The sequence below is a fragment of the Chelmon rostratus genome, chromosome 19, assembly GCF_017976325.1.
Source record: "Chelmon rostratus isolate fCheRos1 chromosome 19, fCheRos1.pri, whole genome shotgun sequence".
NCBI lineage: Eukaryota > Metazoa > Chordata > Actinopteri > Chaetodontiformes > Chaetodontidae > Chelmon > Chelmon rostratus.
This window is the reverse complement of record NC_055676.1, coordinates 13,615,398-13,759,576: the sequence shown is the minus strand read 5'-3', so window position 1 is coordinate 13,759,576 and position 144,179 is coordinate 13,615,398. Positions and strand designations below refer to the sequence as shown.

The window sequence follows — 144,179 nt, the reverse complement described above, 5'->3', positions numbered from 1 at the left end:
TTGCCAAACCATCCAGGTGATTTGTACTGAACAAGAAGTCACAAGTTCGGACCAATACTTTGAATCGGAAGAAACAAAAGAGTGTTATTTTAGTGGCAAGCCTAAAACGACTGCACCTGCTTTCTGACAGGTAAGCCTGCTCAGAGGGTTTGTCTCAGTCTTGTACGCTTGAAGACATTTTTCCATAAAACTTTATGGCTTTGCTATTTCATGACGTTCGGTGAAATATAGAAAACACATAACTTGACACAGACCTAACTTGACAAAAAGTAGTCCTGTCTTGCAGATTACTTTACAGGCTGCCAAGTCCATACATAAATTTCCCATTTCATTTGATTACTTTGATGATAGATGACTGCACTTCCCGTGTGGGATCCACAAATTTTCTTTCATCTCAAAAATGCTTTGAGTTGGCAATAGCGCACAAACAATTCATGCCAGGTCTTTGTCAAAAAGTGTGAAAACAATTCCTCCTCTCTTTGTATGTCTTCCTTCCTCGGAGTCACACTTTACGACCTCTTTCATCACTTCCCCCTGCCTCCCACTCCCACTGTCCATCATTTTGTGCTGCAGGGTTTCCTCTAGGAATGCAGTGTTACTTCAGGAGACAGTAAATTTGCAATACAAATATGTGACAATTCAAATCGGGTTTATGACAAATGAACTGTGATACTCTTTTAAAACAGAAGAAAGTGCTATCTACTTTTGTGTTGGCTTGTTCGACGTCCCACATCACTCTTGTCAATGGCTGTATCAAGGTGCAAAGACATGGCGGCTCCGGGTTTAGATTTTGAAATTGAGGATGCACCATCATGTTTCAAATTGGAGGTCTGGAAGCATTTTGGCTTCCCTAAGTCAGAAAATGCGTAAACGAAATTAGAGATTTTTAACCTCACTTGCGAACCAAAGAGATTAATGAGGCACATCGGTGTTTTCAAGGCAAGAGATATGGGGCTGTTTTCCATATTGATGAAGGATTTCATCTATTGGTCCCATTGGAGCCCAAATATTGCATTCCATCACACACGCACTTTAGTCAGTCTGTAATGTCAGCGCAATATAAGGAAACAAAATCAAAGGTGGTTCAAACCGTCACAGAGGTAGATACTATATCAGTTACTACAGACGGTTAGAGCTCCACAGCTCACAATCTCACGATAACTGCTCATGTGATCACCATCGAGTGGGAAACAATTAATTCTGCTCTTCAAACTTCACCCTGTACACACACTGGGGTTGAAATTGGCTGTTATGGAATGGGAGCTCGAAAGGGCTAATGATGGAATTGCTGTAATCATGGACAGTGTGAGGAATATGGACTTAGCAGTGAGAGAGGCTGGGCTGGCACAATGCATCAAGTGTTTTGTCCACATGTACACGGATTTGAGTGTATGCCGCATCAGCAGTTTGCCGGGTTAAGTCAGGCGAGATGCAGCCTTATTCCAATCAAGCTCCGCAGCCACTGCTGTGTGCGCATCTAAACAGAAGCTGCTGGACCTTCCAGCGTTCGGGCTAATCTTTGATGTCGCCATGCAATGGAACAGCAGTCTGGATATGATCAAAGTTCTCTTGACCAGGAAGCAGCTGTGGCAGCAGCTCTCCTAAGCACAGATGGTCTAGTGCAATACAGGTAAAATAAGAACTCTGGATGGCTCAGGCATCAGTGATGCGTAGGACATAGTGAGGCTTCTTGTACCTCTGAAAAAAGCCACCACAATGCTGATCAACAACAACAAAAAAACACTGTGCCCTTAAAGCATATGATCGAGCATAGCATGGCATTCAGCGAAGGACACTCCCTCACTGTGAGCAACATGAAGAGAGACACACAACAACCTTACAGACAGACACACAATACAAATACCTACTAGAGAGGACTGTATTGGACCCCAGATTCTGAACTCAGCCTCATCTAGAGGAAGACCAGTGCCAGGATGTGTTACATAGGCTGAAGGAGAAAGCTGTGCAGTTGCAACATATGGATATATTCATTTTACTCTTTCTCTTAGTGTGTACAGGGTTTTTAATGACTTTGTTATGGACTATGTTTTCTCTAAATGTCTTTTTCAAATGTAGGTCTTGAATGTGTTCCTTCCGTGATAACAAGATGAGACCTCTGTCTCCATTATAGCTAGATTTACTTAGTCTGTTCCATCTCTGCAATTTACCCATTTCACTGTGGAGGAAACAGAGGAGGGGGGACAGGTACCAGTGGCCCCACACCTGCAGCAGAACAGCCTGTTGCCCTGACAGACACAGCAGATGATGCTGAGCTGGAACAACCTCCTCCCATGAATGCAGCACTGGAAGATCTCCTTGGAGGGACTGTTGCTGAACTAGCAGCGGCATAGTCCATCAGTGGGATTGAGGCAGAAATGGATAAGTACAGAAGTGAGACATCCATTTGTCTCACAAGCTGTCCACTCAAGTGGTGGAAAGAAAATGCTCAGCTGTGTGTTTTCCCCTCTAGCAAAAGCATACCTCCCCATACCAGCCACGTCATTTTTCAACTGCAAAGGACATTGTGCATGTCCAGAGGTCTCAGTTTGTGCCAGAAAGTGTAGATATGCTAATATTCCTTAAAAAAGACATGTAAATTCCAAGCTCGAAACACAGGCCAAGCCTTAGTTTGTTTATTTGTATTGTTCAGTTTTTGATCTGTTTTCTAGTTTAAATTAGATTTTGTTATTTAAGACAAAAACTAGGCTTTGCATTGTTAATACCCTACCTGAGAAATTATAATAATAAAAAAATAAATTCTTTAATTTGAAAAGATAAGAGAAAACATATTTGGACTTGTGCTCCCATAATCTTGGAAATGGAAATTATTTTCAACAAGGGACTTTAGTCCAGTGTGGCTGTTAAATTGGTGCTTGTGGCACTGGAGTAACACGTTGACGCAAATCAAACATCAAGGACAAACATGTGGACTGTCCTGCACCTTTACCAAACACTGACAGATTGTACCACATACACACTAAAATTAGTGGAGATATGAGAAGAGTAATCCATGTTGCTATGACAACTGCCACACTCAGACTGGGCAATTTTGGAAGAGTCTGTGTTTTGGCACCAACTTTCAATGTAGGCTTGATGAGGCCTATAGGGGTAGAAGTCCTGTTATTAAGGTGATAGTAATGCCGGGAGGGGTGATGGCTGCAGGATGGTGGGTGGAGGCGGCAGGGCCAGCCTGGTGGTTTACACGCCAGCCATCAACCTGCTGATGCTGCCCAATCATCACGTACCCTGGGGTGACCTGGGTATGTATGAGCCTGAATGTTAACTTAGGGATGACAGCGTGTTTTACTGTAAATAAGAAGATATCTGTGTGCCCCTTTAATTTTGGTAATGCATACTGATGAACTTATCTTACATTACCGACATCAGGCTTTCATGGGCTTTCACCCCTCTTCTGCTTCCTCCACCACCATCCCAACACTGCAACCTGCACCCCCGTCCACCACCCATCCACCAACAACCCTCAAACCAGCTGTCAGGATGCATTAAGGATGAGGCCAAAATGACAAGTATGTCTCTGTGTATGTGTGTGTATGCCACGGGTAGAGAAAGGAGTAAAGGTATTCTACAAGGTCACGCTAGCGACAGCCACTGTCACTTCAGCATTGGACAAGACTTCAAGAGTACCACAGAGAACCCACCACTCAACTCCTATCTCCAGTTCTGACTCCATAACATACACACCCCCCTTGCTGCTTTCTTCTTTGTCATATTGCCCCTTCACACCAATTGCGTGTGCCAAGCGTGATGACCCACATTTACATAAAGTCTCTGTTGGCAGTTTGGATCGGTAAACAAATCCACCCACTATGCATAGACTGGTGGTCAACGGACATACATGTCAGGAGAGATAATAATAAGAGGAGCATTAATGGTCAAAGATGTATGTGTGTGTGACTGCATACGGGGCTACCATTTGATCTTGATGGTGCTGTTTCTGAGTATGTGTGTGTGTGCATTTTCCATTTTGCGTGTCTAAGACCTCGCCTTTGGTGCCATCTGGGTCCTTTTCCTCACAAATCGGGAAAAATCAGAGTGCTGAAAGGAAAACAACGCTGGAAAAGGGATAAATAAATAAATGATGGTGTGGTGAAAGAGTGCAAATGCGAATGGCAGCCTGAGATGCTAAGAGGAGGAAGAGGAGGGAGAAAGAAAGTGATTAGGCAACAGGAGCGCCGGCGATAGGCCTCTCTTCACAGTCTCTGTGGACCCTGGAGATGAGCCTGAGAGGGGGTAGACAGCCGACATGGCAACCTCTCAGCCCGCATCAGGCTGTCGCTGACTGTGATGCCCACCCAAGAGACCGCAGTATGCTCTCTATGAGAGGGACAAACTCATAAAAGCTATTATTGCGCAGATGGTTTGTGCTCTTTTCTACTCAAAAGCTGTCAGTGACAGAGCTCAGCATTTGGTGGCAACTGTGGAGAAAATGGAGGAAGACGAAGTGGGGGAAGAATATCAGGAGTTACAGTGTGTTGAAGTTCATTCAGACCAACACGTCCTCAGGTTTAAACGACTGAATAGGTCGACTGCCAGTGACTCCCAAAACGACATATAGCATATGACCTTTGGAGAGTACTAGTGATAGGCATACCGGGCCTTCACTGTCGAGTGGTTAGAGCCGTGAAACAGTCGCAGTTTGCTGTGGTTTAGGTCAAACCGGACCGTTGTCGTCAAGTGGTAAACGTGAAATGGGTGCAGTTGGTGAGGTTTAGGAAAATATTGTGGTTTGGGTTAAAACCATTACTTTTACCTATGTTATGTAATATACGTACATTACGTAAGTAGATAACTCCTGGCCCAAAGTCCTGAGTTTGCTTGACCCTTCAATCCACCCCCCCTTCCTCTATATGCACATTTTCTTGCACTTTCTACGTCACTTGACTTCCTTTGCTCCCATCATAATTACAACAGCCACTAGAGGTTGCCGCCAAACAATAAACATAAATATGGTTTGTAATAACTGCGTTGCGGTTGACGTATGTGGTCGACGGGCTGTTCAGGCACATGTTGACCTTATCATGTCGCACCGCTGTCAGAATATGGGTGTGTTCATTTATTTGTGTCCACATAAAGAGTTGACTGTGGTGCTTTAAGTGGTGAAGAGTGTGTGCATGTAATCCTTGGGCACAAATTCTCAGGACATGCTGCTGCTTCAGTGCTGTGTGCTGACCAAAGGAGCTGTCTCACAATCAGGGCGTGAAATGCTAAAGAGCTTCCAGCCAACACGCCTGCATGGTGTTTTCTCCCCACTACTGTTCATTTGACATTTAGTAAATCATTACTGCAGCCATGCCCTTGAGGAATACTCACACACACACTGTATAAAATTCAACCCACACGGAGAGACACACGCACACACCCTTGATGATAACTGTTTATTAACAAGTTAGGTGACCTGATTTCATCCCGTTGCCAAAATTATGACACATCCGTCCAGAGGTGAGTGGTTAAATTCCCTGGAGCGTGGTGTCATTTTAAAAATCTGATTGTTAAAATCTATATCTATAAAAAAATGTTATATTTAGATTGTTTAACAAGGGAAAAACACTAAATTGCGATTATTTTCTGTAACGTTGCTAATTTTTTGCAATATCTTTTAATGGCTGGCCACATACCAGCCATGAAAGTCTACAAATTTCCATAAAAGTGTTTCAATAAAGACTTCAAGTCATGTTTGAACTTCTGTTGGCCTGCATGTGGTGTCTGGGCCTGTGTGGACAGGCAGGCCCTGTCAGGCTTTCACACATCACAGACGTGTGCTAAACTTCCTCCTAGCCCTCTAATCATTGCTGGGCGGGGGGGGTGAAAGATGATAAAAACTCAAGTCATATAATGGCTACACATCTGTCTGCTTGCCTCTCATCTCGTCCCATCCACACGCTGTCAACAGCTGATGGACAAGAAAGATTGACAGGTGACCGTGAGAGCTCTCTCACATTTAAAATGCCTATTAGAATCAACCAATAACACTGAGGATCCAAATATCTACAATATATGCATACAAATGCATATTTGTATAGTTACATTTTTATATGCACTTGTATATACTGTAAAAGTTATCATGCTAAATTATGGCCCATTGTTGCCTTAAATACTGGAATATATAGACTCAGAGTCAACAGCCACGCTAGTGGTCTATGAGGCTGCACCATCAACATATGATAGAGATGGATACTGGACTCCAAGATGAAAACTACTCACCCAGCAGATAAACCAAAAGGTTTTGGCCTTCCTGGTTTGCTTCTACATTGTGTGGCGCACTACTTATGCACATTGGTGTTTTCCCCCTGGCCCTGCCCACTCTTTTTTGCATTGACTTTACATTTGGGATGGTGTCACGTACATTCATTGTTGTCTGACTGTCTGAATTGGAAATTCTTAGCCTGGCCGATGACTGCTTATTTCCCTCATGATACTGCATGTCTTGCAGCATATAAAAAATACCATATGGACATGTTAACAAAGCTAAAAACTTGATTTACATTAGAGGGAGTATTTAATTGAAATTCTAATGTACAGGCTTCTTTAATAATGGAGCCTTGTATCTTTTTTTTTTTTTTTTACCATCCTTGTTTAGTGTGTTAACATGCTAAGCTTTGGTAATTATGCTGCTAAAAACACATACATTCGCAACACAGGCTAACGGCAATGCCATCAGTTTTGCAGGTATTTGGTTATAAAATCATAGAATTTTGACCGAATGGTGGGCTGGATGAAAAGTTAGGCAGGGAGGTGCCATGGATACCTGCGCCAAATTTCACGACAATCCATCCAATAGTTATCGAGACATTTCATCTCAAAGTCAAACGTATCAATCTCATGGTGCCGCCACATGAAAAGTCAGGAGGTTATCAAAGTCATTACACAAAATTTCATAGTAGTCCTTCCAAAATCTCCTGGGATATTTAAATCTGGACCAAAGTGGTGAAATGAAGAATTAACTGATACTGCCATCGCTGGAGCCACAACGCAAACATGGGTAGAAGGGTCCAACAGATGTTGAAATATATCAAAACATAACAATTTAAAGCTTATTCCTTCAATAATTTAATTGGCCTCACCCACGTTCGGTTTGCGTTTGTTTGCAAATTATGAGTGTCATATCCAAATATTACCATTCTAATGCACTCTTATCTGAACAGTTCTTCTCATCTCTTAAAGAAGGTTTTACCCCTAATCAGCAGCACTCTTAATTGCTGCAATACAAATCACCACCATCTTGCTTAATTAATGCAAATGGAGCAAGCGATCATTGGGTCTTGCAAATAATCCACTGCCTTTGTCATTGTTGTTTTATAGAAGTGCCTCAAGCCCATTGTCTGTGTGATTAGCTAATAAAGAGCTCCTAATGTCTTGACTTGCACTCACGGAGCACATCCTCCTTTTAATCCATAACCTCTTAAGGCAGCCATAACTGCTTTATTCATGTCATGCCAAGAATGAAACCAGTAGAGTATAAAAGCAGCCTTTACAGTCCATACACATTCACACACACTTATTATCAAGGAGTGAAGAGCAGAGAACTGAGTGTGTGTGGATGAGGGCAATATCCACCATCAATTAAAGATGGAGATAGGAAGCAGTACATTTTAATGTCGGCCTTGAGAGGCTTGAGTGGGCAGAGATGTGGAATCAATAGCATAAGAAAACATAACATATTCTCCCTCTGCGTATTTCATTTCAAGGACAAAATCCGCTTTGAAAATATGAGAAGGGCTTGACACGGAACTGAGTGTGTGATTTTCGCTCTTAATTATACAGATATGAAAATGACTCTTCACTGTTTCCCATTGATATTGAGACATGGAAAACATGACAAGCACACATGGTCTGCGTTGTGTCCTGCCTTTTCTTTATGCACTGGCCTTTTTTGCCTCGGAGCATTTTAGTGCTTAACTTGTACACAGACCTCGACGACCTGATAACATTCAAACTCTCCGTAACCCTCGGCCTACCTTGACGCCAGCCCCGGTAGACTGCCCCAACACCTCATGATCACTTTGGCTCAGAGACAAAGCCTGAGATGATGCCAGCAGTAGGCAAGCTGCCCAATGTCTTCCTAGTGACGGTGGACACGCTTATTATCCGTGGGTTTCCATTCACCCTGTCCAACACATAAGGTTATGTGGACCGGATGAAGAAGGGAAAGAAAGCCGTCCAGCCCCAGAGGCAGGATAAAGAAACACGCTGAGGTGGGGAGTCGAGAGGGGAGATGCTACGACTCACATGCAGTGGACCTATTGGGTTCACCCTCAGGGTGTGTATGAGTGTGTGTGTGGATTGGGAGTGGGTAGGGGGTGTGTTTAGCCGTCTCCGCTGTGGTGGAAGTAACCTGGGATAGGGGACTGTGCGAATGGACAGAAAGAAGGAGGGGTCAGGGGTGGAGGAAGCGAGGATATAGGAGAAAGAATAGTGGAGAGGGTCATTAAGATTATTATGTAGAGTGTGTAGTGGGCTGAGGGGCGGGGGCCGAGGAGTCAATATCGCCAGTGCCTCAAGCATTTGTTCATTTTCCCAAAACAGATAAGAAATTAAATGTGGAGCATCACACCACAGAGGATGGACGATAGCTTATCTCAGCCTTTAACTATGTGTCATTGACATGTTATATTTACATTACATTTTACCTTGGGGTGAGAGTGACGAGAACATCCCAGTGGTCCATACTCAGCTCCATGACAGAAGCTCCAGGTCAGTGCATCACGTCCTCCTCCTCTTCAGCCTTCTCTGGGGCAAACTAAGCATTCTGAAGCACAAACAGGACAAATCGCTGCCATTGCAAATAAAGTCTTAGTCGTGATTTCACTTTAACAATTCTACTTAATCCAGTTGAATTTTAAACCTTATTTGTGATTCTGCAAGTTTGGCTACCAGCGGTGATCCACTTCATCTGGTGCCATCATCATGTCAAAATTTCAACTTGTCCTGCAAAACTAAGGGCATCCCCATCAGCTGTCCTTTTGTTTAATTAGTTAATATTTAGTTTTCTGATTAGCACACTAACACTAAATTAACACACTAAATTAGGATGGTGAAAATGGTCAACATTATGCCTGCTAAACCTCAGTATGTCAGCATAATGACATTGGCTTTTAGGTCAAAGCAGCGCTGAGCAGATACCCGGTAATGCAAAGATGAAACTGTGTGGTCGAGGGCTGATGCTGAGGCTTGTTCGGATACTTGTAGACTGTTTACAGGTGCAACATCTGCTGATGCTTTCTCCGAACCAGTCCCCGGTTCTGCTTCAGCCTCCAGCCTTGGGGGACAGTTGACTTCCTGTGTGGGGATCAGCGACTGTATGTTTTGCATGTCTCCGTCATGCACTGGCTACGACTATGTGTGCATGCATGTGAGCCGCTATTGTGTCGTGCACATGTGGCTTTGTACATGTCAGTGTTTGCTCCAGCATGTCCTGCTGTAGGTGCACAACTGTCTAGCGTACAAGAATGTAAACCTGTGTGTGTCATGGTATGTTCAGTGTTACAATGCTAAGGCAGGTTGTTAACTCAACATTGTGACCTTTGACACGTGTCATGCTGTGCTCTGATAGTCCTTCTTGTTACATTTCATAGGGTCAGGAGTTCACAGTCCATCCATCAATGTCCAGAGAGGCTTGATGCCTATTTTTAGAATGACTGAAGAGAAGAGAAGAGAAGAGAAGAGAAGAGAAGAGAAGAGAAGAGAAGAGAAGAGAAGAGAAGAGAAGAGAAGAGAAGAGAAGAGGTCTTTTCTTCTATTTGACCCAGCTGACTCAGGGCACTCTGTCATCTAAGCATCAGACTCCCACCTCAGGGGTTACACGCCACTGTTCTCCGTGGTCAGACCAACATCTTTTCCAGTGCCAACAGCTGTTAATGATCTAACACATGAACTTTTCACTACAGCAACCACTCACTGCAGAACCCACCCACTCTTGATTACCTTGGCTCCAGCATTATGCCAAAAATGGACACATGATGAAAAACTTAATCTCAGGGCCCAGTTGAGGTGATTCTTCAAGAAGAGTGAAATTTCCTACTCGTAGGACTTCTAGAAAATATATTTTTGCAACTCAGCTTTGACCTGGCTGTCCACATGAATGCTGCTAAAAGAAAAATAAGCTGGCCTGTATGAATACATGCACAAGAGCAAAACACAGTATGTGAAGGGATTAATATTCAAATTTAAGCAGCAAATTTTCTTTAACATCAAATGGGGAAAAAAGGTTAAAAAAGCCCCTAATCCTGTCAAATACCAGAGCACAGCTTTGGAAACTTATATTTAGGAAAATTGCGTAGAACATTGTTTTCATGTGCAATCCTTTTTTATGAGACTTGCTTTGATCTACTTAAAATAATCCATCATAATTTAAAGAGTACAGCTTGGCTGCATTAATTTCCAAAATGAAATGAAATAAAGATGGGATAGGAAACGGGACTGAACAAGTGGGAGCTTCACAGAGACTATTTTTTCCCCTTAGAACTGACATAAGCTCTGTTCAAAAGTTAGTTATTGCTTAAATTCTCTCACAAAATGGGGAAGTAACGTGATATCCTTAAGTGTGTAATGTATAACATATCACAATATGTGTCACATAAATGACTGTAAAGCACTCTGACTTTGTGCACTGTGTCTTGTTTTCAGCTGTTCCTGTTTTTATATACATATCAATTTACTTTAAGGTAGTATTTTTTCACAACTGTTTTGCCAATAGTGAAGTCAATACTGTATATGCACTAACCTAGGGGAATAAAGAGTCTAATGCAGCAAATGGAAGGAGGCCTGTACAGTCACTATTGTCAATAGTGCAGCTGGGAATCCGACATTGGCTCTTTGACCAAAACACCAGGTCTCTGGAGATGGAAACCTCGGTGATGTGCATATGATTATACAATTATCCCCCGAAACTCGTGCCAGACTCGCATGTATGCAGCCACGCACTCTCACACCCAAGCACATGCATTTGGCAAAACAAAAATACAGAGAGCAAGGCAGTGCATGTGCATTTAAATGCATACAAATGGACACAGAGACTCACACAGAGAGGCTAAGGAGAGGAAGGCACACCATCACAGTATTAATTTTTCATAACATCATGCTCAATACAAAATGCAATAAGTGTTTCTTGTAAGACGACTCCCGGGCACTTATAGCACTTGAGCATGCGGCAAGGTTCTCCTCAGAGGTCCAGTCTGTGTGTTTGTCTGACTTACTTTGTCTCTGGCAGGATGACATCTGATGCTGAAGACGCCCAAGGGCTGCAGGAGAGAAGAGGAGAGATCCTGTGTATAAACACATGACAGAAAGGAAAGAGGAAGAGGACAGTAAGTCGCTGTGCTCATTCAAATCCTTCATTAGCAGATCCCTAGCACTGTGGAGAAACACACTTAATCCTTTTGTCTGATGCACAAAATACACAAACAGATATAATTTCCAGTCTTCTTGGCCTCCTGTTCTCATCACCTGGTCCTGGTCAGCTAGCTCTGACCTGGCCAACCTCCTGTGTGGATACGCACAGCTTTAATATTCTCCTAAACCACTCTGACCTCCACCTCTAGGTGATTTTCGACAACAGTAATCCCCCCTACAGCGATTTTTCTCATATTATTCCTACTTATATTTGTATGGACATGATAACTGATGATGTAACATATCGCAGTGACATGACTCTGGCTGAAAAGACCAAAAGTGGAGCAATTCATGATGGACAGGCTGACAGATGGATGGCAGGAGATGAGATGTAGCTATGAAGAGATTTTGGAAAATGGTAATTGTGCACCAGAGGGAGGGTGCGGATAACCATCATGGACACTGACAAGAAATATCATGACCCTGACCTGACCCATTTGTCATTGCGTTAGTTAAATCTAACTAAAATGGAAGGAAATCCCTGACTGTCTGTCTGGCTGTTCGTCCTTTGATTTTCTCAACAACCGTCCATCCGATCAACTGAGGACCCAAGGAAGTTCATGGTCCAGTGTGAAGCAGTTTGGATGAGTGGTTCTCAAGAAAGCTGAGAAACATTACCCTGCAGAGCCCCTGCAGTTGCAGACCGAGAGCCATGTAGAGAGACGGTTATGGTTAACTCTGTCTCCCAACGGCGCTGGTTATACCTACCGAGGTTTAAATGGTGTACTTCATCAATTTTAATAGATAAAACAATTGTACATTTTGCTTTTTATATGTGCAGTCTGTCTTTGGCTCATGTTCAGTCAATTAAATGTCATTTCACAAAGAAGCAGAAAAACAATAATAATTATTATTAAGAATTTAGATGAGGCTCAGGTTTTGGGAATGCTTCACTAAATTTATTGTGCTGTTAATACATTTTGAAGAAGGAAAAAAAAAAAACTGGTGGTGCATGCATACATTTACTGCGGGTCTAGAACTGCTGTAGCCAGAACTGCAAGGGCTCTCCAGCTCTGCAGGTCTTTGATATGGAGAAAGCTGCAAGCAGTGATACCAGACGCAAAACAGTCACCAATGCACCGTTACGTTTACATAGTCCACAATTTACTTTATGGAGTCAGTTGTCAGGCAATTGACACAAAAGTTTGTGTTTTTGTATGGCACATTTGCAAAGTACTTGGAAATAATGCCACAGTAAGAAGAAAACAAATACTGGATGCCCAAAATGTTCCACGATAGTGGAATTTATCTGTTTAAGGTTAAAAGATTCCTGTTTTCTCAAGTTGATTTCTTTTTACTTTTTCAGAGTGCAACATCTCCCCCAACTAAACTATTTATTTTAGCAATTAGCTTTCTGGCTAATTGGTATTAGTGCAATGGAATCACAGCAATCTCAGGATTTGCATGAGTCAGCTGTATGTTTGGGAAGGCCTTGAGAAAAAAAAGGACATTGACATGCAAATGATTGTCTTGAACTTTATTGAGCGGGTACATTTAAGTTAATTTGCCGTTGGGAGTGGCTAATGGAAGTAGGCTCCTCCAGTAACTCTTAAGGAGTCAATCCACCTGATTTAGAGGAAGTAAGCACATAGATCTCTTGATTGACAGAGCTGTTACTCTGCATGTGACATAACTGACAGACAGAGAGGAAGAGGGAGTAAGGGAGCATCTAGCACTGCTCCTCCAGTTCCTGCATCATATCAAGACGCCTTAAGGTTCACTATGTTCCAGATGTTAGGGTTATCCTGGAGGGAGAAGCAGTCAAGTATTGTTTTAAAGCCTTCAGGGTGAATCATAAATGTTGCACGGGGGACCTCATGAAAAATGCAATACATATGCCCCCTTAGCTAAAACAGAGCACTGATGGACCTCTGGGAATGAAGCATGCTAGTGTAGCATCATGCTATGATTACAATCACAAAAAGAAAGGGGCTTTATGGGAATGACATTAGAAATACAGAAAGTTAGTTAACTAAAGTAATCAGAGTTCATCACAGTGAGCCCTGATCTAAAGGCCTCAACTCTGAATATGCATAATGACACTTAACAGCAGATTAAATATGTTAATTGGGGCGTATTATATCATCATATTTCTGTATGAAATAGGGTGCTTTTCACAATAGAAGCATGGCTGAAAAAGTCTTCCAATCTCTCTTAAAGTGTCTTTCATATGAGCTTACCTGACTCTGCAAGTGTCTATGTTGGGTATTTCTGCTCGAGTGTGTATGACTGTGTGTGCCGTGCACAAATATTCCATCAAGTCTTTTTTGTAAAAAAGATATGCTTGTCTGACGATGCTCAAACACTCTTGTCTAAGTGTGTGTGTGTGTGTGCATGTTTGCCCTTTTATAGATGTGTGTGAAGGACCCAGCAGAGGAGCTAAAAGTAAAGCGTCAGGCCATAATTGGGTTATAGGGACCGGTGATGGATTAAAGCACGGCTTGGGAGACGCTGCAGCAACATTAGGGTGTCTGAGATGTCAGGGGCAGAGCGCTCTCATTAATCGCCTTGGCCCTTACATTACTGCATTAGTTGTATTAGCAGCTAGGAGTCGGCAAGCACTTTGGGATTTCTCGCTGAGGCAGGCCACATTCCTCTCTTTCCCTTCTGGTTACTTCACAGAAGTGGGCATGGTCTCTCACTTTTCTTTTAGAGAAAGAGGGGAAGAAGGAAGGAACAATCAAACCGGACAGGAAGGATCATTTATTTTATGTTTTAAACAGAGCGTCTTGGGTTTTAAGCAAGGTGTCATGAATACAAATTGTTTGCCAGGTTACAGGAATCATGTTCCACATTTTGGTTTGAAGGCAAACTCCATAGTCTGAAACCTGTTAGGTAATTTACTGTAAGTACATTTGCACTCACTCACACATACATGCACACACAAAGAGTACAGCCCCCAATCAGCCATGCCACTTCTCAATAACCTAATAGTCCTCCTGTGAAAATTGATTTTTAGGCGCACGTCCAATGACCCCGACCCCCCCACGACCACCATCACAATCTCAGTCCTCTTTTTCTTCTTTCAGTTCCATCCATCTTCCTTGCAGTACAGATATTTACACTGTAGCTGTTATTAATAAGCAGAAATTGATTTTGCTCTGTGGTAAAAAACATTACGTTAGCAGTCAGGGTGGTGTTTGTGACCGGGCCTCGCTGCTTATAGGTCGGGAAAGTGGGTGGTTGTTTTGCATCTGCGTGATGGAGAGGAATGGGTGGGGCAGAGGTCATGAGGGAAACCTAGATGAGGATGTATAGACTAACATTAGTGATCCTGAACGTTCAACCCTTGTCCACTCCCTCTTTGCGAAGTGAGAGCTTCATCACTCATTCTCTTTTCTTTCTACCCCCCCACTCCTCCTCTTCCAGAGGCTGAAGTATGTGACTAATCACAGCTGAAGTGTCCCTGATTGCCTCAGAGCTGCTGGTGGCGTAAGCAAAACTCACAGTGTCCATGCGAGCAGACTGTCCGATCACATTATTAATCAGCCACACCTTGGCACGTGCACCTATAGGTGAAAACATTAACTTTAAAGGGTTGGTTCACACGAATCACACTAATTTACCTCCAGTGGCATCTTGCCATCAGTGTTGGGCAGTAAAACATAAAGCTTTTTGCAGTAATGAGTAGAGTAAGAATTTTAAAGTTACTAATCCCAGTAACTATGTGTTAGATTGACATTTTGGGGGTCGTCTTATTAGCTGTGCTTGACTAAGGGTTTTGACGGGTAACAATTTTGATTCATTCAGTGGAGAGACAGGACGTGCCTCCACTGTATGGAGGTGGAGTAATTGATTATAGATTTCAAGTAACTTGTCCCACACTGCTGGCCATGTAGATAGTTTTGGTTTTGATATGTCCTGAAATTTAGGCCTCCACTTCAATACAATGGAGGTGAATGTAACAGCATTGAGAAATGCCATTTAAAAGTTCAACAGCAGCATCTCTTCTCTTTAACAAAGTCTGAGTTACTCGTGATAATTCAAAGACCGAATTGTGAGGAGGAAAAGTCCTTCCTGCAGAGGAAACAGTCCTTATGGAAACTGTTGACTGTTGACCAACCATCTGTGCCCGTCTGTGTAATCCGCGCCCTCTGAAAAGGAGCATGGAAGACCAATCATATGGGTTTACATAGATCACTTTCTCATGGCAGGATGAATGGCGAGGGGCTGAGGGCAGCGTGTGTGAGGAGGTGGGCAGAGGAAGGATTGTTATTGGATCACAGTCGCACAGAGCACAATTTCCCATGAGTGTCCTTGGGTACCTGATCTGTGCTAAGAAATACTGGACCCCTTTCCTATTGTTCCTCACACGTACATGCGAACGCATGCGCACACACACACGCGCATCACAACTACACACACAGACATAAAGGTATCTGTTTGTCTTGCGAGCACCTCTGTTCACATGGAAGGGGTTGTCCTCCTGCTCCAGGACGAGGTATTAGCTTTCCCCTGAGGGAGAGTTCTAATTAGGTAATTGACTGATGTATAAAGCAGGTGTATGTATCCGTTACAGCCGGCTCGACCTGTTCATTATTAAACAGTGACCCTCTCCGGCACTCGTGCCAAAGCCTTCGGTGCAGGGGAGAAAGTGGTCGGGAAGAGCTTTCACAGGGATCAGACGTACTCGTAATTACACTTGCTGGTTACCTGAGTCTCAGCCCTTTACTGCTGCATGTTGAACGAGGACCCTGGTGCTCCATTTCCCACTGAATGAGCACATCGCTGCATTGCTGTCACTAGAAAGGCTCTTTAAAAAGCCCAACAAAAGGTGATTTGCAGGGAGCAAATTGTCTCCGCTGTCTTTCCAGGAAATCGATGAGATTTTGTTTTGTGGCAAATGCACGGTCACCGAAAATAGCATCATATCTGACAGCTCACAAAACTTTTCATCCTCACACATTCGCACATCGACAGGCAAATGAAACTCGAGCTACACTTGGCCAGAAAGGACAGGAGAAATTTGCCAAGTGCCGGCAAGCAGCACTTCAGTCTGACACTTTGACATCGGTGAAATATATAAAGTATTGGGTTGCTGTTAGGCCTATAGCCCAGTTTATTCACATCAGGAGGCCAAACGATCGAGATATGGATTGATAGCGGAGACAAGAATTGATTCAGAATGTGTGTGTGTGTGTGTTTTGTGCGCATGCATGTGCCAGCAGCCTCAAAACATGAGCCTGCTGGTCCATTTTAATTCAGCAAGTTACACATTTCATTTCCGAGTGTGTAAGTTACAGAAGCCAACTAGACGGGTTGCAACAGCTTTTGAGCCAACACTGTTTTGATTGAGCCAGACTTGGACACTGGCCAGCCTATAAAATGTTACCATAAAAGACCATAAATGACATCACATTTTCAAATTGACTTGTCAATCTTTTTCACTTTTTGTTTTGCGTTGACAAAAGGAGACACACAAAAGAAAACAAGTGACGACAAGTCACGGGTTTACGCCATCTTATAAAATAAATATTGTTGTTTGTCCTCTGACCAAGCCTTGACTTTGTCTTTCCCTCTTTCTTGTGTCTATCTGAATAATAATTAAAATAATACTGTGGTGTGTTCACCCCAAATGTTTTCTAATAAAAGAAGGGAAGAGTAACTTCAAAGCAACTGTAAAGAAGGTGACCATTTTTTATGGTACATAACACACAGTGAGTCCTTTCCTTATCGGAGCTATAAGCAAGCACTTACCTGCCACTGTTGTTTAGAAGGCCAATATACAATAGAGCTGTGCTATCTGTGTGTGTTTTATGAGTCAGTGCACAATTAGGTTAGCATATTAGCCACTTAGTTCTTATCCTATTCAGTCTTATGTCCAGATTTCTCGATTTCATACCCCTCTCAGTTTTTAAAATTCAGTCATTTTTTAAAATTGCCTCTTGTGTCAGACCTGTCTCTGGATTAATATGGTTTTACTTCATCCTAGGCTGCAGTACAGGTTATTATTCCAAGTCTTGCAGTAAGAATGTGGGATTAACTGAGTGACTTGTACTTATGAAATGTTAGAAGACAGTATCAGTGTCTGTAGCTGGTATTACCTGCATTTCACACAGGCATCAACCTCTAACAGCCTCTGTAGCCTTGGGATACTACTGGAACAAAAATGCTTGTCTTTCACTGGTCTCAACAACTGGACCCAATGCCCCTGACTATGACATCCCACCACCGCCACGCCGACTCTCAGAAAGTGGAAACTGGAGCCTTTAAAAGTGGAAGCTAGCCACGCTGAGTCCAGATGCTCCTAAGAAGGATAACAGCCCACCAATGAAATCTGTCTGTAACCATCCAAAATAGGGGGGGGGGCTAGACTGGAGATCCAGGCAGTTGCACGGGGAGGCCAGCACCATTACTCTTTAAACTTGCAGCCAATTAATGCCCAATGGGGCATCCATGATCTACTAACATTGTGAATATCAGAACGGCTTGTGGCATCCTATCTGCATGATGTAGAGCTAGGACAGCTAAATATGGCCTCTGTTCTGCTCTCCTCTCCTCTCCTCTGTCTGCCAGCAGATTACAGGGCCAGAGGCTCTTGTGCGAGCCTTAGTTTCAGAGTCATATTGAATGTTTATTCCCAAACAAACCCTAATCTGATCTATCCTAATCTAATCCCATCCACAGTGATCACTGGCAGGGGGATCACCTCCTCAAACACCCAGCCACACTGACACTAGCGTCCCTCCACACTGTCTCAGAGAGGTGAGGGGGTTCATTTTTGACATTTTTCTCTGATTGCTGCTTAGCTGGGCTTCAGTCAAAACAAAATCAAAAAAGATTTGGAATAATAAAATGTAGGCTACCATTTTGACAACAATATTTGGTGAAGTAGTCTATCTTTGCACCATGGCTGGACTTGTGTTGAAGATTTACACACAAAATAAAAATATCTTCTTTCTAATTCCTTGCAGTATAATGCAGAGATGTGAGGCTGCCTTGAAAAACAACTTCCTCAGCTATAAAGTTAATGTCAAACCACATTAGAAAATGATCATTTTCAGTCCTCTTTGTGCACTAATCCACCTTTTTTCATCTTACATAAATATCCAGTTTTACTATACAGTGTGTACCACTGCTGCACCACTGGTGAAGTGCCCACAGTTTTTAATTCCCAGATCCAATCATAAAGGCTTAGCAGTTACGAGATGCTATTCATCACACAGATGTAGCCACTCTTAACCACAGAGATGATCAACCCTCCAAAATCTGAGACAATCAACTCCCCCCAGAAAACCAAATTAAAGCAGCGGTATGGCTTGTGGCTTCAATGGGATTGGTCCTGATTACAATTCCCAAAACAGTCAATAAAAACCATTGTTGGAATAGCACCACTAAGCGACTTTTACTTGACAAGCAAGGTATACCAATAATCCATTCAAGCCTGTCTGGAGATTTGTCCAACCAAAATTAAAAAGGTCAGTGATTTTGAACGGCTGACGTTTTACTCTTTTAGTCTTTTTTTTGTGCCTATTTTTTTTTCCAGGCAGTGTTTAATTCTTAACCATGCTGTTGACTGGCTCTAGGGATGGCTATGTCCATCTGTCTTTCAGTACTCTCTCAAAGCCAGAGGTACCTCCACAGCACTGTGCCAGCTCTGGAGAAAGGTCTGCCTGCACTCATTATTACCCTGTTACAGGGGAAAAAAACACTCCGACTTGTTAGTAGTTCTTGAAACAAATCACAGTCTTCTTGGGCAACGCAAAGCCCAGGATGCAGCAACAGTGCCCTTCCAGATAGTGCAGGGGAACTATTGTTTTAGTGGGACTTTTGCATGTGGGTAGGCAACACCTGGCATTGAAATGTCTAATCCCAGCAAAAGAAGAGGTAACGGCTGCTAGCTTGTTTATGTTCCTATCGTTAGCGATCAGGTTAGGGTTAGGGTACCTTGCCATTTTCAGCATAGATCAGCTTGTAGGTTGCTTGTTGGGAGGTTGTTGTTGTTTGACCGAGATTTAGAAAAAGGTAGCGTGTAGATAGTGGAGGAGCCTGCCATTAGCCACCTGAAATAGGCAGCCATTAGCAGGCTGATACTCACAGTATACAGTTGGTGAGTCAAACTGGTCCATCACTAAGTGGTCCCCATGGCCCCAGAGGATGAAACCTACTGTCACTGGTGATCATGTGACTTTTCAAAATTTTGATTTCTATTGCTAATGCTAATCAAATAACTGCAAAACTAATGACACTCCCATCTGCAGTATTTCTACTTTGTGTTCAGTGCCAATCAGAAAATGTTATCCTGCTAACCTACTGAAGTAAAATGATGAACATGATGTAGCTGCTACACGTCAGTATGTTAGCAGTAACATTAGCATTTAGCTCAAAGTACCGCCGCAGTGCAGCCTCACAGAGCCGATAACATGGTTGCAGACTTTTAATCTTGATCGTAGATTATCATATATTTTGTATTCATTCTGTTTCTTGACATGATCTGCCCACTGCCACCAATCCTTGGCCAAGTGTGGCAGAGGGCCGGCGATTTGGATTTGAAGCTAACAAGTCAAGTAAGACTTAAAATCACTGGATTACAAGTGTGCCACAACCAAGTGCAGTTCAAAGCCTCAGTCCTATCCTGCTTAATTTCACCAGACTTGCCACCATCCTGACTCTAGAAATCCTTCCTCCTCATGAATACCAATGAGTGCTTTCTTTTTTTCTTCTCTTTGGTTCTGTTCCCTGTCCAGCTACATTCGCTTTTGAGACTCCTTCATTTAGAATGACTGCAAACCCTCCTAACACTTCACCAGTATCTCTGTTTCAAACACTAAATAAAAAGAAGTCCTTAAAATGCTAAACAGCTCACCTCTATCCCCTCTGAACCTGACCTTTGGCCTTTTGGAAATTCTGAACTCCCTTGAACTCTCAACCCCTTCCTCTTGGAACCACTGTGTCTTATCCCCCGAAGAGAGAAAGATAGAGCTTCTTTTACTCCTTCCTACTGCTTTCAAATGCCTGCCTGCACACACGGAGAGGACTGTAAAAGTGGGGGAAAAAGTGCAAATAAAAATCATTTTTACGAGATGGTAGAGGGAGGAAAGAGCCCCCTCTCTGTGAGCCTTGTCACATTTGGATTTGACCTTATTGTACCCCCATCTTCCTGAACTATGTCTGAGGTGTCTGCAAGGATGCACAGCGGCCGTTCAATAATGCTGAATCAAAGAGACTTGCTCAGAAGTCTGATTTGATGATGTGACTTAGAAACCTATCGCAAGGTTTAATCCAAGAGAATATCCTTTTCTCCATGATATACGCTACTGATTATCCCTTTCTTTTTGGGCATTGATCATCATAAAGCAATGAGAAATGGCAGTTCAGCTTGGGAAATAAATTGCAAGGAGCAGCCACTGAGATGAACCAGGGCAGCTAAGGATTTAATCTCTGTCTCTGATTCCAGCTACAAAGCACTGTAGCCAGGATAGTCCAGAGGTCATTAAGTCATCTGCACCAAGAGAAAGAGACAACTCCCTCTATGATTAAAACAATAAATCTGATTATCCATCTAATTCTTCATTTTTACTAGGAGTATACGATGTGTGGGAGCTTTCCAACCCATCTTATTTCATTCCTCTCCCCAGGTGTGCTCGTGCTGCATGTGAAACCTGAGAGTAGATTAAAGTGCCAACCCCAGAGAGGAAAAAATGCTTTTAGGAACTTTTAAAACTGTGTTTAACAGTGTGTTTTTAGTGCCCACTAAAACCAACACACTGCACCACATGGCCAAGATGGAGAGAAGCGGCGTCCTAAAGAGTGGGAGAGAGACAGAGAGGAGGAGGAGGGACTTTATGTTCAGACTCACGCTTTGGTGCCCTTTTCTTGATACAAGGCCTGGATTGACTGGGTGTCACTCAACAAGCAGACGAGACCGAGGAGGGGAACGTTGGCTGGTCAGTCATTGATCGATCTGTCTATCTATTCGTCCAGCACTCCAGGGCTTAATATCTCTCAACAACTCACCTGTGAGATTGTAGGAAAAAAGATGGTATCGATATCTGTAGTCAGTTGATGATGATTCCTAATGTATGATTTTGGTGACTCCATGATGTTTTATCTGGCACCAGATTTGGATTTCTGGATTTCCTCTTTGCCAGCACCTATCAGCAGGATGTGCATAAAATTAGCTGTGGATGTTCATAGTCTCCAGAGGATGAATCCCTCTGGGATGGGTTGCACCAACTGGTCTTTATTAGGCCTGGTCCTCAATGCTAAGTCGGTCTTTGTTGAGACCAGCCTTTATAAGACTATTACGATGCAAAAGAGGCAACGTGAAGCTGTTCTTACTTTTCTGGACATCACAGCTTTCACAGACAGAGAGGCTTTTAGCTGTTAAGTCTTGCTGTTAAACATTTTATGTACCTTTGTTATTATGTTGCCAAGACACAACATACTTTCAGATTTACTGCCACGTAACACACTTATCTAAACATACACAAAACCATCCAGTTCCATCCAGCATAGGACCAAGGTGCGCATGGGCAAAAAAAAAAAAAAAATGGCCTAATGATGCCAATGAACTTCATAACCGACAACCAAAGAGGCATTTAAAGGTGTGGCCGCTGTCTGTTCATAAACTCAGGGTGACACTGATATGAAAACGGAAGACATAAACGGCTGCTCTAAAAATGCAAATATTTATGACTTTGACACACTGGCACCATCTCCACTGGGGATGAACTGTGGACTTTGCCATACGATGGCTTTTAACTGTCACTCCTGCTGTGGTTTGGCTGCCAGCAATCAGTCAGTCGCACTGAAATTCTGTTTAATTCTTTATCTGTCTTGCTTGGTAAAGCCAACTGTAGGAGTTAATCTCAACACCATCCTACAGGTCAGCTAAAACCCACCTGAACAACTGAGCACAACTCAACTTTCCTCCAGCAGAAGAACAAAAAGATCTGTTTATTGAAAGTTAATAATAATGCCTTAAGGATGAGGACTCTAAACAAGTTTGTTTAGCAATTGTTCTTCTTATATGGTTAGATTTTCTCTTTTGTGACTTTTAACCAGTGAAACAAAACATCTGGCGAACTTCTGTTAAGTGCTGACTAATGTGGAGGTTAGAAAATAGATAAAGAATTTACTATTTGATTACAACCTGCTTCTTTAAAATCATCATGTCAAATCACGGAAAAACATGGAAAAAACTTAGAGAGGAGAAGAGAAAAGTTAGAGATAGAGAAGCGTAACTCCTTTTGACCAGGCCAGTGACAAGGGTGCTCTTGACCTCCTCATATCTGTGCTTGTAAAAGCAGCCACAGGGGGTCCCAACAAGTGAAGAAATGGAAGCCATGTGACACAAGACAGTGCCTATAAATATGGCCGAGATCACAGAGGCACTTAATGCAGGGGTGGGCAGACTGCTTTTTTACCAGCGCGTCTACAACATCTTAAAAAGGTTCTGTCGTGTCATATGAAACCAATAAAACCCAAACACTTCCTCCCTGGCAGGGAAAGGCCTCCTAACCTACCACAACTCACGGTCTGCCGTCCTGCCAGACCGCCCTTTTGCTTTTAAGGCATGTTCGCTCTTCCGTATTTCTTTTTGTTTTTAAATGTTTTTATTTGGTGCCATTTTTCACCGTGGCTTTGATTCATTCCTCTTTCTACTTTCTCTCCTGCCCTTTGAGTACCACCCTGTGCTCTCTCTTTGCCTCTGCAACTTGTGCAAATGCAAGTAAAGGAGAATACTGGACATTTGTCGCAGGAAATTGGTGCTTATTCATAGCTTGAGAGGATTAAGGTGAATAGGAGTGGCCAGCACTCCAAACACAGATTTTCTTTAAAATAAGGTAACAACATGAAACCAACGTACCACTCTAGCAGAAAGCAGAAGATCCTATGTTACATGCATACTGTACTATCCTCCAGATATGTAGACATAATGTACATATACATACATATAGTATACACAAAAGCCTGAAATCTGCAAAAACCATATGCAGCAGAACAAAACCTCTTGCCATCACGTGGAAGTGACTCTACCTCTAATTCCATATTCCCACAAATTATTTTTTTCTGATGATGACATTGATCAGCGCTCCTCCATTACCAGAGAATTATGAGCTCACAGGAAGAACCAGTGGGCCTGCAAGTCTGTTTCCCATAATGAGACATGTGCACTGTTGTATAGTTACCTATCGCAGCTTCCCAGTGGACAAAAAGCGCACACACGCATGCACGCACGCACAAAAACATTATTCCAAAGACTGTGTGTGTCTCTGTGTTTCTGCAAGTGTGGATGTGGGCTTAGAAAACTTTGTTGCACATACCTATGTGCACAAAAAAAAATCAATTTTAGAGTTAGGGTTACTAAGTACATTAAGTTATTGTCAAACAGGGCACCTGTGTCGACAGGTACAGCCTACATAAGTCATAATAGGAGGTTATCATAACTTTTAGAAGGTGCATGCTAAGATCAGTGTAAATCTGAATGATAAATAATAAGACAAACGAAAGAATAATTATGTTTTTTAGAGAAATAATTCAAGAATATTATTATATATTGTAATATTTAAACACCTAGTAGCAGTCATCTGTTCAGTATGTGTAGTCTCACCATAAACACCTTTTCCTTATCTGGATGTTAGTAAATAAGTTACGCTATATGAAGCATATATTATTAGCAGTAGTATTAGTATTATAATTATTGCTATTATTAATAATAATTTACTATTATTGTTGTTATTGTTATTGTTATTATAACACAACACGTTTACTGTATGCATATGCTAACGTAGCGTATAAATATAAACACATAAACAAATTATCTCTGGCTTACGTCAGAGATTCTCCACTGGGACCTTTGACTGAGCAAAAAGCTAATTCAGTCGGCACTGGAATCCTTCTTCATGGCAAAAAAAAGCACCTTCTGCGCCTGAATAGCTGCAGATTATTGCTTTGTACCACTGAACAGAGGGAGGCAGGGGAGGATATGATGGCTCATTAATGGATTACAGTTCAGACTTCTGTCAGATGAGCTCAGTGTTTCCACAGTGGCCTGTCAGGTCATGCTTAAATTGAATAAATGTTCTGCAATCAGATGAGAGCAAGGTTACTTCAGTATCTTTATTAAGAAGTCACCGTTAAGTTCAAGCAAACAATTGCACGTGTGCATGTTCTTGACGTATTTGCAGTTTACGTTCTGGATAAATTGGCATGTAAGGATGATTATTACATACTAATAAGAGTAAAAACTACTGCATGGTGATGGAACTTCTCATTAATAATACTCAGTGCAGTACGAAAGGACTATCTGAGTGACTGGGTGACACACGCTTAACACACTTGTCACATAAAACAGAAATAAAGCAGCAGGGCTAGGACGCTGCCAGAAATGCAAACCCTACCTGGTGTATCACTCACGTTGACAGCAGTGGATTGAAGATCCTCTCTCTGTGTCTCTCTTTGGGACAATGAAAGTCTTTAATCAGGCCACGGCCTGCTAATGAACGGAGGCGGGTAGACGGCCCGGGAGAGGAGAGGCAATTTCTGGGAATGATTACAGACTCATTTCCTTGTTTATCCTGCCTTTGAAAAGAGAAAGAGAGAAAGAGACCCCCCCACACACACTCTCCACCCCCATAGGTCCTCCACTTATTGTGTCACAACTGCTGCACCCCCCCCCCCACCAACAGCACCTATCTAAGGCCCTCATTGGCCCATCCTTAATTACTCTTGCTCCATGCTTTTTCACTTTTGCTCCTGTGCTTTGGTAGATTTGTTTCACTCTTTCAATAAACAATTTCCTTCGTCCCTCCGTCCTTTCTCTCCGTTTCTCTTTCTGTCCCTCTTTCTTGCGCTCTGCTCTATTGTGGAATTGAGGGTCCCACTTGTAAACAATTTCCACAAGATCAAGCTGGGTCCCGTCCCTTTTCACATTGGGGCTCTGGCCTGCTCAGGCCCTTGTCTGCTTCAAGTGGGCGAGCTGGCTAGGACTGAAGTTAATGGCTGGAAATCTCTAACTAACCTCTCCAACAGCTGTCTCCAGAATCCCCTCTTTCTCGTCCGCCGCTCCTTTAACCATGTTTCCCCTTGCTTTTCCCCCCTCCCTCACTCTTTTGCCCTCTCCTTCTCTGCCAGAAAATAGGGGATGAGGGCGCTGATTGGAGAGAAAAAAAAAAACTCTAGGAATTTTTCCAGAAATTTGCCTTTTCCTCCAACAAGTGGCTCGAGGCCGGAAGAAAACGAAGGAGGTAGAGCAGGAGGGAAAATGAGGCTCTAAAGCTCCTTTTTTCCCTCTATTTCTCCCTCTCTCTCTCCTCCTTTCACTAAAAAGAAGAATAAGAAAAGACCCTCCATTGGACATGTCTTTCATTTCGAAACACAGGTTCAAAGGCACTGGGAGATTTGGGTCCTTTGTGAGAGTTTGAGGGTAATGATGAGAGGGGAGGAACAACATCCAATTCCAAACAGCTTCCTGGCCTATTCTGCACAAAATCTCTCCAAGCCCTCGGCTGTAGGGCCGAGGCCTAATCCACACAAATCTACACTAGCTGGAGAAAAGCTGTTTCCAGTCTTCAAGTGGGTGAAAGTACTATTGGAGTGGAGGCTGCTGGCTGACTGCTGAATCTTGGTCGCTGCCTGCTTAGCTTTCGAGCAAACACATAAATGGAAGGTCAACAGCTCCTCTGGATTTATAAAATAATGGATAGAATCAGTGTCGTGCAAGTTCACACTTCCAAAGAGCTAGCTCTAAGTTCACTTCAGATAGAGTAAAATAAACGAGGTCATGTTCATAGTTCACGATTTTTAAATTCAAAGTAAATTCACAGGCCCTGAAAATGGACTAATTTCTTGTGCTGATCATTAATTCGTAGGCATTTCCCAAGATTGGTCGGATGCTTCAAATCAGTGTGTCGTTTCAAAATTGTTTCTGATGTGGCTTACACTCAGATTCTATTTTTCAAGCCCCGCAGCAAAGATTTGCATGAAAATGTGAGACTTTTTAGATTGTTTGCTTGGAATCTGTACTGATTTGTTCATAAAACTCTGGATTACCAAAGTCATAAACCGCCCTACTCTGCCTCTGATTGGCCAGTACTAGTTGCCTTCGCAGGTTGGGTTGGTTAGGTGAAGGAATGAGGAGTGAGGTTGGTTTAGGTTAGGGTAAGAATATGAGGGACAGCCAATCAGAAGCAGAGTAGGGCGGGTCAGGAGTTCACTATGCACAATCATTAGACTAATGTGGAGGTTAGAAAATAGATAAAATTAAAATAGCACATTATTAGTTATGAATTATCAATATGAGGGGAAATGCAGATTCCAAGAAAAGCAATAACCCTCAACTTTGGTTAAATTTACAGCTTATATGTAGAACATTTGTAATACGATTTAAATGTACTCAACAAAAGGAACATTTGAATCAGATAAACTTTCTAAGTTGTTGACACTGACTAAATGCAACCCTTCTTTAAAACATTTCACATGACAAACAGCAGAAAATATATATAATTACTGCTTTAATTATATATTCTAATTAATTAATGACAATGAACAAATATAGACTGGAATGTCAACATGATTCCACAAAATGAATTCTGTGTTTGAGGACATTTGTTTTCTCAAAAATGTTATGAGAGTGTTTGTTCAACGGCTGACTGTGTGATGCCAGTGGACTCTGCCATCCTTAGACACCCAGATGCCCCGAAGAGACAGGTGACAACCTCCCATCATGCCACATCGCGCCCTTCCCGTGCTGGTGACACACTTAATTTGGCCTGGCAAGTTAGCATTTAACCTAATATTACATTAACAGACATCCAAAGCAGGCCAACTGGCATACAGAGACATAGAATACACCCAAATCTGTGCAGAGAGACAGAAAATACAGAAGGATACGTAAGATTTTTTTGCTCTTGTCTGCCACAATGCATTTTTATAATGTATATTTTTACATAATATGTGATTTTAAAGTTGTCAAATAAATCTACTTATTGATTCATACAGGCTCTGACACACACCCACACACTAAAATGCAAATCACGTCCTTGCTTCTGCACATAGAGCACACGTGCACGTGCACACACAAGCAAGCACATGTGTGCATGTACACGTGTTACAGGCTTCAAGCTCACTGCAGCATCTGACACCTACATACTATCACACAAATAACAAAAACAGCTTGCATGGAAATGTATAAATACACACACACACACACACATGCCCGTGTTGTCATGCTGATGGTGGTCACAGGCCGTGAGGACTGATGAGCAAGATCTTGGCCGACATGCCCTGAAAGAAAGGATTTGTTGTCCTCCTTCATCACACCTACCTGTTTTTTCACACTTGGCTTCCTCTTCTCTCTCCCTCCCTCTCTCCTGCCCTCCTTCCATCTTTCTTTCTCCTCTCTGAGCAGATATTTCAGTGCCGCACCCTTAAACCACCCCCTTCAACCACCCCCTTCCCTCCCTCCCCCGTCCGGTCATCAAACATGGGCACCAGCTCACAATGCCACCCTCTTCCCACCTGCAAAACACAAACAAAACCTCCCTCCTTCATCTGTCCTCGAACAAAGAGCCCTCCCTCTCGTTCCTCCTCTCCTGCACTGTCAGTCCTGTCCGGCTTTTCACTTACAATTAGCTGTGGCGGCCTTCGCACTCATCAACTGTCGCGAGTTTAGCACCCAGTCATGAGGGGCCTTGACAGATCAAGCTAAGGCACCCTGACACCACTGGTGTGAAAGAAGATTCTAATTCTGGATAATTAGCTGACGAGAGCATGTAAGAGGGGAGGTGGGGGAGGGACGGGGGGGAGCTGAGGCAAAGTGGCAGTGCGTCGTAAGCACTTTCTGTCAACTTACTGTTGATCTCTATTCTCTCTCGCTGTCTCTCTCCCGTCCATCCATCCATTTTTCTCTCTCTCTCTCTTCCTCCTTCACCTGACCTAATTTACACATCTCTCTCCGAGGACCAGCGATGAAACACTTATTCCTCATGTAATGCCATTATGATGAGACCTCATCATAACCTGGCTCTGGGTAATGCTAAAAAATCTAATGTTAATTGTTTCTTTTTTAAATTCATCTGCGTTTCAGCACACATAGCAGGCATGAGTTGTACCTTAACGTTTGCACCTGCACAATGTCAAACAGAGGATAAAAAATAAGGAGAAAATATAAAAAGTCACATAAAAAACTATAACATCAATTTTCACCATTAGAGCAACATCATATTTCAGGAGCAAAACATGAAACGCAGATTACAATTTTTTGTAAAACACAGCAAGGAAACCGAATCCAGGCAACAAATATGTTTCCTTTAAAATGTATTTGGCAGAATATTTCAATATGAATGGGACTTCAAGGAGACGGGGTTGGTTTCTATGTGTGAACACTGTGTGGATAATGTGTGCAGCCCACAATGTTTATCAAAATGTCCCACTGATGAATGACCTTATTATTTGCTTGTGGCGTCTTGTCACTTGGCAGTTCTGTAAGCAGACAGCCATGTGCTGTTTAGATGCCCTAGTTCTGATGCTAGTCTATAGTAGCCATTGTAAGTTCGATGAGCAAACGGCATAGATGATGATGATGATACCTCACTTTAAAAAACTGTGATCCATCAAGGCAGGCAACACAAACTGCCACAACAGGCTTACTTAGGGTTACTTCTGGGGACATTATGTAGACATTATGGAGATCCCACCTCACATTATGGAGATTCATCCTAACTATAACCACCACTTGCCAAAGGTTTTCACATTATGTTCACATTGCATATTGTCCCCATAAGGAAAGAGAGTCCCCACAATGTGAGTGACACGTGTTTAAACACACACACACACACACACACACACACACACACACACACACACACACACACACACACACAAACACACACACACACACACACACACAGTGCCAGAGAGCCAAACTATCTTGGAGGGAGTCTTGACGTAATGTGGGCCTAATTCAGAGTGACATTTGTGATGTCAGATTCTTTGCACCACCGGCTGGGTAGTTAATGGCCATTAGTGGCTGTACAGAGGCTCTGATTGGTGTAGGAGGACAGTGTGACCCTGTGTGTGTGTGTACGTGCATGCATCAGTGACACCTCCATGTGACGGCCACTAGAAACAGTGACCCATCCAAACCAGACACAGACCATATCGGATGCCAGTGCGTGTACGAATTTCCTAAATCTTCTCTCACTCGTGAACCCACCTCACATGACAGTACTTATGCCCGACCATATTCTCAACCATCCACTCACTGCAACTCTCTGGTTATATCAACACATTTACTGAGTTAACCATCCATGAATGTCTACATATCAGACCGTGACCCAGCAGTTAAGCCCGGCGCCGGGGCCCCTGTGTGCTGCACACGGAGCAGGCCCATCCAACCGTGGCCAAGGTGGGCCCCAGCCACTGGCTTGAGCCAGACACAATAGGCAGGACCGATGGTTTTGAAATGATATCTATTACTGTTAGTGACAGCAGTCCCAGACAGCGTGCTTTGATGCTCCTACAGACTGACAAGCCAAGCAGAGTGACGCTGATGGCTGTGGGCACAAATCAGAATCGCTTTACTGCATCGCCGCTGCGCTCTCCCTAACCCCAGCCCCAAAACCTTTGGCCTGCTCTGCTCCGCTCTGCTCTGCAATCCCCCCAAACTGAGGGTGAGAAGTAGGAAAGCCAGGATGGGCAGGGAGGCAAGAGGAAGAAACAGCATGCGAAGTGCGGAGAGACAGAGAGAGAAAACAAGATGAATATTAGTCACAAGTGAGAAAGAGTGGTGGAGTGAGAAGAAGAAGGAACAAAGAGGAAGAGGTGAAGAATATGCTTTTTTAGTCATCATTATCTTCTTAACTTCTGAGCTCTCTGCCTCGATCACCACCTATATCGCTGTCTCCTCTTTCGCCTAAATGACAATCTCCTTCTCCACTCGACACTCATCTCACACATCCCTCCGTGTCCGTGTCCCCCCCTTTCTCTGTATGAGACTTTTTCTTGTTTTACTCTTTAAGGTTTGGCTGAGGCGAGTTTGGGAGACAGAACGAGTGGACGAAGATAGATATTTAGGAGGGACGAAGAATGAGTTAAAGAGCAACAGTCAAGTAAACAAAAGAGCGAAAAAAAAGGAGAAAATTGTCGAGACGCAGACCAAACGTCTTAATACCTCTCGAATGAGCCACGCTACTGGAATGGATTCCCATGTGGGGGAAAGAAACTGGTTAATCTAGGATGTGTTGACATTTCTTTGGCTTGAAGCACTTCCATTTCCACCTATAATTGAAAACATCTCATAGTGCCGCAAATTAAGGCTGATCTTCTCTACCACACTGTCTTAACTTTCCATATTCATCCAGCGATCCATTCGTTAAAGTTCGAAATGATTCAGAAAAAAGTATCCTTCATTCTCAAGCATGCCTAAAGTTCATGTTTTCTTTCTCTGTGCTACTGTTTTTAGTTTGTTCCAACATGCAGTCCATAGCTGGCTTCACCAACACATATATCATGTCTGTCATGTATGCCCGCTGGCACTGTAAGAAATCTCATCAGTTAAGTGATGCTGTGGTCCCAAGATCTGAGAACTGATCTGAGGTAAAATAACAACAGGGAATACACACACAAGCAAGCGCACCACTAAATACATAAATGCTTGCCTGTGATTTAAAACACACAAACCATGCACACACACACGTGCAGCTGGAGATAAACACGGCGGCGAGCGAATGCAGGCGGCGAGGCCACAGCGGTGTCTGACTGTGCGTATGTGTTGTGCATGTGTGTGTCAAACACGCTCCCCGGCATCTGAGCACCAGCACGCAGCTCCTCAGAGGGAGAAAGGAGAGGTAGTCGTGCCCACTCAGCTGAACGGCCTCTGGCCACCATGCCAGCACAATCTCTTCAGCACTTCGGGACCCCCGTCGCTCGCTGCATCTCCCTTTCCCTCTCTGCCTCTCGCCTCTCCCCCAACCCGCGTTTATTTCTGTCAGCTTCCATATTCTTGTCTTCACAGCGTGTTTGCCCATACTCACAAGACATTTCTAGTCCGTGCAGACGAGGCGGTGCCGCCGACTGCGGGGACCCCTGGTAAGATGGTAAACAGGCACACCAGCTTCTGCAGGCAGGCTCTACAGTTGTACTCAGGGCCTGGGGACACGTCGGAGTCAGACCTTCCCCTTATCCTTATTCTCTACAGGGACGATCAGTAGGCCTGTTGTGGCCCTGGTGTGACACCGCCTGTCCCATACGATACACCAACACAGGCACCCGGCTCTCCCCCCGCGGTCGTACGGTCTCCATATGCACGCATCACTACAATGAGGGTCCTTCAATGAAGGCCCCAGCTTTCCTGATATCAGGGATATTATCTGGAAAGTTTGTTGCCAGTGGACAGCAGCAAAAGGTCAGAGAAGCATTCACTGATCACATCCATGATAAACACCATACCATAAGAGAGCAGCATTTGTCGGAGGAGCGCTCCATTGTCACATACAGAAGACAAACACTGAAAATGGATGGAAGCAAATAGATGGGCAAACATTAGAGGGGGCTTCTGTCAGGGTGGTGCATGTGTTGTAGTGACGAAGTGGAAAACATACATTCAACGAGTTAATATAGACAATTTCTTTGTGTTTCTTTTCATGTATCTTCAAAAAAAAACAACTTTTTGAGAAGATGCATTTTCCTGTTAACCCATGAGGGGTTTTAAATAGTTTATTGATCACTTCATCCTTCAGTTTATCAGTTCAAAATCACCAAATCTGAAGACACATGGTTTTCGCTGGGCAGATAACATATGAAAAATCCGTAATCTGTTACGTAACTAGTGACTAAAGCTGTCAGATAAATGTAGTCTATGGAATATAAAGTAGTACCTCTACTTTAAGTTGCAAAGAATTGAAATACTCTCTGTCCTGAGTTGCAAAGAATTGAAATACTCAAATACTCAAGTACAAATACACGTACAGTACAAAATTTGTACTTAGGTACAGTACTTAAGTAAATGTACTTAGTTACATTCCACCACTGTATATTATTACATGTGACATTATTAAATTGTTACTGCTGATTCACTAATGTGGGTGCTACTTTTAACCACTTCAGATCTGTATCTGTATCTATGCATTCAAGCATCAGGCTCCTTCAAAGGGTCACAAGACAAATCTAAAGGGTCATGAGTTGATTAATGTGGTCAGAAGGGAAAAAAACAACAAAGTTCTACATTCATTTTTTGGACTTTTCTGTAATTTTTGGTGAAATGTTTCATAATAATTTATGTCTTTGGGCCTCAAACAGAAGCTTAGAGGGGAAATGACTCTTTGGTGGAACTGCGATCAACTCATAGACATCTGAAACATGACAAGAAGCCCAAACTAGAAGCAGATTTGTTTGTAAGGAGTCAAAAGTCATTTTATCTTTAACAATGCATTGAATTTTATGAGCTTATCATATGTTTTTATTATGTAAAATCTTAATCTGAAAAATAGCGCATACACAATACAATATACAATACAATACAATACAGCAGTAATACAAATAAACAATTTAATGTAGAAGAATGAAAAGTGTTATATTTACCTTTTTGTCTGTCTGTTGTCGAGTATAAAATATAAGTAGAAAGTAGAAAAAGTACATCAAAATTGCTCTGAAATGCAATACTTGATTAAATCTACTTAGTTACTTTCCACCACTGGAAACTGCAGCCTCAGCTTGGGGTTGTCACAACCAATCAAGGCTGCCGTTAATTAGGAGAGACCTGAGTTCAATCCTACCACGAATCGCTGAGGTCAAGGCACTAAGAGGCAGTAAGCATAATGAACATAAGAACCATATGGGAGTGAAAAGGAGGAAACAGTGAGGAGGGGTGAGACAGAGGAAAGTGATAAAAGACGAGTGGTGGCCAGTGTAAGCAGGTTGGATCGCATGATAAAAGAAGGATTGATAAAAGTGAATAAAAATGCAGTGAAATCATCGCAGAAGGAAAAGCTAAGGAAAGCATGAATGCAAACGTCACCGCCATCAGGTCACAAATCTAAATCTATTCCAGCTCGTCAGTACAGTGGGTTGTTCAACCAAGCCTGCTTCCGGTCGTCTGTGCAGCTTCCTGATGGTCCTTTCCTGATGGACGTGCTGGAGCCGGCAGGTCCATCTATCTGCCCTTTAATGAGATGAGCAGGAGGGAGGGCTTCAGGGATTGATAGCTGACATTCTTGTAGGTTCCCTCCTGCTCCTGCCTCTGTACACCAGTTAAGGGAGGTAAAGGCCATATATAATGACCAACCCCAGCGTACTGATTTACAGTGCTGACCCTCAGTACGCCCTTAAAGCAGAGACAATAGTCTCTACGCACGGCAACGCAGGAACATGCTACAGCAGATCCTCATTTGGCTTAATGTGCTGTAGTAGCCATTGCTGTAGATGGCTGATGGATAAGAAGAGAAGCAGACATCAAGAATTGTTACTGAGACAGACCATTTGTGTTCAATTAAACATAATCAGACACAGCTCTGCTTTCCTAACACCAATTACAGCAAATTAAGTTGAAAAAGAAAGAAAAAGCATTATATTTAGAACACATTTAAAAAAAAAAAAGACAAAACAGGACCAAAATCTGAATTTACTGCAAACCGTGAAAGGTGCATGTGAACTGGTGGAGTACTGATCTGATCTTTGTGCTTCCAGTCACTTAAAAATGTATGGAAAATCTGAATGGAAGGGCTGACAAAAAAAGCTGAAATTAAAAAAGTTTTTTTAATCGATCAATGAAGGTTGATGGAAATTGTTTTTCAAATAAACTATGGCAACGTGGGGCACCCGCGTAAAGGCGCTGTCAGTCACCCGTAGCATCCCCAGTATGCGTCTTGCTGGACACCTTTGTCGCATCTTATTTCCCATCTCTCCCTCCCATTGTTTCCTTTCATCACACCACTGTCCACTATCTAATCCAGGCATAAAAATGCCTAAAAGACTACTGTGGCAGTACAGGAAAATACTTGAGCTCCTTCATGTATGTGCAGTGTCTGCTTATTATTGCCATTACATACCGCTAAACCACCAGAAAGGTCATGAAATAAAGCAAATAATTGGCAAAAACACCACATAGTGTGTTTGGACACCGGATCCAGAACTTATGCCTGCATGTGAATCTGAATTATCATTAGTTCTCCAATTTTCCATTTTAAAATCAAATCTGAGAGTGACCATAGAATGAAAGAGAGAGAGAACTTCTCTTTACTCCAATATACAGCAAGTCCACTACCAGTGAACAGATGTAGTGATGGTGAGCTAAGATTGGATGCACGAAAACAGTGAAATAATTATTAATCAAACAAAAATTCTGAAACAGAAAGTTAAACACAGATTGAAAGACACTAGAGAGAAACAATGGTGTCAAAGTAAAAGGTACGTGTTGTCTAAGAGCTCAGTTTAAATTTGCTGGTCCTGTCCCAGCAGGACAGAGGGACTCAGGTGACAACTTGTGTCCTTCCTTCGAATGTGGACCTCCACAGCCTCCCCGCAGCCAGTGTTTTCTGGCAGGTCATAAAAGATAATTGCGTTGCCTGGGCTTTTTAAGAGTTAGCCAACGAGTGCTCCAGGGTGGTCAAGGGGACTTATTGTGTGTTTACCACGACACAGAGACAGTGAGACTATACCTCGCCACCCACTAGACAGCAGATAAGACATCAATCTACCCCACCCCTCCAATTTAGGGAAGGAGAGACGGGAGGAGAGGAGGGGCCGTTTGAGGAATGAGTGGCGCTCGCCCCGTCCACCATGCAGCAGTTTCGGGGCTGCATGCACCATAACTATCCGCTGAACACGTGTGTGTGTGTGTGTGTGTGTGTATGCGTGTATTTGTGTGTATACTTACGTGTGCATGTGTTTCTGTGTGTGTGGGCCACGGCAGGCCCAGACCCAGCGATCTACAGGGAGTCGTTGCCCTACAGCCCCAGCCCTGCTATAACTTCATTAGGTGTGTGTGGAGGTAATGGCACCGTGGTCCAGGAGCTCGTAACATGGAGCCAGAGGCCCATCGGCTGCCCGCCAGCCCAGCCCACACAGATACTGCGCTGGTATGCTCTATATAAGCTCCAGTTATATGGGCAGAATTAGCGTTTAGTGAGAAGCCACCGTAACTTAATATGATACGATGCTTATAACTTCAAATGAGTGAACTTTTAAAACAACTTAAATAAGTAGATTAATTCTCACTAGACGTATATAAGACTGCTGGGCAACGTAAATAAAGACTTACAGCAAAGAAAGTAATTGATTGTAAACTCCAAAACAATCCATACCTTTCACACCACTGATGTAATAAAGCTGGTCCAAATGCCTTCCAAATTCTGCTGACAGCCAGATTGTGGTTGCTGCTTTGTTGGACTCAATGAGAGAATGAGCGAAAAATTTGCTGCTTCTTCAAAAATAATATATTAAACTCCCGGATAAAGCAACATAATCTTAAAATGTTGCACCCGAAGGTGTAACAATCGATTCGAAGTGGAAAGGATTAAATCGCATTATGTCACTGTCTGTAGCCTATTGTTTTGTTAGTTGTCACTCACCCTTGGCAGTCGGCCAGCTGAACACAAAGTGAGAAAAGATGTCCACGCCAGGGATGTATTTATAGAAGTCATAGGGCACAGATACACAGGAGATAATACATCCTAGATGATAAGATAAAGAAATTTGATAACACTTTAAGCATTTAAAGCAGCATATAAACATGTAATAAATGGTTTATAACACCCTGTATGCTTATGCAGTGCTTCTACATGAGACATGGCCAGCTAAAGTGTTGCCAAGATGTTTATTAAAATATATTTTTACCCTTTTTTTAAATTCTCTATTGTATTCACACATCTCTCTGAGCTGAAGTGAAAAGGGACTTTAAAATGGATCATAATATCACACAGTATCTAATGTCTGAACAGGCAGTTTGCTACTAATGACAGAACATTCAGTGCAGACTCAGGACTGACGAGGCTCATGCTCCATGAACCTGTTGTCTTTCCTGTTTTCTTCCGCAGACAAAAGGTACAGCTCATTTGAATAATCAGCCTGGTCATTGACAGACACACACACACGCACACACACACACACACACACACAGACTGATTGAGTTGCACATCCCATTTCCGAAGGAAGCCTCTGTTTATTTATTTGCTATATGTCTGAACTTGCCCGTCTTGATGTTGTTGTGTTGTAAGTGAGTCAGAAAGGGGCCCTTTATTAAATCACTGGGCTCTCCTACTGGAGTGAGACTATCCCACAGATCTATGGTAATACACAGCCCGGGGTGGAGGACAATTCCATTAGTGGAGGACAGGGGCTGGGGCTGATAGCGCTACAGATAGGGCCCCCTCCTTACAACAATACCTCTTGGCTGACTGGCCGTCAGCCTGTTTAGCCTGAAGTTTTATAGAGCTAATCACCACTGTTTGCACAAGTCGGAATAAATCCGTCCCCTGCACCTGAGCAGCAGACATACAACAAAGCACTGTCGGCATGATCCAAGTACATGGCTCCTACGAAGGTTTGTATCATGGAGAGAATGCAGCAGGAGAGCTGAGGGGGAAATTATTACCCAAACTGTCTGTTGTAAACATTCATCACAGTTTACAGAATGAGCCTCTAGTTCCACTTTGACCTGTACGGCACTTGACATAGTTGTGTACACACAGTTTTCCTGTGCAATGAGCGGTTAATTTTCTATTTTAGGTGTGTTCATTGTTGCTTTAAGTGGTTTAGATAATCAGGCTAAAGTGTTGGCTTGTTTACAGTCTGTCTGGTCATTTGACCCCTTTGTCGCCATGTTGTCAGATCTCAGCAATTATATTGGCAAAGACAGTAAACAACAAGAAATGGCGGCCAGAACAGTGAAAATAAACCCCAGGTTGAAATAAATCAATAATGTCCTTAGAGATGATGTATTATTAATGCAGTGTAAAAGACTCTGTCTACTGTATATGCTGTTTGGAGCCACTCCCAGCACACAGCTAGATTTAGTTTACATATTTAAGTTGACCTTTACAAAGTTAGGCCAAATGAGTGAGCAAGAACAGGCCAGGCTTTGCTAAAGCCCGTGATGAAAGCCCACCACTCTTGTTTTTATTGTCCACTCTCCACCAGGCGGAGTGTTGTGGGAACTCTAGAGAGTTGTGGCTGCTGTTTGATCACACCATGGGAGTCTGACCTGTCACTAAGTGGTGGCAAACATGGCCCACACACAGAGCAGCGAGCGACTGTGCATGCATATGTGTGTACGTGTTTCCCACACACAGCGCCACATACCTCGCCAGAGGAGGCAGGTCACAACGTGTCAGAGTGTTGAGGATCCATAATGGCCATTTAGCCTTCAACAGCTAATATCAGCACTGCTGATTTACAAGGAATTGGGCTGTTGGTCGCTGGACTCGGGAGCTGCTTTCATCAAACCTGTTTGACATTAGCTGGTACGAACGTACTGCTGAAAAGATAAACATAGACACATATAATATACCAAATAATAATAAGAATAAAATGAAGATAGATATTGAATAAAGTGGTGTTATGTGTAAGCTGTTTCCAGTACTGGACTTCATACCAGCATGTACCATACATCCCTCCATGGTAACCAGCTGTTTCCAGCCAAGCAGAGTGACAAGGCACCGGAGGGAGCCATCGAAACTCCGGGGACTGTGACAGAAGCGTGGTGACAAGTGACGACGACGCCCTCCCTCATGCATGTGTCCCCGAACTGCATGGGACAGCACCCTCAGCAACAAGACAAGACGGCGATCACGCACCATGCTAGGCTAATAGCCACGATATGCTCTGCTGAAGTCAGCTCCGATAGAGGGCCAGCGCTGTGATCACTGCTGATAGGGGAACAATGTGACTCGGAGATGTCGGATTGCATATGTGGAAATGGCAACTCCACTTGTCTCCTGAATAGTTTCTGTTTCCAGCAGTGAAAACTTGAAAAGTAATTCTAAAAACTCCAGAAATAGACAAACAGGGATGTTTAATTGCTGAGGATCTGCAGGATTTGACCTCAGATTCACCTTCGCTGTGAAGTGTTGGGAAGTGTCACACTGGTGCTAATGCAGACTGTGTTTGGTGTTCGTTAGATCTATTTGTTGCAGAGGCATGGTGCAAACAACATGTGCCTGATGGTTTGACTAGACACACACACACGTACAAAAATTCAATTTTGCCTCTTAAAGCTAAGACTTTTTACACACAAACGTACACACACACTCTACTTGCCCCTGTGACCAACTGGAGACCAGAGAGACATTGACATGACCCAGATAATAGGCCTAAAGTCTTGCCTCCACAATTTGATCAATTTGCAGTTTCCTCACAATCGCAGCCACTGCGCTGTCCCCCGCAGCTACTGTGTAGCCCCCCACGCCCAGCCATGCAGACGCATCACTGCTCGCCACAGCAAGATGCTCTGCCTTTCACCCCTTTTCCCCCCAAATCACCGCTAAGCCTGCCTGATGCCTGCTGCCGGGACACAAACGTGCTCTTGCTCCTGTCATCTCTAAGCAAGCACAGACAGGGGGGAAAAAGGCTGACAGTTTGTCTTGTACCATATGCCACGTGGCAGCAAAGCCTAACTGATATGGCCGGAGTTTGGGCCACAGCCAAGGGCTCTTTTTTTTCTTCCATTTTATTCTCCTCTTCCTTGCATGTGCCTGCGTCTTGGGCGGAAATGTGAAACAAAATCACTGTCTGGCCCTCAACAGGCTGGATTTACTGTCTGGGCGCAGCCAGAGCAGGGAGCTGCTTTGATCGTTATTTGTGCAATATTTCAGACAGTACTCACGATAGGTCTGTGGAAGCCACTGATAGCTGAGATAGCCTCTCCCCTGCTCATGTGAGACTTGCCGTGGTGAGGAGACTCCAAGAAAACAATACTTTTTCCAAAGGGGAAAAAAAAATACGTTAGGAAGCAGCTATTCACTCCTTCTCTTCGCCTCAAGACATGTTAGTCTTCAGTAGAGCCTCTCAATCATGGATTCACCTGTGGGGTCTTTCCATGCACACTGCAGGACTGGAATTTGAACGGGGTTGTCAATAGATTAGAATTTACTTGTGTGGGAGGTTAAGTGAAGGCAAATTTGCTGCTAGTGATGTTTTCAACCCTTGAGGATTCTCATCGCTTTGAACATTTTCCTCAGAGCAGAAAGACAGACACCCTCAGGCCACCAGCGGCTTTCAGAAAACGAAGGTGTTTGTTTACAGCTGCCAGGCGTACGAGGAACAAACGTGTGTGTGAGTGTGTTGGTTGGTCTGCTGAAATTATGGGAAATTACCAAACTGAACATGATATCCTGCTTTGTAGTCAGGAGAAAAAGACAGAAATATGTTTTCTCGCTTTGAAAGGATTATTTTGAAGAGACGTGACTGGAAACAGCTGGAGTGATGAGTGGCACATCTCCACCTTCAGCACTGACAGTTCGGGTTCTGTTTCCATCTGACACAATGCTTTGGGAGAGAAGTTCAACATTTTTAGGTCATTCATTGCATTTTCATGTGAGGAAACTTCGAAAATTGTTTGCCTAGTTTATGCTTTTTTTTTATTTGTGGCAGAACAATGGATCTTCACTGTTTTAGTCATCATCTTTAACATTTTTTCACTTGTTTTCTGTTGTGTAACAGAAATAACATCAGTTTGACAAGCAGAATGGCTGTACTGGTAACACTAGTGCAGGACTTACACTATACTAACTACAGCAACACATCCTCATACCTAAATAACTGAATAGGTCGATTGCCAATGACTCCCAAAACAACATATTTCACAGCATTGCCACGTGGTAAACATTTGAAGCTGTAACAGATTTGGGCACCAAAGCTACTTCATTAAGTTTAGGAAAAGATCATATGCTGAGTTAAAGAACGTTGTTACGTAAGTTACGTAACTGAAGCATGTACATGTATGTTAAAATAAGTGATCGCTGACTTGCAGTTTCACACAGGATATGAACAGTGGTCTCCTGGTCTCCTCTATTTGTTTGACTGATCTATCCACCCCACCTTCCTCCATATGCGCACTTTATTGCTCTTCATACTACATCAACTGATTTACCCTTGTCATAATTACTACGGCAACTGGTGATAACCTACTTGTACAGATTACTGTACATCTGTTTTTCTGTTGATCTCAATTCAGGACAGACTTCATATGACTTTGTCATACTAGATGTAATCATGCAGAACAAACTATGAATTTCTGTTACAGATGGAAAATGTCATATTCTTCAAGTGTGTCAAATGTTTAACTCACAGATCTCCAGTCCCCCAGCAGAGAAACCTGCTTCAGAGCGATGCTGCTGTCAGCCAACACCTCCCTGATGTGTCATCCTTCGCAGCAGCTAAACCTGGAACTGGGACAAAGTGGTCACTGTTTTCGCTCCGATGGTTCGCTTCCCGCCTTCGCCGAGGCCGGTGCGAGAAGGCAGGAGGAAGCCAGGAGTTGATGAAAGAAATGACAGGTGAGTGACAGATGCCTTAAGGAGCAAGAGGTGGGAGGGACGGGCGAGGGCGGAAGTGTGCTAGCCAGCGAGGTGCAGCATATTGCCACAGGTAAAGAGATGCCAGGCTGGAAGATTGACGCACCTTGATGGCACTGGCAGGCAGATGTGACACAGGTGAGGGGTAGAGTTTGGACACCTTGCAGGCTCCTCACAGCTGTTTCTTTGCTCTTGTCAGACAGATGCACAGAGAGGCAGCCTTACACCCGAGACGAAGCAATCATGTGTGTTCATTTGTACATCAACATGCTCACACTCACGCAGTTTTATAAAGTCAAGAAAACCCAGAGCCAAAAAACAAGTCTAATTCTAGCTATCCTGAATGCTCCTACATAACTGAACAGTTAATTTCTTCGCACAATACTCTAAAATAGTTGCTGTCTGGATAGCAAAATTAGGATTGCATGAGGGCATTGTTCGGTGTGATATTTTACCAAACACATTAGATTCATATCTCCAACTTAAAGATTATCTACTAACTTGCTTCTAACACCTTTTTTTTTGCCTTTACCCCCTCCTTACTTCCACCCTGGCTGCCACAACTCCATAACATGTGCTTGGTGTAACCACTGACCACGTTACAGTCTTCTGCCCTCCTAAATCTCTATTCTGTCCTCCTTCTACACCCATTCTAATTAGATTGCATGTTCATTTAACTCCAGATAACCCTGATATTAGCAGTGGATTCTAGCCATCTTATTTCTCCTGCATTAACTAATGTGGAGCCATCACGACCATCTGTGGGTGACCATGATGTGAGCGTTATGTTGTGTGGATAAAGTAGTTCCATTGCCGCCACAAAATGCCATTTTGTTGACAAGAGAAAAAGGTAACATGTGAAAATGCTTTAATTTCACTTATATCATGTGTCAATTTGAAGTATCACGCAACAAAGTCAGATGAAGTGAAATTACTATTACTGGAAAGCATCAGAGATAAAATTGGAGATTGCAATCAGTTGGGGAAACCAAGGTTAGCTGGTGGTTTATGGCAGCAAAATCAGATCCTACAATAGTTTTACTGGAGAATGTGAAATGTGAACGCACAGGTAGTCAGAGTCAGAGGTCAGAGATTACTCTCTTGGTGAGAATAAGCTGAGAAGATTGACACCGCTCTCTCGTCTATACGCTAAATATGAAGCTACAGCCAGCATCTGGTAATCTTAGCTTAGAATAAAGACTGGAAACGGGGAAATAGCTAGCCTAGCTCTGTCTGAAGGCAGCAAAAACCTACCAGTACCTCTAAGGGTCACTAATTAACACATTATATCAGGTTTGTTTAACCATAGAAAAAGAAAGAACAACAACAATCTGTGGTTTTAGAGAGGTACGGGTCGGACTATTTCCTGGCCGGGTGCAGTGACTTCCTGGAATCTCCACCTCAACCTCACTGAGACTCCATGAGTCATTATTTTTTTACTGTCATATTTGCATCAAAAGTATCAATTGAGTGATTGTAATTCAGTAACTCAAGTGGACCACTCAATTATTAAATCAATAAGCACTGATTCAATGATTTGCCATCTAAAGTGTAAATGGACAGTTCGGTGAATGAAGGTGGCTCAACAATAGATGCCATCTGAACAGCATGTAAAAACAATAATGCTTTTCTCTATGCAGATGAAATATAAATTAATCAGAAGTGTGATATTTTATTCAGGGGGCTTCAGTAGTAAGCGGGGCACCCATCTGTCTCTCATCTCTCTAGTCAGCCATGTCATGTGGGACTGAAGTGAAAGAGAAAGAGAGCCTCTCTGATTGCTTGCCACCCAGCTCTTTGCTGCTGCTCAGTGTCACTGCCACTCACCCGCCATTCTGATGTGTTCGTTCCCCTCCACCTCCATTAACGTCACTCTTGGTCGACACGCTCGCAAATGGATCGGCGTACAGCCCTCCAAAATAGGGAAAAGGGAAACGCTTCATTTATGTTTTAGGTGTACATGGACACTTGAAAGGCAGAACAAGAGTGATATATTTTTTTATTTCCTTAAGTAGGCTTGCATTAACGAAAATGTCCCTGAAATTTCAGCTTTGAAATGTTATTCTCGTACCCTGAGGAACTGATCTACAACTAGAATCCTGCAGTTGTTGTCCTCCTAGCAGGCCTAGCTTAGGCCCCACTGTCAGTGAATGGAGATGTTTCAAACAGACTGAGTGATGAGGTGCATAAGAGGTCAGCATTCTAAAGGGGCTACCAATTGGATCATGACCCATGAGAGACAGATATGGGCAAGGGATTTAGCCTCAAAGGTCGCACTGGGGTCAAGGAGTGTCTTGCATTCCAGACTCCTAATCCTCTCCCTGCAGTCTGGAACGCCGGCCTTCACTGCTCCACATATGCATGCCCACACACACATAAACACGCACACCTCTCGCATACCCTGTGCTGGGTCTCAGTGCCCCTCACGCCAACCAGCACAGGTTGTGGTGATAGATTGGATAAAGAGACTTAAAATAAATACGTGCCTTCTGGGCCCAAGTGCTCCTCCTCTTCTGTTCCTTTCGAAAAGAAAGCTTGGACTTCGGGTGCCCTCTCCACTCAATTCCCTGACCTTCCACTTATCCACCCACCTCCTACCGGGCCATCGAATTTCCCCCATGCTGAGACACCGGAGTGCCGGGGGATGTGGGTAATTTGTCAGGGCGACCCAGCCCCCCCCTTTTCATGCTTGTGTGTGTGTGTCAGCACGCAAGCATGTGTATGCACCAGGGGTTTTCTCTGGGAATCTCTCCGACTATGTCGCCAGTCCAGGCGGTCCCAGACAACTCAGTGTCAGTGGCTGCGTAAGCAGTGCTCATGCTAGCAGCGCTGCATTGGAAGCTGGGGCATCCTGGTCACGGCAATCTGAGCCATCCATCAGTCTGGTGTGACGCGCATGCCACCCAACACCGTGCAACATTTGTGCCCCCCTTCCCCTCCCCTGAGCACTTATACATTACATGCACAGACACAGTATACAATGGGGACTATACATCGCAGATGATTCTAGAGGCTGAACCAGTTGACATTTACACTGCAAATCCCACCACACACTCAAAACACACAAACTCAGTGACAAAATCGCTCCATCTGTGGCTTGGTCTGCACATAACACAGCAGTTTGTGTGCTGCAAGACACACCAGGCATCTGCCTCCTACTGTTTGTGTTGGAGTGGCCCTCCTGCTGGTCCTTCAATTGTAACCCCCCTCACTTCCTATCCCACTACACTATACCAAACAGAGCCAAATAAAACACAGGCAAACATAATGTAGCAGCATGTCCGTGGTGGGCCCTGGAGCAAGACTGAAACATGAACCGCTCTGTACCAGCCATTAGGACAAGAGTAAATGCAGCTACGATTTCTTCCTAGCCATCCAGCCCTTATGTTGTCCAGCGCAGAGTCAGTGCTTCTCTGTGTGTGTGTGAGTGTGTGTGTGTGTGTGCGCGTGTGTGCCAGCAGCAGATTGAGTGATGTATCCTGTGTGGCTGTGGTGTGCTCAGTGGGCCAGAGAGAAGTCCCAGCAGGGGACTACTTCTCCCTTGGCCCCCAGGCCACTGCACTTCATCAATCTCTCCACTGGGAAAGGCCTGCCACTGGATCGCAAGAGTTTCACATACACACACACGATTACACTCACTCATAGAGAGGAAGGAGAAATTTGTTTTTATGTTTTTTAACTTTCATTCAAGCAGATTTTTTTATTCAGAAGTAATTTTAAACAACATCCATTAAGATGTCATCGTACTAACATTTACTCATTGGTTACCTGAGAGGTTTGCAGCTAATAAAACTTGCAGCATTTATCCTTTTATTATCTTCTTTTCATGCGAAATTTTTAATCCGCATGTTGTTTTTTTTGTCAGTTGTCCTTTACAATTCTTTTGTAATTTTTTTTTTGTCAAACTTCAAGCAGTTTGCATTGAAATGACATGATTTGCACAAATTAGTAAACAATTTGTTAAATGCAGATCTTCCCTAAGGCAACAGAGCCAGTAATCTCCTCATAAATGACAGCTGACAGGCTCCAAAGTACAACCCAGATTCCAAAAAGTTGGCGCACTGTGTAAAAGACACATTAAACACAATGTGATAATTTGCTAATCCTTTCTGACATATACTAAATTGAAAACAGTACAAAGACAATATGTTTAATGTTTAACCTCCTCAGCTTCACTGATTTTTGTAAATATCTGCTTATTCTGAATCTGATGCAGCAACACGTTAAGTTGGGACAGCAGCAACAAAAGACTGGGAACGTTGTGGAACGCTCCAAAAACACCTGTTCGGATCATTCCACAGGTGAACAGGTTGATTGGTAACAGGTGATAGTATCATGATTGGGTATGAAAGGGGCCTCCTGGAAAGGCTCAGTCGTTCACAAGCGAGGATGGAGCGAGGTTCACCACTATGTGAACACATGATTGTATAAAGATGTTACTACATGGACTCAAGAAACACTTTGTTGTCGTAAACAAAGTTTCTTTGCAAATGATTGCATTCTATTTTTATTTCTATTTTACACAGCGTCCCAGCTTTTTTTGGAATCGGGGTTGTACATGTGCTGATTTTGGCACTCATCTCCATGACTAAAATATGTTATGGATGAATGTATTTAAAATGGCACTGCTGCCCGCACATAGTCCTCTCCTTTATATTTAAAGTAAAGAACATGGAGGAGATGATTCCTTTTCACATTTAAATTTTTTTTTATAGGCTGATGTGGTGTTAATTCTCCCTCAGTTGGTTGGAGGGCCTGTGCTATATGACAGGGTGTGGTGGAGCAGAATTCTGGCACTGGATCCTGTAATTGACTGGAATGACACTGATGAGGTGAGGGCTGATAGCTTCTGCGTTCGGGTCTAACTCTTCTCACGGTGAGACGCACTTTTGTCTACTTGCGGAACTGACAAAATCCTATCACGATTTTGGTGGTTACATCCCACATGACGCTAATCAAGTAAATTAAAAAGAATTGAGAGACATTTTAAATGTTGTCTGATGTACTTGTCGTCACTTGTGTTGCTATAGCGAGAGGAATCCTGTCTGTCGCAGGGTGGGGACCTCGCTGCCTTTGCCTTGGAGACAGAGTTAAAAGGAAGCATGGGAACACACATGCACATGTAAACACATGCACAGCTCCTGACCTCAGATGAGGACCGGGTGTACAGATTCAGCAAAGGTGAGAAATAGCTAGCCTCCTCTTGAGCTGATGACTACTCCAAAACTTGAGAAACATGTAGGGAATTTCTCATGCCTCAGCAGGAAGCAGGGATCCCCTCTCACTCATTCACTGAGGCCCCCGCATTCTGCAAGGATAGATTTAGAAGACATGACAGCAAAAATCCTCTGGATCTGAATGTGACTTAAAGATTGGATATTTCTACATTTAAGAAATATGATTTTTACAGCCTATAGCTGAACATTACATGATATACTATATAGCAATAGGTAGAAATCATAGAGATAGAATCTGTGGGAGACTTTTTCGGTCATCTATTCCAGCTAAGCAGCCTTTAGGAGTTGAATCATTGCTTTGTCAAGTCAAGAGGAAGCTGTGGAAGGAAAGAGAGAAAGAATGAACGAGCAGAACGGAACAAGAGCCAGAGCGGGTGAGGAGAGTTGGTTTACAGTGCAATCAGCATTAAGGAAATTGGTTTGCACTAGCGCTGCGAGTGGAGAGAGGTGATTGATGCTAAGCTAGGCTAGCAGGAAGGAAGTGGAGAAATTAGCAGCAGGCCAGGGCATTGAGAGCTGTCAACTACTTCCTGGTCGATCTGGGGTGTGAAGTATGCGCCCACTGCCAGCCCTCATGTATCACTCGTGTTTGTGCAGATCTATACGCAGGCAGACCCACCACTGTGCATGCATGCACACACACAGGGCAGGCACTTTGCATTAAGCATGAACTGTGGTTTTACAGCATTACATGACCACAAAACTTGAGCATAACCTGACTCTTCCAATTTGAAACTCGAGTAGAACATCTTGATTTACGAGTTAGTCAACACCAAGGAGCTATATCTTAGTGTGACAGCTATGTGCACAAGCATGCTGGGAAGTGCACGTACTTTGACATGCAAATTACAGACTAAAATTCATGCGTGCAAGCTCCCATAAAACACAGCGTTTTAACAATTTTAAATCACGGAGAGCACACATGACCCCGTTCTTGATCTCAGCTCACTCGCCTCTGCACACAAGCCTTCAACAGCACATCAAAACAACACAGTGCAGTCTCCGGGGCACTGTGTCAAAACTTGGCTCCATGCATGCCAACAGTGCAGCCACGTCAAGCCCCTGACAATAGCAGTAGTAACGTACATGCAGCGTAATTAAGCAAGGCAACAGAGGACAGGCACAGGGGAGGAGGAGATGCCCTTGATACTTGGGTGTCGCCGCTGACAGCATTTCCTCTGACAGCTTCATCTCGTCGGCCACCACAGAAGCCCTTACGTCTCCTGACATGTGCTTTACTCATCCCTGCCTCGCTTCTCAGTTCCACTCGACATGACGGGAAAGGAGGGATGGCAGGAGGGAGAGCTGGAGATGGATGGAGGGATATTATGATGGCCAGTGCATGTTGGTATCAGCGGTCAAAAAAAGGAGTCCGTGGACACACTTGGCATTGGCCTACAGTGGGGCTGGGAAAGGGCAATGTCAGTGTTGTGATATGTTTAAGAATAATGATCTTTATTATCTAAAACTTCAACAGCGGTTTACAGTGGTGTACAACTTACAGAAGGGTTTACAGTTGATACAAATGCTTACTTCAATTTTTCCAGAGAATAAAGAAAGTACAACAGAGTATAAGGGACCAATAAGAGGTTGACTGAAGGGTTGCTTTTACCATCGACATCATGCTCTCGTGCTGCTCAAACAATTCTCTCACCAACACACTGCAAGAGTAGGGGGAGAGGGACAAACTGGTACCGCTCAACTCTACTTGACTCGACTTTTGATATCGGTTACTGTCCTCGATTTTTAGTTTTCCGCTGAAGATAACATCCCGTCAATGCTGACTGTCATAGCGATGCTGCATGAAACTGCATCATCTTCAGCGCAACACACAGACACTTGAGGTTATCGAAGGGATGGCTGCGCGTCACAAGCGAGGAGACAAACTTTCAGAAACAGCTGAATACAGAAACATCAGAGCACAGACAAGGAGACGAATCTGGTTGCTCCATGAGCGAGTCGAATCGAGCCGAGCCAAGCCAAGCCGAGCTGAGCCGTAGGCCACCATGTAGTGGAAATGCAGCAAAAGGCACTAGCACATTGAAAGAGAGATGGCCATTCTACAGAGGCCCATCTTTTACAAAGCACTCCATTCCTCTCAGGCAGGATTGAGTTAACGTCCCTTCCCTCCCTCTCGCCCTCTCATCCCTCCGCTGCCCCTCCTGTTTCGCAGTGACTTGCTGGCTTGATTTATCTGATGGAAGGAATTCTGCACAGGGCTCTGGCTCTGGTGGTATCCCTATACAGTAACCTTTTCCCCCCGCCAGATGTTCCTCTCTCAAAACACGGTTATGTTCATCCCCAAATCCCCGTACAAACATATCAAGTGGACGCAACATGTTCACGTGGACCATGGCCGGCAGTAGTGACAGGGACAGTGACACGAGTGTTGAGGGTTGGAGAGCGGCGAAGGAGGGCGAGGAAGAGAGACGCAGACAGAAAGACGGACAGACGGAGGTGTCGGACATATGCTCCCACCAGCTGATGACACCGGGATGACCTGGAGGAGTAAGGGGAGATTGGGGGCAGAAAGGGGTTGATAACTCCCACAAATGTTGTAATGGGTGATACTTTGAGTTCAGCAGTTTGCCTGGATCTGTGCGCCGGAGCTGATTTATTGTATCCTTCCTTTTTACACAGAATATGCCTTTTACATGCTTTTTTGATTCAGTGCTGTGCTTTCCAACAAGGGGTGAAGCCGCTGTAAAAAAAAAAAAAAAAAAAAAAAAAAAAAGAAGAAGAAGAAAACAGGTTTTATAAGGGGCAAGAGCTTGCCTGGCTGGATATGTAACATAAAAATGTAAATTTGTGGTCCAAAATATTTCAAGGATATCCAATTTCAACAAATCCTATGTTTCAGGAGTGTAAAATCTTAAATGGAATATCAGTGAGTGTGTAACTAACAATGCTGGTCAAAAGATGCAAGTAAATACGTAATTCCCAACTAAACCGAGCGTGCGTGTTGCATTAGCGTGAGCTAATCCTCAGTAATGGAAGAAAAATAACACAGAGATACAGCTTGAAGTCTAAATTGAATCAGGTCTTAAAGACACGGGCCTAGTCCAGGTTCAGGTCTCAGTTTCTGGCTCGTGCAGACCTGTACTCAGCGCCCATTTACGTATGCATTCTATCTGTGTTGATGTGTGCGCTCCCTTTAAAGGGGAAGCAACGCACACATCACCGGCAAGACAGACATGGGAAGAGCACGAAAGAGAGAGAGAGATGATGATGATGATGACAATCCTGATGATGAGGATGATGGAGGGTAAGCTATGTCAAGGCCCTGACAGCTTTGACCGCCTCAGCCAATATTTGTCACTTTCAGCGTGCATGAATTCTTGATTTGATGTGCCTTAATTGATTCAGCTCTGCCTGGCACTGTCTGTCTGTCTGCCCCACCCCCCACTCACTCCCCCTTCTTCTCTCTCCAGCTATCTACCTTTCTATCCATCTTTCTATTCCTTTACGTCTCGATCTAATATCACAGGGAATACGGAGCCTAGGCAGACTAAGATGAATGGATTGGAGGAGGAAGAGCAGCCAGCGATGCTGCCCTCGCTGTGACCTCTTCCATGACACGATGAGCCCCAAATGGCAGACATGACGGAGGATCAAGTGCTTCAAAGTAAGCCAGGCAGAGATAAAACCCAACAGGCCCCTTGGATGATGAACGGGTTTTGTAGCAGGAAAAAGCCATCATGTAGCTACCATGACACCTGGGCTTTGGCGCACAGGCCCAACACATGTCACATTGTGTAGCTAAAGGAGGAAAAAAAAAAAAGAAAAAGAAAAGAGAGCTTAGCTGGATGTTATGATTGAAGTGCTGGTGTATATTGTGTAGTGTGTGGCAGTATTGAGTGTGCTGAAAGTGCTAAACGGTGCAGATTTAAAGATTTGTAATAGGATTTATGTTTACAATGCCTTTACTTTACAGCACAACAACGCAACAATGATGAACCTCGGTGGGGTTTTCCATTGATTTCCTGCTGCCAGTTTTTGTAATACTCAGTTTTTCAGGTGTTTAGTTCCCAGATTGGATTTAAAATATCGCTATCAGCTCCATGTGCCCTGTTACCATGGTGTTCAGACCAAGGTTAAGCCATTCTATGTTTCTCACAATGTGTGTCTTTTTTCAGGCCTGCATTGTTGCTGGGCACATTTACCTTGGTGGTTCTCAACTAATCCATGCCCACTACAGAGAGAAACACAGCAAAAATTGATTTCCTCTTCCTTTATTGTGATGGTAGGAGTGTGCAAGGTTTGAGTGGTTCCCACTAGAAGTACGCCCTCCTCCTCTTCTCAGCCTTGGACCAAATGAATGGCTTAAACTCCTCTGCCCTCTGTGTGTGTGTGTGTGTCAGAAGCAGTGGTGATGGTCTTCGACTATTTCAATGACAAACATGAAAAAATCTTGAAAAACCTCATCATGCATTAGCATTGCAAGAAACACTGTTGAAGATCACTATGGGCAGAAGGTGCTTCAGAAAACACGACACCCACCTATTGTGCATGTGTTAAAGGCTGGAAAATTTCCCATAAGTCCCTTTTTGAACAGTGTGAAAAAGGCTCAACCTGCCGAGAAGAGAGCTCCGCCATACATGTAGAAACGCCGCTAATAAATGTGAAGATGCTCACATGCTTTTCACAGAAAGCATATTTCTGCTTTATCTGCTGTTTCATGTTGGGTCCATTCAAGTAATGTGAGATACCTTTAATCTCAAGCCAGGGTTCCCCGTTTTATGATGAGTTGTGAGTAACACTCGAGTGGAGAAACAGAAGGAGCAGCACTTTCTTTACTATAAAGCACAGAGGGCCTGTGCCGAAACTGTCAGCTTGAAGTTTAAATGCATACTTGATTGCTTTTAAAGTGGGTGCCACTGATATCCTGCCATGATGTTAAGGCTTCTCTGATGGGTGGTAAAAGCCTGACAAAAAAAAAAAAACTTCTTTCAGGCAAAGATCAGGGAGGCGTAATCGCAAAGGAACAAGTTGTAGTTTTATTAAAAAAGAGCATCTTGTGTCCCAAGCCCCAGTCCGCTCCGCTCCAACCCCCGCGCATTATGTCGCTGTGCTGATGTCACATTGATTATGCTGATCGTAAACTGCCTTTGTTTGTCCCTCGCTCCCTCCCATCAGTCATCCATCTGCAGGGCTGAGCAGAAGTCACACTAAAAGCCATCTTTTCCATGTTTTCTGCATTTTCAGGTCATGATGCAGATAGCGCCGGTCCCACTGGAGGCCCAGGCGACTCCTCTTCTCCTTCGCACTCCGGTATATTAATTGCTTTTTAATGTTTCCCTTCTCTCCTGAAAGTTGTTGCATACTAACAAATCAACAACAATGAGGTTCTTTTTGCTGTTGCGGGCCACAGCCAAGACTAAAAGGGTACTGCCACTGAATAATCCATGCAGGGTGCATTGGAATCAAGCTGCTAACAGAGGAGTTTTAACAGGAGGCCATTTGGCTTTCTTTCTGCTTTGTCCCAAGTGTCCTCTGCTCCCAGCTGTGCGCATGTCGCAGGAAGGGACTTTGGTGCGAGCGAGGATGGGAAGATGTAATACTGATCCAACAAATCCAGCTAACCCGATGAAGCATTGTGACATGCGGCCTCCCTCTTGAGTCACAACTTCAGGCAAAATTAGAGTTTTTAGCATTCATTATTAATCTGCACAGTTATAAGGAGCAGGCGCCCTGATCTGCAGGGCCTTTTACATGAAGCGAAACAATCTATTATGCCTAAATGTCAGAGAAACAGATTGCAGCATATGCTGCTAAACATTACATTTTGAAGAAGGGGGAAAAGTTATAGTATTTTGTAATGAACAGTCACTTTACACTGCAACATGTTCCAGTTGTGTGCTATAAAGTTTCTGAGTTTTGACTAAGTATGGCAGCCATATACATATTTTAATCATTGGAGATCTGTTTAATTTTGAAATGACATGTCCACTGTCCGCTTTTTGACAGAAGCAGGAGTTCCCCCTTACATTTTTTATAACTCCTGTAAAAACATGCCTGCCTTAAAACTGTAGGATTGTGATTTTTAAAAAAAAAAGCCTCGCAACAATTTACGTGATAAATTAATTTGTTGCAGGCTTAAGCAGCCCTTTGAAATCTCTGTTCAGTAGCCTGCAGCGGAAACGAGAGCTCTCGCTGCTTAAGCTGCTAACCTACCACCGCCTGTAACATGATTCTTGCCCGTAACATACAAGGGAAGCAAAGGCGGAGGTCATCAGACTTACTTACAATTTTGCAATATGAAAGAGGTCATAACCTGACTGCATGATTGGCAGACTTACTGTAACTAATGACATTACACAATCAGCTGTAGCTGTGATTTGTTTTGGATATTTGGCTCCTACTTATACTGCATCCACTGTGCATGCTGAAATGTATTACCCTGACTATGCAGTGGCACATTTCAGTTTGTGAGGTGTGCTTTTTTTTTTTCCAAATAGTGCTACTACTTGCTGATTGATAGAAAATCAACAGTCGGATTAGCTTTAAGAAAATTATCTTTTGTAGTAAATCACAGCACAAATCATTGCTGACTATATTCTTTGTCTATATTATGCTCTTTTTTTTACTTTGATCTTATATACAAGAATGCATACTGATATAACAGTCAACAAAAACTGTACATCTACGCATTTCTTTGAGCCTACAAAATGAAAGTACAGTTTGTTTGCACACCCGAGCAGCAACACTGCATTTAGTGAGGAACGCACGGGGTGCAAGGGGGGTCATCAGCGAGTGTTTGGAGCTTGAGTTACAGGGCCAGCATCTGCCATCCGGCCATCAGGCCCTCATATCCATCACTGGCCGATGGCGTGGTGCAGCCCGGCGTTTGTAAAAACACCCAGAGGAAATGGAGTCTCTGGGCCAGACAAGAATAAAATTAGCTTGATGACTAAGTTCCTCCTCAGGTCCCAGCGGGAATAGAACTCTGCCATTTGTTTTCATTACTTCCCTTGGCTGTAGATGGGAGGACGACGTGTGTGCGACTGTGTTTGTGTGCGTGTATGTTTAGAGTAGAGGGCGCATGTGTGTGTGTCTGCGTCTGCTTCCATCTCTGCAACAAAAAAAAAAAAAAAAGCGCTGCAAAAAAACAGCCATTTTGTCATTTCCAGTACTGTATGGGTTTAATCAAGCATATTCACTCGTAAACACACCGCTTCGATTCCAAACCTCCTTCCATGTACAATAGTGCTTGGTCTGTAGAGGTGACATTACTGTTTGGAATTGTTCCACCACCCTTCATGCCATACAATATTGGCTTCGGCCACTTTATTGCATTAGCCTGAGAATATCTAATAAACACACAAAGGTTATAAAAATTGATTCGCTCGCAAATGTGTTTTCATTCATTCCCAGTGCTGTGACCTGCGCCAACTTTTGCTGAACAAAATGTGCTACCAGCTTCTTTCTGGTGGTGGATATTAATGCTTTGTCACTTCAGGCCAAAGATGCAACTGTGGAACTCTTCGTCATATTTCCATACACACCTCTTGATCATATGCAGGTAATCAGGTTTTGAAAGATGACTCCGCATGTGTAAAAATAAATAATGAGATAGTTCTGCTCATGAAAATAATAAAGATCATTGATGTAGAGTAAAGAGCAACATAAAGAAAGATAAAGAACATAGTATGATTCAGACAAAGTATGTTAAATTGAAATGGGTACTATAAAGACTAGGTAAGCACTTAATTATAAACACCTGAAAGTTTGCTTTTCAGATTCATGCATTATCTGCTGAGTGTCGTTAAAACACTATTTGGCAACTTTAACAGCAATCTGTGCTCTTTCGGTGTCCCCGAATGCACACATACACACACACAATAATTGGCCTTGTTTGTACTAAAGCAGCACAAAATAGAATCGCAGAGAAAGCAAGGAAGTGGAAGCCCCTCGCTTTTGTAAACAGAGTGAGAAACCTCAACACTACAGAAATAATGTCAGCCATATTTGCTATTGTCAAGCTGTGAGAGCACCTCTGAACTTCGCCTACTTACAAATGCATTTCTGCGCTTTGAATTCTTGTTACCCTCTCTTTCTCTCTCACACACACACACACACCCAGCCACCCACACACACACACCTCTCAGATTAGTTCCAGCTTTTACCCAGGGTGCCTGTTAGAGCTGAAGTGAAGACATCTTGTACTTCTTTAAAGCATGTAGCATTAACACCTTTGCCCCCTGTGTAAACCCTGAGTACTGACCCACAGCGGAGAGTGAGAAGCAGGCAGCTCTTTGGGATGCAGCAGTGTGCAAATGTTACAGGGCAGCCCTTTTCAGTCAAAGCTCCATAGGAAGGAAGGAATCAGGAAAAGGAATATTGGAGGTGATGGAGAAAATGAAAGTGTGTGGATGTGTGCGTGCATCTGTGTGTGTGTTCTGTGTAGCTGACTAAACAGAGCAGAGGGCCGGTGAGGCGGAGGCCTTGAACCAGAGGTGTGAACAGAGAGATCCGCTCACACTCTTGTCCAGTTTTGTCGCAGCCTGTCTATCTGTCTTCTTCACACGCAGCCAGAAATTGTTTTTTTCCTAATAGGAGTCAGTTCACCCAAAAATACATCTTCTCTCTGTCTCCTTAGTGGTATTTAGCCGTGCAGACAGTTTGGGGTTTTTTTTTAACATTTTTTAGACATTTGTCCCTCTGACGCCAACTCAATACAGTTGAGATGAATGGAATTTTGTTTGTGCTGCTCACAGTAAAAATTCAACCGCAACTTGTCTTTCCAGAAACAATGTATAGGTACCTCTGGATAGTCCAAACCTCTCACTGTAAACAGTTTTCATTGGAACTACTTTCTACTGACGAAATAATCAGTATGGTTGCAGTCCCGTGAAAACTATTGATCTCTAAAATGTCAGCGTTTCACGTGCTAAGAATATCGACTGTGTTTTCAGCTTTGTGACAGGTTTATTAAGCTTGTGTAGATGAAACAATAACAATACTAATAATGCATCTGAAAAAATCTAAATCCGTCCATGAAAACTATGAAAACTGTTGACATTATGAATTATCCTGATTCTGGAAAAGACATATTAACATTGAATTTTAGATCGCTTTAAAAGAAATTCAGCCCCATGTGTTACAGTAGGTGTAAAATTAGGAGAGATGTCTGCCTGAAAGCCTGAGCAAATAGAGCCAAACTATCTACAAGACCATCTTTTTTCTTTCTTTGCGTGTAATTTGGGTGAAAGACCCCTTTAATATGTGATGTAGTTCCATGTTTCGTATCCTACCTTAAAAAGAAAACAATATCTGCTGCTTTTGCAAACAAACACTGTATCTCCTGACAAATATATAACTTGACCAACAAGTGGACACATGCAGTACAAAGTATGTAGTGTAAGCATGTAAACCGACCATAGCATAATGCACTTAAATATGCATTTATAGGAAGACAGCGAACACAGATCACAGAAGAATTACATGACTTCCCAGAACCATTGTTGGCTGAAGGGGGGAAGTGATTTTCTCTAATGTATCTCTGTGTTGTGTCCTTGTCCTCCCACGACTGGTCGGCACACCAACAGTCAGGGGTCCTGCAAAACGCGGGTCAAGGCGAGTGTGAGTGTGTGCATGTCAGACAACAAGAGAGAGAGCGAGACGGGGAAAGAGAGTTTGCCAGTGACAAGGAAGTCAAATAAAGCGAAGAAAAGCTCCATTTCCCCAGCTAAATGTACCCCTGGGAGGCGTAAGGGAGGGAGAGAAGGCAAGAAAGGAGAGAGGAAGGTTATGAACCGACAATACTCCTGCAAGGCTCCAGATTTACAGCTACCAAGCCCTAAGAGCTCTGCCATGCTTATTTCTACAGCCAGTTAAAACAAATTGCAGCCATGTTTCAATCACCCACATCCTCTTCTTGCTCATCCGCTCAGGCCTAGCACGTTTGGCTGCTGTATTATTCCTCTCTCAATTACTCCTGAATAAATACTTTCCTCTAGTGAGGCAATGTTCATCCACTGGAAAGTCCCCACATGCTGCACATACACCCACACTCTCCACAGCCCAAAGTGTTCTCCCGCTCCCTTGTCTTCATCTTAGGTCAACCCGATCTGGGACCCGGAGTGATGCAAAAAGGAAGTGGACGCTGTTTTGAGATTTGATTTTGTTTACTTGTATTTTGTCATCAGCGTGCAACTTTTATTCTCGGCTTGATTCTTTACTGGCAACATGAGAGCTATCTGCTACTCTTTCGCTGTTTAGTCGTTCTTTCAGAAAAAAAAAGAAAAGAAAAGAAAAGAAAAAAAAAACAGCCACTGGAAAACATGCAGCTACTTCCACACTGAGTGAAATTCCTGACCAATGGAGGCATGGAGGAGAGCAGCAGCAATGAATAAATACTCCCTCTTTTGTATGTTTGATTGCAAGTTGTGGTAGAAACCTTTCGTAACCTGATACGCTGTTTGATTTGGGTTCAAATGAGAGAAAGAGAGAGAGAGAGAGAGAGCGGCGTGGGGCAGAAGGAGAGGGGCGGGGGTAGAGGATGGTTGGGGGCAGGTATGGGGTCACAAGAGTGTCTTTTTCATGTTGCAGATTAGAAGCAGATGTCGGTGGGATTACACCGCCAGTGTCATCACTCAACCCGCAGCCCCACCTCCATCCATACACAGTCATAGCACAGACACACACACACACACACACACACACACACACACACACACAAAGGAGAGGGAGGGGGTTAGAAAAGTTTCACAGTGCTCTCAACTGTTCATGCAGCCACAGTGTGAGCGAGGAGCATCAATGACTGATGCGATGCCCTGCGCCACAGCTAAAACAGCCGATTTCAAGGTGAACCCGGGCGAACTGAATTGTATGAGAATATATTGAGCATGGAAGTCTGATTCTTGAACTATGAGTCCTTAACAAATCTCTCGATTGAATATGTCCTTCAGATGGATCAACCAAACCAATTCAGCACCATGAACAAACCAGGAACAGGAACACACACACACACACACACACAGTTCCTTAAGAGACTACTAGAATGCATTTATTGTAACGCAGCTGCAGGATTGTGATGTACATGGAAGTGTTTAGCCACCGAATACTGACTAATTGCTTTGTGAAAGTTAATCTTAATGTAGATTTGTTCATTTTTTTGTTGCTTTGTTGCTCGTGGATCAGGTTGAAATATTGCCAGGAAGGAGGAATGGATTTCATTGCAGCTCTGACAAAGCATGAAAACATTCAAGCTTTTTTTTTTTTTTTGTATTCTTTTGGGAGTCTGGCATGAAGGAGGGGAGTCTAGTTCATGAATGAAAGAACCAAATACTGAAGCTCTTTTTGAATGAAAGGATGCAACTGAATGACATGGTGGCATCGATTTCACTTGTGGATCCAAGTCATTGATACAAACACTCAAAAGGTAAAAGGAAGCAGTCCAGGTATGTACTCCACAACAATCCATGCGACTTTCACAATTCTTAGACATAAAGTGACGGTGATAAACTATAAAAGTGATTAGCTTGTACTTTGGAATCATGTCATATTAGTCATGGAAAGACCTTTAACGGTGTGTGGAACACTGGCGACTTGAAGAGGTTTAGAAGATGATCAAGCTCATGCGTCCTTCAAAATAAGCAAAAGTTTCTCCTCTTGCTGCCTTAAAGCAATTAAAAATACCATCAAATGTGCCATTTGGTGACCTCTGATGGTATTACACATTGCCCTAATGATAACACTAATGCCTTATCCCTCTCTAATGCCTCTACATTATTACACTCATGTCCACAGACCCACCCCCACTACTGACCTCAGCACCATGAGCCTCCCAGGGCCTTGAAGTGGTCCTGGCCTGGAAGATAAATGATGTGACTGAGGAGCCGCTGTCTGCTGAGAGCTTACTGAAGCTGATGGGGTCTAATCCTGAGATCGGAGGGACCCTAAATGTTCTAACGGGTGTGTGCATGTGAACGCTGTATGTACAAATGTAAGGAAATATGTGAACCAGGCCTCTGAGTGTGGCATCAGCAGGCACGGCCTGCTCGGTCTTAGCTGTTTGATGTCAGCAGAGGGGTGTTGCGTGGTGTTGGTACAGAGGACAAGAGCCTAGAGGCTTCATAAGAGATAGCTGTGAGGAGCAAAAGCAACAACCCACAGCGCTTATTGTTCCTGACAGGAACCACACTGGGGCTGTGAGTACGGTCGCAGCTGCTGAGAACATCACGACATGGTTTTGTTATTTTCACCACTAGTGAAGCCTGGCAGCCATGTTCTTGTGGGGGTCAGAGGGCTTGACCAGATGTCGGAGATAACTGTGGATCAACTATGACTGAAGGATACAAGATTTGTGGTGATATGAATAGCTTTGCTGTGTTCAATGTGTTGTTGTATGAATATGAGGATATATACACAAGAGTTGAGAATCAATGAAAATGAGAAAAGATCCCATCCAAGTGCCCATTCTTGAATTGAATCTATAAATCTCAAACATTGTAGGCCCAGATGTCAGACCATAAATATTTAAAGTGTTTGATATGATCACAGCAGCATTCACATCTGTGCAGACCATTAGTCCAAACTAAGAGTCAGACCTGTCATGAGTGTTGGACTGTATCAGAAAATAATGTGAGTTCATCAGGACAATCACATGCACAAATAAAAATGAAAAGAACAAGCCATTACACCAGGGTTTTATCAGGAGGAAGACAGCAAAGCTTATAAAGCAGACTTGATATATACGTGCGTGTGTGCATGCTCTGAGATCACAGGCTGTGGGCAGTTGAGGCTCCAGTCAGTGTCCAAAGGTGGGGGGAGATTTGGAGGTGCTGCTGCTGTAGCAGACAGACGGGAGGAGATTAAAGAACTTAAGATAGACAGACAACCAGAGAAGTTCAAAGGCTGCAAGACAGCAGGTTTTTTTATGAGAGGATGTCTGAAGATTGCAGACCACAGCAGCACTTAACAGACACAACAACAAAAAAATCCTTATCTCCACATGCAATTCAGTCTCTTTTACAGTGTTGAGAAAGTAAGCAAGATTTCTTCTTTATAGTTTTGCATTATTTTCTTACTTCTAATTTATTGTGCAAACATGGCATAACCTCATCCCGTTGTAACACTTTATTTTTATACGTTCAGAAAATGTGGACTTTGGAATTCAGTAATAGAGGAATTGACCAAAATTGAGGCTTTTGCATTGCAAATGTCACGTTGTCTATTCCCTGCGAGGTGCATGTGGAGCGACCAAATCCACCCTGTGTTTATGTACCTCTTTATCTTCTTGTTTTCAGTGGCAGATGTTAAAACACTTCAGCTAACATGGAGTCGTGCCAAGTAACTCGCACAACACTAGAAGAATAATAGGCACAAAACAGAGACGTTATGGGCATGAAACACAGCCTAAACGCTGATTGTCATGACCTATATTTAGTTTCAAAGGGTAACTCTGTCCCCTCTTATCTTCCCACTACATGGTGACTGCATGCGAGCCCCGAGTGCTTTCTGAGAACAGCCCTAGAGCCCCGAGAGCCTACTCTTGAGTGACTATCTCCATGCTCTTGACCCTGCGGTATAGCATGGAGATAAAACTATGGTAACTGATGCACAGAGGCGAAATTTATCTCTTAAAAACTCCTGAAACTCTTCACAAAGTACAGTGAAAGGTTTTCAAGTGGTTTGTTTTGGTACTGCCGGGATTTGGATGATTTATCACTTCATGGGGTATGTGCAGCCTAAGAAAAAAACATTTTAAAACAATGTACAAATAACTGAAACAAAGAGCCAAACAAAGTGTACTATTACTGGACACAATCAAGCACCCACAGCTTCACCTTTGGCACAGCACCTGAGGGTGATGTTCATACTTCCCCTACTAACACCTGGAGCCCCAAATCTCAGCTGCAAACATACGAACCTTGCAGGCTTCATGCATCATCCGTGCATCACTTAAATAAAACACACCTACATCACACACATACTGTATATATATTTTCATTCCTTTTTGCATTTATATGAGTTGAGTAAAGTCACATCTGGTCAGACAGCATCATATTATCTTCCCTGATGGTGTGTCTTCCTATGAAATATACACCTTATTTTACTCTATTACACTATGTGAACTGGGAGCTATGTAACTATTCAAGCACTATCAAGAGTATGAGGTTTTCTGTGCAAAGAATTCAGAATATCCATACCACAATTAAAACAAAATCAATGTAATTTGACATGCAGTAATTCTCTGGGAGAAGACCTGCAACCTGGCCTAACAGCAGTTATTGTTGCAGCAAAACGCAGCTAAAGGCCATATATTCATGTTTAATTTCTCTTCATTGCCTTGACCTGCACCCGTATTGTGGATTTATATCCTGAATCTGCTCCCTCTGACCTACAATTAACCTTAATGAAATCAGGAAGACACTCAGTCTTTTGTGTTTCTATATGTCGCTTAAGTGCATGTGCATGCACATGCATGCATGTATGTTTTTCTACATCCTCTCCCTCCCCTCTTTTCTTTTTAGCTCACCAATGTTACTTTTCAGCAATTGAAATCAAGGTAATGACTGGGCAAGGAAAAAGAATGTTCTTTCAATAGATAATTAGGGAGATTGGTTTACCAGGGACACTCAAAGCCTATTCAAATGCAGGGCTGAAGCCAGGCCTTGTTGTCTGCTGAGCCCAAAAGGCTCCCAAGAGAGGCATTCGACTTGGCTTCATTTCTCAGAGCAGGTGCCTGGCAGGTAGTCAATGGAGACGGCTAGTTGAGATATATAAGAGACCCATCCCCCTGGACAAGGGGTCAACATCACAGGTCAGGGGTCATGAGCAGAGGTCACAAGGTCAATGTTTAGCACACAGGACTGGCCAGATGACTGGAAATGCACCCTGAACTGCCAGCTATAAGTTCTATTGCTGAATATGTGCAGGAAGTGCAGGCATTACTGTCAAAATCAACTAGTTGCTGTTTGTGTCAAACAGTCCAAAAAATGACTCTGTTGTGTCTTAGTATTTCACATTTTATGTTTCAACTGTCACTCAATGTTAAAAATAAGAATTTCCCAAAAAGCTGACTAACTGATTGATCTAAAGATTGATCAATCAATTAACTGTCTTGTGAACTTGCTTTAGTCTTACTGTATAACTCACACAGTTTTTTGTTACTTAAACCTTTTTTTTTTATCATATTTTATATAAATTGAAGTGCACCCAGAACTGACTGATTCCTGCCATTCTCATGGATTTTCTCATCATAACATCAGCTCCGACAGCTTCACTAGAGCATTATCATTTTACACTTGATGTGGACTGGTGGTCCCAGTTCACAAATAGGCTCGGAATTCCTCCCTGTGACAAGAGCTGTGCAGGATTAGAGGTCAAAGGTGATGTGCACTCTAATTTCTAATTAAATCTCAGTGTGGAAAAGTGATCTGTCATTGCCCATAGGCTTCTATTGACAAGAACCCAGCCTACGTGGCTTCACACGTAAAGGAATCAACCCCCAGCATTAATAATCCTACCAGCCACCGCCCATGGACTCCAGCCACCTTGGGCTCCCTGGCTGCACCCCAAGGGAAACACTATATAAATGTCAATGTACTGAGAAACTGCTACTGAAGGAGCCACAGCCATCATGCAAGGAGGAAGCACATGGCACTCTACTGGAGCGTTCCCCCCTCTCTGTCACTCTAGTGGCGGCTCCTGGAAATGCAGCAGTGATTTAGGGTCAGATCTTCTTACATAGCTTTGGACCTGAGCTTCTGTGATATGTAACTGAAACTCTGTTGGGTTGGCAAAATGTGAACACCCAATCTCTGCTTGGTGTGCATGAACCCATACGCATGTAAGGGAATGATTACAGAGGGCACTACAGCATACAAAGAAACTTCAGCTCGAACACGACACTGTACACACTGTGCAGGTATCTACAACCCTTCGTCCATTAGCATTTGTGGCAATAAGCACAGCAACATATCCAATATGCATGTCAATTTTTCGCTCTCTAATCAAATAGAAAGCCTGTGAAGTAAATATCTATTTTCTTACAGCCTGGCTGTTTACAACATGGGGGAGCAGCTATATAAACAGTGTGTGGCAAATGAGGAATTTCTTTTAACATATCGGACTGGCCAGCATATGCTAGATATAGGAAACCCATAGCATCAGTGACTCCATCGGCTGCAGAGGTCAAAGGCTAGGGAAGGTCAAAGGTGTCATCCTCCTTTCTCATCATGAAGTGCATTAACATCTTCTCCCTGTCCTGTCTTATCCAGATGGCTGACCAGGCCACAGGACAGATGCCCCATTTTAAAATATCTCAGGGATCCAAAACGCACCATCGAGAATAAATATGGCTCCATCTTTAGGACATCATATTTCAAAGGAATATGGATATAGATACGGGTAGATGTGGGGTGCATAGGCTGTGTTAAGCAGTAATTGATTCTCAGTCCAGTTGTAGCAGCTTGCTCTCTTCAGTTTGTGCTTTCACCACTGAACTTTTCGTTTAAAGTAGTGGGGGGAAAAAAGAGGAACGCAGAGAAGCAAGGGAAAGTGCTAGATTTTAGACTGTCATGAGTGACAAATCATCAGATGTTCTCTGGCCGGAGAGCAGGTCAGACATGCTAAACATCTCACGTTTGACACACAACAAATGCTAGACATTTTTCGACTGCAGCACTGTTAAAATCAGCACACTAATTAGGCCAGGTTGTTGCCATTGGCAGTAGACCATGAGCCATGTTCAGAAAAACTCTACCAGGAGGAAGTGACCTCACTTGTGTGCCTAAGTAATTAAATCACAGGGTCTTGGAGTGCATGTATGGCATTCTTCCACTTCTCGTGTGAGTATGTCACATGATAGCCAAACCCACATAATTGATGTTGGAGAGAATTTAGCCAGCTGGCTGCTTTAAAAACTGCAAGAAAAAAATATCCAAATATCTAAAGTTAGTCCATCATCAAAAAAACTCATCCTTCAGTGTTCTTCTTCAGCTAATCAGCACAGCTTATAAACAGATGACTCCGCCTCACAGAGTCTGTCATTATTTTTACAGCAGGAAAACTCTTCCAGGCACGCTCGCAGTCAAACGAATGGAGCCTCTCCAAGCCAAATAGACAGAGGCACCCTGCCGGGAGCCCTGCGTTGGCCCTCGTGCAGCTTCTCAGACATCCACACACATTTGTGTTTGCAGAGAGCAACAGTGATTCATACCCACTTTTTCATGCACACATCCAAACACACACACACACACAAACATATACGGCACGCTACCCTGCCCGGAGACCTCTGACTTGAACCTGCTGCTCTCACTCAGCAATACATAAATCACTGGGCTCTCAGCAGCACTGCTGGCCCTCAGTGCCATGCTGAACTTGACTCCACGGGAATAAAAGTCCGTAACTGGATACAAATACTAATCCAGGCCAGAGACAATTGCTGGCATACGAAGGCCCGAGAGGTGCTGATACCCCCCTGTGAAGATACGCCGTCTCTGTCATGAGACCTCCGACTCCTGCACTGAGGCGACACAGGCCTGCTAGGTGCTACCCGTCAGGGATCAGAGACAGGGAGAATGAGTGAGGACATGAGGGAAAGGGGGTGATGAAGACGTAGCCCGTTAAGTCGCCCTCATTCTTGGTCTCGCCATCTGATTCTCTAAAAATGCCTCCTCACCCAAACCCTCAATCTGTCAGGTATAATGGAGACGTTACAAATCTGGAAGGCTTATTTCACTCTTTGTTGTTTTATGCACCCCCCCAACACACACTACTTAAATATCTTCTTTTATGCTACTTTATACCTCCTCTTCACTACATTTCAGAGGGGAATATTGCATCTTATGAATGTTTTTTGAAGACTATGATTAGTTATTTTTTGGCTAATGAGGACTTTGCACACAAAACAGATGATCAGCTTCTAAAATATGATGATTTGGTTTATGCTAAACTACTCAAAAGTACACAATTAACTCCCAAGTACACAATTAACTCACAATAAGCTACAGCATGTTGATGCATCTGCTATCATAAACCAAAAATAAACTCTCTGAAATGGGGCTACTCTGCATAATTAGTACGTTTACTTGCTTGCACAGTATTTATACAGGGTTGTATTAATTGATTTGCTTGAGTGAATAATCAGAATATGTCTAAGCACTGCAAAGAACATGGGAAACATCTAATAGGAGGCTAAAATCTGTTGGTTTGTAAAACATGAAATTACATTAACAGCTTCTACAACATATTGACATATGAAATATTCTTTATAAAAAAAATCAATCTCTTGAAATAAAAATGACTACTGACAACAGTGTGTGCTTTGTTTGTTCTGTCAAGATTTGGGAAAGTATTGTGTTTCTGGGACACTGGAATACACTCTTAAACCCTCTGGAGGTGTTGTCTTATTTAACAAAATATCAAAGAAAGAACATGTCAATTTGATAAACCCACTTGCCCACAATGATTGATGAAAGTTTGAATAGGTAAGGAGTGGTGTCGTGGTTTCAGTCCTGAAGATTTATGAGGCTATACTGAAATATAAAACTTAATTTGGACTTGTCAGTTTCCTTTTGTTGCCCTGTTAGTCCACTTAAGCTATTGACAAGCCAGCACAACAAAGCCCTAACAACACCCTGCTGTAAATAATCCAAGAGCCTGTTCTGTAATGTGGCTACCTCCCACACCACTCCCTAACTGTCTAACTGCGCTCCTGCAGCACGCTCTAAGCCTCCATCCCAGCCCCCAGTCCCAGCTACAGGCCTGACACCAGCTCCAGTAATACAGGAATGCCTCTGTACTCTTCTGTCCTGATAGAGTGGCCACTGTTTCACCCTGATAACATCAGGCACCAGGGCCTGCACAGCCACAGGGCTCAGAGACACACTTTTATGACTTGAGTATCTGGGACTGATATCTGCAGCCATCAGCTCAATACACCCTCATCACATACTTACACAGACACTCAGACACTCTCTCCCTCCGTCTCACAGACGACACACAAACGCACGTACGCGTACGTCTATGCACTCCCAAGACCGGCCTGCCAACACGCGCAAAGACTCACAACCTCACTCTGTCTTTTCTACCTCCCGTCATTTTTTGTGCAGACACTCATACGCAACTGAGCCTCACATTCTGTGGATCTTCAATCGACTTCTGCTTCACTGGCCATAAATGGTGAAAGTACAGCCCGTTCTCATTCCCAGGTCACCAAATACAGAGGTTTTGTCATGTTCCACGATGTCTCATACAGACACATAAGGTACCCTGTAGTGTCTGTATGAGGTGCTTTCAGCTAACTCCAACTGAACCCATCCGTCGCAATATTAGTCGCTCAGAGCAAGGTGACATAGTATGAAGAGCAAAAAGAGCCCATAAACAGAGGACACTGGGGTGGATGCACGAGTAAAACAAAGGACTAATTCACACAGGAAGGTGAATTTTGGTTTCAAATGGGGTTTCTGACCTGACACTGACCATGCATAAACACCTCAAACATACCCCACTTCAAAAAACCCTCAACTATCACTTTAACATATGTAGCATCACGTATGCAGCATCACCTAAACCGAACCAAACTGCGACTATTTCACAACATTAACCACATGTTAGAACGGCCTTCTGTCATCAAGGATAGCAGCCGTCTCACACAGATGCCGTATTACTAGACCATTTGCTTAATTCAAACACTAAAAATAACTGAAAGATAACTTTGTTGATGTAAGGACCCACAAAACAAAAGTTTATCTCCATCTCCATCACATTATCACTACAAATATAGTTGGTCCTCTTATAGATAACATATCAGAATACACACACACACACACACACAAACACACACACACACACACACAAACACACAAACACACACACAACCAGTGTAAATCAAATAGACTTCAAACTGAGCCACACTGAGTGAAGCAGAGCCATATCACTGGGAGACACTGAGGAAAACAGCAGGGAACCTCTTGATAAAACCAATTCTACGTCCACCCGATTATTCTCGCTCAATTGCGAATTGCAAATAATTAAGTTTTTCATTTGCTGTCATGGCTGTGTTTGAAGAACTTTTTCTATAGTTTCACAACTAATTCCCATTGTGTTTATCCTGTTATTCATAATAAAATTAGAGAATCATGATTGTAGTGATACCAAAGAATAGTTTGTTAGTTTCCAACAATATCAGCCATGGCCTTCTTCAATGAATGGTTAAAATTCTACACTTACATTTTTGGGGGTCTTCAGAAAAGAGTTATAAAAGTACATTTATTTTACTTTAGAATAAGTCCTTGCAGGTGTTTATCTAAATATATACACTTTTGGGACAGGACAGTTTGTCCCAGCCTTCATTTGAGCCTCCAACTTGATTTGGATGACATTTAACAGCCTTTCCCCTGATTTCTTCAGCCACGCGTTTGGCAGCTACTTGAGTAATCGCGAGATGATGAAAACACTGCATTACCTGAATGTATTGGCCTGTTTTAGGTACATCCTCTTTGCTGCACACACGATGGGATTTCCAGATGCATAGCATGCTGGCAGTCAAACACTTGTAACTGTTAGCGAAAAGCATCCAAAAGGATACTTAAGTGGGAATCTAGGCATAGTATGATGGCTGGATTTGGGGAAAATGGACTTCATGCAACAGCTGCCATAAGAATGTCTATAAAGACAAGTCTGCGTTTTGAATACTTTCATCTTGTACACAATTCTGACAAGTTTATAGCATGAACGTCATTTTCTAATAAGCTTGGGTTTCAGAGATCTAGACAGATAAAAGAACGAATGATAACTCAACATACAAAGTTCTTTGTGGCAAACTGAGCGTTCTTGCAGCCCTGATAGAACTTTCCTTGTAAAACTGATGCATCCAGTTGATGAAAAATGTAGCCTCAACCACCACTGTCATTACTGTCAGAGTGTGGAGACACCACAGATACCCTTTACTCCTCTTTGACCCAAGAAAAAGCAGCATGTGTGCCTTTTGATGGACAGCACCACTTCACTCTTTCACATTGATGGTCAGTCACACAAACAAAAAGAGGGATGAGATGAGTTTCTCAGGGGAGTGAGGATAATAAAATCAGGGTGTCTGTGTGTCCTGAGCGGGGGCCATATTTGATGCTCTAACAGAATGAAGGTCTTTGGCGGCCCGGCCTGGCAGTCTTTTAGCTAAAGCAAGCAGATTTCTTTGAAGCCTGGCCACCTTGGCTGAAGAGCCATTACTCCCGGGTTTTTCTTTACATTAACCATGCTACAGCAGCACAAGTGCATTACAGGCTGCCGCCCCAGCAGGGCTCAATTGTACTCCCGCTTGTTAAATATTACCCCAACAGAGCTTTTGATTTTATTGTCATTTTTTTCTCCCCATACCGCTTATCCTCCTCCCCTCCCCCGATCAGATTAGGATCGATTGCTGCATGGCAGAGCTGGCCCAGACATGAGGACCAGAACAACGCTACAGCGTGATTGTGCTCCTCAAGCCCCGCCTTGGAGACTATTCAGGCGACTAAATAGAATGATTTGCCCTTAGATGTCAAATTTCCTCCGAGACAAGGATGTCAATACCAATTAGATTGTCTGCAGTTGCCGTAGTTACGCCAGCCTGCCCCACACTGCCGCCGCCGCCACCCCAACCTCTTTTCCTCTAAAGATACACTCGCTCTCTTTTAACATCTCACTCACATCTCCCTTTTTTGTAGGCAGAGTGGTGGTCTCGGCACCAAGCCTTTAGCCTCAAATCAGTTTTATGGCTGGCGCTGTGCAGACATTAGGCTAACTCCATTAGCCTCTCTGAAGGAGATGGCCTGAGGGGATACTGAGGGGCCAAGATGTGACTGGGTAGCGGTGTGTGTGTTTGTGTGTGTGTGTGCATGGTGAAAGGGTGAAAGGGTAACATTGTCTTACAGAGTCTTTTGGCATCTCCTTAAAGGTCACTGTCTGCTGGTCCGAGGAGGCAAAAGCCCACTGGAGCAAGAACATAAACAAGAAAGAGAAGTGGGCAGAAAATGGATTAATGAACAAATGTAATTAGGAGAAAGGGAGGATGGAGAGAGTGGGAGAGAGGACTCTGTCTCCACTTAGCATCGTGGCTCCTGCAGGCGCTTAAGTGCTAACATGACAAACAGATGTGGCCATGGCTGGCCAGACAGAGGGCTGCACACACACACAAGCACCTATACATGCACTAATACACAGGCTGTCTTTCTTTCGCTGTCTCTTTCTCAGCTTCCCACAACTGGACTTCAAGCGCGCTGTGCACAAAATGAAGAAAAATATGATTTGGGGTTTTTTTTGTTTGTTTGTTGTTTATTTTTTGGTTTCTGAGAAAATATTTATGACAAAATTGTTCATGTGAAACGATAGATAGACAAGCATACCTGGCAAAACATAGACAGGCTCAAACTGAACAGGACAACCACGTATGAGCAAGAAGTTCAGCAGCAGCGGTAAGGCTGATAAAGCCACAACAGCCCCAGCAGAAAACACACATTCTTACAGACCATTAGGCATAATTAAGGATAGCTTTAGGAACTCATACGGTTGCTCTTACTAAGTTCCTTAGCAGCTCACTTTCTGCTTTGGAAAATAACATCACACACAGACAAGAGATGAGACCATTGTCTGCGTTTTCAACTTAGAGACCGCTTTCCAAAAAAAGCTTGGACGCAGTGTAAAATGTAAATAAAAAAAATAGGGAAATCACTGGCAAACAAACTGTGTCATCATGATGAAAGTATCATGACACTGTCACCTGTTACCAGTGAACCCAAAGAACCTGTTTACCTGTGGAATGTTCCAAACAGGTGCTTTTGGAGTGTTCCACAGCGTTCCCAGTCTTTAAGCATATATTGACTTAAAATCACTGAAGTTGATGAGGTCAATTAAATATATTGTCCATCCATTATCTATACACCGCTGAATCCTTTGCAGGGTCACGGGGGGGCTGGAGCCTATCCCAGCTGTCTCTCAGGCGAAGGCAGGGGACACCCTGGGCAGGTCGCCAGCCTGTTTTCAATTGAGTATATGTCATTGTTTTTAAGTCCCAACATTTTTAGAAATGGGGTTGTACAAGAAACCTTTCAAACATTTCTGAAAGGCTAATCACAAATAGATTCAGAAACAGATGCTTTGCTGTACACCGGAACATACAAGCTTATATGTTTTCAGCCTTTGATCTATCACGTCCGTCCAGTGATAAGAGCCCCGTGTTCTTTACTCAGCTGTCCACCAGCTATAGCTTAAGTGTCTCTGTGGAGTCCCCGTGTCTGGATTTCAGCATTGAACTGCTGTCGGTGTGTTCTTAAGAGCATCCTTCACGTGTTGATGAACTCCTTTTCTTTTGCTTCAGCTGACATTCAGATATTCTAACAGCTCTCACAGCAATTGCTGGATTCAATATTTGTGTTGAGGGCTGCCTCCATTGATTAATAAGTGCGTAACATCCTTTTATTTAGCTTGCATTGTTATTGCTACAGGAATATGAAACCCTATACTTTCTTTTCCAGGTTCCAATTAGTGTATACAGTCACCATTAACTACTGCAATTGACTAAATCAATACCTTCCCAGAAAGCATTCAAATGAGTAAACCAAGATAAAGTAATCAGCTCTGTTTTCAGTTCTCTGCCGTTAGTTACAGTTAACCATTAAAACAAGAGGACTTTTGAAAGCATGCAACAGTCTAATCTTACAATTATTTAAAAACTAAATGCTATTACAAGGTTTCAATCATTATACTTCAATCTGAATCACTGGTTGAAATGTTTGAGAGACACACAATAACTGACCTCACCATTAATAATGAAGCCCTGTTTTCTCAATGTTATGCACATTATTTCCCTCTATTTCAAGTCACAGTGCACAGGCAGCAGACACTGGCAAACTAATGTGAGGCACGACCAGGGTTACACATCTCCTTCTTTCAATGCCTTTTTTCCTCCTCTTTTCCGAGGGCACGCAACACTACACAATCAGTTCAGTAGTGAGGGATGGAAACAGGACTTGCATTTTGAAGTTGGTTTAACCTTGCAGTGACACCTATTGCAGATGCTTTGAAATGGTTGGGAGGAATAGTTTCCGCATGGAGGGATCTGCAATTAGGCGGCACATCTGCACCAGCAGCAGCACCCCGGCAACCTCCAGATCTGGCATGCTCAGAGCTCGGCGTTGGTTGGCAGCCAACACAAACAGTTCCCACCGCATAACTGTGAATAATTTTATGAGATGAATTTCAACCGGGCAATTAGATGGATTTCAACTGTGAATATTTCAAGAGCGCCATTGCATTCAACTTTCCAATCGACGAGAAGCGGGACAGGTCGAGGCGGCGAGAGAGACGCGGATGGGAGTCACAGGACAGGGGGAGCGAAAAGTTGAGAGAAGTGAAGAGACAAAGGGCGATAAACAGAGAGAACGATGAAAGAAGGGGAGGAGAGACAGTGACAGCCGTGAGACAGAAATTTACAACCAGATCATCAATTAACCACTCCAATCACAATGCATCAAGCCATTAAATGTGCATTTCTTCTAAACGACCTCCTGACTGACAGCGACTGCAGATCACGAGCTTGTATTGATGGCTGTTGGAACACTATGCAGTCCCGAAGTCTGAGAAGTTCACTGTTTGTCAGTTAATTCGGCACACGCGGTCAGGAACAAAACAAATGTCTGCCCTCTCAACTTACATACGTCTCATTAAATGCAATCCAGTTATTTCAAGCTGCAAGACTAATGTCTTGTGCTCTCGAGTTGGCATGTTTACCTTGCTCTCGTTTTTCTCGTGCTGAATAAGCACAGAATCTGACCATTAAATATATTGCTGATGGAGAGACAAGGGGAGGAAAACATCAATATTAAAGTAAACTGGCATTACTGCCGGCTGTGTGACGTGATAGGCTGTCCTCGGGTGACATCATCTCCAGGTTAGATAAAGAATGCCCACTGAATTCACACCACTGTTGTTTAAGGTATGAATGTAAGCGTGTGATTTAACAAGGTTCCTGTTTTTTACTTGAGTATAAGAATTCACTAATCCTCAAATGTTGCGACCTTTTCAACATATGTTTATCTCCCTAAATCTATTCAAAATTCAAAATTGGAAAAAAAAACAGCTATGAACTTTTACATTATCATTGCAATTAGCCTCTGTGTTATGAAGAAAAACATGTGAAACAAGAAGACCTTAGGACATGGCATACTCCATAAAATCCTACTTTCAGCACCTCTGAAATTAGACCTAAAGTCCCCCCAGAGGGGCTATTAGACGATAAATCCCCACCATTGACCAGGTTCTGCCCTCTGCTTGCTCATGACTGACGTCCCAGCCTCTTTGAAGTTCCTCGCCACAACAACACCAGCGCGACTTCCTCTCCTTCAGAGAGGCAAAATGTGAGTTGCCCCTTTTAGGACACCAGAAACGAGCAAGAGAAGGTTTAATAGAGGAAAGCGGACCCACAATGCCCAAAATAAGCCAGATGTTTGCGTCCCATGCTAACATGTGGAGACATGCGCTTGCCGTGGGTCTGCATTAATGAAGGTAGAGCTCTATCTGGGGGGGTTGCAGGAGGGGGGGCTGATAGGCAAGGGGTTGCTGTGTGATAGGCCATGGCACATACACACACACTCACCCGGTCACATGTGCTAGCAATAAGTTAGCCTCGCTGCCACTCTGGTCAGACAAACAGATGGAACTGGGCTGAGACGGGAATATTTCCCATTTTAGGAACACAAAGAAAAAGCCTGAGAAAAGAACTGCACTCTGCTGAAACGGCTGCTGTTGGGTTACGTCGAAGTACTTCTGCTCATTCTTTCAGCAACAGAGCACTTTTCTTTTTCACACTGGTAAAACTGACAGATATAAAACATTTTGACCTGTTATAAGTTGCTCCAAAAAGGATGCGTTAGACACTTAGGGCTATGTTTTATCTTAGTTTTTAAGAAAATATACAGCATCATGCTTTACTGTTACTCTGAGGAGATTCTGATAACACCAGTTAAAAGAAAACAGTGGATTTTGAACTGGAGGACTGCAGTAATTATCTTCATAAATTGTGTTAATTACAGTTTTAAAATAATAAATGTTATTTTATTATAAAAGCATTTCTTTTCTGCAAAGTTGCACAGCTAGGATAAAATTGTGTTAAATCAATTTTTAACTTCTTTTGGCGATGAAAAAATTCTAATACAGTAGAATAATGACTAAGACGATTAAACAATTTTCAAAAATTGCACAGTAGTTAATTTATCAAACTATGATTCACATTCCATGGCTACTGTGTGCCGTAAAGTTGCATTACCACAGAGCTCACCATTTAAAAATCTACAGTCATCAGTCCAGTGGAGTACTACAACGACGGGCACTTCTAACTTAATATTTAACTGACTCACATATCTTTCAAAAAGGGCCGTCTATTAAATCATAATGCTATTTTTATGGGCATTAATTATGCTAAATTAAAATTCATTATGCTATTTGACCAAAAAGTGTGCCAGCTCAGCAATGAAAGTGTTCCACTTCAACCAAAGAGAAAGAGCTTGTATCACGCTAGCCCAGTGTCATTTTTTTAACATACCATTAAAAAAAACCCGTCCTCTGTATTATCACAGCACAGTTGATACAGTTATGCATAGTGTAAAAAAATAATTAAATATTAAGCCACAAATTAAAGAACAATTTCCATGTTATTAATGGCAAACTAATCATTAGATGCATGAATAAATGACATTCTGGGTAACTTAAATAAAATAACCTCCTGCCTGCATGTCTGTCTGTATGACTTTCTGTCTTCTTTGTTAGACTCCTTCACAAAATATCAAAGATTTGTGAAAAGTTCAACTCAAGGAAGTGTTAAGAAGGGGATTATCGGGCTATAGTACTAGTATTACCTCGGCTGTCAGAGTGTGTGCGTCTGGCTGTATGTTTTGATCAGCAGTGCATTTCAGAGACACTTTAAAGTAATTAGGGATCAGCACAGACGTTACAGTATGTACACTGAGGTGTGACTCACATCTCCGTCATGACCGTACCGCTCCTGGGCATGCAGGAGAGCATGCAGAATATACATCAGAGCTCTCCGCATTTTCAACCGAAGAGCGAACCATATCAACGGCGGAGGGATAACAGTTTGTGGATATTAGCATTTCAAAAAGGCAGAAGAAAGAAGCGCACAATAGGCGAAGGAGCGAGAGAGAGGAAGGGGGTAGAGAGTGAGGGTGAATGGAAATGTAAAGACTGCATGGAATGCTCTTGGGTGAACTGTAAATGAACCCCTAAACCCCAATCTCCACCTGACAAAATCTGTTCGTTGCCCTGACACACAACCACAAAGAGCTTGCAGCCAGCGTGCAGGAATTCCATGTTAAGATCACAGTTTGCTCTCTATAAGCTTAAATATTAATTTATTAATTAATAAATATTTCCATCCCAGGAGGGGGGGGGGTGGCGGAAATATCATACAATCGAGACTCTTTATAGCTAAAATGTTTTATCATCCTGCCTTCTTTGGTTATTTTTAGGGAAAGAGGGAATATTTGCAACCAACTTGTGAGGGAGGTGTCGACGGTTTAAGATTAGGGTGTGCTTGTTTTGGGAAACACCAAGAGGATACAAATGACAAATGATCACTCAAGAACAAAGATATAAAAATGACCTTTTTGGGAGTTCCCTCACAATTACATGTTACATGTTGTTTTCATTCTGAAACACACACACAGCTAAGAATTACCCAGCATTTCTCGACGGCCCGACAACATCAAATTTAACACCTCTGCAGTGTGTGATCTCTCCTCAGCTGTCATCAGTGATGCACGTTGCATTAAAACCGTGACTGAAGTGAGGTAATGATAACCGCAGTCGCATGGTTAGAATGGTATTTAAGCAGGCTAATGCCCTGTTTGTTTTCTTATGTGCTCTCCCAGCGGTGCTCTCAATCCAGTGAGAGTGTGTTGAGTGCTGTGATTGGTGTGTTTTTGTCTGCGTGTGTGTGTTCAGAGACACTCCCTCTGCTAAAGCTGGGCAGGTCTTTTTCTCTCCGGGTCTGTCTTCCTCCTTCATTCAGTCACTCACTTTCCCTCACTCGCTCTTTTCTTTCCCTTTATACTTCCCCTCTTAATGTCTGCTTGTTTCCTCCTCCTCCTTTCTTCTCCCTCTCTCCTCCCACAGGGGCTGTGTGCATTCCTGCCAGGAGGGGCGGAGGTGTCTGTGATCCGCGCTCGATAAGGACCAGGCCTCCCCTCCACGCTACCCTCCCTCGTGTTCACCCTCGCCCTCACCCCCTCCCTGGGAAAATGGGTGCACCCTCCTCCCTGGCAGGGCACCGGCTCCCCTTTGAGTGTGCTGCCAGCCGTGGCAGCAGAGACTTAACATGATTTGTTTGTCTGCTGCTGCGTGTTTGCACCAAACCCCAGCGCCAACCCCCATTACTCCTGCCGGAGATCCAGAGGTCTGGTTAGCTGGTACAGATCTGGAGTGAGGCTCCTGGAGGCGGGGGCTGGAGGGTTAAAGGGGTGTTAAAGAGGGTGAGGTAGGGGAGGTGGGGGACGTAGGGAGAGACCGGGGGTTAAAATGAGTTTGGAATACGATCCACAGGCTGGAAACATTCAACATTTCTTGAAAATAAGTCTGGCTGCAACAGGCCAGACTCAGCATATATGAGATAACATGAAAACACACACACAACTTTCAGTAATCACTCAGTTCGCAGTCACAAAGATTGAGGGTTTTCCCATTCTTCCTTTTTTTTCTGGTGTTTTGTAATTGGCTCGCTTCCTGGTGCAGCGGCGGACAGCAGGCACAGCAGCGGCTGCCCAGTCGGCCCATTGATCTTTCATCAGCCCATAGAGTTAAAGCTGAAGGCATGAGGGAGAGGCTGGAGAGGCAGCCCCTCTTTTTATGGCAGCCCGCTGGAGCCTGCCTAGGATTGTTCCCTGTTTCCTCAGATTGTTTTTCATTTGGTCAGGGTGCAGCGCTGTGCCGCTCTGAGGAGGTGAGGTGAAGTGTCGCAGACATTTAGAGGAGCACGTAACAGCTACAGTCTGGGTAGGTGGATACAATGGTATAGCAAGGCCTTGTTTGCTGATAACATTTTAGTTTCTGTGTGTGACAGTGCGTGAGCGTTGGTATTTTTGGCTGTGTATGAGTATGTGGCGCGTGTGTGACTTTATGGTAAATTTCTCCCTGTTACAAAGCATTGATTTAAATGACCTCTAGGCCTCTGATTAGGAAGGTGTTGGTGGCAGTTGATCTGCAAGACATCCATTCAGCTAATTGAGAGAGAGTTTCATGGCATGTAATAAATTAAAGTCAAGGATAGATGTCATAAAAATGTGTGCTTTTGAGTGGAGACTATAGTGAAGAAATCAGTTCTTCTTTGCCTGAAAAGACTGGCAATAAACTGAGATGACAAACAGCAGCGCCACTAATTTAGTGCAGAGATACATTAGACTGTTAACGCTTGGTTACATTTCTCCACGTTCCCTCAGACTATTAATCAAAACCATTTTAGATTAAGAAAAAGTAGCAAGAGCTCTTAACGCAAATCAAATTTCACTTAAGGGACTAAAATTACCTTCATCAATTTGCATGAAAGCCATGGTAGTGGTCAAGACATCCATGTGATATCCAATCAGAGGGTCTAATCAGTGTGTGGGCGTGGTCCATTGTATCCCCAACAGTATTCCATTGATCCAAGCTCCAGCGCCGAGCTGCAGCAGTCATGCAGGCCCTGAACTTGGTCATCTAACTGATATGTGATATTAGGATCCTTCTTCGATGCAGCTCCACGGGGATCTGGTCAGAGGGAGAGAGAGAGAGGGAAACAGACTTCAGATCAGCATATCAATTTTCACTGGACTTTGAATATTTCATGTAAGGAGTCTTGCAGCAGACACACAGATGAGCTAAATAACTGTCCAACAACCATGTCCAGTCACACACATACATATGATTGCGCATGCTTGCAAATACACACACACTGATCACACTGTAAATTTGTTCTTATTTGCACAAAAGCTAATGTCATGTTTTCCATCTGATTTGAATGCACCAAAAGGAGTGGACCATGCTGGCTCACCCAGGATGCACATAAAATGAAGCCCCCTCAAACTGAGCAAGAAAATTATCCCAATCATGACTCTAATATTACTTCTATGGAAATACAAAAACATTGTAATGCTTCCAACAAATAAGGCAGTTGCTGTTTGTAGCGTATGACATGTATGACAAGAACATTTCCGTGACGAGATGTTGCACAGACACGCACACTCACATTGCCATTTCACCCAAAGGGCCGGGTTAAGGGAATCGTGTCTGGATCATGTTTCTAGACCAAGCGAACATGTGGTCGATGTGAGGCTGTGATACCGACTCAGCTCCGGTCCTAAAAGTGGACGCACAAACACAAATATGATGCAAAAGCCTATCCTCACACACAGCAGAGCTATGTTCACGAGTATCGTTTGTATATTTTATGCCTTCTATTGCTATGTCCACCATCATTTAATTCCCACTAAATGGTGCAAGATCATAAAATGCTGGAACATAAATGTCAGATAATTCTAAAGGAAAACTGAAATTATGCACTGTGTAAAATGGACAGTAAATCTATCGAGAGGATCAGCAGTAGCAATGCAACGGGGCCACTCGCTCTTGCAGCAATAACCCACACCTGACCCCTAAACCTTCACCCACAGAAAGGATGTTGTTTCACCGACTGTCTTCAAATACTTTCCTCTCGGAAAGACATCAGTGAAACCAGAGCTTGTCAGCCTCTGTATTTGTTTATTAAGTATGCTCTTGGACTGGCGTACTCCCAAGATGGCTGTAACTGAGAGATTTGTTCATGTAGGCATTAGAGCTGGCTATCAGTGGTGAATTATTTATTGACAAAAATCTCCCCTTCCTTGACGGATGAGAGAATATGTAGGGCTGCTCACCGACTCTGCCGTATATTAGAGGAATGATGAAAACACGGTTAAGCGCTGCACACTGACAATAAATTTAGAAAAAATATGGACAAAATGACTATTTCTGGAAAATAATTCTAAAATATTGATGGTGAAAGTGTGGTTATGGAGATACAATGACATCTGCCACACTAAACAACTGTAAGATCCAGTTGTTTAGTATTTCAATATTAGGGGAAAACAATCTAATTTTATTTAGAATTATATTTTTATGCAAGTGTTGAAAATTCAATTTTCTAAGTTATCACACTCCTTACATGTCATGTTCTGTGCTTTCCAAACAACTCATTATTTCCTTACTCCCCCAAGGCTGTGGCAGCTTGTCAGTGCCTAATTAAATTGTTTGGATGTGGTATTTTTACAAATGCTATTTTCTAGAATAAATATGATAAACTTCATTGTATATATTCCCACTGACAGGAATGTCAGGGATTCCACACAGGGCAGAAGCAGTGGTTGCAGAAACATGTGCTGGACCCCCGAACCTTGCTTTCGGTAATCATAAAATACAAAAAAATAAAATAAAATAAAGAGGAGGACACAAGTCACACAGAATCGGACAACTAGAAATTCAGTTACCATGGATATCTCTGCTGCCAGATTTAAATGATAAATGATTTGTTCAAATCAGAATAAATCACATTTGGTAATTTTCTCTGGCCGCTTTATTATGTTAGTTTTTGCAGTCTGCAGCAGTGAAAGAAAGAGAGACAGGCAGAGGGGCCTGGCTATTGTCATTCAATAGCCGAGCCATTTTGGAAATCACTGCTCTCGATTTGCTCCCACTGCCTTCCCTCTCTGTATTCCCATATGGCTGCACTAGATGGAAGGCTTCCTTTTATAATTTCCAAGTTGCACGTAGGCCACCAATCCCACCCCCCCTCAGAATAACATACACATGTCAAAGGCTGAGCTGAATGATTGAATGAGTCAGTGATAGAAGCAAAAAAATTATGAGGGATGGGCTGAATTTATTCATGAACTCTGAACAGAAGCTGCAACAACAGGATGCATCTTTATTGATAAAACTATTTAACCCTTATTTAAAATTTTACAACAAAATACAAGTTGGGATCTCTCAGGATAATTTACAGCTAGAGACGTCTATATATTGGTGTTTAAGCTAAAAGCTGCTCCATTACCAGAAGGGACTAATAATTGTGATCTATGCCTGCTCACTCAGCAAATAATCAATCATGCTTATTTAGTGTGTTTAAACCGGGATTTTACTGAGGATTTACTGAAAATCACAGCAAACTATTGTCTTGCATATAGATGGGCCCCATTTAAGACAATATTATGTGATATTCAGGTGACATTATCTGAAAGAAACTATGCTGTAGAGGCATATGCGGGCTTTTGTAGGATCCAGACCTAATTAGAGTAAAATCACTCTGGCCCTGTGACCCAGGCTCATTTAAACACTCTCACAATGTCACACAAAGAGCCACTAAAAGGGGGCCCGTGACCCATTTTGTGTCTTGGCCCATATTTCAAGAATAAAGTATTAGGCAAACTATCAGTGAGTCAGCATCCTCAGTGAAACAAAAACCCAGCAGATCTGAGAGGAACAGCGTGCAGCGCGCAGCAGTTGAACAGATTAGCAACACAAGACAACTGAACAGACTCGAGAACTGTGCGTAAAATCCAGGATACTCATGGAGGAGCTAAGCATGTTGATGCTGACAGCCTGATGACTTGAGTAATTGCAGACCTGCATTAGGGCAACCTGCATGTTAAGACTTTAATTTGCAGAAATCAGGCAGGATGTCCGCCTCACACCGAGGGGGATTATTCTCATCAATAGGGCATGAAATTCACTGGCTGACCACTGGACACCCTGCCTGTTTTCAAGGCAAACAAAGTGACCGCTGAAGTAACATGCCAGCGAGTGTGCATGTAAATCATGAATCAATGTGTGTATGTGTGTAAGAGAGAGAGGGATAGAGAGAAGATAAACGTGTGTGTACCTAAGAGAGAAAAAGAGGTTGAAATTTATGTGCATTTTTACGTGTGTGTTTGTCCGTGCAGCTGAGAAGAGTTTCAGAGAGTTTCTATTTTAATCTTATGTTAAATTGATATAAAACAGCCTGTCACCTTTACCAAATCTGCTGTAATAAGAATCTTAAATTGTGAGGCCTAATTCTACTCTGGTGAATATTTTCCCACACCATTGTTTTCCAGCAGGGACTATTCTTACTGTTCTGCTATTACTGTCCACAACAAGCTTCATAAATGTTGAAATACAGCCCTCAGTAAGTGCTGTTATACATGCATGTGAGCAACCATCAGGTGGTGTGCTGATATGCTGGAAAAGGCACAGACATGTCCATCTTGTTGCCTAAAACCGCTGTAGAGAACGCTTTAGGACAGGACTGAAAATCGGGATCTGTGGGCTGATTACCATGAAGCAACGCACGAATGATGACACTGCCTGCGCTCTGATGTGATGAATTGATTTCACCAAGTTGAGGGGTTTGGGGGCAGACCTGTGCGCGCGCTTTCCTTCAGGGAAATGGGACAAAAAGGAGTATTTTGAGGATAGTTCAACATGTTGTAACACCCATACTTCATTATGGCAGAGTGTCTGATCCTATAGATGGACAACCCTCATCAGTTATGAGAATGAATGCTGCAACAGGTAAAACAGGCGTAAAAAGAAGTAGTGCATGTGCGTATAGTTTATTTGTGATGTAGGTCACGGAGAGACATCGAATTTAAGTCTAATTACGATTTCTAAATTATCACAGCTTAAGGTACATCCTGAAACAGATAAATATCCAAAGCCGCCTTCTTATTTAACAAGCTCTCCTGTTGCATGTTCAAAAGCTCTGGAAGCTGGTCTGCGGAGAAATGGGACTCTTCATCTGGTAACAAATGTCCCCCAGCAGCCTCCCAAGAGTCTCCTGCGGCCGCAGCCATGACATCAAACGCTCGTCAGTATTTACACGAGTGGGAAGTGTCCTGAGAAGTGTGTGTAAACGGCTGGAAAAGGAAAAAAAAAAAAAGGGATGACCAAGCGGAGCCGCGCTCGCCGCTGCAGCAGCACACGGCTGCAGGACGCGTCCAGCCTTCAGCGTGGAGTTTGTGCGCCAGGCGCCGAGGAGAATAATCTGTTTACAGCGTGCGCGTTGATGGTCATTTTTTATGATGTTGTTTAATCCACAGTGGATGAGGGGAGGGGCGGGCTGTCTAGCAGAGCCCCAGACAAGCTGGCTCCAGTGGCCATCTCTGTAGCCTATAGGCTTCTCTATTTGAGCAGAGAGACAGGTGTAAATCTCTCCTGCGATCTCTACACTGCACTCTCTGCGACACTCACCTAAAGGTAAATAAATGGTTTATGGCCAAGTAAATGAACCACCTCTCTGGGTTTGTGGGCTCGTGCGCAGGAACAGAGCGCCCGCGGGGTGGTTGTCATTGTCATGCGCTGAGTTGTGCGCTGCCAGGAAAAGACAATATAGCCAACGTGCTGCACATAGTAGCTGCAAATGTGCAAAGTTTAGGGAATAAAATTGCACTGAATGTAATTTGTCAATATCTGAGAAGAAAAGAAAATCAAACAGCCGGCCTGCGAACGAGCAAATCAAGTCGTGGGTTATTTTTTTATTATTAGCAATTCACTTAAAGTCACTTAAGAAAATACAAATCCCTCAAAATAAATAAAAATAGAGTGGAGCGTGCAGACGCATTCACTTTGAGGTTTGGATGCAATCAAACGCATCTAAAGCCGACATGAATTAACTTTACTATGACTTGGAAAACGATAAAGTTGTGAAATAAAGAGATAATGCATTTAGAGTGAATATTAAATTATTGTTTGTGGCCTACCTGGCGGAGGCGTTTCGAGATCTGTGAGGGGAATTCTTGTGCGCAATTACTGCAAATGGCTTTGGATACCAAAAGGTGATCCAGGATCACATTGCCACATTGTCAAGCAACACCCCACGTCACGCAAAGTCTGTGCATATGTGTGTGTGTCTGTGTGTGTGTGTGTGTGTGTGTGTGTGTGTGTGTGTTTGTGGTGAGAGAGCACGAGAGAGGGGGGCTATTATACCAAAGTTCTGCAAAGTAGGTCTGTGCCACTCTTGATTAGGGATTGTTCCCAAAAGATGGTTGCAGACATGAGATAATGAGGTCCTGTGATAACGCGGGTCTCCTTTAAGTTTTTCCCATGAATCGAGACTGTCGCCAGTCCACAAAACGACACTGTGCATCGGCACCACGCTACTCACTTCTCATTTGTCGAGCACAAAAGCTGATCCACCCCAAATCCGCGCTAACAAACCAGGGGCCGGGAGCAAATCATATAATGTTCAATCGTATTCACTTCTCCACTAATTAACTGGAATCCCACCTTATTCTTAAATACAGTTACCAATTAAACTGCCATGTATGCCAAAGGTCTCCGGGGCCACAGTCGGTCGCCACGAACATTTGTGAAGGTCTGCGGCTTCACTATAGGCAATGGATCTTATTAGGTGGATGACCCCAACGAGGAAAGGTTACAGACTTTTTCACTGCCCTCGGCTGGAAAACTAAGATGTTTCCTAATCGGATTTTAATTGGTTGGTTGGTGCTTGTGTCCTCTTGGTGTGTGCAGTGGGATGGATGTTTGGATTTCTGCGCGGATCCACAAAAATGGAAAGCGAGGAAATAGGCTGACAGATGGGGTGACACAGTCTGAATGTAGAAGCAGTGGCCACCGTTTTATAAATATCCAAGGCTTCATGCGCAGGGTGAAATCAACAGGTGGTAGCAGCCATTGTCGTTTTTTGTTGAGCAGTTTTGCCATTTTCCACAATGAACTGTTGAAATCGCATCTTTTCGTCCACTTCCCAAAGTTACAATGGACCAAAAAGAAAGTCATAACCACAAACGACCATCATTTCAACACTCAACCCACCGATCGGGGCACAGTCACATTTTTTTTCCAAACCTACTTTTTTGCAGCAGTTGCCCAGATCCAGCCTCTCTTGTGCGCACTCGAGGTTACTGTAGAATCCTATAAGTTAAGCCAACCAGGTTCAGCTTACGTTCAAATACTCCCCCTCATTACCCCAAAAACGTCTTTATGCAAAACATCTGTAGGGACTTCAATAAATGAAAGCGCAGCTCCTAACCGCATCCTACTTATTCTGATTTTCATGTGGTTTTCGTGTATTGTCTAACTTCGTAAATGCGGCCAGTCTCATATTTCAAATGTCACAAGTCTCTGACGACTTGCAATTTGAACATGAAAAAGCAGCAAAGGCAAACAGCTAGTAAAAAAAAGAGACACAAAGGTGGCTAGGAAAATGTCTAACTTGAGTCAGATTAAACTCATAATAGATCTAAAGGAAGAAAGAAAACACTTTTTTGTTGCATTCCACCGTAGCGGATATAGCTCAGCACACTATAAGATGGCAAGCTGATTTTATGTCAATCCTAATAGACTATAGGCTCACCGGGACAGTACAGTAGGCTTTTCTGTTCACATATCCCCTGCAAGCCAGCAGCACACGCTCATGTCACCGTGCACCAAGCCAGATAAACCTGTTGACGCACAACTTCAGTGGCTACATTATACGGCACAAAGCAAAGAGACAACTTAATCTGTCTGCAGTGCAAACACGCAGGTACGCTTCGACATTATTTAAAGGAGCCTGCTCAAATTTCATGCGTGGTCAAAAGAGAAATGAACTATTTGCAAGAGCTGAAAGAAAAACGTTTGATTCCAGAGCTGCAAATTAAAATGAGACATTAATTCTGCATTTCACAAAACGCGTGCAAAGAAAACAATTTTCTATTCTACTCTAAATATTAATATATATGCAGCATGAATCAGATTTTTTTATGTTCTGATTTAATAAGGATATATATCTGATTTTAAGAGAATCAACTCCAAGCAACTTTAACGCAAGGCTCCACATCCGCAGGAGTTTTACGCAAACATTTACAAGGCATTATGGCTTCAGGAGTTAGGAGAGGGGATCCATCCATCGCGCAGAGAAGCATGTGGGAAATTCAATTGACCGCACTCAACTTTGCCGCCGCTTGAGCTTGCCGCATACACTTCAAATTGTTGTTCTCGCTACTGACAAAACCGTTAATTCACCCAGAAACGGGAGGTCAAGTTTCAGCAGGAGCAGGGGGGAAAAAGTAGCCGGCAACTCGCAGGATCGTTTGTGTGAGACCGCAAGAGGTTTCTGCACACAAAGAGCCCCGAGCCCTGCGGAAATATTCCGCGAACATCATAAACGTTTGACACCTGTTGCTTTTATTTATCGGCGTGCTTGGAAGACGGGAATCAAAGGGCGAAGTCGGAGCTTTAGCAGAGACATGTGGCATTTCAGAATTCACGAATTCCCTCGAAAAGTGTCTGAAAACGTGTCTTTTCTGCAGAGAAGGAATCTGACAACAATTATGTGAGTGGAGGAGCCTATTTTTGACATAAATAAAAACCTGCTCACTCATGTGTTAAGGAGTGCAAAACTAAATAACCCAATGTGTGAAACAATCTGACTTTAATCACCGCATCTTAAGAAACTAGAATACACATTTTACCACTTCATCAAAAAGTGAGGAAATGTGTCAAAACAAACGCTTGCAACACAAGTCTGTGCTGTCTTAATTCTCCAGCTACTGCTAAACAGAGTACAACAAATCCTAGTGGGACGAGGTGCAGCGAAAGCCACAGTGAAAAGGGTGGATTATGGGCTTAGGCCTGCACACAGCACCTGTAGGGAGTGGCTGGAGACTCCTTTCCCAAAATAACCCAGAAAACTCATCCTAGCAGGTCTGCAACAAGGTTGAACAGGTAAAAATGACAGACCGCCTGAGGCACAGCGAGACCTGGCTTTCCTCGAGGGGAACTGACACCTATGGGAGTTTTTACAAGGTCATTTCAGTATGGGGGATACTGCTGTTAATGTAGCATAACTGTGCAGCGAAATTCCTTAACTGCATTTAAGGAGCTCCCTGGAAGCCGCAGTCGCAGCTATGATGTGGTACATCTGCAAGCCTAAGCACGATGCCTGAAACCTCCTTACTTCCTATTGAATGTCCATCATGGTACTTACCAAGGATTTACTTTAAAGATTGGTGTTGCACTTGAACCATTTACTTCAATCACCATTCTGGGTAACAAAATGTCTGATTGTGGGGCAGGAAGACATAAAAGACATGTAGTCAACCGTCCCGTCAGTGGAAATCAGTGCTGGTTTTTTTTTACCCAGCCTTTCAGACTGCATGGCACTTGCTTTTCCGCCTATGGTTTTCCATTTCAAAGCCCTATGTCTCCATGTAAATACCAAAACACAGTAATCCAATCTGACCCCATTGCAAATTTTCCAGAAACTATTGGGGGGTAGTTGGGTTGACGTGAGCCACACACTTATCCCACTTAACCTCTAGAGAGAAGCCACCCTAACCCCTTAGCCCAAGATTCCCTCGGTGGAGGAATGCACTGCTTTATACCCCTCTCCTCTTAAAAGCCCTGGGTCTTGAGGTTGGACTCAATGGCAAAACCTTATAACTTCGTGAGACTGTAAACTCAAAGCAGCACAAAGCCGATGCCGATGTTGGGGAAGCTAAATGGACAGCAGACATCCAGGGCACCTCCCTGCCCGCTGCACTGCGCAAACCCAAATACTTTTTGATTCAAACCCTAAATAGTCTCTAACTGATGCCTCTCAGGAACATAGCGGGAACGTATTTACACTGTGCTAACTTGATGACAAATAACCTGAGGATTTTTCTGTTCCCCATTTGCTGTTGTTTGCTTTGTAGCATGCAAAACTGGTTTCAGTAAGATCCTCAGTGCGCAGAATATAAGGGGAGAGATGCTTATCTCCCATGTTGGCGAGTGGTGGCACGTAAGGCGAGCTAAAGACTTTTGACACATGGTCCACATCTGAGGCATTTACCACGAGCATCTTGATCACACAGCTCGTAGCTGCAGAGAAAGTCTGACGGCTGTTTATGGGGCTGAGCAGACAAATCCCCCGCATTATGCTCTACAGGTGATGCATGCCACTGGACTGGTTTGTTCTGCGCACAATGTACCTTCGAAAAGCAGCTGCTCAGCTCTATTCTACAGCAACAGGTGATAATGAGCAGAGCTTGTTTTACGTGAAAAGGAACCATTAAGCAAGCGTTTAGTGGGCCTCTGGCCAGACAATGCAATGCAAACTTATCCATAAACAAAACCTGCAATCTTGATATTTTGAATGTGCGGGTGTGTAATAAGTGTCCAGTCGTGTTTTAGGTCACAGTTGAGGTCTAATTTATAATGGGTTTGTATATATCTTATGAAGTCAAAACTGTGACACTGATCTCATATTACTTGTTGCATAAAGAACAAATCAGATTGTTCTTTAAACTTTGTGTCAGATCTTTCTGTCGTTCATAGAGATTAAGATCAGGGCCTTTTAGCGTCAATATCGCCTTATTTAGATAAAACATGATCAAAAGCTAAACAGACCATTCTTCGCCTTTCAGCTGCCTCATCCTGAACTATGTGGTAGTTACTTAAAAATTATGAGCCGGAGTCACTGCTGATGAGCAACCTCAACCAAGGGAGCAAATATCCAGCACATGACCATTTTCCTTGTCAATCTGTAGTCAATGCCCTGCCATCAATAAGCACATCCCCTAATTAACTAAAATTGTTTTTCATCAATACCTATAACTGGCCAGGACGGGAATTGATGAGACCAAGGGTTGACTTGACTGAAAATACCTGATGGGGACGATTCATCGACTGGTAAAGAGTTTATCATTCCTCCTGCCAATTGACTAAAACGTGTGTGATTCTGGAAAGTGAATTTTACAATCTGCTCCTCTTTTGGGGCCGGTGTAGCCTCGACAGATCGATTATAGCCCCACCTAAATCTTGGAGGTAAATGGTTTGCATTTAGAAAGTCATTATGCTGTCAATTGAACATCTCCCCCTGCGCTCTGTGTGGGGGATGTCCGTAATGAAGTTTGTAGTCATTATAGTAGTTGAATATACTAATCTTGTGATGTTTCCTTTCCCTATCACGTCGTGTTAGGGTTGATGACTCTCAGCAGACAATCTCCTCCATTCAGGAGCGGTGCCACCAAGTCTGTCCTTGCTTATCATTAACAATCTGCAAATAAACAGGACAGCATACATTACATCACTTGCGGCTCTGTGATCAATTCCAGGAATGTCTTTGAAGCTTTGCTTAATGAACCTACACAGTATGGCTGTTGTGTGTAGTCAGGGCACTGAGGCTTCATAACCCATGACCTTAATGCAGTTTTTCTTCATTGATGACATTGGGAGGTTAGCAAAAGGATAAATAGTCATAAGAATATTCAATAAATACACATAGTGGCCGCAGCTGAAAGTGATTGCGCTGCAGAACGATGTGAAAGGAACTGCTTTTCCACTTAAAACCTGATGTCTTATGGGGCGTTCGTCGAGGACAACTCCTGCAAACTGTGTGCAGTTTCAAAACACCCCCCGGCATGGCCAGAAATCACCCACCCACGTTGGAGCGAGAGATTTTAGAGCCTGTCCAGTCGACCACACTGCCCCTTTTGATTTTGATATGCATGATCTCTATAGATGTATAAAAGGGAAGCGCTGACAAAGTTGGCTTCATCAATCAGTCGTGTCAGCCCAGGCCTTTTTATAGCCTCCTGGAGTCCCTGAGAGCCCTAACCCTGTAAAAGTTTATATTGTGTATTGACCATTCTCTACTTGCTTAGCTAATGAAGCCAGCTTGGCCACAGAGACTGAGAGGCTGCTGCCGTGTCAACACTGCTTCCTATTTGATGACACCTTCCGCTAAATTGAAATGTGCTGCTAATGGGGGTGAGTGTTTAAAAAAGAATAAGGCGCAGTAATTGACACAGACCTGACCTCGCTCAAACAAAGAGAAGGGTTGGAAAGGCCCCGCGCAGGCTGCTGGAGAGGAAAGAGCACCTTCACTTTGAGGGTTTCTACCATGTGAAGGTTTGAGCTGCTGGCTTCAGCTACTGGAGCTGCGTTATATTTACATTCAGCCAGATGCTGCTGTGCCTTATCAAAAGCATTTGTTTTCTCTGGCAAATCAATAACATGCAACACATAAACTGAATATCTTGTGTATCTCCCCTGGGGAATATACAGCGTATGCATGCAGGCCACTTCCGTTTATGCACATATAGGCACACACACGCAGGTATGAGACACCTCATCTAACTTAATCTATGATGAAGGGTGACATGTGTAACTCACATCATGATGGGGAACAACTGAGCTGCAGTGAACAAAATCTGCAGAAAATGGCAGTAACGCTTTCAGAATCAGAATCCAGGTTATTGCCAGGCAGGTTTTCACATACAACGAATTACAATGATGCTCCTAGAATAAGCCCTGAGGCACTTGGTGACTATTTCAAGCTCCAGGCATCAAAACAGATACACGCGCCCATATATTTCGGTGCGCAACAAGTACATCACGCACTGCAAAAGTTTCAAAAATCAGGGGGAGAGAATACGTTGAATACGCATTAATACTGGACGACTGGTGCAAAAATATTGACCGGATCACGCTGGCATGATTCAGCATCGCTTCCTTTGTGAGAACTCCCTCTGCATGGTCCCCCCTCAAGGACTTTGAGATCCACCACCGCTTCGGTCCCCGCCTGGATCCACGGAGACAGACAATTGACTGAGAATTGATGGTCAATGTTTATCCAAGGTGGCTGGCTGGCCACGGTTCTTGTTTACTTGTGAATTTGTGGTTAAATAGCGTTTTAGAGCCGCGCTAGCGCTGCTTTGTCTGGGGTGCACACCTCTTTGGACGCTTTGCAGTTAAGCAATATTATTGCACCCAACAGTGAATCACTGCATAACATATTTCCATATCGGCGTTTGTGTTAAGTATATTTAAAGATAAAAATCACTTCACTCATAGTCCAGACCTGCATAATAATCCTTGTAGGAAAACTGCACATAACCGAAAATATTTGCTCAAATTGAATTAAAAATGTGCCTCATTTGATCAGAACACCTACTTGGTGCAGCCCGTGCAAAGTGTCACTTTGCAGACGGGCAGGAATTGAATTGTTTCCCAGTGATAGCCGAGCCGGGAAAGCGTGCTATATGTAACAACAGAGCTGACTGGTATGATTCAAAACACAGACGTTTGGATACCAGAATTGATCATGTGTAAGCACCAGTGAACACATCCCCGCACACTCTGCTCCTCCGCTCTTTTGCGCGCAAACTTGCGATGCGCGGCTGGGCTCAGGTCAACTTATAAACTGCTATTTCAAATGAAACCCCCCTCCACTCGAGCTGAAAACGCTCACCCAAGAGGCTTCATCAGCTCTGCGTGTTTCCTCAGTATGTGCTCTCATGTATTTCTTCACAACACGCAGAACAGATTTCACTCACTGACACAAATCCAAACGTAAAAGCTGCAGAGGAGAAGTGGGACTGAGGAGCGAAGAGCAGAGTGTGTGGGGGGGAAATACTAGATGACAATATAAAAAATGAACTTTGCAGCCATTAGCATCCTAACAAAATTCAATAAGCCCGCGTAGCCTAAATACTAGAATAAATAATTATTGTGCGGTGTCATAACTTTATGATTAACATTACATGAACTTATCATCGAGCGCCTCGTCCCGTCACCAGCTCATATTTTCCTGCGCTATTATTTCAAAGGAGGATGTTACAGGAAATGTTACACTCGGCTGCTTTACGGCGCTGCAAAATCTCTGCAAACTTTGCAGGTCGCAAACTGATTACTGTTAAACCACAGACAGAGATGTATTTATGAATGGGAAAAATTATATTCGCCATAGTCAGGGCTGTGCTGTGGGACAGAGGGGGAAGTCGGCCCCCGCACAGATCATAACATCTCGCCGACAAAGCGTGCCGGTTCCCCGGCTTGGCTTGCCTTGCTCTCTCCCCTTCGCTGGGTCTCACAGACCGACCGATAGCGCAACTTCTTGCGACGACGCTGGCACATTCACAACACCGACGGGGAAGGGTGGTGTTTCACGGCAAAGCCCTTTTGAGTTGCCAAACACCTTTTTATAAGTCTGAAGTCTGTCCCCTCCACCCGACCTGTTAAAACCACGCCTACGCAGCCACACAATTGGTCCGAAAGCGTCAAAGAGCCAATCAAACGGAGCGCTGCTTCTCGTAACATGCAACACATCCATACAGTATGAAGCCCTATGGGCCACAGAGGCGCTAGGAAAATCACGGAGCTGGGACCTCACCACCACCTCTCCCTCTCTCTCTCTCGCTCTCTCTCTCTCTTTCTCTCTTTCTCTGGCCGTCAGCGGACTCCTTTCTCTGCACACGTCTTTCTCTGAAATGTGTGTGTGCGTGAAAGAGAGAGGAGGACTAAAGTGTGTGCGTGCGTGCGAGGGTGCATGTCCGGAGCAAGTAAAGGCAGGGGGATTATTCGGCGCGATCGAAATATTTCAACACGTCGCCCTCGCTGCAGGACTGACGCCAATAAGAAGGAACGCATTTTAACAGGAATGCCGATATTGTAAACAGCAGCAGAGGAGAAAGAATGCGCTGCAGTCAATTAAGTGACTCACCCGAGTTGGTTTAATTCGACTAATGTCCGCAAGCCAGCGAGACACAGAAAGGTGTCCGATGCGCCTCAGCCTCTGAAGAAAATCGCTCTCGCAGCACTTGTGAAGAATAATGGAGAACATCTCTACATTCCTCTTTGTAGACTTTTGATCCAAATTCAGCAAGCGACTGTAGAGGTGTCCCAGGCAGCTTGTGAAAAATAAGTGGATGCTTATTTTGCAGAGTTCAAGGAGGAATTTCCAACGCTTGCCAACTCCAGCTTCATTTTTTTCCCTCTTTTTTTTATTTTGTCTTGTTCTAATTTTGCTCCTCTCGCACGCAGGCGTCACTGTCGTTAGAAATATTGTTTCACATCCAACCAGTCGTCTACATTTGTTGCCTGCTCTTGGATGAACTTCCTGATGAGAGATCCAGTCATACAAGGATCAAGTATGGCATATCATCCGTTTATACCTCACCGGGGTCCGGAATTTGCCATGAGTGCAATGCTGGGTCACCAGCCTCCCTTCTTCCCGGCTCTGGCGCTCCCTCACAGCGGCTCCCTCTCTCTGCCGGGCGCCCTGGGAAAGCCGATCATGGACCAGCTGATGGGAGCCGCGGAGACCGGCCTCCACTTCTCTTCGCTGGGGCACCAGTCTGCTGCCGCCCACCTCAGGCCTCTGAAGACTCTGGAGCCTGAGGAGGAGGTGGAGGACGACCCCAAAGTTCACCTGGAAGCCAAGGAGCTTTGGGAACTCTTCCACAAGAGAGGCACTGAGATGGTGATCACAAAATCCGGAAGGTAAAATTTTGTGTGTGTGTGTGTGAGAGAGAGAGAGAGTGTGTGTGTACAACGCAAAAATGGTATATATTATCTAACATGCAGCAATGTTGTGTACAATGGTAACTCATGATGGATGGATTTGTTATTATACATGGATTCACAGCTTGCACAGATATTAACGCCACATGGAGTTTTAGGTGTATCTGCAGTTCTTCTGGATAACTTATTCATTTCATGCGCCGCTCCTAAGCTTTTCTATTATGTGCATTAATTTAACCTAGACTGCAGCCTAATTGTCGCGCAATTGTCAGGCAACTACGACATTTAGTACACGATCGTGTGTAAAGATCAAAAATCCCAAATAATCTACAGGCAGACATTTCTCGCCTGATATAAAAAGTGGGACGAAAACTGAGATAAAGCCCCGACTTCCTGTGCGTTCACACAGCATACAAACTCAGAGGTCTGCGGTGAACTTTGCATGTTAACAAGCCTGTCTTTAATAGTGGGAAATCAGTTGGTAGCTTTAACATTATTTTGTGTGGGGAGGGGGGCAGGGGGGGATCGGGCTTGTAGCCTCTGCGTTAGAACTATTAAGGCTGCTTTCAAATTCATATATCACCATGTAAAAAAAAAAAGAAAGAAAGAAAATATGGCCTGCTTATAATCTCATTGTTATTGTTCATGCCCGGTGAGTCCAAACTTTTCAAAATGCCAGCTCGGAGTGCGCGGAGCACTGACTGAATTATTTTCGTCATCATCATAGTGACAGCATGCAAAGATGGTTGCTGTGTCGGCGTGGAGGCCCTCAGAAATCAAGACACCACCAACCGAACAGCGTTCATGCACCCAAATCCAAACCCAAAAAGAATATATTTCTGTGTTTGCTCAGCTTCTCATTGGTGGCATAATTATGCACCTTTTCGGCTGATTTGTCCTGAGCAGATAAATTAAGAGAAGGGCTCACAAAAACTTATCAAACTGACGCAACATACTTTTTTCAAACATGAAAAACTGTATGTCTATGTAAAAATATTCCAGCTTCTAGGTTATATTCTCAAGTATTTTAGGCATATTTTTATTTGCCCCTAAGCCGGTGCTGATCGTTTGTTTCCCTCTGTCACAGGCGGATGTTCCCCCCGTTCAAAGTGAGGTGCACTGGTCTGGACAAGAAGGCCAAATATATTCTCTTGATGGATATAGTTGCAGCCGACGACTGCAGGTACAAATTTCACAACTCCCGCTGGATGGTGGCGGGGAAGGCCGACCCCGAAATGCCAAAGAGGATGTACATTCACCCGGACAGTCCGGCTACTGGCGAACAGTGGATGTCAAAAGTCGTCAATTTTCACAAACTCAAGCTGACAAACAACATCTCCGACAAGCATGGATTTGTAAGTTCAACTAATGTATGTCAATTTTCCTATTTATCAACTTACCCTTTTAGTTAGCCACATGTCTTATTCATTTGCATTCTGATGTTTTTTTATTTGGATTTGATTTTATTTAGGTTCCACTAGATTTATTTATTTATTTTAGAAAGACCTGACCAAGCTAGCACATCACTACAAAAATACAAAAATCACAAATGTCATTATAGCATCCACTGAATGATTGTAATTGTTAGACAATTAAGCCTTTATCCATACAGGCGTCCCTGGATCTATAAACGCTTACTCAACTGATTTAACACTAAGAAATAATTTATTTGTTTTGTTTTGGTTTGGTTTTTTTAATGATTTGCAATTTTCCCAGCACTGCATCATTTATAGGATTTAATTCGTCCTCATGATGTAACTTCTGTTGTCAAATTTAAGAGTTTTTTTTTTTTTTTTTTTACAGAAAACGTGAAATGTGTGCAGTGACAGTGTGGCATCATCAGTGCGCTAATCTTTATTTTTGTGTGTGTGTGTGTGTGTGTGTGTGTGTGATTGTGTTTATTGCAGACTATACTTAACTCGATGCACAAATATCAGCCCCGATTTCACATTGTGAGGGCCAACGATATTCTCAAACTGCCGTACAGTACCTTCAGGACTTATGTTTTCCCCGAAACGGATTTCATTGCGGTGACTGCTTATCAAAATGACAAGGTAAGCACGATTATTGCTCATAGGCTTAACGTTGTATCCTGAATATTTCCCAACGTGTAGCTGGTGCGTCCCTCGCCCTGTCACACGCGCTTTGCTCCCCGTCTTTTTCGTGCCCCGCACCGTTTTGTTGTCATAAAATATGAAGGACGTCACATTTTGTTGGAGCCCGTGAGGGTGGAGGATCACGGTGGAGGGGGGTGATGTTGCGAGTAAGTGCCATATTCACCAGCCTGTGGTAGGAAAGTCATAATTCTGAGGAATGTTATACAGGTTGTCTTCCTTATATTTAATCACGTGGAAAGGATTTGGCGCAGACCCAGACTCTCTCTCTCTCTCACTCTCCCCCTCTCCCTCTACGTGTGTGTGTGTGTGTGTGTGTGTGTGTGTGTGTGTGTGTGTGTGTGTGTGTGTGTGTGTGTGTGTGTGTGTGTGAAGCTAAATGGTTGGGGGTTGAGAAATGAGAAAAAGAAGAGGGGCAACATTGTGCGGTTGAATGGAGAAAAAGAAAAGGGAGGAGGAGGAGGAAGGTGGGGGGGTGCGTTTTGGTTGTGTCAGACTGTGCTGCGTGGTAACATTTTATTCTCTGCGAGACATAAAAATAATGAAAATCATCTTTCGTTGGGAAACGATGGCACCCCCTCCTCCCTCCCATGCACGCTGCTAACAGTGCCGGGGATCGAGAGGAAGTGGTGTGGGAGTCAAATTTTGCAAAAGTTTACACAAACAAGCAGCAGAGTTCAACCTCATGGGGAGAAAAAACGTGCCAGTGTGAGGACTCTTTGTGCGCTTGTGCGTCTGCGTGTTTTGTTTTTATGTGTGTTGTCTGCAAAGCCAAAAAAATGTGTGACTGCAGTCCATTTAGCCTGTTGGGACAATAATCTCCATGTATTTTAAACTTGCAGAAATTAGCCCCAGCTCTTGGGCCTTACCTGTAATTGTAAAAGGAAAAAAAAGACGCACTGAGTGAGAACACAGTGAAATTTCAGCCGCTGCTCTTTATTTTAATTATTTCAGATAACCCAGCTGAAAATTGACCACAACCCATTTGCCAAAGGATTCCGTGACACTGGCAATGGAAGACGGGAAAAAAGGTAAGACAGAGGGGGAACTGAAGAAAAAAGGGAAGAAGGGGGGAGGGCAGATGTCTTTAGATGTGCACATGGAAACAGACATTGATCTCGGTGGACTAAACCCGTGTCTAGCTTCCACATTAACCCGCAAGGAGCCTGGCTCCTCACAGTTGCTAATCAAATATCTTAATAATCTCTAGTTTTATACAACACCGGTGCCAATTACTAGTTTTTAAATTATGAACTCATCCCCAAAGCAATTCTATATCCTAAAATTAGGATTTGCTTGCTTTAAACATGTATAATCGACACATACACGATCCTGCTAATGCAGTGGCGCTGTAGTGGATTTCATAGTCTCACCTGCCGCACAGGTGAGTCGGCCCTGCAGTCGGGAGCTCCATTATCTCAGGTGTTGTTGTGGGGACAGGCTCCCACAGCGTTCGTCGCGCTGCCGACGTTGCCTCTGACCTCAGTAACCCGGGTACTTGTGCACAGGAAACAGCTGGCTCTGCAGTCCATGCGTTCATACGAGGAGCAGCAGAAAAAGGAGAACGGGGCTTCAGACGACTCCTCGGGGGAGCAGGCTTCCTTTAAGTGCTTCGGCCAGGCCTCGTCCCCCGCCGTGTCTACCGTGGGCCCCCCGCACCTGAAAGGTAGGCTGGCAGCAGAGACCCCACAGTCAAGCAGTCGTGTGAAAGTTGTAAAATATCCATTGTGTGCAAGTTTTTTTTAAACAACATAATGTGTAGAATAAGAGTAAGCTTTATGAGTGTAAAGTGTTCCCAGCTAATGAACCGCTTTTAACAATAGCTGATCACTCACATTCTGCGCAGGGGAGAAATTGATAGGCAGTCCTCTGCACTGACCATGACAGTCAATTGAGATTAACAGTGAAACATAATGAAAACATGACTATGCTCGCTAATTGAAGAGACATTTGTCTGTCCAGAAGCAAGACATCATTCTGCTGGGGGGGAAAAGCAAAATAAGAATAACTTTAAAAAATGCTAATGAGTTGCAGGCTGCGCATCCAATTATCCCTGAAGATGATGGGAAATAAACCTTCCAGCTGCTTTACTGTTGCATTGACTCGTCATATTGGTCACCAGTGTGGACTCTCACAGTGCAAACAAGTGTCCCGTTGAAGCTGCACGGCTATGATGGGGGTTATTATTCTCATGATTCATTGATGTGCAGAAAGGTAACTGGCATTCTGCTCCTCCCGCTTTGACAGATTTCTGCGACAGCGACGAGGACAGCGACGACGAGAGCAAAGACGGACACATCAAAGACGGCCCGGACTCCAGCAAGATTTCCACGACCACGGAGGACGGGAAGGATCACGAGGCGAGCCCAGCTAAGGGGCACCCCTTTAACAACAGTGACACTACCAGCAGGAACCGCGACAGCGGCCCCAGGACTGAGAAAAGTCAGGCAGACTCGCGACAGAGCCCCATCACCGTCATCTCCAGCACCACCCGCTCTGGAGAAGACCTGAAGAGCCCGAGCCTGGACCAGCCCAAAACGGACGAGTGCAGGCCGATAAGCAAAGACAGTTTCATGCCTTTGACTGTACAGACTGAGAGTCCGCACATGGGCCACAGCCACTTGCATAATTTCGGATTTCCGACAGGCCTAACGGGACAACAGTTTTTCAATCACCTCGGGAGTGCGCATCCGTTTCTCTTGCACCCCGGTCAGTTCAACATGGGAGGCGCATTCTCAAACATGGCCGCGGGCATGGGGCCACTATTGGCAGCTGTGTCCACGGGAGGGGTGAGCACCATGGACACAACGAGCATGGCATCGCCTCCGCAAAGCTTGACGGGAGCGCCAGGCCTGCCCTTCCATCTGCAGCAACATGTTTTGGCATCACAGGTAAAACCTGTTTTCTTGGGCCTACTCCTAGCCCTGAGTAAAGCGCATGTTGGGCTGCATAGCGCAGCAGACCAAAGGCCTGGGAGGCCCGTGTGCCACATTTAATATGTCACTCGCTGAAACGTCTTTAATCTTCTAGTGTGTGTGTGTGTGTGTGTGTGTGTGTGTGTGTGTGTGTGTGTGTGTGTGTGTGTGTGTGTGTTGCTATTAGTTTTTATTGCCAAATAGGCTAATATTCAAAGTTAGGCAACTGCGTTTTGGCAGACTGCGCTATTAGACACCGCCTTTTATCACTCCTCTCTTTTCTCTTGGCACTGTTGTGATATATATTGGCCGAACTATCATTCATTAAGACCAGCAGATTTGAGAGATGGAGACCACCTTGCAACAGCTGAGGGTGTTGGACAGTCTTTTTGATTTGAGCTCATTAAGTCTGTTTTAGCGCCACAATGGCGAGTATTAAAATGCCTCATTGGCTCAGAGAGGGAAACATTATGCAACAAATTTGTCTTTTTTCCATTTATTGTCAAAACAAGTGTTATAGCTCCTCTTGTTTGATTGCAGCACCAGACAATAGGACTTTTTATTCGTGTTGCAAATTATTGAATAAGCACCATAGCTGTTTACATGCTGGGTGGCAAAGCTTTGCTGGAGAATATTTTGTTAGCGCTGGATTTGCGCAAAGCCGTGTGAGTGGGGGCACTGAAAGCGCGACAGACTGGTTGTGCATTGCCCAAAAGAGATCTAGGTTTTGGATTAGGTTTTGTTGTCCATAAGCCAAGTGTCAGGCGGCGTCATTAGCTTTGTAACAAGGCATTATAAGGTCAGTGCGAATGAGAAAAATCTCATCTGAGGACAGTGAAAGCAGCTCACTTTAAATCATTATTTTCACGCGTTAAACCAAAACGCAGCTCGAATTCTCGCTCTCTGTCTGTTTTGGCACATTTTGCGCTCTTACAGCGCTCAGACGTGTTTGAACTGTACCACAGTATTAGCTGTCTCTGTGCACCAGCCTTGGGGCCTCACACTCAGTCTCTGCGTTTCTCCACAGGGCATCGCCATGTCTCCGTTTGGTAGCTTGTTCCCTTATCCGTACACGTACATGGCAGCGGCCGCGGCGGCCTCCTCCGCCGCCTCCTCATCGGTGCACCGGCACCCGTTCCTGAACGCGGTGCGACCCCGACTCAGGTACAGCCCCTACTCCCTCCCCATGACGGTACCGGACAGCACCCTGCTCACCACCGCCATGCCCTCCATGGCCGGCAGCGGGACCGAGCTGAAGGGGGACGGCATAGTCCCGGCCAGCCCCGCGTCTGCTGTCACCCTGGATTCCACATCGGAGGTGACCAGCCACTCGTCCACCATATCCTCCGGCTCGGTTTCCATGTCCCCCAAAACTTGCACGGAGAAAGACGCGGCCAACGAGCTGCAGAGCATCCAGCGCCTGGTCAGCGGACTCGACTCGAGTCAGGACAGGCCACGGAGCGGGTCCCCCTAGGAGATGTTTTTTTTTTTTCTTCTTCTTTTTTTTTAAACAAATACACCACCTGCTTCTCGTTTCGTTGTTGTCATGAAAAGTGTTGACGGTGATGAAGACATTAACAGTAGGAGGACACCCTCGTAGATCCGTGCAGGTTTTAAAAAGAAAAAAAAAACACACGAACTGTTGGACGTTTTAGTTTCTGAAATGCACTTTGGTTAATACACAACTGATATGTATATTTTTCTTTCTTTCTTTCTTTGCTAAATTAAACAACACTTCTATCCTGTCATTTGAATACCGTACAAGTATTGAAACTGAAAAGTTGGCATGGGTGTGACTTACAGATTAGAGGAGAAGTTGCTGCTGTGTCCTGTCTCCTGACTTTATTGTACACGAGGAGAAATGTGTTTTTTAATATGCACTCTGAATCGATTGGACTCATTTGAATTCACCACAGTTTGACCTACCTTATAAAGACTGCTGTATTTTGTTGTACACTATTCATTGACTGATTGGCCAAAATGTTGCATGCCCCCTCAAACCCGACGAATGTTAATTTAACGCAAAAAGGAAAAAAAAGAAAAAGAAAAAAAAAAGCTGAATGGAAAATATTCAGTTTGGATTATAATTAACACACTCCATTTGTTTAAGTTTCGTCTTGATTAGGTTATCAGTTTTTCAAACAAATTTGTTTCTCTTCATGCCTTTTAAAAAGAATAAAAATCAGAATAGGCCTATTGACATGACTGGTGCCCCGGGACACAACTATGGGCCAAGCATGCGGAATTTAGTCTAAATGTCCAACAGGCAAAGGGAAGCAGAAATTGAAATATTACAAAAAAATGAAAGGTAGTATTGATTAAAGGTGTACATAGGGATATATAAAATATTTATGTAATTATTTCATATTGTTATTGCGTGTAAATACAACGGAGTAGTTTGTTTCTAGGGATCTGTTCTTAATTTATTGTCGATTTACCTGTGTAAAGATAGTTTGTGGGCTATTATCCTTTTGTTGCCATCTGCATTTATACCCTCTTAAAACATGGACTTTATTCCTCCCCAAATATCCACTGAGCTAGTTATTCACACTCATGTGCCATTGTATTTTCATTTGTTGTCCCCGTGTGTGAAGTGCTACTGTTTAAAACGAATGAAAAAGCGACAACGCACTGCACCAATGGCTTGAAAAAAATAATAATATTTTTTTTCTTTTTGGAGAGAAGAGCAAAAGAAGCATCGTTTAAGTGTGACAAAAGTGGACTATATTTTTTTCTGTTATTAAAATACTTTGCGAACCTGATCGTAAAAGTGCCGCATAATCGAAAATATGAAGGTTTCTTTTGTGTTTCTTAAGTTGTCAATGGGTTATGTTGTATTGGAGTTATGTCTAGTTTACAACATCGACATCGTGTTCTTGAAAGTTTCAATAAAAATATTGAAATGCCATTTCTTAGTGTGTGTCCCTGGCTCTGTCCCATTACAGATGTCAGCTCATTAGGATACAGAAATTGCCACATTTAAAATGTAAATTAGCTGATTTAAGGCTGTAGGAGACTTCCTCACATCTTTTAAAAATATTGTGACCTGCCGCTGTTTCTGCTCGGTTTTGGGACTTACTCCACTTCAGTAAAGTCATGCGGAGATACCCGTCTAGGCTGCGTTCAAAGACTCCAATTAAGATGACTCAAAGATCCTCTCAGCTGCAGAGACCGTACCTGGCATCCCTACCTGGACAAGAGGCCGTTTTTTATTGCTGTCATTGGCGCCAACAGTAAGTTAGGGCATTTACTATTAGTGAAGTTAAGGTTGATAATGGCTGTCGTGATAATGTGAAGAAATTTACTTTATTTCATTTATTTATTTATTTATACATTTGTAATTTATTTCTAAAGGGAAATTAAACAGGCAGCAATCTGGCCAGTATTTCTTCTGAGGTGAGCTGCATGCGTTTCATCAGACTCACCAAACAGTAATTTGAGGTCACTCAAGAGTGACAGCTCCAGTCGATCCCCCAAACGCATCAGAAGGCTGTTTTAAAACTCCTGCAAAAAAGTGACAGCATGATGGGACTCAGATGATGGGCCCTCGGTTGAAGAAGCGTCACCAGGACTGAGTGAAACCTGGAGAGAGAGGGAGAGGGGGAGGGCGGGTCTCCTGATCACTCTCCCTGCTGCACCTCCACTTTATCAACACCATATCTTTATTTGTATGCTGTCTGGTTAATGTGTAGCGAGCCTGGCGCTGGTGAATAGGTGTAAACATGACACAAGCTGTCTCAATTGCTCCGTCTTATTGCTCACCTGGCGCCTTCGATGAGCATATCTTCCATTTTATTGCACGGAAGGCGACAACGCGTCTGTAATCAAACCGAGACACGACGCCCCCAAGCGGTTGCGGCGCTGCTTGATGAACAGCAACACGGCAGGACGAGCCAAAGGACAAGTCCCGGGTGAGATCTCACCGAGGGGTCAGTGATAAGGATAGCCTGAGCTGGTCACACGGCTTCTGTAAATTCTCTCATGTGCGGCACTTTAAAGCTAATAAAACATGCGCAATTTATCTATTCAATACAAGTTGAAGCAAAAAAATTAAATAAAATAAATACAATAAAAAAATAAAAAACAGCATGCAAACGTATTTAAATTAAAACCAGTGTGGCTGGTCAGCAACCATGTGCGCTTAATGGTCTGATGGACCAGAGATATGGAAGTTATGACGCCAGGCCCTGAAATAATATTTGAAAGAAGAGGAAAGAAGAAAAAAACTCAGCTGACAACATTCAGTCATGAAAACAAAACGCGGTGTGTGCCAAACACGTGCATTCACTACTATTTGGTAGTGGGGCAACTGGCCCAGTATATATATTTTCAATATATGATGTTATTTCACCATTAAAATAAAGCATATCAAGAAATACATGGATTACAAAAGATACTTGGATCTGCGCACCTTCACGCAATTAGTGTGTATTATGGCCTCCGCTTATCAAATGTCAGTCATATTGGTGAATATTTGCTGCTCACAGTTTTGACACTGTTCCCCTCAGGGGGCTCAGACTAAGTCAAATCCAGCGTCAAAAGCCTCGATTTATGGCAAGTTCGTCCACCTGGTGGTGGCAGACAGCGTCTCCCGCGTTGGCCTGCGCTCAGGAGGCTCGGTTTTCCTGTCGGACTGACAGCTCTGTCTCATAGGTTGCTTTTACCCGCACGCGTGGCGCGGGGCAGTTGCGCCATCTAGCGGCAACGACTCATGGACGCCTGGAAGAACTTCCACTGCTTTTGTACACCCTGTAACTCCACTGTGCTGCTGACGTGAAATCCCGCGAGGTGAGTTAACAGGCTGGAAATGTAATTTTAAATTTAATTAATAAAATGATTTTTAAAAATCTTTAATTCTGAAGTTGCTTTGTGTGTGTGTGTGTGTGTGTGTGTGTGTGTGTGTGTGTGTAAATAAAGCGCATTTCACCCATCACCTTAACACTTTGTTCATGTGCAGCGTGACTCATTTCCCAAGAAGATTCAGTATTTTGTATCATAATGTGAAACTAATATGCATATCTTAAATAAAACCTATACAATAAATACAATTAAACACATAATGAAAAAAGTCAACATGCAACTAAAAAAGGCACAAATAAATGCGGATTAAAATATTTTACACAACTGAGAGAAACTAGTAAACAGCTGTTTAAATTCTAAATTAAACTTTAACATTGCTTAGAAACATGCAGCTTGTACTGCATTTACCAGCCAAAAGCCTCATGAAGTTACCTCTAATGTGTGCCTTGATGGCAGTTGCAGCCCATCAGTAGAGAGCAGACTATGAGAAGCTTGCAGGAGCTGAAGCATCTATCACCACTGATCTATGTTTAAATAACTGTCTCACTTCTATAAAAAATAATAATAAAATGTTTACTGAGTGAAGTTCAATGTAATGCGGTAAAATCAGCATCTAATGTCAAGTTTTCGACAACATCAGGTTGCATTCCGAGAATGTGTTTCGACACGATCTCTGATATGAAATGTTGCTGAGTGGATCATAAATTACACTGGGGGTAGTAGGTGTGTCTGTGGGTGTGTGTGTCTTTGTGTGTGTGTGTGTCTTTGTGTGTGTGTGTGTGTGTGTGTGTGTGTGTGAATGGGGGATGTTTGGCTCTTTGATTTTTATGAAGTGTTTAACTTATTTTCTAGATTTGTAGGTGAGCATCATGACTAGTTTTGCAGTGTTTTATTCTCAGTTTTTGGTTCATGTAACAAATCTGATATCAGGTCTGTTTGTTGTGTCTCAAATTCTATGGCGAGTAAGTTCGAGACATTTTAGAGCAAGATTTCTGTGTCATTCCAGCTTCCTAGGTTTAAAGGATGAATACTCTACAGTCAATGTGTGTGATGATAATGCTTTTAGTGCCTCCTTTGGCATTTTTATTTTTGATCAAACACTTTGAAACAACGTCAAGACAAAAGCCTGACTTACCTTTGAAATAACAGAACTCTCTTGAGGTTCTCTGTTTACTGTACAGTGACTTTCAGCAGCCACATTCAATTGGGCCTCCTGTAACAATTAGTATTATTCAGTATTATGAATTTATACCATAAAAGTTTATAGCCGCACCAAGAGCTGATACTTATGCATACAGACAGGTGCTAAACTGGATTTAGATGCATTCAGGAAAGTTTCGTTTATACGTAGTGAGGGAATCTGTTGTAAACAGACGTGACCAGAGAACAGTGCAGTGACCACAGGCTAAGGCTACTTTTTCAAGAACAATGATCGCTCAGCTTTCAAACCTTTCCACTGTTGGATGCCAATTACACTATTATGGTTTTTATTATATGAATGAAACAGAGCACTAGCAGTCCTTCAGTGATGTATTGTTCTCAATATAATCCTATTGGCATGCAGGAAAGGCATGCTATCGCTAGTGGATTATTTATACTTAAACACACTTGCACACACAAGTAGAAAAAAACCTTTCCGCAGGCACTTATGTGCACGTGCTCGTGATTGTTAGGACATAAGAATGAATGCACACTTATTTGAACTTAGAAAAATGGCCAACACAATTTTGTGTGATTGCATTTTGCATCTATGTGCAGTATATCGTCTGGTCCAATTCCAAAGAATATCTTAATTTGTCCAACTGGGCAGTTCTTGAAATAGATCAAGTGTTGTGTTAGACTATATTACTGGCGTAGGGATACTTTGATGCAAAACCATTATAGAGATTTGTGATGTTTTCACAAACACTGCCCTGTGTTACTGCAGCGTGTAGCACAAAATTTCTTGTGTTGAATTTAAATCATTTTATTTTTTAATTTAATTTTATTTTTTTAACTGTATCTTACAACCATTAAATTAACATGCATACACTTGGGTTATTTGTGGTGAGACTGGTCATGACTTGATGTGAAGGCATCAATGCATTTTCTATTTCAGTCTGCTTTGCCTGTTGGTTGAAGGTGATGTGATTTTTATCCCCATAGCGGTTCACTCTTACATGAAGTGGCAGCGCACTCTAGTGTCCAAATGATATTAATACAGAAAAAAAATGTAGGGAACTGAAGTTGTGCGCTAAAAACTTTGACTGAACAAGGTCAGACAATAAATTGACTTTCACTGAATAAGAGGGGAAGACGAAAAATGACTGGGGCATAATTTATCTTCTGATCCTTCTTTTTTCTGTACCACTTTGAAAAATCTTGATCACTTCACAAAGATGGAGGGTTTAAAGTTCGTAACACATGCAGGTAAGATGGGACAGCACATCACCACTGAGAGCCAGAGTTGATGTGTGACTGCTATATGCTAAGAAAGATTTACTAGATATAACTCACTGATGTATGCATGCGTGGCAAGCTCAAGGTATTCTATATTAACTTCAAAATTTTGATGGAAACTCCAAAGTAATGCACAGTTTTAAACTCCTGATATTAATGTTTTTAAAGTGTTATATGTACTGCATTTGAAAAGGTTTTTTACATTACTATTTTAGGGAACTATGATTTCACTTCATTTCAAAGGTTTTAGCATATAGTTGAGTGTGCATGTAAGGATTAGTTCTTTGGTGAGAATTTAAGAATCATTTAATCATGAATCTGTGCATAGTAACACAATGGCAACATTCAGAAATGTGGTTTATTTTTGGAATGCCCTTCCCATATATACAGAATAAGAAATTCAGGATGGTCCGTTCCTGTTATGTAAGGTGTTGCCTGAAGAAGAAAAGACGCCTGTGTGCCAGGACTAAAACATCAAAGAGAAGGCGTGAATGAAACTTAAGTGTTCCAGAGAAGTCATGGAATGAAAGTGGGACTTCTGCCTGTGCGACTGTTTGTTTAAAGAAACAAGCGCAGCAGGAGTAAACCTGTCTCTGGTGTTGTTAGAAGGTGCAGCTCAAAATATCACTTGTGAGGATAAAGTTACATTGTTCTGACACATTTGCAGATCTACCGACATGCCTGCCTGTCAGTCAGTGAAATCCTGCGTTTCTGTTGCTGTCAGCCCTAATTACTCAGTCATAATGAGCTGCCCTGAAGCTGTCGAGGTGTGTTATAGCCTGCTCAAGGACATGATAGTGCAAGAATCTGTTTTTCACATCAGTCCACATCATATTACAAACTGTAGTGGGAAAGTTATTTTTGTTTTAAATGACACCAGCAGCTGTGCCACATCATGTCATCTCGACTCAGAATTGGACTTAGATGTAAAATTGTCTGTAGTGTGTCCACGGATCCACTTTCGCTAAATGTCTTAAGCTTTAAGATGTTCATGCTGGCGCTCCATGGGTTCCGTGCAGCTCTCTTTGGCAGACTCACTTCATCCTTCCTTGGAATAATTATCTTTCAGTCCTCGATCCAAGTCATTCTTGCTTACTTACAGTAGCAAAAGAACACTGGTGGTATTTAAGAAGTATTGCTTTAATGTGCCAAATACAGAAAAATACAGCAAAACCATGAAAAGACATTCAGGCAGGTTGTCTTTAGTGTCCACCAACTGATCGATATGGCCACTTACTGTAAATGCTCAAAAACAGCCATGTATTTGTATTTGCATGTAAAATATAAAAGGTGAAAAGTGTTTTTCTTACAGAACTTAATTTCAATACATAATGCACCCATGTAAATTAAGATATTAAATCTAAAGAAATTTATAGCTACATGGAGCATGACATATTTTGTTGATTATGTGAGGATTTATTCTTCATCTAATAAGGAGAGCTTTCTGATTTCCAAGCCATTCCCTTGTCACTGCTGTAATTCTTCATTTGTGGAGATTTTAAGGAGGGAAATTTCCTTTTAATATTTGCTGTATACCAATATACCAGTTGTGTAGATAGTTATTAACCTGCCTTTTCTCCATTTCCTGAAAGTGTGCAATAGAAACACTGAACCAATGATGGTCAAAGCACCCCACAAACTACCAAACAAGCCAAACACCATACAAAGAGGATCTTTCAAGAAACCTTTCCAATAAAATGACTAGAATCTCCAGTTTGATTTTAATAGAATATTTTCAATAATATAGTATGTAAAGCAGACATTTGCAAACCCTAAAATATTGCCAGATGTAGAAGAAAAGCAGGCCACATGTGTGGTATGTCGTGTGAGGCAGGATACATTGTTTGCACATGCAAACCCACTGCTACGCCGTTGTCTTATACTAAATGGGTTCTTTACATGCTTTTCACTCATTCAAGTTTCTTAAATAGCAGCCCAGGTCTAGCCACAGAATCCCTCCAAAGAGAAGACGTTTAATCTCCACCATCAGCTGGAAGTTTAAATGAGCTGTGGGGAATAGGAGAAGACAGCCAACTCTCCCCTTCACAGGCCTAATAGTCTCCACCATCAGCAGCACTTCATACACAACCACAGGCTGGCAGATTAGAAGGAAGGCTCACCACAAACACAGACAGATGCACACACCATTGTGCTAGTGGATTCAAGTCATATGCATGTGCTTATTCAACGTATATTGAGGAAATACACAAGTTGTAATATATATATAAGTACATTTACACATGATGACCTTCTAATGGGTAACGCAGCAATCCATGCGTATACATGGACTTCCTTTGAGTTTCAGTGGGGTGTATGATTGCAGCTTTGGTCGCACCACAGTCACTTTATCTTTGTAAATTGATATCACATTTCCAAGGTCTCCTTTTCTGCACACTCATCCATCATGTATCTACAGCAGAGAGTCAAGGACATAGGAAACATCCATATCCTCTCAATGCAGCAAAATCAAAACTTGTGATATCAACACAGGTGGAGCCCTCTGTAGGCTCCCACAACACTTCTCTGCTGAACAGCTAGTGAATGAAGAGACATGGGTTGTGTGTAGGATCAAAGTACTGACCAAGGGGGAGCCAAACAAAAACAACCGTGAAAGCAGAGTGGCTCATTAGACACAACTATGCACTCCTCAACCATGACGGGCAAAACCCTAGCCAGGCATGACCAGGAACAGTTTTTTTTTTAAACATCCCACTAAAAAGAACATCCTTACATGGACCGACACTATACAACTTGGTCTACAAAAATCCCATCAACAGGGGGAATGGAAAGAGTCGGACCATAAAATACAGCAGTCAAAGCCAGCAGAGCATTGAGTCATCTAGATTAACAACAGTGTACAGCAGCTATAATAAATATTTTTAACAATGGAACATGTTACTGTGAAGGGAGTGTTGGGACCTCACCACATGGATGCACAAAGACAGGCCTGCAAGTAAAAAATAGAGCCTGGATTTAAAAAAAAATAATAATAAAAAAAAAAAAAACACTCAGCACAAAGAACAAAGGTATAGCGCCAAAATCCCATCAGGCCTTGCAAATTACTTTCGAGTGTAAAATTTGTTTTGAATGTAAATCCTGGTTTCCCAATGGATGAGACCAACCAGAACTCAGAACAGGAATCAACACTCCTCGTTCCACCTCGCCCCTTCGACTGCGACGTGAAGTTGCTACAGGAGATGTATCGTTCCTGATAAAAAGTTTGCACTGTAATTACCTGAGGCATCACCCCTTTAACTCACTCGTTGAGTAATAGGCTGTCTGTGTTCTCTGAACACGTTTGGATCCTCAAAAAATCAGCTGATTGTGTAGCCAGCGATCTCACCATGCCTGCGAAGGAAGTTGTAGATTTACCATAACTCACTCTTCACTCTTCCCTGCGAAGGAAGTTGTAGATTTACCATAACTCACTCTTCGCCGTTTCCTCCACTGCCACTGCCGTAAACCATCGACGAAGCGACACAACAACCAAGCAGGCAGAGACAGTTAGTGCAAGTATATTACTGTAAGCTTCTTTCTTGTATAAACTTTACTGTATTGTTGTGAAATGAACTGACAGCAGAGTCCTGTTGTTGCTGTTTGAGAAACCTCAATTATCGTACTTGCTGCTTGCATCTGTGTGCTTAGCACATTATATTGATTGTGTATCCTATCAGGCCTTGTTTTGTGTTAGTTTTCTGCCATTTTATCAGTTAAAAGACCAGCACCAAAGCTGATGAACCCTGAGCTGCGTTCACACGTCAGGATTATGTGTGATAAAGTGACAGTTACTGTGTCTTTCTTTTTCAATTATGATCTTTCAACTTCCACACGCCTTTACAGGCATTAACATGTACAGCTTAAAGGTGAAAATAGCGGTAGTATAACTCTCGCCTGACATAGCCACTGACGCAGACACATCCGCGATCTTGTCTTCTCTCTCTCTCTCTCATCCCTCTCTTCCTCCCACTTACTCACTCACTCACACACACAAGCAAACAAACACACACAGTTGTGTTTCCATAATTATTAGGGACATTACATAGACTTACATTCATTTTCTGGAGACTTACTGTAACCATAACCATAACCACTACTTGCGTTACCCTAACCCTTACCACCTTAACCTCTGTCTTCACCCCAAAGTTTACTGATTTACATTGCTGGGACTTGCATTTTGTCCTCATAAAGATGGCGTGTCCCCACAATGTGACTTTGTAAACAGATTTATGTCCCTACAACATGAGTAATATATGGCCACACACACACACAGATCACATGTGCAACAAACTTGCTTTATGCTTGTTAGTGTAGTTGCTTGTGTTATAGCTGCTTGTGTTGTAGTTGTTGTTGGATGATAGGTGTTTATTGATTGCAGAATTATTGTTTGCTGATTGATGAATATTTGTGCATATCTGTTGTCATAGCAGCTGGTTATAAGGGTTAGTGCACAGATTCAACTTTTCATTGTTCACCTGATAAATGTAAAATGGCTCTTTAAACATTTGCATTTTAAGTGAACAGCTTTTTTGTGTGTGTCCACAGTTGGTTATTGGTCCCTGATCTCAGACTGTTGCCCCGTTATTATTAATTCATGTTAATGCAGTTATTGGCATCAGTAGCATCTGCTAATTGCCTACTACTGCCAGATCCCAACAGGGGTCACTTGTATTGATAATATATCCCTCAGGAGTTGTTAGAGAGCAAAAACAGAGCTAAAGGGAGTCAATATTAGACATTGGTTTCTGTCATAAATTAGATTTTTGAAATATTGTTTTTGTATGTTTTTTGTTTGCTTTGGCTACAATGTGTAAAATGTATTTTACAATGAGAGACACACCACATATGACAGAATACAATTGTGGCACATTTCTTTGTGATTGAGATGTTTTATTGTTGATGTGATCAGGATGTGTTCATTGCAGAAGATGTGCATGAGAGGAACAAAGGTAAAGAGGGGGTCCTATGTACAACAATACAGCCTCCTCTGCCAGTCTAGGCTTCTATGCTTCCCTCCTCACATCTCCTACCCAGGAGAGACAGGAGAAGTAAGAGGGTGTGTGACCCGGCATAGAGATGGTTGAGGACCTCACATCTTCCACAGTGTTGCCATTGTGGTGAGCTCAAGATAGAATTTTGACTAACTTTCTGATCTAGTTTAGGAATTTCATCTAGATGCTACATGAACTTTTCAGGCCACATCCTCTGCCACATATTGTAGCTGTTCCCTAAAAGACAAGCCACTAGGATATTACTAGTTCCAGCTACATAAAGGATCCAGCATCATTTACAGCGAATCAGGTGTACGTTGTGGTGTCATGAAGTGATGATCATCTGATGGGAGTAAGCTTGCTTGGTTTTTTGGTTGGTTGCTATCCTGCATCATTTTGGTGAGCGGAGTGGGGTCATCAGCTGGGGAAACTGCAAGAGTCAGTTTCGAAAACAGCTGCTCACAGTAGTAGGTTGTTACTTTGCAGCTCAATTACTTCATGTTGTAGGTTGTCAAGGATATCAGCTTGTTGCATATTAAATGGCATAGCAAATATGTTCAGTTCCTTTTGTTTACTTTTCATGTCCTGAAACCTCACACTGAATGCCTGAAGGAGTTTTTACACTCACCAGCATATTCAGCCAACATAGCAGGCCTGTCCTTGTAGAGTGGGAAAATGCACAGTGTTTCTTCTTTGCAGTTGCACTGGCCACAGCTTTCATTTTGCTTCAAATGATTTCACATTTGAAAGCAGAGAGCTGAGAGGCTGGCTGGAGCTTGAGGTTCAGCTCTGAGAGGTTCTTGGTAATGTCCACCATGAAGGCCAAATCACACAGATGCTATCACTGAGTTTCCACCTGAGGTTTTCCCTTCATCTCTTCTTCATCGATGATTCCAGACAATTGACACTCTGGAACTTTGTCCAGTACTGGCTGCTCTGCAGCTGCGACAAGACTCACAAATTCTCCTTCTGAACAAGGTTTCAGCTTCTTAGCCATTAGCTTGCTCAATGTGGTCTTGTGAAAGCTGCTTGTTTAGTTACTAAGCTAACGTGAGTTAGTGTTGCACACTGTTGGTGCTGTGGGGGTCAGGAAGAGAGGCAAGGCACTTGGGAGCACTCATACATGTCACACCCTTTGGATATTTCCAAAAAAAAAACTGTCCAGAGTGCTTTAAATAAAAATCAGTCCACAGGCTGTAACAGGCAACAGGTCTAATTTTTTTAAGCTACAATCCATTCACAAATGGTAATATACAAAGCGATTAACACATGTAAATCGCACCACATTCTTACATAGCTATTGTACCTTTAAGTGAAATTTGAAAGTGCCATTGCCAGAACGAGCACACTATTGAACTATCAAAGTCGATCCAGCGACACTCGTCATTTGTGTCCCAGGCGGATGTTTTGTTTGTTTTTTTTTAGTTGGACCTGGGCAGGCTAATCTCAGCCAGTGGCATTGCTTCCTCACTTTTCAAAGTCATACTATTGTCATGTTATGTTTGTTAGTTTCCTATTGATTGGTTATTGAATGCTGCGAAGGTGGGTCTCATTAAACATGAGCCTAGCGGAGGCAGACACTTAGGCAAGGAGGAAGAAAACACAAATGCAAGAATATGGCACGTTTCTCTGGCCTCAGCAACCAATGATACTGAGTACATCCATGTACGTATATGTTGCAGGTTGTAAGTGGCTAGAATAGGCGGATGGCTGAGCATTAGTAAATTCCCCCAGACAAAACAAATCATTTCTCTTGCACTACCTGTGCCACAACACTATCAAAACACAAAACTCGTCATGTCACATTGCACCATTTCCTGTACTGCAGACAATGCAGATTTGCTGAAAAAGAGTAGTGTCTTCTCTTAACCTCTTTACCTGTAGCATTGACCCAACATCTTACAACTGTCATTGCCTGCTTGATAGCATCAGTGCTGTACAAGAATCTCTCTCTACAGACTGGCTGTTCCAATTTGCCTCTATCAGCACTGAACGGTCCAAACACCTGCTTTTAAAACCCACAGCTCTTCATACTACAAGAAAAACACCACTTAATAAACCAGTTAGGTCACAAAAGTTATTTATGTTCCTAAATACATAAATATTAATCATTATAATATATAAAGACCACAGTTAATGCTCAAAAACTACAGCTTTTTCAAGACATCACAAGCCCCCTCTACCTATCCCACACTTGGTGCATCCCTGTTGAACACCTCCATAAACAGGAAATGGCTCAGTATAGTTTGGCAGGCAATACTTAGCAAACTGACAATACAGACTTTAATGTAGGCTAGATGACATGAGAGTGAGTGGGGTAATTCAGGGGCAGCACAGATTCAAGATAGCAAGTAACTTGGGAAACTGGGGGTTTCCTTTTTGTTTACAGCATTTTAAGGTCCAATCCCAATGTCCACACTCACAGAGTCACAGACTTTGAGGCACATTCCTAGTAAGTCCACAGGGGTTAGGGCTGTCCCACTGTGAAATCGGTAAGTGCCTGAGGGCTCTCTTGCAGACATTTTGAGCCCTTTATGCACACTTTCTGTAAGTCTGCATTTCTGCAAACTTTGCCAGAGGGAATTACCCACACTTCATAGCGCTGTAACGTTAAACCCGAGCTTACCAGAGGAAGTCCGAAAGCGTTTTCTCTCAGAACTGAATTCTCTACTTAAATCACTCAGATTGTTAAACAACCAAAAAATAACAAGCTTTTAAATATTCTGGAACTTTTGTCTGTGAAACCTCCAACAGAATATCTTTGGATTTGTGTATATGTGCACTCCTGTTTATATTTTTATGTAATTGTCTTTTAATGTTTTCCATTTTAAGTTCTTCATTTGGATTTGTGCCATTCAAACTTGATTTGTATGTGCTGCTATTGTTTGCCTGAAAGTTTGTATAAAGTCGCATATGTTGTCCCATTACTATTTACACCATTTCAGGCCCTTGCAGCTTCTCACACTCGAGCATTTACCATTTTAATTGGGGCCTAATTCTCTCTCTCTCTCTTCTTTGAGGCTCAACAGCAGCTGGCGTCCTTATGGTTACATTACGGCCAGCTTCTGGTCATATTCCCTTTCGGTGACCAGCTCCTACAGTCGCTTTAAGCAGTTGCTGCATTTTTCCCGCTTCTTTGAGCACATGCTCTGAGGTTTCAGAATCTTGACACAAAAACCAGTCAGAGGTTTCCCTGTCACATAAAGTGAGCTCTTTACATTATTCTACCTTTGCTACTGTGCAAATTACATTTTCAGGTTATTTTAATCCCTCGAGTTTAACGTACTAATTTATGTGAAGATGCACATTTTACTGTCATATGTAATATAAACTATATATGTCGGCAAGAATAATTCCACAATATTATTCTGGATTTACAAAATTTTATTTTCTACAAGTTTTATTATTAAAAACAATCATGATTTCATTATCATTTGTAGCACTGTATCATTTTATTCCATACGTGTGAAACATTTAAAGTTGCCAATTCATGTCCCCTTTGTTTAAGAATAACTTTAGTTCCTACCTGCAATTGTTTTGCAAGGGACGGTTGTGAGTGTGACAGACTCAGCAGAGTGGGGCATCTGCTGTCTTGCTGTGTTGGTGTTGATTAAAGAAGATTACCCTAAGAGAAACTGAAGCCTGCTTATTACCCAAAGACCAGAAGGACTGAAGAATGCTACTTTACATGGTCCATTTCTCCACCTGGTCTGTTAACCTGGTCCCCCTTGTGTTGTTCTACTCTTGATTCATGTCCTTCTGTGATCTGTTTTTCCCCTAAGTTTCATATTCACCTCAACATTTCCGTGAACAAGCAGCCTGTTTCTTAGATTTCTCATTAATTCTCCGGCATGGTCCAGCTGACATTCAAATACTCGCCGTCAGCACCACCACCGACCCTCCTCCTCCTCCTGACAAGTAAAATTCAGCTCATGTACCGGTAAGTTGAACTGCTTCTCTATGATATATGTAGAAACATTGATATGGTATCAAACATACAAATTTAATGTATCTGTGGTTTGGAGAAAGATACAAGGCCAACATTTTATTCTAGAGTGGATCAAGGACCAATTTCAATACTAAAAAACTTTCTATTACAGAGTGTATCCTCAGTTATAAATAATTGTATTACTGATTTTCTCAAAAAACCTTGAGAAACAAACTGTCAGGTGAAAGAAGTGAAGATAATTTTTCATGTGAATAAAAGTTCATTCTTATACATTCCTATTACTTCAATTACGATATCATACAAGTCAATGTCTTTATAGGGCCAGATAAGGCACAATTCCCCACCCAGCTGGGGTTGCCCTAGTTTATTCAGGAGGCCCATGGACAGATGTACATTTACTACCTTTCAGTTTCAGAGTGTATTCTTTTCAAGGTTTAGTAGGGCTTGGCTTTTATCTACAGTGTGTTTCATCCTGTTTATAAGCCTAAAAGTAACTGCTGGGATCCGAGGCTGTTCCTGGACATACCCAAAACCCGAAAGAGGCAAAGGAAATACCTAATTCATAATTTTGGGATTTGACAGGGTCATAATTTGTGCATTTGAACATGTCAGAGTTGAAGGTGCTTTGACCTCACTGAAGTGAGACATGATGGGCCGCAGGCCCCCATGGTCTGTGAATGTGGCCATGGCTGCAGCAGACCACACCACATGATTCCCATGCTTATTACCGCAGCTTGGTAGGTGGCTGGCCATCTGTGTCTGTGCTGGAGTCAGTGTCTCTGGGCATGTGTTTGTGTCATGGAGGCTCATATTTTTAGATTTTCATATTTGTCTCTATTATGCATATACTGTCTGATTGTGTCCTTCTTGAGTACATGAAATGTAAGATTAATACAGTATGTTACCCCCCAGGTTTGAGGGTTTAGTTACACCTACAGCCACATCACAGGATTTGCCTAATATTTACTGACTCAACAGGCTTTACTAAGCTATGTTTACACCCATAAGGGGTTGTGTGTGTGTGTGTGTGTGTGTGTGTGTTTATGTTTATTTATTAGTATCTTTGTATTATTAGATGTTAGCAGCAAAACACCTGATATTCCTTGGGTCCACATGAAAAAATAATACCAATAATTTCATGCGATTACGTAAAATAAAACAAAGGGGAAATATGCACATATAGAAAAACATACACATTAAAGGTCATTAAATAAAAAAGACAGTTCTAATCTATAATATAGTCAATAGTACTGCAGCATACGCACAACTACCTACCTTCAATTACAACGTAGAACACAGGGTTAGAGTTATCCTGATTTGTCATAATAAACCATGTATCCGTATGAATAGCCTGAATTCTATCTATGACTCACTCTTCAAACATAACTATTAGGTATACTAACTATAGGTAGTGTTTTGATTATTATTATATGTGCCTTATATTTGCCTTATCTTTTTTTTTTATCTCAGTTGGAATCAATTCAAAATGCATGGACGTGTAAAAGTATAAACAAAAACAAATCAATGCTATTTATGTTGTTTTGTGCAGCATATTGATTGTTTTCTGCTGTATTTCACATTATGTTGTTTTTAATTATCTGTGAACTGGGCTCACCAAGCTAACTAATAATCATGGAATTCCATTCATTTGCTAACTTTTGCTGAAATTTTACATTGAGTGTGTGACTCTGCAGCAGGATGTTATGTCATCAGTGAACTATTAATAAATGTCACTAGAGGGCAGCAGAGGACATGATATGCAGTATCATGCACAGGCCCGCATGCCTGTGCTTCACTTAACTGAGGAGCCAATATGTCAACATGAACTAGATCCAGATGTGCTGGAATTGTATTGATCCTAATGACTTTATTCAATAATATTCCCAAATTTGACAAACGGCAGATCCCCCCTAACCTGATTAATTAAATATGTTATGGTTAACAGATTTTTTTAAATATCACTGTGGTTTTGTATTTCTTTAAACATTTTCATGAATAATTCTGCTCGTCTACGCCCAAAATACTCTTCGCCACATAAGTCTGCCCTGTGCCTGCACAGCTCCACTAAGACCTGTTGGGGGAGGAGGACGACTGAGAGGTAGCCCATGGAAACATGGGTGGTGATGGTGAGGGGGGGGGGGGTTCATCAGGAAGTTGGAATGTGGGTCCCTGTGTGTGTGATGTGATTGTTAGCAGAAACGTGTCAGCCCCAAGCCCACCGCCACCAACCCACCACCGCCGCCGCCACCAACCCTGCGCCCGCAGCCCTGCTCAGGTTGTGAAAATAGAGCTCTGTACGTGAATATGCACGTGTGTGTGTGTCTTTATGTGCGTTCATCTGCATACACAAGATATACTGCACTGCCATGGAGGCCCAGATACCTTATCTTTGCCTTTTCTAGTGGAACAAGGGTAAACTCACTCACAAGGTTGATGGTGGGTGGGTGCGGAAAGAGAGGGGGGGGGGGGTAAAAAGACAGCCAGAGACTCTGGGGGGGGGGGCAGACCACAGGCCCATGTGTGGCCATGCAGGGTGAAAAACCATACTGGATTATGAGGGAGTTTACAACTCTCCGTCTTTATATAGAGAAACTGAAAGACAGAGGAGGCTGGTGGCAGCTCGTGTGGGAGTTCTCATGCTCCTCAGAAACAAATGAGGCATCAATCTGTATACATCACTTTCAGTCATTATAATAACCTAACCGGCATCGCTGTTGCACAGCTTTTTGTCACAGGGCTCAGTTCTGTCCCTCCAGTCTTTAAGGTTAAGCCATGTAATGCTGCCAGCTCCTATAAGGCAGGAGATTTCAAACACAATGCTATATGCCAAATTTAATTCTCTGTTACGCTGCTGACAGCTTGGATATATTTTGTATTTCAATGGGCTGGACTTTAAAGGTGCAGTGTATACAACCGAAAGTAGCCTCTACTATCATCCCGTATCATTTGTCTCCCCACTTGACAGCGGAATGTTTGCTGAATATACAAACAGTCGACCGCTGAGTATTCATAAGCAACAGAACTTTATCCACACGAGAATGAGTCATAATAATCCTTTGTTTATGCTTTAGAAATTGGTCATAAAATCCACTCGATACTTGTGTTAGACCCATTAATACTGCGGAGTGCAAATGAAATCTCATTGCAAGCAGGAATTAATATATTTATATATCTTCAGATTCATACTTATTCTACCAAATTAGGGAGCTTCTTAGTGCCACCTGGAAAAGGTAGAAAAAATGCAATTCTGCAGCTTTTGTTTTCCTTCTCTCCCTCTTCCCTCTTCTCTGGCTCAGCTCCTGAGAGCCGAACTGTGGATGGGTTTTCAGCCACAGACCTCAAAGCGGGTCTTTGGTGCAGAGGATCTGGGCAGGCTCCCCTCCCTGATCCAGGAGTCCTGGCTGGACTGGTGGTTAGCCACACCAGCGCTTTCACCTGCCTGTCTGCTGAAGTCTCACCAGACTTTAAGCGGCTCTAAACAAGCGGTAACATCAGACCACACACTCAATAGTGCTGGACATCCAGGAGGTAGGGAGTATGTGTTTAACCCCTCTGCATGTGTGTGTGTGTGTGTGTGTGTGTGTGTGTGTGTACGTGTCGCATGTTGCACTTGCACACACAATTTTGCAGCATGCAATTCACAAAAACACTGCTCCTATATGGCTGTTTTCTTGGACTACGGCACTCAATTTTCATACATCTTTTTTAACATATTACTAATTTCTTGGCACCATGTCATTGGATGAGTGGGATTTGTAGTTCTGCTACAGGAACTGTTCGTGTCTCACAGCTTGCTTGGTCACCGGTGATTATTTTTGACCCTGTTTGCATCCAGTGGCTTGATTTTAATGCTGCAGATTTACAGTCAATAACAAGAGCCGTGGTAAGGCCGTTTAGATGCCACTGGTCAGTATACTGTTGCTTACTGACCTCTGTGGCTGATGCATTGTGTGTCTTCCAGGCTGCATTTAGATTTTATGCTTCAGAGTAAATACTAATTAGGCAGCATGGTCGTGCAATATGTTGAGATTGATTTTTTTTTAAGGCGAGGACAGGTTTTATGTACTTTACAGTACGCATGAACAGGCCCTTTGAGAAGCTCACTTTATTCTACCCTACAAAGGATTTGACTCAGTTTGTTTTTAAATGTAGAAAAAGTCATCCTCTGTCCCTTTTTTCATCACTTGTATCATTTTGCTTTCCAACACACTTCATGCAGATGAAGTAAAAGAGGCAAAACATTTATACGTTTGCAGTCTCTCTTTCTAAGCTCATCATGTAGGTGTGATATCTTAAAAATACTGCAGGATGTTGCTCTTTTTTTTTTTTTTAACCAAGTCACATTATTAGCTGCAATGTATTTTCTTTAATTACTAGAGTTTGTGAGGGGGCTGCAAATGAGAACTATTTGGTGTTAATTGGAGTAAATATATGTGATGTCCTTTGTGTGGCAATAGTTTCATCTTCTCTTTTTGAAAATTGCATTTCACCTGCACCTTTAGTTCACATTCACACATGTTTTATTTGGCAGCATTAGAGCTCATTTGTTTAGTTATTTACATGCTTTTAAATTGGCCCTTAGCGTGTGATCTCGCAATGAGGCATTTTAACAAACTCGTTTATGATATGCAAATACTGTAAAGTTGTTCCTTTTTGTATCTGCTCAGTTCTAACTGACGCGTTGATTATAGATGATGTTTTGTGTGATTTAAAACGAGTGATATCAGATAGGTATTTAGTTTCAAACTGTTTACCCTTTACTTGAACGGCTTATTTTACATTTGCATTGTGTTTAATGTGCTTTTCTCTGTGGAGGAAAGTTCTCGTGTCGTGGCTGGTCACTCAGACATTACTGGCGCACAGCGGCTGCATCAGTGAACTTTAACCCGTCCTGCACTGCAGATTTATTTGAGACCACTTGTGTAATTAAACATGCATTGCTCTTGTTCTTTCTTTTCTAATTTTGTCTCCGGGGGTGCAACTCAGTGTGCGTTTACGTGCATAAAGAAGGCGATTTTCCGCGTGATCTTTATTGCATTTTCTGACAAATAACGTGCGCAACAGAATGTCGCTTTATTCGCGTTTGGCCACAAATTATTTTAGATAATTGTGGATATTATTATGGATATTTATATGAAATCGCGTGTCACACTTTTAATATCCGGCTGAATTGGCACTTTTGTTTGTTCTGGTAGCCAAAATGATACGCATTTATTTTTTTTATTAATGTCCCTAACTTTTGTGCAGCTTTTTTCCCCCCAGATTTAACTCGCTTGACGCACCGGTGGCGCGTCTGTTTGGAGGCTGCGAGTTAATTATAGTCTGAGTCAAGCTCTCGTGCTGCACCTCTGCATCCACGTCATCTGCTCGTGAGGGTTGCCTTTAACTGTTTTAAATGATCAAAACATGGCATTTCGGCTTGTTGAACCGCCGCTACTGGCGGGGTTTCATTCTTCCTTTTACTTGCTCGTTAGGCCTTCAATTAATTTCCACGTGGTCCGTTCCTCCTAAATGAGGAGTTTCCCTGATGAAGTCTACTCTGTTTCTTTTATGAAAGCCAGAGGTTTTCTCGCGTTTGGCACTTTTTTTTTATATGGTATTCTTCCACCTAAAACTCATGTAAATGAATACACTTTATCTCTCCTAAATGGGTTTTCGTGTATGGCAAAACGGAAGGATGAAAAACAGGAGGCAGAGCGCGTGTCTGATGTTGAATGTTTTTGCATTTTAATTTCTATTAACGCTCTTTTTAATTGTTTGCCGGGGAAACTCTTGGTGTGACAGCTTCTTTTGTCTTTCATCGTTTCTCTGTTTTCCTCTTTATAGAAATGTAGGTTTTCCTTCACATTTACACTGTGAACTGTGAAAACAACTTCAGAACAACACAGCCCTCAGCAGCCTCGTCTAAGCGCCGCAAAGCCTTCGTTATTTGTGTTGATACAGTAATGGAGAAGCATGCCATTCGGAAGTGTGTCTGCAGCTGCGTGCGTGCGTGCGTGCGTGTGTGTGTGTGTGTGTGGCAGAGGGGAGGTGGGTCGGGGATTTCCCTTTACCTTACAAACTCAGCGAAATATCCCAAACTTTGGACCTCTTTACGCTTACATCTGTTTTTATGATCAGAGGCAAAATAAACTGAAGTGTGGCTTCACACGGAATTCTCCACATATCCAAAAATCTGAGAAACTGTTTACAATTTTTAGCGCCGAAGCGCAGTTTTCCCACCTTTTCCACAAGAATGTTGGACAAAAGCCACGATATAGTTAAAGGTTCTTTCTCAATTTCTTGATAATATTTATTTTTCCAACAAAATTTCCCCCACAAAAATGAATTTTAACTGTTGTATCTACTCAAGACGTGAAAATATTGACAGCTTGTTAATGAAAAAAACATCCAACTCATGGCGCCTCTCTGTATCACACTGAATGATGGGGAAATGAACTGTGTGGGCGCCTGCGTAAAGACAACTACCTGAAATGCAAATGAGACATTTTAGTGCGCACACTGCAAAAAGTGGCAGCTTTCGCAAGATGTAAATAATCTTCTTATAGGCTGCGCTAAATCCTTTGTTTTCAGCGCTTTCCTCGTTTCATTTGGGAACGTGACTGGCCACGCTCCATCCAGTGAAATTACAGTTTAAGAAGAGCGCTGATGAAACGACATGTCAAACAATCCAAAGTCAAAGCTTCTTATTTTACTTTCTGATCACGCTGCATGCAATATTGAAACGTAGCTCTTTTTGCAGTTCAGTGTCTTTCTGTCGTTATAAAGTCAGCTAATCAATGAAAAAGACATGGCACCATACAATTTGATGCCTTTTAAACAAATCTGGCCGTTTGTTGCGATCTTTCCATGTCAGAATCTGAAGTCCAGTGTCCTTTGAAACGGCCCGCTGTGAGCAGACCTGTGTGTAGCCACAGGCCTAAACATAGCCTGAGCTGACTGGCCCAGGTTTCTGTTTTTTTTTTTTTTTTTCTGGGCGGACAAATATATCCAATTCCGATCTATTTACGTCTTTTTTGGCCTCCTGCTCTCAGTCGTGGAAGCTGTTTTGCACCTCGTTCGGCTGGGGGAAATTAGGGGATAGCAGGGTTCATTCATAACATTTAGAGACAAACTGCTTGAGCAAGCGGACCGTTAATTGGCGTTGTTAATTGCCCAGACACCAATAGAACTACAGGCAAAAAAAAAACAAAAAACAAAAAACATATGGTCGATTAATTAGCAGAGACAACACGATGACGTACAATCTCTGATGATGCTCCTTGCAAACTTAAATTAGGCTGAATAAACTTGATGTCCACATTGTCTGGAGGCTATGACTGGAGGAGAGGAGGTGCGCGTAATGGCGCATGAAGCAGCAAATATCAAATGGATTCCATCTACCAGACTGGGATTATGGCGAGGTTTAGAGCAGAAACTGGGGTGGGGGGCTGGGAGGAATTATTATTTAGGGCATAAACCAATGCTATTCCTGCACACATTGCTCCACCATCTACGCACCCCCACCCGCCCCAACCCCTGATCTACGTCGCAGACTCTGCTTCCGCTTCGCACGGTTGGTCATTGATGCGCACTGGAAGGCTGGAGAGGGAGCGCGCGAGAGAGAGAGAGGGAGAGAGAGAGGACTTGACAAGGCTTGAGACTGGGAGAGAGAGGAGGGAAGAAGGAGGTGACGGACCTGCTCCTCTGGGACTCGACTGCAGCTTACTGCTGGGTGCTATCAGCAGGGTCGGCTCACAAAACGGTATTCGGTTGGAAAATGCGCAGCGAGGCACCGAGTAGCGCCGAGTAGCTGTCACCGAGCTACGCGAGGATCTCCACGTTTCGCGGCTCCGTTTGTAGAAAATCTGGACTCACTGTGTGTGTGTGTGTGTGTGTGTGTGTGGGAGAGAGAGAGAGAAGGAGGGAGAGAGAGATAGAGTAATAGAGGAAGGGAGAGAGAGAGAGAGAGAGGGAGATAGGAAGGTAGAGAGAGAGAGAGAGAGAGAGAGAGAGAAAGGGAGAGAGAGAGGAGGGAGGAGACGGATTCATGGAGATTCCGTGCGGCTCCATCGAGCAAAAACGCCTGGATTAACTGAATTTGGACGGGGCATTGAACATTTCAAAGACGAGGCGGCGTCTGCTGTGCCACCGCCGAGTCCAGCTACAGCCTCCGACGTGTTTTTGTTTTGTTTTTTGTTTTTAGGTAAGCTGTTCCCACTCTGATCCGGCTACGTGCGTATTGGTTGTTGTTGCATTTCGCAGCGGTTCTTCACACCGCAGTAAAGGCGACCTTGCGTTGCAGGAGTCGCTGCTGTAACCATCCTGGTGTAGAGGAGGGTTTTTTAGCGTCACTTCATTGTGCTCTGGACATCACCATGTGGCGATGCAACAATAAAGCTGGTGGCTTTTGTTTGGGGAACATGGATATGAACTAGTGTTTCCTAGAAGAGAGGGGTCCCAGGGCTGCTTCAGTGTGCAGCCTAGTTCTTCCAAAATAAGTCAGTCATTGCACTTCTAAAAATAAAACTCTAGATTACGCAATTCGTTTTTTTTTATTTAAATGCATTTGTTAACAGCCTAAAAAACATTTGTGACATAAGCAACCGAACTTTTAGCTTCTTCTAACAGTATAACAAGTTCAATTTGTCATACTGTCACTCTGAAATGCTTCACTTTTAAATCAACTTGATATGTAAATATGCTTGATTTATAGCGCTTTTTTGGATTTTTAATGCTGATCCCTGATCTGTACTTATTAGCCTGTACTGCACACTGCACCTCAGAAAATTGCTGCTCACTCCGTGGTCACATGCAGTGACAAAATAAAGTCAATCTGCGTCTGCCTGCATGTACAAACTTATTCAGATCAGGCTGTAACAGTGCTAAGAGGGAGGTCCGGTCCCGCACACTCACATCTCTGTTTGGGTCTTGCAGCTGGGACTGGAGTTTTCGGAGCTGCGGTCATGGCGGACCAAGAGGAGACTTTTGGCCTTCAAAACTCGCCCGGTGGCTCGGATTCAAGGGAATTACCGAGCGATAATAAATCAGAGAAACAGAACGGGACCTCAAGCAAATCCCCATCGTCACAGACGACTTACATTCAACAGGTCAGTACCGCTCAGTCTGTAGGCCTCACTGTCAGCGCGTCAGGCTGTGAGCCGAGGCTGCTTCCACCGACTTCTGGGGTCACATCCACTGTAAAACAAAACAAAAATGTATATATTTGCATCATCGTCTGAACAAGTGTTGTCGTTTTCAGTGATAAATATGCACGAAATCTTGCAGAAAATGTCTGCCAGTGGAATGGAGTAATTCTACTAATTTTACTTCGTCCATAGTATATTTTTAATCTAAAAGTAGAACTTGTTGGATCAGATATTTAGTCTGTGTTCTTTGTCCTGCTGCATTGCTCAAAGAAACTGACTTCATAATTCCTGTTTTATTTATTATGGAGAAGTTAAACACCACCAGGGAAGTTTCAAAGCGACCTGTTTTTAGACTAGAGTTTATGACTTTTATGACTATGAGACTGATGAATTCTGTAGCAGGATGTGTTAACGTCAAACATGAATTCTGGCCTTATTATTCATGTGGTTTAATTGTGTATGCTAAAGGCCCAACAGGTTGTGCATCCACATGTTAAAATAAGTGGTCACACAAGAGTCACACTGTCACTACAAGCCCTTCGTGTTTTACTCTTTTGACTTACATGCACAACGGCTTTCTTGAAATTTTAAATCCTTATTTCAAAGCAGCGGCATTTACAGCCTCCTCCTTCGGCAGATGCTTTCTGACAACAGGCTGTTCAGCTCACAAGGCCTCAAAGTCGTGCGCCTGACACCTTCTGCGTAAAACTGAAGCAAGGTCTGTTACAGCAATGCTGTGCGCACTATATGAGCACTGAGATGCTTTCTTTTGAAGGGAATGGAGGGAATCAAAGTCTACCTGCACGAGAGGGAACTCTGGACAAAGTTTCACGAGGTGGGAACGGAGATGATCATCACCAAAGCCGGAAGGTAAGAGGACGAACTTCAAAAAATATTTAGCATTATTATTGACTGCACGGCTGCTCGCTGATAAGGCTCCTTACAACCCAATCATAGGCTACTATATGAAGCTTATCAAGGCCTAGAATTATGGTGTCGACTTTAACTTAGGCTGGATTTTTTTTTTCTTTCATGGAGATTTGGAAATAAACACGGCGAGCATCTGGTGGACGCTTCAGCGCTCTGCAGCACCGCGAGTGCGTAGCCTACATTTTAGCCTGGGTGGCCCTGTTGGGAAATGCAATAGCATGGACCAATCCGCCTGAGAGGAGCAGATGCACGGAGCCGTCCTCCTGCTGAGTCCGAGTCTGCTTTACTGGACACCTCTTTAAACTCAGAGATATAAGATCATTTTAGGAGCACGGGCTCTGCCGTTTGCAATATTTCCTCTGCATCTGCTGTCTGTGCGCGTGTACGTGATTGTACGCAGACGCTTGCTTGCGTGCAACAATTGTGCAGCAACACGTTACGCAGGGACTGCACATGTGTCACGGCTGCCCTCAGACTGAATCCAGTCAAAATACAGCGCCCTTCGGCGGAGTGTGAACTTGCATATATGCATGATGAGCGCCGGGTGTCCGCTCACGGTGGCTCGGATGCGGGTGTTACGCATGATTAATATTCATAGTTGGACACAGCTACATTTCATTGTGCTCTCCAGCGCGGGCAGAAGGCAGTTGTTTTCTCACAGCTGCATAAAGTCTCCATTATATTCCCGTCAGTCATTTCACTCACTGTTTTTGGCGTGAAGAGATATTACGCAGCGTCCCCCCCTCCTCGTCCACAGCCCTTCCCTTCGACTCGCGAGACTGCTTAGCCCCACTAAATTATGTGCTTTTCTCCAGTTTGACAGCTAGCAAATATCCCAATGATTTACTCAGCGGATCCTGCTAAATTCTGGCCTGGAGTGAGACGCTTTTTCTAATGCGCAGGTCTCTCTCAGACCCAACGCCCTGTCCCGAAAATAGTCTTCACCTCTCCAAACTAAACAAAACCATTTATTTGACGTTTCAAGCCACCCCACGTGAGCTGACTGCACGCGTTATGATTCATTTGCACACTGGAGTGATTAAAAAAAAAACGAGCAGGTTGAGCTTTATTCTTTACGATCCTCTTTATTCTCGATTTTCTAGGAGGGACGCTTGTACCCGTTTGGCTAAAACTGGGTTGTGAATTTTCGTAATTTCTTCTACAGAGCAGAAACTCATGAAAACACACCACAGTCTATTTCTGCCTGGATGCAGTAGCCTTCTTTTTCCACAGTTTGACATAAATACCATATAGCGCTATAAACACTGTCTGTTTTTCCTTTACAGGCGAATGTTCCCCAGCTTCAAAGTGAAGGTCACGGGATTAAACCCCAAAACTAAATACATTCTCCTGATGGACGTCGTTCCTGCGGACGATCATCGATACAAATTCGCTGATAATAAATGGTATGTAAACTGCAACAAAGGAAAAAAACTAATTTTAAGGACTTTTCTCGATAGAAATAAACCTTCTTTCATTTTACGCGCAGGACATTTCACAATAACAGGGGTCATTGTGTTGGGGGTCGCAGCTTCTCTCTCTGGAGTTTACTCCGGCAGGAAATTTTACATTGTTGCCCTGATGGACGAGAATCGGAAGTGAACATATTAATTCCAAGAGAATTATGAACTGCGTGTTTGCAGACGCTTGCCAAGAAATGCAGTCAGTGGGGAGACATGTTTGAGCTGCCTTTTCGGTGTTGAATGAATGTAGATGACTTTTCCTATAGCTACACCAACCAGCCTATGCGTGCACTGCAACAAGGCCGTCTTTCACATACAGGGCACAAACATGGCTATTTGTTTAGTGTCATGTCGATCTCTCTATCCTCGGTTAGGAATGCCTTGTTTGGGTCAGCGGCTTTCAATGAGGGGATACTCAAAGAGGATAATCACATGCCAATACTGCCGATAATGACCTGTCCAAGGCATGCCCTGGAACTAATTATCCTCTTGATCTAACGATGTTGGAAAACAATGTCTACCAGCTCTAATCTGACCTCTTACAATCCAAAACTAATTCCCAAAGTATACATCCTGGTGGCCCGGGCCTTTAAGGCAAGCGCGTAAATGTGCAGGATGACCAACTGAGATTCTTAATGAAGCACATTTTTTAACAGACTCACACAGGTTAGAACCAGTGTCCTGCCAATTCTCGTTTTTTGTTTCTCATATTTATTTATTTAATTTTATTTTGGATTTCATTTTAAATAAATTGCCTTGAATCCAGATATCCCTGTGCGTAATTTCTAAATTCTGCTAATGAAATAATAGCCCACAGATGGGGAAATGCTTTACACCAAGTTGGTTTTCGTTTAAGCGCACGCTCATGGCATATGGGTGTCAGTCCAAGGTGTTACAGTGTGCCTCTGTTGCTGTAATTCAGGTCTGTGACCGGGAAGGCTGAGCCCGCCATGCCAGGCAGGCTCTACGTTCACCCGGATTCTCCGGCCACGGGGGCGCACTGGATGAGGCAGCTCGTCTCCTTCCAGAAGCTGAAGCTGACCAACAACCACCTGGACCCGTTCGGACACGTAGGTGCCTAGGCCTATCATCTATACTATTTAACCCCTTTTCTGTCTGTCTGTGGCTGCTGCTGCTCTGATCAAAGTCCAGGACACTGATTTTTGTCCTGTTGGGCTTTGTTGTGTTGCTCGGTGGCACACTACCGGGGAGGATGGTTAGTGAGACGCGGCCTTTCTACTCGCCTGCAGGCCACGTTATCACCTTTTACAGCGCAAGTGGTGTTTTCCACAGATGATACATGATTAAGGATTGTTTTCCTCGTTTGATTTCAAAATTTTCGTTTGTATTTGTATGAAAATCACCCAAATGAATTGGACAAAATCAGTTGTGTCAAGAGTCACACAGAGCTGAATCTGAAAATACCAAACAAAATGGTACAGGGTGCGACTCTTTCCTCAGAATGAACACAAAATCTATTATTATTATTATTACTATTATTATTATTATTATTACTACTATTACTATTATTACTATTATTATTACTACTATTACTATTATTACTATTATTATTATTACTATTATTATTATTATTATTATTATTATTATTATTATTATTATTATCTAGAGACATTTTTAAAAGTCGAAAAAAGTTTTCTGGTTATTTTAAATGTTTCTGTATTGTTGACTTATATTTGAATTGATTAAACCTGTACTTATTCACACGAATATTGCACCTTAGACTTTAAAAGGTTTTTTTTTCTTCAAGAAAAAACACACCACAGTCCCTCCACCCTTGTAAAACAGTGACTTGTATGCTGAAGCACCATTAACACTGATTGTTGTCTGTTTTTAAATTCACTTTTGAATTTAATTTCACTCACTCCTCCACTTCTCCAGCTTCAGGACCCACAAACTCACTGACCTTGAGAAGTCTTGGTTGTTGCTGTGAAGTTCTGTGCTAAAATTAGAGAAACTGTTCAGTGGTATTTTTCACTTTAGTCACAACTTTTTAGCTTTCATTTTTAGCTCCCTCAAGTTTTTCCAAATATTTTTCAATTTTTTTGTGATACAAAAAATGAATGCAAAGAATTTCTCTTTGCAATGCACATGGCCTAAGACAGAATGTAGATTTTTGCTCAGAGTATTTAAACAGTTAAACAGTTTGTGATCCTTCTAAACTTTCAGTGAAAATATCATGAATTATTGAATGTTAATGTTAGGAAAACGCTGTGTCTTAATTGCATAAAAACAATGTACTGACAGTCTTCTTTAATGTATTCTTGTGCTCAATCCTTCATTGCAAACGCAATTAAAACCCTGACAGATAAGTTAAAAGGAGAGGATATTGGATATTCTGCAAAAATAAATAAATAAAAAGAATTTCAATTCAAACAATGCCAGATGTCCTTTTAAAAAACAAAAACAGGGGGGCAACTTTGCAGCACATTACTTTTTTTGTCTTGGAGAAATACATGAATGAATGCGTTCATGAAAAGAATTTATATTTTAAATACTATAAATGTGAAAATTTCTCCTCACAGTGCAATGCTCTGGTTCTCAAAATGAAAACAATGTCATGTTCTGATGGGAGTCTCCTTGACGTTTGGAGAAAAGCTCCAGTGCTGATTCTTCACACAGAAAATCTATTGAATTTCGACTCTTTTTTCTCTGCCATTGTCGATGGTTAAGTAGAATAACATGTTTGGGTCCAGCGTCCTTTCCTTTGCCCAGGTTTATTATAGCACCCTCTAGATGCATTAAAGTTGTAGACCTCCTGGAAGTCTGTTTTCCTAAAGTATAGGGGAACAGTTGGGCACTTTTTAGCAAAACGGAAAGAGGCAATTGCACCCCCACCCACTGCCCCCCTCACCAGTGAGGGACTATGGTACCCATTTCCTAACCTAAACTCCTCATTATTCTACACTCTCTATCTGGCCCCAGGCTTTTGTGAGTCCTGTCTTACCCAAAACAGAGAACACAAACATCACTTACTTCATCAACAAATGGGCCTGTTGGCGGCAGGTTATCATAAAATTTAAGTTGATGGGCACGCTGAGGCCAAATTAGATGTCTCGTTGTAGAAACAGAACGGTCACACAATTAGTTTTCTCACTAATAGGCCGAGTCATTAAAGAAAAAAAACAATCAAAAGGTTGGCAAAAAGGTACAGGCCTACATCAAAAGCTGTTTCGTTTTGAAGCGGATTAAAAACTGAGGAAAAAAAGAAGAATTTGATTTAAGATGAAATGATTAAAAGCATTCTGCTAATGTTGATTAGAGGTGTTAATAAGAGTAAATAAAGTTAAACTCTGAAGTCAGGGATAAGAATAAGTTGTATTTAGGTTGTTTTGCATAGATGTATGTCACTAAGAGACATGTTGTCTTGTTATAAAGTTCCAGTGATAATGTTTGATTTATTCCAATTACCATGACTACTGAACACAGACATCATTCACATTGACCAAGCAAGAACTGCATATGTATTCCTACACGCACAAGCCACTATCTGTCCACATGGCACCTATAGTGAAACGCAGTCGAAATGTGAGTGGCGTTGTAAATTCTGAGCTAAAGCACATTTTTGATTGGTTGCAGTGGTTCTTGGCTCGCCCTCTTTCATGCTGGGAGACAGCACCCTGGGATTCATAAATGAAACGCTGGTGGCTGGCCAGAAACATATTCCATCAGCTTGTTGGTCCAGCTGGTTGAAATAACTGCTGGATGATTTATAATTACTAGCAGTGAGACATGAGAGCGATGTTGCTGATGTAGATTGGAGCAATTTAAGATGGGCTCGGAGCAGTTATTCTTCTCTAGAAAAGTCTGGTAATTAGACACACGTCAGTGGACGGAGCAGGGCCGAGCTCACCAGCTCAGGACTGCTGTGAAGAAGTGTGAGAGGAAAGAAGTGGAGCTGAGCCTGACTGTTAGCAGTGTGCCCTAAAATATTAAAATAAAAAATATTTTTTGTAAGGAAGATCACAGAAAAACGCTGCCAGGATTACATTTTTGAAGTATGAGTGGTAGTGTGCGTCTTTGCTTTTTTGCAACTTAGTTTTATTGATGTTTTCTGGCAGAAAGAGGCTGTTACTATGTATGTTTTGAATATGGTTTCATAGTATTTACCTTTATAAACGTGCATGTTAAGAAATCCCATAGCAGTTTTGTAGAGTAACTAAGTACTTCTACTCAGCTACAGTACATAAAAACCTTTTGGAGCTATTTGTACTTGTGTGTTTTACACAACTCTACACTTGTACTGCATCGCATTCCAAATATAATTTTTAATCCATCACATTTATTGGGAAGTAACAGTATAGTTACTTTGCAGGTTTACTAAGAAAACATGCAATCAGTTTATGAAATATGACACATTTTTTCAGTTAAACTGTCCAACTGCAACTCGACCATCTGCAACATTAAAATGCTGCTTGCTGAATGCATCAATGATAATAATCCATTCGTGCTGTATATACTGTACTATACAAAAACACAACACACTAGAATGGGCCGTTCTACAGAATTACTGCATATCTTATACTTTTGCTGTTAATATTTCTACACCTCTTCTTAAGTAAAACTGAACATGCAGTACTTTTACTTGTATTACAGTATCTACTATATTGTAGCACCATGCACAGTGGTGCTATTTTGGTCTCATTGTTAGAGATTTTCGTAAACAAACTGGTGCTGTTCTTGTATCTGAATTCCTAAAAATCATTTGTTTTTGTCTCAGGTTTCATACTGAGCTGCAATTTTTGCTTTGATCTCCCCCTCAACTCCCGGAATATTCCTCAGCGTTATTCATCTCCCCCCTCAATTTGCTCCTGCACTCGTCTCCCTGCCTTCCCACACATGTTTGGCCAGGAGGCTGGAGTGTGAGGATCGCACTGTTTATATTTGAATGGCAGTGTGCGATGAGCAATAGATGATGGTGTACAAAGCCTGCTAATCCCGAGGCTCGGGGAAACTCTCTGATGTGGTGGAACTTGAAAGCAAAGGGCAGCGGCTCGAGACCCAAAGTGATCCCTCACTATCATTAAATACTATCATCCAGAGGCTGGGGGGGATAGAGATACAGGGATCCAAGGCAGGGCAGCGGCTAAACCAGGGAGACGAGGCGTGTGCTGGGGACCCAGTGGGTGGTCTACACCCCTACCCCCACTAACACACATACTGGACTTTGGGAACCCGCAGTCAGTGGACCATGTTATTTTCCAGGGTGAAATGTGTGTTTAGATATTTCCATGCAATTTGGATAATGCCACAGTGGCGGACATGTTTAGCTTCTAAAACCATCCAGCGAGTGACGCGCTTGCACTGATGGGCTTGCTGTTGTGGTTTTGTCCCGATCTTGGACGTATCTCTGCAGACCTCAAGTAAGCCATTGATGAATGCATGCATGGGAAAATGTTTTGTTTAACCTACTTTTTCTCGGCACTGCATTCAAAAAGTTTTGAAAAGCTCTTTCATAGAGCGTTAAAGCCTCATTTATGAATCCCCGCGGAATGGCTACTTGATAGTTGAGACATGTGGTTACGAATATTTTCTTTAAATTTGCACAGTGACATGACTTCACAGCACAGGAACCACTACAATCCCACAGAAAAATATGGAACCTTAAAACAGAGTTACCATGGAATACAGCAGCAGGATTTCATTTTTCTCAACCTGAGACTTTTGGTAGAACTGTTCTCAACTCAGGTCCAAGTATGCAGCTCCAAAAACCCTTTCCTGCAAATACCTTTATTTATGGTAGATTGTAAAACATGCAAAACCCGAGTTTCCATCTGCAAGGCATCCACTCCTCAATAGCCTGCTTATCTAACCAAAGTGATACACTCAGCTGATATTTTCTGCACAGGGTCAGCAGCTTCCACTAAATCATCTTGCACACGTCAGGCAGTTGAAAAGCATTTTTACCCAGTTCCTATCGACAAATCGCACTATGAAATGAGATCAAGTTCAACAGGGAGTTGATAATGGGTGACCATTGTATCATCTGTGTAAACCTCTGTGGTTCACTCAGCTCTGAGAACTTGAGGTTATGCCTGTTTAATGCTACAGGATGCCCCCACAGGTACTGGAGGTCAGGGCGAACCCTTGTCTCTTCTCATGCTGGCAGTGAAAGGCAGGTACAAAAACAACCTTTAAGATAACAGATAGGGGGAATGCCGATGGGACAGAAAGGTGGGGGTATGTGGGTGAAAAAAGGAGGGGGGAGTTAAGAGGAGAGGGGGGAAAGCCCTGTTTTTTAATCTTTAAATGCAAGTGGATCTGATGAAGATAAAACCCATTAGATTTCCTCCAGGCTGATGAACGTGACTCCCTGGTCCGTCAAAACAATTAGACTTAAGAGCCACTGATGAGAGGGCCTCAAAAGAGAAGTTCAAGGCTCAAGTTCAGCTGTGTGGACCGCGTCTTAATGTCGCCAGGCTAGCCACTGGTCATAGTCATCACTTAGCACAAAGTAGGTTAGTCAGGCTAGAGAGGCAGCGAGAGAAGACAAGCTTATGTCAGCCTCTTACTCTCCTGGGACAGCTCATACTCTGTGTTACTACTGGGACAGAGGACTGTAATAATTACAGTGAATTACCCCTCTGCAAAGATAAAATAATGAGTTTGGAGTTACACATTATGTTTGTTTGTCTGGAATAAAACTAGACAGACCTTCATTTCTTTAAATGAGGAGAAAGGTTCATATGAGAAGGCCTTCTACAAAAAACAAAATCAGAGTGCACATGGCCCAATTTTATTTGAAATATTTCTGAAAGCAATAAAATGTTCATTAGATTTTGTAGTGCAATAAAAAAAAGTTTTACTTTTAGTCGAACAAGTAATATGTCCAAAAACAAGTAGAGATATGCAGTTCTTTACTTAAAAAGCTGAGCTAAATTTGATCTGTTAATGAAGTAGGTTGCATTAAATCTGTTTTGGTGTTTTTTCCACCTTCCAAAATCTGAATTTGTCACCTTTCTGCAATGAATGAACTTGTGTTTGCGTTACATTTTGGTGCATGTTAGGATGATACGATGCTGAAAAATGGTATTGAAAAATGGTAATAATTCACATACTATAGGATTTGAACCAGCGTGTCTAGAGCAAAAATCAACAAAAATATAGGGTAACGTTAGGGTTTTTTTATTTGTTTTTTTGTTTGTTTGTTTTTTGTTTTTTTGTTGGTGTTTTTTTTTGTTTTTTGTTTTTTTTTTTGCATCTATTTGCTTTACTTTTGGGATTTTCTTCGCTCCAAACAGCTCAAAAAAAAACCTAATGTTAGAGTGCGTAACCAAACTCTGTCTCCTCTGCAAGTTTTAAAGGGTGCTTTAACAGACTTTTCCTGTGATAACATGCAATCAAGCATCTGACGCTGGGCTCTACTTTTTCTGTCTTCCAGATCATCCTGAACTCGATGCACAAGTACCAGCCGCGCATCCACATCGTGAAGGCAGATGAAAACAACGGCTTCGGCTCCAAGAACACGGCCTTCTGCACCCACGTCTTCCCCGAGACAGCCTTCATTGCGGTCACGTCCTATCAGAACCATAAAGTAAGTCCTGCATGGGCTACTTATTTACTTTTTTTGCTTGTTTGTTTGTTGTTGTTGTTTTTTGCTTGTTTATTGCATTCTGTGACATAGTAAATGGTCAAGTTTGAACTCACGGCTTATTTTATGAGGCGACTCCTTTTTTAACAGCGTTTTAAACGTGGCAAACAGGAATACAAACACATATGCACAATGAAAAGTTTGCTAAAATGCAACATTGTGTAAAGGTCTTTCTTTTGCCCTTAAAAAAAAAACATGCAAGACTCCTATTGAATTTTGTCTATTTTTACGGAACTCGTGGATCCGCTGATTGCAGGGGAGAAAATTCTTCTCCGTGAGGCTTCAGTAAAGCCTCACTGTCAGCTGAAAATCTCTGATATCACACTTAGCCACTGACAGACGAGGGAAAACTTCAGATTCCCGACTAGACGACGTCTGACCTCAAGAGACTTCTTCCAAGTTACAGGCCTGCAGCGCTTTGTCGACAGAGACAAGCAGCAGATAAAACCGGATAAAGCTCAGGCGCGACTTTCCCAGCTCCTCGGTGGGTGAGGGCGTCTTATGAGACCAAACAACGGCAGAAACAACGTATAATAATACAACTAATAATCACATAAATAAGTTCAGGTCATTATCATTGATCTCAATGATTAATATTTCGCTATGCAACCAAGCCAATTGTTTAATTAAAATGTTGGATTTCACAAAGGCAGAAAAACTCAGCCTCAGCTTAATTATTAAAATAGCCATTTTCGCATAGATTACAGGTGCGCAAAATAAACTTTTAGTTGACAAAAACCGGGAATGTCGATTAAAAAACAATGCAATATAATAGAAAATTGGATTTCATGCAATATGTAATCGTTTTAAATGTCTAGTTTATTTTTTTTTTTCGTTGAGCTTTCTGTAACGTTAATAAATAGTAATTTAAAACACTTTGGCTGTTGTTGCTACCTTGATCGTATAAATCCGAAAAACCTGGAAGATTTCCTTCTTCTTTTTTCATACAACAGGTTAAAAGTAGCCTTGAACAGCCTTAAATGAGAGGTAAATCATCTGATTTCTTCAGGCCAGGCAGCCTCACGGTTGTTTATCACTTTAGACTCGACTTGCGTGTTAAGACTTGAGGAAAGAAGCAGAAATAAAACTCACTATTTACCCTGCACAAATTTCTGGGAGGGAAAAAAAAATATCTTGGGAGCACAGATATGTGTAAACAGCGTCTGTTTAACGTCATTTAGCCGTGCAGGCCTATATGTTTTCAGTTTGGGGAATATGGGAGAAAAGGGGCGAAAGCTCGTAATGTCCCCGCAGCCAATCCGACGTCTCCGCGCTTCTGGGAACAGGAAGCACAAATGACCGACATGCTGTAGAAACCATTCATTATTTTCAAACATCTTATTGGGGGCTGAGATCGTAACTCCGGGCTAATTATTGGGGCTTTCCAGACCTGCGGAAAAACAAGCATTTCTGATTTCCAGGCGCTTTACCACAACTGTCCAATCAAACACTCCTAACATCTGCCAAAGCAATACGCGCTGCAGGCATGTGTCCAATTCACCTGTTAGACTCTCAGCTAATGAAAGTGGTCAACGTGTCTGGTTTCGAGTCTTTCCTGTCACAGCCGTAATTAAAACATGTCTCCAAACTGTGTTGTCTGAAATAATGTTTTCCTCAAGGTTAAAAAGTGAAATAGCTTAAGTTCTATTTAATAAATCTTACTTCAAGTACTTCATTTATTTAAGCTAAAATAGCCCAAAGCATCTGGAAATACAGGCCTCAGCTATTTTAATGAGCATACTGGATACAGTAAAACTGTGCAATCATCAAGTTGTGAATGAATTCTGCACAATTGTCTCCAGTCTGCTACCAAATTATTTTTTAACAGTGTTCATATTCTCTGCTCTGATTATTTCCATCTTCTGAGTACAGTCAGTAGGAGAACTCCCATTTGCTTTGTAAAATATATTATTTTCTTTCTCTGTAAACTGAACTCAGGCTATCACTGTGGAACGGGTAATTATTTGTCTAGCTGTATTCCTTCTTGGAACGCCCGCAGAGGGTAACAAGAGTTCAGCAGGACTCTGAACTTTTAATTTCAAACTTAAAAAAAAAAAAAAAAAACACCATGAAACAATATACGTGGGCCTGTAAATGCTCTGCCAGCCTGCGTGTATTAACAAGAAGCTAGCGAAGTGTCACACGAGAGATTTTACAAGGTTTGGTTAAAGTGTCAGCCAGCGTGCAGACAAACCTCCAGTCTTGTCAGAAAGCTGGAAGCACACAAGAGCTGCCAACTAATTACCTGCCAGAAACCACTCCTCACGAGAGGGATAGCCCTGGATTGTGCACAACCTCTTCGGGATTAATTTACTATTTTCGGGGTGGTTCTCTGCATTTATTGTGTCTGATATTCACAGAGACATTTTTACCAAAACATAAAGTCACACAATAAATCACATGATTTGCATCTGTCGAGCGATGTGCCAACTATCTGTTCAGCAAGAGGCCATCAAATGTCACATTATAAATTATCCAATGATAATATATCTTAGTGAGGCATGTTTTTATTGAACTGTTTAGCTTTGGATCACTAAAAGCATCCTAGGCTTCTGGAAATGCGATCTATTATTTCATTCTCTTGGGTAACTTGTGAGCAGTCAGATGCATCCAAAAAAAAAAAAAAAAAACCTTCAAAACCCGGTTCTCCAAAAACATGTTGTAATACTGTCATCACTGCAGGTACTGGAATGCTGCATTTTCTACAAAGTCCTATTTAAATAACTGCTATATTTGGGCCCAAAAAAAATGCAGGTGCACATGTGTGCTGACATTAATTTGGGCCCATAAATTATTTTTTTTTAAAATACTTGATCTTATAATGAAGCGGCACGGCCAGCGCAACAAATGTTTTTTATTGCACAGTATGTTACTAATTAAGTGTTTTTGCTGTTCTAGATAACGCAGCTGAAGATTGAGAACAATCCATTCGCAAAAGGCTTTCGTGGGAGTGATGACATGGAACTGCACCGGATGTCCAGAATGCAAAGGTAGCTACAGGAGAAGTTTTTAAAATTAGCCTTTGGGTCTCTATCGGTTTCCTTCATTGACCCCGGGCCCTGATACGTGGAAACACTGACACAAACTGAATGATGTCAAATGAGTCGATAAATGTTGCATGGATTTCTGACATCCTGGTCGTGCTGTCACTTAACAAGCCCCACTTTAATCCTTCAATCATCCAAATGCAAGCCAGCTATGAGTGTTATTTTCAGTGAGTGTTATTCTCAGTGATGTAAGTGTAGCTCTTGATCCTCGGCCAGTTTTCATGCTGAAGACTTTTATGGCTGATCTGGCAGAACCTCTGAAACATGACTGCAACATCTCCTCTCCATACAGCTCTTTCTACCAGGATGTTCCAACTGCTTTTGTGTCTGCTGCGTGTGTGTGTGTGTGTGTGTGTGTGTGTGTGTGTACATGCATTTCCCTTGAGCTGGTGGTATCGCTTGGTCCGGCAGCCAAGGCAGAACACGACCACATTGCTCTCCCTCTCTATTATTCAGACCAGATGAGGGATGTAGCATGCGTCCATGCTACGTAGAAAACACATTTTCAAAGGAGAAAATCTGGTTTTGAAACTCAAAGCCCACCCGCCCCCCTTTGGGCAGCTGACACAGGCGTTGTGTGCAGTCAAATGTAGAAATCCCAAAACACACACACAAAAAAAAAACCCTGGAAAATCTGTTTGGCTTTTCCACAAGGTGCTAAAATCCTACCTCCTTCCCATAACCTTTAGTCTGAGCCACAGAATAAAGTTCTTCATAATTAAGCATTTCAGATTAACGTCAGGATTTATACTGCAGAGGACAATCCCTGGAAGTCAGCGGCAGCTTTCTGTACTTCTCAACTAGATTTTAAAAATTGCACACTTGATTGTATCAGACACACGTTAAGTTACTTTAAGTAGGTGCGTGCCACAATTTAATACGACATTTTGAGTGAAATGCATTTCACCAATCAAAACTCTGCAAATGCATAGAGGATGGTGAGAGTCCAAACCACGACATCAATCTTACTTGCCATTGTCCAATCCTGCCTGAGTACAGTAAGCTATGCGCGTCTGCTCTTGGTTACATTTTTGAAGGGAGAGCTTATTGCAAAACCAGGTCACTGTTTCAACTGAGGCGATCCCTGAAATCAAAGAACCAAAAGTAGCAAAATGATCTATTGACGGATCCTGTGGATTAATAGGAGTGAAATACATGCTGGCATTTTCACTGGAAAGGGTTTTCCCATCAGGAGTGTCTCTCTGGGTGTCCTAAGTGGGTGTGATTCACTGATGGTGAATGTTGTTGAGTTCACAATGGATCAAACTGTACAGAATTAAACTATGAATATTATTGTTTGTCTGAATAAACTCTTCATAGCGGCGTAAACCAAAATATTTTAGTGGGTCAACTGCAGATAATTACTAACAGCTGCTGGGTGTTTTTGTGTGTGTGCCTGCACACAGTACCAAGGAGTATCCAGTCGTGCCTCGCAGTACAGTGCGCCAGAGGGTGGGCTCCAGCCAGAGTCCGTTCAGTGGGGAGGTCCAGGGCATGGCCACCCCGAGCACCCTGAGCTCCCAGTACTCCCAGTGTGAGAACGGGGTCACGAGCACCTCGCAGGACATGCTGCCTCAGTCGGGCTCGTACCCCCTGCCTCACGAGCACGGCCAGGAGTACCACTGCATCAAGAGGAAAGGTAGGAGACGCTGCTTCCATTTGAACTCTACAGAGGATTAAACGAGAAGGTGTTGGCACGTGAGGGATTTTATCTAATATGGGAGATGCTGATGTAGTAAGATGACATGATGATGTCTTTACAGCATTCAGTATTCATATCCGTGATGTTAACGCCTTTGCAAGCCAACTCTGTTTAATTATTAATGCTTTGTTGTTTTTTGTGCTCAGCATTTAATTAATAGTAGAATAGTGGAGAATAATAATTCGTTTTGGTGTCAGTGAATAAACAGAATTAAAAGATAATGTTGCATTATTCCAGAAAGGTTTTACTTTGTCTAACTTGAAGATAACGCTTGAGTAATGCTGTTCTTTAACTCCACCTGCAGTGGAGGACGACTGTCACTCAGGTGAGCACAGCTATAAGAAGGCCTATCTGGAGAGCTCATCCAGTGAGGAGGACCATTACTACCGTCCTGTTGGCTACGCCCAGAGCCTCGGCCTGGCCGGCGGGCCCTACCGCAGTGAATCCAGCCAGCGGCAGGCCTGCATGTATGCCAGCGCCTCGCAGGGCGCCGAGCCTGTTCCTAGTTTGGAGGACATCAGCTGCAACACTTGGGCCAGCGTTTCACCCTACGGGAGTTGCTCTGTCACCACCATGCAGCCGATGGAGCGGCTGCCCTACCAGCACTTCTCCGCTCACTTCACCTCGGGGTCTCTGGTGTCCAGACTCGGCGGGGTCGGGGGCCACGCCTCTCCGCAGCTGGGCGATGGCCACCACGCCGCCATGTACCAGAGCTCCATGGCCCACCAAACTCTGGGCCGCCAGTGCAGCCCTGGGGCTGGGATCCAGTCGCCAACAGCTGGCCTACAGGGAAACGAGTACCTCTATACGCACGGCATACCACGTACGCTATCACCACACCAGTACCATACTGTACATAGTGTCAGCATCATGCCAGAGTGGAACGAGAACAGCTAAAAGAGCTTTTTCCACACTCAACAGATAAAGATATTAAAAGGAGAACAGGAAAACAGGACCAAAATAAGGCAGGGTTTAGATGAATTTATATTTATATTTTTAGAAGATGTGTTGCTGATCATTTTATTGAAATCAGTGTTGGTTCTCTGACAGAAGTGGATATTTGTAAGGTGGTGTTGGGAGGGGAAAGCAAGCATCTTAACACTTAATTTGTTGTGACAGCATCTGCACTTATAAGCGATTATCAAACGCATGAACAAGAAGGAGCTGGACCAGAACATGCGCAAAGACTGCTCAAGTGCAGAGAAAGCGAACACGGTGGAAATGCAGAGGCTGAACAGAAGAACAAAAATGCTTCAGATGCTTTGCCAGCAGTCCCTGAGTTCTTGTGCGGTTGTGTTTTTTGGTTGTCAATGTTTCAGAGACGACTGAACTGAATATGTTTTCATCCATTTTTAACAAGGACAAAACTCTCGTTTTGTATTTATGACCCAAATTCGTGTAAAAAAAAAAAAAAAAGGACGTTTGTCTTCTGTCACATTAACCCGAGTTCTCATTTGCTTTTAAGTTTTTGTAGCTAACAACTTACTTTGTAGTCAAATTGCTATAAGTTAAAAATGAAGGAGCAGATGGGAGCTTTTGTTGTGGCTCTCTGGTGAATTTGCTTGCTCTTAAATCTGTCAGGAGGGATTTTTTTTCTGTTGCTGGGTACATTTATATAGACACCAAGCATTCAATCTCAATGCAAATATGAGAAACATGACAGTAGGACTCACAAGTAGGACGGCACTTCAATTAAATTGTTTATTCAGGCATACATTTGGGGCAGATGGCCTTCCTCAGCTTTCAAACTGTGTTACACTGTAACTTGTAACACTGTGTAAACAGTGTTACAAGCAGTCACAGGTGAGCTAAGTGCAACAATGCAGCTAATGACATTGACACAATGCTGGGTTTTAACCTTGACCTTATTTTCCCAGTTTTTGCCATCATGATCCAAGACTAAATTAGCTACTTTATACCTCTCAGTCTGCAGGGTGCACTGCACTCCAGTGTAGTCCAGTCAAGATGTGGCAACATCTTGTCAGCACCCACACTGTCATTTGACCTGTCCACACCCAGCTCTCCTATCAAATTTCAGGTGCTTTCATACTAATACAAGGATGCCTATTTATACAATTGATGAAAATGTATCTGCCTTTATTGCTGGTTGAGTTTAGATTGACACATACAGGTTACTGTTGGAGGTGGACATTCCACCAAACAAAAAACAAACACGACACAACATATTGCCTTCTTCTTCCAGTATGGAAGAAGACTGCAGGCAGCAAAGTGAAGCAGGAAGTATGTGAGCCATGATAAGAAAACCAAATGGACTGTCGGGACCTAGTCTGACTCACCGGATGTAGACGGCAGGTATAAGCCTGCCATTGGCTGCATATTTCAGGCAGCACCCTCCTCCCCTTCTGCGTGTTACCGTTCACTATGGGAAACAACAGCACGACCTCCAGGCTAGTCCTCTACGTCCTGAAAATGCTTTTGCGGGGACATTTTAATGCCACGGCACGCCTCTCCACATGAAAATGTTCCACCGAAACAAGCCCCCCTCCCCAATACTACTTTGCAGGGACGATGTCGCTGCATCCCGGGCTTTGCGCCACCCAAGACGATTGTGATTGGTTTGAAATACAAGCAAGCCAGAGCATTTTTCCCCCCTTCAGCAGAATGATAATAGGTGCAGCCTGACCTTTCTTCAGTGCTGACACAGCGCTGCGGAGATAGGTGTGGCTATGCAAGACTAGTCAGAACATAAAGCTCCACTGCAGACATTCAATATCACTAACAGCGAATCAAATTACTGGTGAATATACAAGTGAATATTAGACCTCAAGTCATCATGTGGCCAGAAACGCAACATCTAATGAATGTAAATGTCTCTCTGTGTATACTGGATGTAATTAGGCAATGGGTTGCTCACACTACAACTTTATAAGGTGATAATATGTCAGGGCTGTGGGTTTGTCACCTTGCGTGTGGCCTTCTTCTGCCCCCAAGTGGCCAAAAAAATCACTCATGCAGCTTTAACTGTTACTGTTAACGGTTGTAATTATTGGATCACAGCTACATAAAGATTAGCAGTTGGCGTGTGACTGTCATTAAGTTGAGAGGGCATGTGTTGATCATTTTCAGTTTGACTAAAGAAACTGATTAAATTCAGGTCAGAATAGCACAGCAGTTTGGTCAATGAACTGCATATTCAAAATATATTTAATGAAGAAATGGATAACACTGTCAACTGTCACTGTGATTTGCGGTAACATCATTAATACGGCAATTAAAGCATTACTGAGGATCTAAACACCATTAAAGCATGCTCATTTGCAACTTATTGTCACACACGCAAAACCGCATATCAGTTTTTATTTACAGCTTTTGGTACTTTTGCACAATAGTATAGCAAGAGTTCATGGAAGTAGAGGAACTATTGACATAAGTGTGTAGAGGGCTTATGAGTGGGAATGTGCCATTAAAATGAACAGTGCAAAATTACATGAAAACCTTTGTTTCAGTATTATAATCCACAAAAAAATCTTAATTACACTAAATTAATCATACGAAAGGGCAATAATGAAAACTGCAACTATTCATGTTGGCATCAAAATAAAAGATATGCCATAACTATTTTTATTAGCAGCTAAAATGAACTGGCACTAGCAACGGCAAATGAAAAACACACAGATCTTAATGTTGCGTGCACAAGCAACAAATGTGGTTTTAACTCTAAATGTCTTTGTACAATCTCATTTTTCAGATGCCATTATTTTAAGATTCTTAAATCAGAGAAAACAGGGTTTCAAAAATCTGAGTAAATTTTCACCCTGCTGCACATTCTGGCCCCGTCTCTTCACACACTGGTTAATTAGCTGGCAAGTATACAGTAATGGATTTTCTCTGAGTCTACCTGATATTTAAAGATGGGTTGTTGTTCAGCACTGCCATGTTGCAAAACCCTCCTGCAGTCTCTGTGTTGTGCATATGTGCATTTTATTTGGATTGTATCACACGCTCCCCGTGGGGGAAATTGCTGTGACTGGATCATCCACGTCTGACTTGTTTTGATATGTAGAGACAAACAGCATTGCAGTATTACATTGCAATTTCAGATAGTTTGACAAAGGATTTTGCATCTTAAACATAATAAATGCTTTGCCTTCTTTCTGATTTAACAATGCTGCAGAGTTAGATGGAGATTTCTTATCTTTGTTTGTTGTGTGTTTCATGCAGCCTCATGCTGTACTCAGTGAATGTGTGTGCTCTTAGCTATTTTGTATTAATCCCAAAAATGGCACTTCTCTGACAATCAAACTAAATCAAAAATAGCAGTTGGACACCACATAGAATGTAAATTTGAAAACAAGAACAAAATTTACTCAATACACGCAAAGCAAGCAAAGGTCAGTTTCGCCCTACAAGTGAGTTTATGTTAGAGGTATGTTTTACATGTGGACAAAGGCTAATTTTTAAATGCTTGTAGTTGATAGAATGCTATTTGTCAATAGTATTTATTTTTCAACTATGTAAATCAGCTTGCTTCTGCATGTATCAAAGATAGATGGTCCCATTTCTTTTTTTATAGCCTGTTTTTTATTGTTTATAGGATTTTCTAATCATACTTATATAGAAAACAGGAGATTACTATACAACTATCAAAATAAGATTAAAACACATAGGTAACTTTGTAAATAAACATGTACATAACAGAATACCTGCAATAAATTAAAAAAATTAAAGAAGTGGGGTTTTTGTCTGTTCTTGCTAAACTCTGTTTCCATTTTTCTGTTATCATAAATGTTTTTTTTTTTTGTGGCTTTCATGTCTTTTAATAAGCTACCCAACCACCAGAATAAATGTTGCATCGTGCGCATCTGCAAAATTCAGATATGTTGAAAGTTTACATTTCATGACATTCAAACTTTACTTTTATTTACTTGCCAGGTTTCAAAAAGATCATGTTTTCCCTCAAAATTCCCAGTTGTGTCATCGCAAACACGACTCGAACAGTGGTCTTTTGCTTGCCGGTTGTCTCACTGACTGTCACGCAACCACCAATCCCCTCCACCTCCTGCTTCAGCTCCTGATGAGTAACTTAGCTCATGTATATTTACCAGTAATTTGTACATTTACCAGTAACTATATGTCACTTTGATACCTATTGTAGAAAGTGTTGATATGATACATGACAAGACACGTTCAGATTTAAAGTACCCCCGGTTTGCAGAAACGTACAATGCCAACATTTCATACAAAGTCCAGTTTTGCAGCTATGTATACATCAAACCTATTCCCCCAGGCCAGGGTAACAGAACACACTCATGAGGGACAAACAAGAATATCTCCACATCAAACTTACAAAACTCATGATCAGGCTGTCAGGTTTTCTACATACAGCAGTTAGCTAGTTCAGCAAATCCTCATACCAAAACTACTGAATAGGACTCCTAAAATGTCATATATTACCGATGGAGAGTACCAGCAAGAGGCGACCTTTGTCGTCACATAGTTAATGTCGTGAAACGATCACAGTTTGCTTAAGTTTACCAAACAAAACTTGGTTAGGTTCGGAAAAGCTCATGGGTTAAAATAAGTATGTTACTGCACGAAAGTACGTTATGTAACTCAAAATGGGCCAATGTTGAAGTCCTGTGTTTGTTTGACCCATCCATCCACCCCAGCATCCTCCAAATGCATATCCTGCTATTTATACGTCACCTGACTTCCTCCTTTACACCCATCATAATTACTGCAGCCGCAAAGAGGTTGCTGCCTAACCATCAACGTAAATATCGGTCATAGTAACTTGCTTGCAAAGTCGACCTATATGGTTGTTTTTCTGGTGAGGATGGTCTTGTGGTTTCATTTCATTTTTTCATTGCGGTTTCATGGTATCATGCACTCTAAGCTTGTTTATCTCCGGTTAAATCCCACAATCCCACAATTTTCATTCACTTGTGAAAGAGTAAGATGAGCAGGCTATTGAAAGCAGGCCACACATGAGTGAAATGTTTACAGGAAATTTGAAAATGACAAACCCTGCACTGTCCATTTCCCTTCCCCCAATAACTTGACCCTCAGTCTCTTGGTTTCACTCCCATTTATCTTGCACTGTCTCTGCCCATCCCTCTGTCTCTTCATTTCTTTTACTCCCCATGATCCTCTTCTCAATCCCTCCAACTACCCCTCCACTCTCTCCACCACCCCACGGCCAAACACAGTGACCTAGACTCCCAGCCTCCTTTGATGTGAGCGATGTGACCCCTGCGCTCCAGATGCCCCTACACCGCCAGTCTTATCCTCTCCGAGAGCCAGCACAGCCCACAGAGAGGGCCAGTCATTAACCCCGGACAACCTGGGCCTCCCCTCCACTGCTTAAACACATGATGTATCACAACACCCACCCCCATGCATCCCCCCCGATTCACTCAAACACGCATGTGTGGGCGAGGACCGATGATGCAATAGGCTCTTTAAACATTTAAAGAACAGGTCAGCTTTTCAAAGGGAGGAGCTGGAACCTTTGGCCACTGCTTCAGTTATCATGGTCAGTGGTTGAAAGTCTGGCGATATGTCAGAAGGAAAATAAATGAATGTCTAATGAATGGAACGCCTGGATGATGGATGAAACTTCACACTGGTACACTGCTGGTTTATTTGGATTATGAGTATATATCTTTGCCATACCTAGGCAGATAGGGTTAGATAGGATTCAAAGAAACAAAGTGGTTATCTACTGATAGAATATGATGAAATGTATGGAAAATGTGCATCTGTTTATTATGATATGCTGACACTTAAATGAGTACAAGCGCACTAAAACGGCACCGAATCCTTGAACCTACATCAAGTATCTTTCAGTAAAGATCTTTTTGTTACTTTAGCACAGAGAAATTAAAACAAGTCATCTCAGAGTAATGATGAGTCATGGCCTCAGTCAACCCTAAATCTGAAACCTAAACAAATCATAGTGTGGGTGCCCCGCATGACAAAGGAGAAGAGTGCAAGAACAAGAGCATTCCTAGGGGTAGAAAAACGAGGGAGGGGGATTACTTTATTAAGATGTACTGAAACACAGATCACCACAGATGGATGAGCGCCTTACACAAAGAGGGTTTTCAGAGAATCAAATCCATCTCATGCAGGAGTCACAAACATCTGTTTGAAGAGTCAAACTGTTGCAACTTTGGGTCTTTCATTAGAGACTGGGAGCCTCCTTTTGAAACCTTTGGACAATAAGCTAAGACATAAATGTCAGAGGGCTTAAAAAGACAAAGAGAGAAAGGGACAAAGCAGTGAGTTCTCCTGATAACCACAGGGTTGTGCTTGCAATTCTAATAAAGAGGCTCCAACCCAGGCCTCAATCGACAGAGCATCTGGGCCATCCACATAAGGAGGCAAATGCTAATATTGCTCTTTCTGGCAGATAAAATAAAGTCTAGCACACTTTTCCTGGCACACTCCCAGGGCAGATGTTTGATGCCTGGCCTGAGGCTTCTGGTGAGATGGCAGTGGGGGTTGGTCTGGAATTAGAGAGCCCTCCATCAGATAACACATTTTCTGGTTCATGTAAAGATGTCCAGCATATCAACAGAGACATGCATCACCATGATGTGAAATCTGCATCTGTGCACGGCGGGCCAGTTTTTGCCTACGCAGCTGGCCGAGACAAGTCTTGGGACGGGAGCGCTGAAATGGGAGCAGAGACCCTTCCATCTCCCACCATTCAGTCTTTCAGCACCACTCCTGGCCAGAGTCCTGGTGAGAGAGTGGGAGGAGAAGGGGGAGGGCGGGGAGCATCCTCTGAGGGAGACATGGGGATGGTGCTGTGTTGATAGGGCGAGACCCGGAGAGCGTCTCAGAGCTAGAAAGCCGTATAAAAGCTGCTAAGCCGAGTCCAAACAGTAGCAGGGAACTTTCAACTGGAAGTGCTGGCAATTTTGCATAGAATTAAACAACCATTGGCTGATATCTAAGCTGTTTAGCTGGTTCAGACTGTTTCAAATCAAGTCTGCAGATGGACTGTAAAGGTGTTCCGCAGGGATCAATATCAGGCCCCCTGCTCTTTACTGTATACCATGTAAAAGTAATATTTCTGTTTAAAGTAAATATATTTAAAAGCATAGTTATTATTTGAATCTATTCACTTTGAAATATATTTGCTTATTACAACAAAAAAATAATATGCATCTCCAACAGAACATTTCAATATCCATTTTTATGCTAATGATACCTTCTTGTATGCCTGACTGCAGACTGGGCCTTCTCAAGGTTACAGTCTGGTTTTGATGATCGCCACACCCCTCTTATTAATTTAAAGCTTGTTCTAAACGTCAAAAGAACAAATGCATTCATTTCACAAGAGCATGAACCATTTAAGCCCTATGTACCTACTCTGATCCATGCTTTCATGGGGATTAAGTCAAACGGTGCAGCATTATAAATGCTTAGGAACACTAAAAGTTCAAATTGGATTTTTATGCAGGAACAAAGTTGGTTTCCCCTTTCATTTTAGAAAATGCAATTTTATCTACACTGGAAATATCCTGTGTGCTCATGCTGCTGCCATTATTCTCAATGAAGCTATTTATTGTAATGCCACCTGTGAGTCATATGAAAAGGTTGGACAGTCGTCATTGACATGTAGAAGCCATCCTGTGTTGTTATTACCGAAATATTTAACATCATGAGTCGAGTTCAACGAGAACACCCATGACACCAGATCATAGCACGGGTTAGCCTGAAAAGTTCCTCATGCACCTACTTGACTAAA

The 144,179-nt window shown here is 42.8% G+C and overlaps 2 protein-coding genes across 3 annotated transcripts; both read left to right on the top strand.

Moving 5' to 3' along the window:
- Window positions 1-89,225: 89,225 nt before the first annotated feature.
- On the top strand, window positions 89,226-98,304 carry tbx3a (T-box transcription factor 3a). 2 transcript variants are annotated; one of them, XM_041960026.1, is made up of 7 exons: window positions 89,226-90,352; window positions 91,461-91,728; window positions 92,281-92,427; window positions 93,442-93,518; window positions 93,996-94,153; window positions 94,735-95,378; window positions 96,430-98,304. In XM_041960026.1, the coding sequence occupies exons 1-7, from the start codon at window positions 89,961-89,963 to the stop codon at window positions 96,874-96,876; spliced, it is 2,133 nt and encodes a 710-aa protein (XP_041815960.1). In that variant the 5' UTR covers window positions 89,226-89,960; the 3' UTR covers window positions 96,877-98,304. The 2 variants fall into 2 exon arrangements, with proteins under 2 accessions (XP_041815960.1, XP_041815959.1); XM_041960025.1 differs by having other exon boundaries at window positions 91,461-91,743.
- Window positions 98,305-120,523: 22,219 nt separating this feature from the next.
- On the top strand, window positions 120,524-136,354 carry tbx5a (T-box transcription factor 5a). The gene is made up of 8 exons (XM_041960417.1): window positions 120,524-120,667; window positions 121,482-121,576; window positions 122,923-123,042; window positions 124,022-124,169; window positions 130,499-130,651; window positions 133,607-133,698; window positions 135,162-135,394; window positions 135,762-136,354. Exons 1-8 carry the CDS (start codon window positions 120,524-120,526, stop codon window positions 136,352-136,354), a joined length of 1,578 nt encoding a protein of 525 aa, XP_041816351.1.
- Window positions 136,355-144,179: the final 7,825 nt, after the last annotated feature.

Bases quoted from the DNA above. Each gene is read 5' to 3' on its own strand.
- tbx3a (XM_041960025.1), top strand. From the start codon at position 89,961: ATGAACTTCCTGATGAGAGATCCAGTCATACAAGGATCAAGTATGGCA. The intron at 90,353-91,460 runs GTAAAATTTTGT...CCTCTGTCACAG, and splicing joins GTGATCACAAAATCCGGAAG to GCGGATGTTCCCCCCGTTCA. The intron at 93,519-93,995 runs GTAAGACAGAGG...ACTTGTGCACAG, and splicing joins AATGGAAGACGGGAAAAAAG to GAAACAGCTGGCTCTGCAGT.
- tbx5a (XM_041960417.1), top strand. From the start codon at position 120,524: ATGGCGGACCAAGAGGAGACTTTTGGCCTTCAAAACTCGCCCGGTGGC. The intron at 121,577-122,922 runs GTAAGAGGACGA...TTTCCTTTACAG, and splicing joins ATCATCACCAAAGCCGGAAG to GCGAATGTTCCCCAGCTTCA. The intron at 130,652-133,606 runs GTAAGTCCTGCA...TTGCTGTTCTAG, and splicing joins CGTCCTATCAGAACCATAAA to ATAACGCAGCTGAAGATTGA.